General features: G+C 41.5%; 7 protein-coding genes across 11 annotated transcripts in view; 2 read left to right on the top strand and 5 right to left on the bottom strand.

Moving 5' to 3' along the window:
- Window positions 1-21,044: 21,044 nt before the first annotated feature.
- RHOT1 (ras homolog family member T1) lies at window positions 21,045-46,850 on the bottom strand. 4 transcript variants are annotated; one of them, XM_034067447.1, is made up of 21 exons: window positions 46,714-46,850; window positions 43,836-43,894; window positions 41,609-41,690; window positions 40,636-40,679; window positions 39,773-39,826; window positions 39,346-39,398; window positions 38,698-38,806; window positions 38,055-38,156; window positions 36,586-36,684; window positions 36,075-36,183; window positions 35,037-35,157; window positions 34,255-34,339; window positions 33,726-33,871; window positions 33,027-33,127; window positions 32,663-32,793; window positions 32,229-32,312; window positions 31,354-31,473; window positions 30,817-31,019; window positions 29,308-29,430; window positions 23,664-23,807; window positions 21,045-22,176 (listed from the first exon to the last, which is right to left on the bottom strand). In XM_034067447.1, the coding sequence occupies exons 1-21, from the start codon at window positions 46,748-46,750 to the stop codon at window positions 22,059-22,061; spliced, it is 2,124 nt and encodes a 707-aa protein (XP_033923338.1). In that variant the 5' UTR covers window positions 46,751-46,850; the 3' UTR covers window positions 21,045-22,058. The 4 variants fall into 4 exon arrangements, with proteins under 4 accessions (XP_033923338.1, XP_033923336.1, XP_030902221.1 ...); XM_034067445.1 differs by lacking the exon at window positions 23,664-23,807; XM_031046361.2 differs by lacking the exons at window positions 23,664-23,807; window positions 46,714-46,850 and adding an exon at window positions 42,520-42,556 and having other exon boundaries at window positions 43,836-43,869.
- A 574-nt stretch (window positions 46,851-47,424) lies between these two features.
- Window positions 47,425-55,150, bottom strand: RNF135 (ring finger protein 135). The gene is made up of 6 exons (XM_005146182.3): window positions 54,406-55,150; window positions 53,584-53,670; window positions 52,870-53,061; window positions 51,007-51,166; window positions 49,755-49,856; window positions 47,425-48,956 (listed from the first exon to the last, which is right to left on the bottom strand). Exons 1-6 carry the CDS (start codon window positions 54,751-54,753, stop codon window positions 48,421-48,423), a joined length of 1,425 nt encoding a protein of 474 aa, XP_005146239.2. The 5' UTR covers window positions 54,754-55,150; the 3' UTR covers window positions 47,425-48,420.
- Window positions 55,151-56,216: 1,066 nt separating this feature from the next.
- On the bottom strand, window positions 56,217-62,595 carry ADAP2 (ArfGAP with dual PH domains 2). Of its 2 annotated transcripts, none has more exons than XM_005146151.3 (10): window positions 62,490-62,595; window positions 61,317-61,447; window positions 60,544-60,635; window positions 60,326-60,411; window positions 59,871-59,980; window positions 59,102-59,248; window positions 58,880-58,963; window positions 58,410-58,472; window positions 57,402-57,479; window positions 56,217-57,196 (listed from the first exon to the last, which is right to left on the bottom strand). In XM_005146151.3, the coding sequence occupies exons 1-10, from the start codon at window positions 62,581-62,583 to the stop codon at window positions 56,981-56,983; spliced, it is 1,101 nt and encodes a 366-aa protein (XP_005146208.2). In that variant the 5' UTR covers window positions 62,584-62,595; the 3' UTR covers window positions 56,217-56,980. The 2 variants fall into 2 exon arrangements, with proteins under 2 accessions (XP_005146208.2, XP_030902227.2); XM_031046367.2 differs by having other exon boundaries at window positions 58,880-58,960; window positions 62,490-62,592.
- A 2,340-nt stretch (window positions 62,596-64,935) lies between these two features.
- Window positions 64,936-81,939, bottom strand: ATAD5 (ATPase family AAA domain containing 5). Its single transcript, XM_034067788.1, has 23 exons — window positions 81,889-81,939; window positions 79,276-81,038; window positions 78,895-78,982; window positions 78,177-78,341; window positions 77,527-77,665; window positions 77,029-77,113; window positions 76,386-76,567; window positions 75,338-75,495; window positions 74,881-75,034; window positions 74,345-74,638; window positions 74,073-74,169; window positions 73,203-73,282; window positions 72,968-73,113; window positions 72,717-72,867; window positions 72,139-72,309; window positions 71,045-71,163; window positions 70,500-70,593; window positions 70,215-70,279; window positions 69,467-69,647; window positions 68,583-68,770; window positions 67,475-68,301; window positions 66,223-66,387; window positions 64,936-66,042 (listed from the first exon to the last, which is right to left on the bottom strand). The coding sequence occupies exons 1-23, from the start codon at window positions 81,937-81,939 to the stop codon at window positions 65,964-65,966; spliced, it is 5,442 nt and encodes a 1,813-aa protein (XP_033923679.1). The 3' UTR covers window positions 64,936-65,963.
- A 350-nt stretch (window positions 81,940-82,289) lies between these two features.
- CRLF3 (cytokine receptor like factor 3) lies at window positions 82,290-94,412 on the top strand. Its single transcript, XM_034067537.1, has 8 exons — window positions 82,290-82,441; window positions 84,762-84,969; window positions 86,378-86,465; window positions 86,925-87,102; window positions 88,586-88,808; window positions 89,470-89,602; window positions 92,952-93,064; window positions 93,365-94,412. Exons 1-8 carry the CDS (start codon window positions 82,319-82,321, stop codon window positions 93,616-93,618), a joined length of 1,320 nt encoding a protein of 439 aa, XP_033923428.1. The 5' UTR covers window positions 82,290-82,318; the 3' UTR covers window positions 93,619-94,412.
- A 3,813-nt stretch (window positions 94,413-98,225) lies between these two features.
- On the bottom strand, window positions 98,226-124,844 carry SUZ12 (SUZ12 polycomb repressive complex 2 subunit). The gene is given in 18 exon segments (XM_034067581.1): window positions 98,226-100,592; window positions 100,916-100,995; window positions 101,407-101,605; window positions 102,053-102,210; window positions 102,837-102,980; window positions 103,424-103,515; window positions 105,848-106,025; window positions 107,566-107,671; window positions 108,533-108,635; window positions 110,563-110,794; window positions 112,213-112,298; window positions 114,812-114,861; window positions 116,747-116,815; window positions 121,222-121,286; window positions 121,377-121,423; window positions 124,292-124,628; window positions 124,630-124,758; window positions 124,761-124,844. Coding segments are annotated over 18 exon segments (2,505 nt in total). The 3' UTR covers window positions 98,226-100,246.
- Window positions 124,845-135,894: 11,050 nt separating this feature from the next.
- Window positions 135,895-141,055, top strand: part of UTP6 (UTP6 small subunit processome component) — a 9,491-nt gene continuing 4,330 nt past the window's right edge. Inside the window, exons 1-10 of the mRNA XM_034067865.1 lie at window positions 135,895-136,127; window positions 136,226-136,310; window positions 136,859-136,900; window positions 136,983-137,075; window positions 137,698-137,745; window positions 138,566-138,629; window positions 139,164-139,282; window positions 139,875-139,952; window positions 140,322-140,403; window positions 140,889-140,970. Of these exons, the coding sequence (XP_033923756.1) occupies window positions 136,036-136,127; window positions 136,226-136,310; window positions 136,859-136,900; window positions 136,983-137,075; window positions 137,698-137,745; window positions 138,566-138,629; window positions 139,164-139,282; window positions 139,875-139,952; window positions 140,322-140,403; window positions 140,889-140,970 (785 nt within the window). The 5' untranslated portion in view covers window positions 135,895-136,035. The remainder of the gene's footprint in view (window positions 136,128-136,225; window positions 136,311-136,858; window positions 136,901-136,982; window positions 137,076-137,697; window positions 137,746-138,565; window positions 138,630-139,163; window positions 139,283-139,874; window positions 139,953-140,321; window positions 140,404-140,888; window positions 140,971-141,055) is intronic.

Genomic DNA, 141,055 nt, shown 5'->3' with positions numbered 1-141,055 from the left:
CCAAAAAATCAGAACTTTTGTCCTTCCTGTAGGAAATTTCATCCTTCCTTTAAAGATACAGAGTTTTATAGCAATCAGCCATAAAACTTGTCAGGAGAAAAAAATACATTTTATACTCTGGACTTGAAACACAGACTATTTCAGATTAAAAATAGCTCCCTTTTTCACTGTCTGCCAGATCTGGGAGGGAGGTGAAAATCCACAGAGACTTGATTTGATGCGTGAAAAAGTAGAATTCTATAGCAGGGAGTATGCACACACACTTATTTGAGTTCTAATAATAGTTCTGCAATAATATTTAGCTTAGTGGAGAAAACCAAAGCTTTGGATAGACCCATGCTAGCTGGTACTCTGAAACTGAGTACCATGACAAGTCAAGTACATCGATCAGAGGGGAAAACTCTAAAATAAACAAACAGTCCTAACAAAAACCTCATCACAGCACAGTTTTCCTTCCTTTAAGATGGTTTTTCCTTCAAATTTCAAATACCTGCTCCTGTATCAGCAATCATTACAGTTACCTTGCCAAGATATGAGATGCTTTGTCTGAATGACCCAGGTGCGGACATAGGCCTGACCAGCACACAATGCCCCCCCTACAGCAGGTAGCTCCAAATCAGGCTCCCCCACTCCACAGTGGGGCAATATTCAACCTCCCTCCCCAGCAGAGGACATGCCATGGACTGCCTGCAGCTTTCTGAGGAGCCGTAGCTCAAATCTAACATAGCAAAAACTGCAGTTTACTCCAGACCACTGTATGTCCTGCAAAAGGGCCAGTTCTGCTCTTTGGGGTGATGAGTGACTCGTCAGAAAAGAACAGCAAAGCAGCATCACGTGTCCCAGTGAGGAAAGGCTCCACACAAAGCTCCGCCACCAGCTAAACTGATAGAGCCTAGCGCAGGAGAAAAGGAATCAGCAGGCACAGCTTTGACTAACAATACAGGCAGTTAAACATCCAGTATTAAAGGCTACTGAGTAATGCAGGGGCGATGGGACAGAAGGAGGGATACACCTTAGAAAGCAAGAACAGCCAATAATTCCCTCCCTCCAAATTGGTGTAGGATGACAGAGGCTGGATCACCTGTACACTGTCAATAAGCATCTTGTCATTGGCAAGGAACACAACCCAGGGCACTCTAACATCCCTTCTCTGATGTCACCATCACAACAGGCACACATAGAACATCCTCATCACAGGAGGCAGGTCCATCCTGAACCTGCTAACATCAGTAAAACACCTTGGTATTCCCACTGGAAAAGAGCTTGTTCAGCTACATTCATGAGGAGCAGTAAGCAGACAATGACCTCAGAAAGACTACAGCATTCACACTGCAGAGAGCATCTCTCCTTGAATGAACTGCTTTGGCTTGGGTTGGGTGTGAATAATTCAGGCTGATTTAAACTACAAGAAACCATCCAATGCAGCTCTGTGTTAAACCTCCACCCACACATCAGCTACATAATTAATAAGGATGAAAGAGAACATTACTCCAAGCTGGTGCTCAGATTCTTAGTGATCGGTAAAGCTTGTTATATTCCATTTGGCCTTAGAAGTCAGCAAGAGGAACATACTTCATGTATCATAATCCATTAAATACAAGCTTGTAAGCCCATAGCATCACTGTTACTGCAAATGTGGAGTCATTTTTTGCATGAACCAGTTTGTTTTGCAGTACGTCTAAAAGTTAATTAGTTTTCACATTTTTATTACTCCACATGGTCAAGTAACAGCCTGGAGCTTCCAGTCAGCTGGAACCATGAAAGGTCCAGAAAATTCTCACTATGCTTTTCAGGACTGTTTACTAGGGCCATAAATCAGGATCTGGCAAATGACTTTGTGCCCGAGCTCCTTTTGGCCACCAGTACCAACACTGAAAGATCTCATAAATCAATACAGTAATGGCAGCTCTTAGCTCATGGGACTCAGAGGGAATAAGGCTGGAAGATGCTGTTTCTTTGGGAGTTCTTTGGGAACATCTTTGGAAGTTCTTTGGGAGACATCTTTGGGTGTTCTTTGGGAGACATCTCACCACCTTGGGAGAAGTCACTTGATGCACCTGTCTTGTTGAACAGGATTGTCCAGCATTTATACCCCCTCCAGCTTCAGCCCTTACATAAAGCTATGAAGCTGTGCTGCTGCTCTCTCCACCAGGAGAACTGTTTCCTGTCATGCCCAACAGGTAAATGGCCAGGAGAAACGGGCCACTGTGCTCATTCATAAAAACACATGGCTTTGGCCTCTCCGAATGCTGTAGCAGACAATGAGTGCAGGCAGGAGCTTTCCACCAGGTGAAGAGCACACAAGCAAACCTGTACACTACAGCTTCTGAGGTACAGGCTGACTGAAAAACACTGCAATAGCAAAAGCCTCTGGTGGGAATGCCCGACACCAGAGAATCCTCTAAAAAGCCAACATACACTCTAGCTCATAGCACTCTAGAGGAGACAACACCAGAACATTTAACCATGTTGAAGGCACAAGAGCAATCCTGCACACATACGCATATGCAAAGGACATAGAATCAGCTAGGTTGGAAAAGACCTTTAAGATCATCAAGTCTAACATGTACCCCAGGACTGCTAAGCCCAACACTAAACAATGTCTCATCCCTAAACCATTCCCAGGGCTGGCAAGTGTGAAGTGTGATAAAGCAATCGTGCAACTCAATAAAGATTCTTCAGACACTTCATTTAGGTTGGAAGGAAGTTATTGCTCCAGCCATGGTCTCCAGGCACAGCTCAGAGACCACAGATAGCAGCAGTAGGACCACCTCCCATGCTCTTCACAGCAGTCTCCCCCAAAAGGGCTGCCTAAATGCACACAGTAATGCAAAATAAATGTTTCTGCAAAGCCCAAATACTGTTGTCAGAGGACACATGAAGGAAAACTGTTTGTGCCTTCCCTGCTGATGGGGAGGAGAATAACCCAGAGACATAAATCCAGTGATAACAAGACCATGCAAAACCAACTCCTCAATTAGCAACCAAGAGGGAGTAGCTGAGAGAAGAGGCAACATTTCAAATGGAAGAAGGAACCACTAAACTCTTTCAGTTTCCTTCCCAACGCAAATGACAAGGCTAAAAAGCAACATCCTTCCATGGAGGACACTACCTGAAGTGAGGAAAAATGCTTAAGGCTCACTTCCCATTATTTCTCAGCATGAAGGTAAAGAAATACGTGAGAGGAGTGGCAGGAAGCCAACGAAGGAAAACAGTATATGACTGTGTTTCAGAGCCAAGGGGCAGAACTAAAGCCCTATTCTGCTCTCCGAATCCTTCAGGGCACATGCCATTCTGGTACCAGCCCTAGCAAAACATCCAGTAGATGTTAGATGTATAATGAGTCAGGACAATTGTCACACTTGTTTTCAAGTGGTTTTCTAGATCAGGTCAGAGCAACAGGATCAAGTCCTCCAGTAGTTTTCATGAAACTTACTCTTTTTCAGCTTTTATAATATTGATCCTTTCTGTGCCAAGAGGTGAGTATGGCTATGTCTCGCTGGCTGTAGGCTGTCATCAACAAGCACTTCCACTACAATCATACAAGACAAAAGGATGCTCACAAAGCAGGGTTACCATCACCATTGGTACCTAGTTGTAAAGGATCACAGAGGCAAAGAGTTGCTTCCTTAGGGAGCATTGCCCTGAGGAAGTGCAGGAAATCAGAGGTTTGACGATAGTCACAAAGAGCTTTGACTCCAGCCTCATTTATTTTTTTTTCCTCATGCAACTTGGAAAACTCCGGAGTATAAGCTACCTATGGAGTATGACAAGTATCAAAGAACATGAAGAACAAGTCCTAGGGGTAAGATCGATCTTGCTTGTTTAACATTGGTTTTATACATTGTTCCTCTTTTCACGGCAACACAGGGTCACTGCAGACAGCCGTTCCTAAGCAACATGAGCCTATACTAAGAATACATACATCTCTGTCTTGCTAGTGCTGGGGATTTAGTTTTAAAGTTGAAGGAATTCAAGATGCAAGTGAGACTTGGTGTGATCACAAACATCCAGGACTTTCACTGCACATTTCACCAAGATACATCATCTCTGGTGGTAGAATATGTCCAATATCACCATGAGCAGCTGAATGAGGAGGAATGCCACTGCTCAGGAGACTGGGGGAGGGGAGGGAACAAAGTGACTGCCCCAAGTGCTACAGTTTGAACAGGCTACAAGGTCTGAATCTCATAAAAATCCTGACCATTCAGAGATAAGCTTTCAGCAGCAGCCTGTATGTACAGTGCAGGAAAACAGCCCATCATCTGAACCCCAACAACTTTGTCTCATGGTGTGTTGGTACCAAGCTGATTTCAGACCAACACACTGTACAATGCCTACTGAGGGGGCAGAAAGAGATCACAGCTTCCTTGGCTGCCATCAAACTTAAACACACCCACTGGTGCATTTAATTTGCAAACGTGCCCCAGTACATTTGCACTGACTGCAAATATCAGAAAGCAACAGCAACATGACACTTCCTACCACAGAGAAGAAACGCTTATTTCCAGGTCTGATGGAGTGTAACTTTAAAAGTCCTGTAAATGTTACAGACATAACTGGTGCTGGTGTAGAAAAGCATCTCCAAACTGTCTGCACTCGCTAAGCAGCTGGCTTGTTCCTCTGGAGACAGGATGATCTCTTCCCCTTCTCTGTCGTAACAGGGCACACAGCCACAGAAGACAATGCACCAGCTGATTTGCAGAACAGCATCAATCCACCCTATGTTAACAGCTTCACCCCCCACCCCCCTTTCTTTTTAAACATGCAGGCTTAAATGTTTTTATTGCTTCAGTGATTTTCTGTGTGTGAGACAGGATTTGGGAACAATGCATTAGCAAAGATCTATGTGTCTAAAAAACATCCTGCACATTGAGCTGAAAAGCAGAGCAGACGCTACCAAAGCCATTGCTGCAGCTGGGATCAGGGGGCAGCAGATACCACAGTGTGAATCCAGCCTGTTGTCCCTCTCGGAGACAGCACTCCAACGTGCAGGTTTCAGGCAGCTCAGACGTGGAAGGTACACAAATGTGTAATGAGTAGGAAGCCTCCTGAGGTTTTTACAAATCTAGAGACATCAAGCTGCCAGTAACTCACGAGCTGTGTAAGACTGACTCAGCCTCCATGTGCTTTTTGGTGTGTTTGTTATGACTCCTTGAAGCATTTGAGGAGATGCTTGCTTCTACCAGCACCAGTTTATAGTGCTGTTTGTGCTACACCGCTGATGTCTGGTTCATACTGAAAGCTTCCTCTCCAACTTTTTCCAGAAGGCAAAGCCAACAATCTGTGTACAGGTCAGTGGGATTGGACACAGGAGCATCCAGGGAAAAGGGAAATGTGGGAGCTGATCCCAAGCCTTTCATGCTGCAGGGAAGGTGTAAATATAATCTCAGACAACCTCAGAGACCTGCTACTGGTATTCAGTGTACAGAGGTATTAGAAGATTAAGGAGGAACTTAGGGAATTTTTGCTGTCATCCTTCAAGAGGAGGAAGATCATTAATGACCTCCATGTAGCTTTTTCATGCTGAGCCATCACTCCAGGGTATTGTGGCTAAAAGCCAAATCTGGGTATAAGCCTTGAAGTGCTGGGAGATTGCCATCCACTGTAACAACACTGGGGATAGACACAGGCTAATCGAAGCATGGTGAAAGACAGCACCCTGCAGAGGGAATACTGTTAGACATCTATTTGCTGCTCAATGCCTCAGTTTCCCTTCTGGACTGAAAGAAAGATAAATTCCCCTCCCCTCTTTTCTGGGAACTGTTGTATTTAAAAGATACTCTGGCAGAAGACAGTGAGGGGTTGATAATCCAGACAGCATCAGCAAAACAATCTCCTTCAGCAAAACCAGATCCTCTCTAAACAGCCCATTCTACCCTTCAAGTCTGTCCACAGAGCGATGAATTTGAAGGGACTCTTTTCTTTTTTTCCCCAACCCCATAACCTGAAGTGGAAGAGTCAAAGGGTTAATGCTGCATGACAAAGGTCAGCCCAGTTTGGGGAGAGAGGAGAAAGGGAAGCATTGTGGCCACAGACAGGAGCTCCCTGCGACCAATGCCACTTGAGAAATGTAAAGTGATGGAGCTGCTCAGAAGAAAGGCCAGAGAGCTCTGCCTAAATCCCAGGGCTTTATCACTCACAAAAGCCCAGCCCCCTGAGTCATTAATCGTGTGCTCCATGGCTGGGTGCCTCAAAGAGCAGCAGATGACACATGCCCAGCTGCTGCTGTCGCCCCTCTGCAAGGTAGCAGAACAGAGGCAGGTGCACTCCCAGTGCCCTCTGCTCAAGACTAATCTATTCTTCCTCCTTGTCCTCTGCCTTTCATCTCCTCCAGCAGCCCACGCTGACAACTGTAAATGAGATTAGACTTCTAGGCGTGGGGCAGATGCTGAATCCCCTCTGTGCATTGCCAAGAGACCCTTGTAGCTTTTAAAGTGTCTTTACACTTTGCAATGTGCAGTGTGGTAGAGGGGGAGAAGGGGGAAAATTTCTTGTCACGCTCACAGAAATGTCTAATATAGCAGACAAGACAGACTCTGGTTTTAGGGCCTGGGTGCTAATCTGTTGTCTCTGTGGACAGTCTTCCCACCAGCACCTCTGATTCTGCAGTTCAGCTTAGGAGATGAAGTAACAAGTCTACGACTGTTTCCTAATAACAGTTCCTATAATCTCCTCTTCGCAGCACCCCACCACTTAAACGTGGACGTATGTCCTGAGAAACACTATGTTAAAAAGCCAGTGACAGTCCAAGATTCAGGCAAGGACTTGAAGGTTGCATACAAACCTGTGTTCAACCCCATGCCTGTACTGCTGCTCTCACTGCCATTGCTTTCTGTTCCTCACCTTGCAGCTGCTGCTCCTCCTGCTCACAGTGACCCACACAAACCAGTGGTAAGACACAAGCAATTTGCCAGAGAAAGTGGTAAAACCACTGCCCCAGGCTCAGAGACCTGCCTGACAAGGTGCTGCAACCACAGCTAGCAGTGGTTAGTCAGCAACAATAGTCAGGGAACCTTTCCACAGTGAAGTGATGTTAAGCTCAACAGTGCCCCAATAAACAAACTGGAATGTCTTTTACAGTATGGGAAATAGCTCATCCTGACTGTTAAAGGCTATTCAGAGAAAAGGGACACAGTTAACATAAAAGATCATCGACTTCATGATTCCCTTTCCCAGTTACCACCAACCATGACAATAGCTGGCCTGATTTTATGGATTGTTTTGCAATTTCAGTCGTACAGGAACCAGCCCTGGATTTAAGGCAACTGCAAAATCAGCATATTTTCAAGCATAATTTAATGTTTTATGAGACCATGGCAGAGCAGGTTCAGCTGCACCCACTGCTGGTAGTGTCAGCATCCGAACTCTTCCTGGCAAGTGCATGTCTGGTCCAGGATATTTCTACAACCTTGCTTCTGAGCTCAAGTTTTCCATTAGCTGCCTACACAGACTGGCTAACTTGGCATCTCTCTGCATTCCCAATAAACTCTGTTCATCTGCTGCCATCACACCCACATACAAGTCTCAGGAAGGAATCCAGGATTTCTAAAGCAGCTGCAACAAAAACACAGCCTGGATTGACAAGTAATAGCATCAAGGTGCTGAGCCAGTGAGGAGGGTCTTTTGGAGAGTTTTCTCTATGTCTATTTAAAACAAGTTTGTTGTCATGACTACAAACCAGGGTATGGGTGAGAAGAAGTGAGAACTCTGAGATGAGGGCTGATAATGTTAATTCACCCCTGAAATCTCTGCAGCCATGGCAATGGAAAAACAGAGAAGATGGTATCTTGGTTTCTAACAAGGCTAAAAGCCACCTTCAGAAGGCAGGTCTGTCCTAATAATGAACATTGTCCTCCTAGATATCCCCTTTACCAAGCACAGTCAAGGCTGAATGATACTGATGAGCTGTAATCATCTCTAAAGCAGGGGCACTGGAAACATGGAGGTGAAGATGGGCACCCAAGGCCCTAGAAAGGACAGAGCAAATAGGGAGAGCCCCTCAGGAAACTCATCTGCAGATGCCCTCTAATGATCAGACAACTTGCCTTCAACAAGGACAGCAAGATGTTCTTCTGTTTGTGTGCAAGGCAATGAAGAAGTTATCTAATTAGCAGAGAGAAGTGTGAAACTGTCAGGACTTGTTCCTGGGATTGTGGCATTTTTAACTTTACCAGAAGATTCAGGAAGAAAAAAAAGGTTTTTTTTTGGCCGATGAAGAAAAAAAAAAGCAAACCCCAAGAGATTGTGGACGGATGGAGAGAGGCAATGCCTTGCTCGGCTCAGAGCTTGGATTCCACAAGGAGACAGCATGGAGTGCTCAGCGACAGTGCAGGCTCTGCAGAAGGCAGCAGATGCGGAGCTAATGTGTGTGTGTGGGTGGAGGGTGTTTATGAGCACAATAAATAAATGTATGAATCCCTATAAAAGTTCCCATATAAAAGTGAGTTAGAGCTGCCCGAGGGCCATGGCCTTGTAATAAAAAACACATCTCCTAAGCACAGCAGGAAGCAGCAGCTGTACTGTAACTGCCTGGCTGCAGCACTGAAAGGCTGCAAGTCTGCCTGCTCCAAAAGTCCTGGGTGAAGTGCTGACCCCACTAAACGCAGGAGGAATTTTGGTACTTGCTTCAGTGTAGTCAGGATTTTGCCCTGGGAAGGGCTTTTTGAACCTCAATGCCTAGGATGCATTGCTGGATCTGCTTTTTTGCCAGATTTCTTTTACTACTCAAAAAGAAGCAATCTGCAATTGAATGGAGATAGTGGCTTGAGTCAGACAGCTCCAGTGTGACAGATAAGTTAGATCAGAGCAAACAAATTCTTCCAGAAAGCATTGTCAGTCACTCCTCTCCCCCAAAACAAATAACCAAAAAGCCAAGGGGGGGAAGTGCTGACCCCTCCTTTGCACTGTTTGCTGTCATACTCCATCACCCCAGAAACAAGAGACTTGGAGACTCCCATCCTGTGAACTCCCAACTGCCCTAACATTTTCTCCGGAGCCTTCTCCTGCTCTGCTGCCCTCCTGGGACATGGTGAATGCAGGAGCCTGTGTGACTCAGCAGGAGAGGGTGGCCAGCAAACATCAGTCCCAGACTAGGAGTCACAAATGCACAGGGCACATTGATCTCTGGCCACCCATTTTCACTCTAAGTAACTGTAAGGCCAGGTCATGTCTCCCAGGGAGAGCTGCAACTCTTCTGAGTTTCAAAACATGGGTTTACTCTAGTTATTAAGCCAGTCCTCATGTTGTGCATGGGTGCCAATCAGTGCTAAACAAAATGTTCCCCTCTCCTCCCAGTACAGAGCCACTGGGAATAGCAACCTTGTTCCATGACAAACGGCATCTTTCAATTCACTGCAGGGCTAATTGCATTGCATTGCGGATATAATGCTCAAGGAAGACATCAGCTCCTTGGCCTTGCCCATGGGCAACAAGTACGTTATTGATTTATTCAGGACTTACAACTAGTTGTCACAGGTTGCATTCTCTTTGATAATAAAGCCTTACAGAGTAGGCTTAAATTTCAGCTGCAGCCTAATTGAAAAATAGCTAATTATTGAAGGCCTGCTTTTTCAGCCCATTCCCTTGTTACTGGGCCAGTGTTCTGTAAATTCCAGCAGTCAAACTCTCCCCTCCCTCAAAAAAAAAAAGAAGGAAAAAACCCCCATCTACTATTCAAGCAAATCCAGTGGGAAATTACAGATTCTTCTCTTTGAGCCCGAGGTAGCTATCAGCCAAGAGCCCCATCCCACAAGGACTCAGTGACTTCAAAGGATGTTTGCAGAATCAGACTCCAAATTAAGGCCAACGTTTCAGATGGGAGAACTCCAAGTGGCTGAAAACATTCAGCCCAGACCACAAGCAATTTATCTTGCATCCACCTTTTTGAGTGGCAGCGAATTCAAATACACCACAGAATTTAGGCATGATCAAGAGTTATAGTAACCTAATTCCCAGCTGCCAGCTTGCTTGACTATACAACAACAAATGTATTGCAGTCCAGACCCATGGATTCTTAGCCCGTCACAGCTAAGTGGGTATAAATGAGGGCTCATCAGAACAGGCAGTCCAGTTATTAGCTGAATGATAACGGGACCCCCAGGGTACCAAGGACATCCTTTTGCAGTAACTGCGCCATAGCTTTTGGCTCTGCAGTTCAGCCAGACACAGAAGCAAGATTATCGCCTCATAAAGCAGGGACAAAATCTTATCTGAACTTTAGCATTGCCAGGACGATGCCAGCATCAGAAAAAGCTCTCTTACAGAAGGTGACATTTACACGCACATACAACAGCACAAAAGTTTATGACATCAAGAAAGCTCTGCAGTTCAGAAGCAAGTCAACCCAAAAAACCCTCTTCGGTTTATGACTGCTTCACATTTCAATCTGGCAGATGGAAGGAACACCACAAAGCAAACACGTCACTTAAAGCAGCTAAAAGCATAATTTACAAACTAGAATCCCCAGTCCAAATTGTCAGCAGCTATAACTCAGAGCTCTACAGTGTTGTGCTGATTTCAGCTGGCTACAGATCTGACCCAAGGCATTTACCTGATACAATCATAGTCTTTGGTACAGAAGCAGATATTTTGCTAATTCTGCAAGTTTAAAGCAGCAGGTCCTCCCTGGGAGGATGTAACTCCCCAGCAGTCAGTTTAGCAGCTGAAATGGGGGGGGGGGGAGGGAGGCATTTAAAAGAATGCAGTGCTTGTTCTACAGGTCCTAGTTTGGCTGCCTCAATCAGTAGAGGATCTTTTAATCCACAGAGCAAGGATGGTACAACTGGGAGCAAACAGAGCACCTGCTGCAGGCCCTCAGCTCAGCCCTTGTGCTAGAAGGGGTGGCCAGGCTGGGCCTACCTCTGACCCTGGCTACTTAGAAGAGAAATTGAGAGAAAGGCCCAAAGCAGTAGTGACTTGCACACCAGCATCCTGGGAATTAGGAGCATGAAGCACATTACTTCTAGGCTGTGTTCTAAAAGCAGGGAAATCTAGTACAGAGGAAATTAACCGAGGGTTGGAATCTTTGCTCACGAGACAGAGACAATACATCAGTTGTTCACATACCTGATCAAATAGGGATTTCCAGTGCTGAGAGGCAATGCATAAGGGAGGAAAAAGAAGAAAAAGAAGGTATAAGAGCAACGACATTAACATGCAGTAAACTGTAGAAGTATAATCTAACACAGAGAAATAACCAAATGATTTAGTGCCATTTCCAGCATCCTTCTTCATCCCAGAATCACCTACCCTTCCGGGGGAGGAGGCAGGGGGAATCTACCAACCACAGGGAGAACAGTTTTCATTTACAAATCCAAATTAGGAGGAATTCAGAACATTCATGTGTTAATTCTGTTTTCTCCCACTTTGTCTACTTGCAGGCAAGCAAGGAATAAAAGATTTTTTTACTCACAGGGATCAGGAAAGTTTGGTGTATATTGAGGGGAGGGAGGAATTAGCAGTGGGGTTTCAGATCACTTTCTGAGATCCTGCCTTGCTGGGTTGTCTGCTGCCTGCTCCTAACTTGGGTAGGGACTTGCTACAAGGTCTCTGATATCCCATCAGTTCTTTGAACATCACATATCCACTTCTGAAAACAGGTAATTTCTCTCAGGCAAAGTGGGAGTGTGTATGGCTGAAGAGAGCCCATTACAAGAATTTACCCCACACACTTCTGTTCTAGCAGATCTGCCTTAACAGCTCTGTGCAGGAGGAAGCTACATTTCAACACTGTTGATCATGTGAACAATCCACAAGTCCTTGTCACTTGGGAACAGAAAAAACAAGCTTGCGACCAGCTCCAATTTATGCTTTGCATAAAGATCAACATCAAGTCACCACCCGGACCCAGGCTTGCTGCCTTGCTGTCCCACAGGACAGAGGGGATTCCTAATGAATTTTTCCCATCTCTCTTGGATTTGGGAGCCAGCTAAGAAGAGAACAACTTCCATGGAGCAACAGTGGGGTAACTGCTGGCTTGGGAACCCCAGAAAAAAATCTTGCACATTCCATTTCTCCAGCACAACACTTTCTTTCTGCCCCATTCACCCTGCCAGAGAGGCAAAATGAGTAAAACAACACCAGGCTGAAAGAAACAAACCTCTCTATGCTATATGCAAAACAGGATTCTGGTGAGAGTCTTATCTAGTCCTGGAAGAATATTTCCTTTCATATGGTAGGCAGATCTAAAGCTGCATTGACTGGAGAAACAGTGGGATATGAGGCCACTGAATTCCATTTAATCAGTTAAGTTGTTGGCTCCCCTCCTCCCCATGCCTCTATCCATTTATAAACTCCCATTTATCATCGTAAATCAGTCCAGCACTTGAAACAGAGCATTTGGGGACTGCCGGAATCCTGGCTTTGTGGAAGGCTGCTCCAAAAGCTGTAATGACATCATAGCTGAGCTGTTGCACACTGACAAGGCAGTGACAACCAAACCGCCACTCTGTAACATTTGTTAATAACCTTGAGTCAGTTCTTGGAGGCCAAGCACAAGAGCTCTCATCAAGCTTTCAAATGTAATAACAACAGGAACTCAGTCCCCACTGAGGTCTCAAGGGGGCACTCAGGTCCTAGCACAGAAGAGTTTGAATGTTCACAGATGATGCTCTGTAGCCTGTTTCAGCAGGAAACCTTGGCCAAGGAGGAGGGCATTTACACCACTTCCTGCTCCTCACTTACAGATGATATCTGATACCTCAGGTTTCCACCACATCATCTATTGCCAAGTCTCAGCAGCTTCCCATAACCAATGCAACTGCAGGCTCTAGCCCAATTTTGTTGATTGCAGAAAACAAGGTACCAGAGTCAAATAACAGTGCAGATCCCAGGAAGACACTGCAAGCTGGATCAGACCAGGGCTGTCCTACCTCAAGGTCAAGCAGCAAGTCAGTAGCAGAACTAGGATGAAAATCTAGATTTCACTGAGGAAAGCTCATGATCTCTCTGCTGCCTCAGGAGACCAGTCCTGCCAGGCACTCAGCACTTCAGCATCTCCCGCGCCCCTGGCAGGATTGAATTGTTAATGGCTGCACGCATGTAGAGGCTGGAGTAACTCCAAGGGGTCCATGTGTATCACAGCGGGAAGTCTTGTAGACCATCCAGACAGCCACAGAAATTGTCAGGGAAAGAAAGGTCACAGTCAGGTAAGCAAGCACTGGGATTTTGAAACCTGGCCTGGGAAAGCTCCTGGAAAGCTACACTTTCCAAGTGAAAGCTACACACACCCCAGGGTCAGGCATGCTTCTGTTAGGGCTGTCTGGCAGTGCTGTAGCAGAGGTCAAACTGCACCACACGTTCTCTCCTGACTATACAGCGCTCAGGATACAGCCTAGGGAATGCAGCTCTGCCAGGCAATTGCACTTCCTCTGCTAGCCTCTGGGAGGAAAATCCAACAGCATGAAAATTCTAGGTGATTCAGAAGGAAGGTCTGGGGGATGAGGAGCAGACACTGCCCCTAAGCAGCCCCAGTGTCATAAAAGTAGAGTGAAAGGGGAATGCACCACTGCTGGAAGCTTAGTTCACGAGTGTCCGTTTCAAACTGGTGCAAGACCCGAGAGAGAGCCCGCTGCAGAAAGACATTTAGTATCACTGCTTCATGCCTTCATACGCAGAGGCAGACTCTGCACTTTCCTCTGCAGGCTGAGCAGACAGTTTGCCTAGTCCTGAACCCAACAGAGTTTGCTGGGAAGGAGAGCTGTGAGCAGTGGTGGGATGCACCAGGACCGCAGGATCCGCTTACGTTTGCACCCTCACAGACAGGTGCATAGCGAGCTCCTGCCTCCGGGACCGGCAGATGCAGAACAACCGCCTCAGCTCTGCAGGCTTTGCTGCTCAGCCCGGCAGGAGCAGATTCAAAGCACGCAGGACCACTTGGTGTCCTTCTAGGCTGGATGAGCAGAGGCAGAGACCGGTGCCAAGTTTTCCCACCCTCAGGTGCAATCAGAGCTCAGAGGGTGGAGAGAAGCATCAGCCCAACTGTGTCGGGGAGAAAACTTCCTCGGCTGTTTGTTGCTCAGGGGCTGAAAGAAGGAACAGGCTCCCGAGCGTTCATATCTGTCACCCTCCGAGTGGCAGGCTCTCTGGAGAAGCTCTGTCCCCTGGAAGCGGCTCAAGCCGAGGCGTCAGCCCCTCTCCAGCCTCCGGGGACAGCTCCGTGCGCAGTCCGCAGCCCCTGCCCAGCCGGTCGCCGCTCGCTGGGACCCAGCATCCCACCGAACGGACCCGCAGCCCGTCCGGGCAGCTGCCGCCAGGGCTCTCAGAGCTGAGGCAAGGAGAAGGGAGCTGCGTTCCCGGGGACGCAAACAGCTGCAGGCACCGGCGGCGGGAGGGCGGCGGGGACGGCGGCTTTCACCGGCCCCAGAGGGTCACCATTCCTCCCCCCATCCCGGACTTCATCTATAAATAGCTCGAGCCGATTAACCCGGCCCTGGGGAAAGGTGGGCAGACACCGAGCAAAGGAAACTTACATCCTCTGCAGCCATAGGTAGGACATCCTCTGAGTCCAGCACCTCGATTTCTTCCGCCTCTGAGCTGGCAGCCACAGCAGGGGAAGAGCTGGCGTGAGGCTCCGGCAGCCTGTCTCCCATGCTTGGAAACGGCCCCCTTCCAGCCCCCGCCCCCCCCGCCCCCTTTCCCTTCTCCCCAGATCCTTAAAGAAATTAAACCTAGCTGCTGCTTGGCAAACTTTCAAGCGCAACCGAGCCTGCCTCCGTGACTCCCGCAGCCGGGAGGGGAGGAAATCCTCCATCCAGGGAACATCCAATTAGCGCGGGCAGCGCTGGCGGGCGGCATCCCGGCGGCCGGCTCCGGACGGGGCAGGTGACCCCTCCCCGGGCACGGCCGGCGCCTCCCCCGAGCCCTGCGGCCGGCGGCCCGCCCTTCCCAGCGCGGGGGAGGCAGAGCCCGGAGCAGCCGCACGTCCGAGGATGCTGCGGGAGAGCCCTCCCGGAGTGACCCCCGCGGCAGGGCCCGGGAGAGCGGAACCTGCGGGGCTCAGCCCGCTCCCCTCCGGTGCCACGCTCTGGCACCTGCTATTGTGGTCCCGAGGGTCCCGGCAGGCAGGTGGCCAGACGTGCTGCGTTGTCTGGGCTCTCTGAAGGTAACCTCTCTGTGCTGGAGAACCCCACTGCTAGGGCCCAGTGTGGGGTTTTAAGTGTTTTGCCATAATTATTTGTTCCTCTGTGTCAAGATGCGTATTTGACCATCTGGAGCCTGGATTAGGAACTTGAGGAATGCCCTGACTGAAGGCAAAGATTCAGCAGTTTTAACTTCATCCAATGAAGTAGAGATAGAGCAGGTTGGCAAGGGGGAAGGGCAAGTCAGCCAGGCTGATCCATGCATTGCCAGTGCCTCTGCTTTCTGCTTCATCAACAGCCAACGCCCGACAGGGCCCAGAGTCAGAGCAGACTGTCCAGCACTGCAGGGCACATTTTCTTAATGCAAGAGCTCCAGTACCAGATCAGACACACCTCAGCCACAAGGGCAGAGCCAAGCTAGAAGTCTATATTTTCTCTACAAATTTGTTTGGAACAACAACGACAAAACACCAACATCCAGCTAGAATACCATTAGAACAGGAATGTAGGCAGTAAAGGTTATCTCTCCTATCCACAAGCTACCATGAGCTCCATACTGTGAATTACTTTTGATCCATATTAGATTTGTCCCACACAGTGACAGGGAAACACACAGGCCTATACTCTTAGCCATTGGGTCCTAGCTTGTTAGTTGCTAAAAGATTTTTCTGCAAGAAAAAGGGAACAGTGCTTAGTCCTTTCCATACACCCACACAAGCTACAGCCACCAGAGAAGAGCAGGTTTCCACATCTCAGCATCCTGCATGGCTGGCATTAATTTAGGGTCAGGACCAGAGGCTAGAATATCATCCCACACAGCTAAGCAAGATCAACTAAAGGGAATGATATTCTCTGTTACCTGATCTGATCCCTTGGCCAAACCAGCAGAAACCTCAATCCTGCAAATAATCCATATTTTGGTAACAAATAAAAGAGCTAAGATGATAACCTTATCCTGTAGTGCTGCTTGAAATGCCCCACCCTGAGCAAATATTAGGAAGGAATCTGTTATCTTCAAGGAGTGTTCAGGTAAAAAACGTCCCTCTGTTGATGGCTCTGTGCCCAGCAGATCACAATCCGAGGTAGGACACATTTTTTAAAGAAATGTCCCTTCCAGTAGTTTGAAGATTTTAGGTAAACTTTTTAAGCATGTGCAAGAAGTGAACTCCAGAACTTTGGACCTGAAGAGCAGAACATCCAGGTGAATGACAACAAAATAAAAGCTCTTCAGGGGTCTCTGTTGCAACCAATGAACAAGAGGGCTTCTCTCCCCTTTTATGACCAACACTCATCAGTTAAACAGAGCAAACCTTCTTCAGGTTTAAAGGTGATTCCCTGAGCACAGCATTCACTTCTTCATTGTCTAGAGCCTGTCCAGCCTGCTCTCTCAAAGTGTAAAAACAGGCTACCAGATCTAGCACTTCTGAGAAGCACAAACCCACTATACTCACACACCAGCACCACTGCCAAAACATTCCAGGCACTAAACAGCTATTATAAAAACAATCTTTTTTGATTGAAAAACTAAACCTCATCAAAACTTCAAAACAGATGGATAAGCAAAAATATGCTATGCCAACAGAAAGAAACAGCAGTCACTTAGAGATGTCTGTAGGGAGGAGGGAAGCACATTTTTTAAAGTGAAGGGAGATTAAATGAGCTGAATTTCAGGGGTAACAGGTTCCACCCAGTTGGGGACTGCCATGTCAAGAGCTCTGTATCACCTCTGATTCCAGATGCTAGCGGGAAAATGCTAACCATGAAGTCTAGCATACATATAATATACAACAGGGAGAACTCCCAAAACCTTAACACCAAACTCCCACTAAGCTGGAAAACTGCTGCTAAATTACAAGTTCATTTTTCACCCTAAGGAATATTTTTCACTAGTGGTAATGATAGGGTTTTTTTTTGTTGGTTTTTTTTCTTTCCCAGGGAAATATCTCTGCACATTGCACATATGAGCTAGTGCTGTGCTATAATTGCCACAGAAAGGAAATTAACAGTATTCTAATGAGGAGTTTTGTTACTGACAAATTATCATCTTCCAAGTCTGTGAGAGACTCTTAATTTAGGCTGTCATTTTTCCTCACTGCATCCCCTAGTGACTGTACCTTGGAAAACAGTAATTGCTAGGGAACTGTGGGCCATCACAGAGCAGATGCAGACAGAACACACAAGGGCTTCAGAAGAAACTTAGGCAGAAGAACTTGAGATAATAAACCCCAATCCATTTTCACATTCAGTCATGGAGGCAACATTTTATATGCTTAATGCTGTGAACAAAATGTAGATACACATCCTTCCTGCACTGGAAGTGGCTATAAAGGTCAGCTCATGAATATGCAATAAAAGCCCTCAAAGTAGGGACCCAGCCAACATCTGTTAGCTAAGCCTCCTGGAGCAAATCAAAACAGTTTGTTCAAAGGTTCTTTTTTCCACCCAAAGTAGCCCCAAAGGGCTTTTACAAAACTGCCCAGCTCTCATAATTGGAACTAATGGAGCAACCTCCCCAGCTTGATTACTGTAATGGAGTCAGCCAGCAGCCAGCCCTGAAAGGCAACTGATGAGGCAAAACACAGTATTTTGGATCAGAAGGCAAAACCACTGCACCCAAACTCAACCCTAGCAAGAAATTAGTTGGGACTGGATCAAACCACTCAGATTAACCCCTTCACACTCATGAAAATAGCAAAAAAAATCTTTAAGGACCACACATGGTATGAGACAGGTTTAAACTGTGCCCAAAAGGTAACAGCGGCAAAGTGCTCTTCCAGTATCAATGCTACTCATCATGGCTGGGACAATACAAGTTCAACTTCTAGGGTCAATATGAATTAGTCTGTATGTGCTGCCTTTTGGATTCTCCCTGATTCATGGATACTTTCCTTCCTGAAGTGAAGAAATAGTGGGGAAAAAATAAGGTCCATTCTCTTCTCTGTTTTCTAACTTGCATTGAAAGACTGTCCTCCTAACCCTCCCTATTCTCCATGTTATACTTAGGACTTTTTCAAGTCCAGCACTGAAAAAGTAGACTCTAGTCTTTCCACCTCCAGCTCTCCTCTGCCCCAGTGGCTGCAATTGGTTGCAGTTAGATCTAATTGTCTTTTTGGTTGTAGCTAGGGAATTAAATCCACCATTAATCTTTCTTTCTGGGTGGTTGTCTTAAGAGTGAGCTCTTCTATCAGGCCAGCCCTTACAGCATTTAAAGTGTGTTTCTTTTTAACTGTCACCTGATGGGATCACAGCACACAGTGGGAGGTTCATTCCAAATTAAAAGAATTGTTTGGAATGGAGACCAGTTAGTAACTCAAGGCTCATTTCTAACATAAGTCAATGCTCACAGTTAACCCAGAACTGACAAGCTTGCAGGCAGTTAAAGCTGAGGGGTGAAGGATGCATCTCCAAGTGATTTGTCCTCTCTGTGACTTGACACCATGGCAAGGTGATTCATACATCAGACTGAACAGGAAGAGGAGATAGTCTTGTTTAGGAAAATACAGTGAAAGTTGTTAGGAAACTGACCGGACCAGAGGACATAAACCAATTCACTGTTAAGAGAGCTGAGTGGGCTGCTCCTCCTCACCACCCATCAGCACTCAACAGCGAGAGCTCAACTTCTTGCATTTTTGTATTTGTTTGCTCCACAAATAGAATACTTTTCCCTCCCAGTGACTGTAATCCTCCCAGTGACTATAACCCTCACAGGATCCAGGGGGGGAACATTGCAACTCTTACCGAGGTGCCACAGCTACGCGGGTTTCCACAGTGAACACGGGCCAGCTGCCAGGAGTTGGGTATCAGGACTTGTGTTTGCTTCCAGTTCTCAGTACAAGCAAATTCCTCTCTAAACCAGTGGAGAAGGTCTGGTTTTACATGAGTTCGTAGCGATCCAGTCTGCTCTGCAAGCCGGCGGCCTTGCCGTGGGGGCAGCCAGCACCTCACCTCAGGGCACGACCCGCCTCAGCGCTGCCGGCTGCACGAGCGTTACCTCAGGGGCGGCCGGGCAAGCGGCTGCCGTGGGGGACGGCCCGGGGAGGGCACTGTGGCTGTCTCCCACCGGGCCCCGGGTGCTGCTGAGCTGGTGGAGCCGTTTCATACAGTGAACCCACTGCGCACCGGACTTGGACTTGGATCCGGCCCCAGCACCGGCCCCCGCTGCTCTGCTCCTCGCCGCCAGCCCCGGCCCCGTCAACCGGAGGCAGCGCGCCCCCTGGCGTGCGCTCCCGCCTCATGAGGGGCCGCCCTCGTTTGCCCACAGAAACCTCTCTTCCAGTTGGGTGATGGCTCCATTAACCTGGAAATACTCACCGAACAACGCCACACTTCCATAGAGGACAGCAATCCCTCAATCCTGGCTGCAGCCCTGTGAGGAAACAGTTATACTGAGCCCAGAAATCACCCCATGTTTGCCTGGTGTCAAAGGTCCACATCAGCACAGCAAGGCCAGCATGTCCTGCATGCCCAGCACAGGCAGTTGTGCTGCTGAGGGGGGCAGAGCAGGGTAGCAGATACTTAGGAGTGTTTTGGAGCTAAAAACCACCGACGGGTTTAAACCAGCAGACCCCCCACAGGCCTCGGCCAGGCCAGGCCATGCTGCAGGGCCGTCAGGCTCTCAAGACACTTTAGCATCAGTACAATGTCAGTCTGACATAAACCTGTGAGAAATGAAGTCCTGAAGTATCCTCTGTGGGAGTGTGCTGAGGGTGGGAGTGGTGGGAATAACCAGCGGTGTTATCATCTACGAGGGTAGAATTATCCATTAGGAGAACAAACAAAGTCTCAAGGCATGTAAATACCCAGTTTGCTTTGATGTTAAAAGATCAACAGGTCCAGACGAACAAAGATCCCTCCAGATTCAGTTCCACCATCACAGTGGTCTTCCTTATTTCCTATAACAACCCTGTTTCCCTCTACCAAGGCAGGTGTGTTGTACCTAAAGAAAACAAAACGACCACAAAAGAAGGGATCCATCAGCACCATCCATCATGCACTTCTCAGCTTTCATGTGCCATTGCTGCATGGCACCACAAGCACACAAGGAGTACTGTAAAAGTCCAGGGACAGGGAAGCATTCAGTTGCTCAGGTCATCAATTTGAAAGTTCTATATCACATGAATGCATTTATTATTCTTCATCATGGATGGCAGATCTAACAGAAAAAAGTAGGAAGTACTATTCAGCTGACAAAGCTCCCACAAGCACTATCCATGGTCACACTCAGTAACTGGCACTTGTGAGACTGCCACACACGTCCAGTTCCAGGCTTCCCAGTACAAAACAGACAGTGACATGGTGAAGGGAGATCACTAGCAGGGCTAGAATGGGGAGGGACCTAGAACAGGGAATGAGGAGAGAGGCTGAGAGCAGCTCCTGTCCTGTTGTAAGAAAAGGTTAATATAGAAAAATCTGATCTCTGCAGTCCTCAGTTACCTCATGGGAGGAGGATACACAGAAGGTCTCTAATGATCATTTCCCAGGGAATATGGTACATACACGTCCGCAGAAAAGTATGAGACTTCTTCAAAAACTTCACACAACTAATAGTTTTCTAGATAGAGTTAATAGTTTACTATTGGGAGCTTTCTAACCTTCTGTTGACAGAACTTTCTCACCTCACTTTTCTGGAAGGTCAATGTAACGCACAGGCATCAGCTTTCCCAAAGAACCCAGAACTCTGCATTCTTGTCCTGTTCTGTTTTGTTCCTGAGAGTAAACAAAGTTCATGGTTGAGTATGCATTTGTGTTTCTGCTTTAAACAGCACAGAAGTCACTTCTGTCTTCCGCTATAAATCAGAAATAAACCTCTAATGGAGGCAACACAGTCATAAGAAATCAAAATTACATAGCTGAGACGTTTAAGCTCCAACTACTGAAGGCACTGACAGTATTCTCTCTGATAAACAACAAGGTTTCATAAGAACCATCCTTCAGGGCATGGGAAGGGGAAAAAATAAACACAAACACAGTACACAGTTATTTTATTGAAATACTTGAAAAGGCCAGCAATGGAAAAATAGGTTTGTCATGAGAAATTAATGTTTGATTTACTTGATATTAAAAAAAGCTGTGTCTATAGGTAATTCTAGCCAGTTACAGAATGCACTGTGATCCATGCAACTAATATACTACAGTAGAATAGGCACTGTGTACTATTTTAGTTTTATCACACAGCTTCCAACAGGTATGATTGACAGATGTAAGAAATTAAACAGCAACACTTTTTGAATTATAAACATTTGTAATATACAAATTTGCTCATCTGATCTGTAGGGGTTATAAAACACATTGTGGAAAATGAAAACTCAAATTACACACAGTGTATGAACTTGATCTGGAAGGTCTTGAAGTTTCACGTTTTTCCCTTTAAAAGCAAAATCAGACTAAATGTGTCACTGGTCACATAACATACAAAGTCATTGGCCAGGACAGCAACAGGGGCTCTCCTGAAATACGTAGTCAGTGGGGAAATTTGTTCATTGGTTAAAAAGAACAGACAAGAATGAAAATCACAAATTCTACCTGGTACAGTGTGTAGTTCAAAAAGATAAAGTCACTTCAGATGAATGTGAAATAAATAAGCAATCCTTGAGGAAGTATGATCCTTGAGTTGAGCCTACTCAATTTCAACTATACAACTAGTATGTCACCATGGTGAAACATCCAAGAACAGTATTCTGAATCGCCTTTTGGGAAGCAATGTCTTACTGCTTTAATATGTACAGGTTATTTACAACAAATTCCCTTTCGGCCTCACAAGTTAAGCCATTTGAGCTGGCTGTTAAGATGCAATTTTTTTTCACACGTTATGCAATACTGTAGTTAGAGCTATAATTTAAAATAATCTTATGCATGAATTACAAATATTAATAAAGTAACTCTGCATATATAAATATTTATAGCAGAATTTAAAGCATTCAGAATGTACATAAAAGTGGGGGGTTTTATTTGGTAGGGCCAGATGTGCTTCTTCTCAGATCATCGCTGCTTTAATAATGCTTTGTACATAGCAAACCCCAAAACTGCAAAGACAGTAGCACCAAAGCTTGCTCGGAGCCAGAATGTAGAGCTCTTGAGGTCAGCTTGCGTCACATGCCTGAAATTTAACACACATACAAAACCAGGTTAATTCCATGACAAGAATTCATCAGACAACTTGTGCTAAGCTACTCTGCTTTTGGAAATTCATCACTACACTTGTCACAGGCAAGCAGTTTACAACTCGGCCTTCTGAGGCCTTACACAGCCATTTTACTTTTCTTAAAGGCTTAGGATTTGATCTGCAGCCCTGATCACATCAGTAGATCTCACTAAAGTCAGAGAGCTCACATAGCTGAAGAGAAAGGCAGGAGCAGATCATTAGTCATGAATGTGGGGAGGACAGTGTGTCTTCTTTGACAGCACCAGCAAGCATTTGGAAAAGGAAAACAAAAATAGCCAGCAAATAATTAATAACCCATAGTGACAACTCTGTCCAGCAAAATAGCTTTTAAATGTTGAGTTTGCATAGTTCTGCTTTTCATGAAAAACTTCCCAGTCCTATTGGGTATCTACTTATTCTTCTTCCCCTCAGAAAAGTTTACTGACAAGTAGCAAGTAATATTTTTCCAAAAGCTAGACTCAAAAGGACCATTTGTAAATCCCTTTCTTTCCAGTACAGTCACAAGAACAGCAATAGAAACAGTCATCCAATACCAAGCTGAAAGCTAAGAGAAAGTGCTAGTGAATCAAGCAGTGACAATGGCATCAACAGAAAAAGATGAGATGTAACAACAGTATGAAGTGACTGTATGACATAAAAAGCCACATCTTGCATGACAGTAGAGACAGCCAATGATCCAACTCTCCCAAATACTGCAAGAAGTCTGTGAGCATGCTCAGTTAAACACGGCTAGCCATCCTCACAAGTAGTCTCAAGTATGACAGCTTACCATAGCAGGAGCTACCGTTTAAAACAAGTTATCATAAATGCTGTAATTCAAAGCATAAGAAGTTCCTAAACAATAGTGAAGGTTTTTTCACTGTTTATTTTTGCTTAAGATAGAACTTTGAACAGAACTTCACTAGCCTGAGTATTTTAGCCTGTATTAATCATCACAGGTTATTCGGTGAAAGCTGCAGGAGTATTAAGTATAAGGAGCTTACGGAGATCCTAAGCATACACGGTGCACGAGAGAGTTCATATAGTGTGAACTGCAGAGTTATAGCATACAAGCTGTTTAATAAAGCAGGAATTGTTACTTGCTATCAAAATACACAAAACCACTTTAGGATATTCTTTAGTAGATGTTTGCAGGAGCAATAGAAGCTATATAGATCATCAGTGTACTGTCATATCACATGCTGGAGAACAGCCTCTTTGGTGTACAAACAGCAAAACACAGCTGGTCTCTAAGAAATCCTCATCTTATTTAAGAATATCTTGCTAGGTTATGGAACAGATCAAATTCATTATATCCTGCAAGCATTAGTTCTTCTATAGCTAGTTTTGACAAACTCTCTGCAAACTAGGTGTCAAGTGGTTTGCTGAGAGGAAGAAAGGGAAAGGCAATGGCAAGGTCACCTTGGTTTGGCTGTTGTTACCTGTCTTCAAGTAAACGTGGACCAAGAGATGACTCCATGAAGATGGAATCTTCTATAGAGTTGACGGCGTGCACCTGCTGCATAATACTGCTCTCCTCGTCTGCTAACAGCATGGCCCCCAACTCATCTATGTAGGCTCTTAACCTTTTTACACACATGCACAGTTTGCAGTTCATAGCATGGCTCAACAACAGCAGTGTCTCAAATATGCTCAAATAACAAAGCCCAGAGAACTTGTCATTTTTAGCCATCTAGCCCCTGATTTGCGTGCAGTTGTTAAAAACTTAGAAATAAATGGGGTTTGTACTTCTGATGAGCTGAGTAAAAGAAATGATTTCATGTAGCTGAATGCCATTGCTTTAAGGACAAAAAGGGATTAAGGAACTGAATCTCTTCCCACTCCATCCTGAAAGCCTCAACTTCCAAGCTAGAGGACCTGTACTAAACACACCTGAATGACTCCAACACATCAGCCCTAAAACTGACAAGATCCCATTAATGTCAATAATTCAGTTAAAGACTGCATTTTATCACTACACCTGGTGAGGTTTTTTTAAGTAAAAGGTTATAATCCCCTTGTCTGCAGATCTGTAAAGGATAAAACTTATATATGTAAAATAAATCGCTTGTATGTAACATGACTTTAACAAACTCTTTTGGGTATTTCTATAACAGCTCTTAGGTTTAATTTGGTTAATTCAAACACCCAACTATTTGTATAATTTAAATACATCCATTTAAATGTGCAAATCACTGTTGAAGCTGCAAATGAATGCTTGTGCATTGCCTCATAAAGCATTAGCTCTCACATCTAAATTTTCTGATTCCTATCTATGATTTGCCTTGTTTTAAGTTTTGCACATGTCTGTATTTAATATATGCAAGAAACTTGCTGAGCATGCTTCGCCCTTTAAAAAACAATTAAGATATTCTCAGTCACGATAAAAATCCTCTTTTCATGTCTAAAGGGAGAGTAAATTGACTCTGATCCTTTTCTAAGCCTAACAGAATCTTTTATTTAAATAAAGCAAATAAATCAAGGCAGGGATTTGTCTTATAACCTCAAGGAAATCTATTGACTTCAGTAAGAAATCATTAGGGCCCTCTGAACACAGCCCAAAAATCCAAAGCCCCAGAATGCTTACTGAAATCCAGAGCATTACGCATGTCTAATTGCTTTATACCTTTGAAAAAAATTCTACTGTCTCTTCCTGAAATGTTCCTCATGCTGCCATAAATCCATTTTCTGCAATTTTGATCCCTAATATTGTTTAGCTGCCACTAAGGGGGGGGGGGGGGGGGGAAGAAAATAGCATCTGTCTGAAATGATAAAGCAAATCAATGTTTGTTTCCAGCACATGAAGGTGGCTGTGATGCAGAAAACATTTCTCAATACAAACTGAAAACTTCTACCTCTTCAGTAAATAATGTCCTAATTTTATTTCAGTGTAGTAGTGTTATAAAACTGATTTTCACCAGTGGCAGGTATTATTACTGCCTTGCTAGTATGAGTAACTCTGAGTTAGAGAAACTATCCTCTCCAAGGGTAAAATATGCATATAGATGTGCACATATATACACATACAGTAGCAGTTAGGACCCAGAAATGAAGCTGGTTTTGAAGCTCTTGCTTATTAGTAATAATAACTTGCCTTCAAACTTCCCAAATAGTTTGGGGTGTGTATTTAATCATACAATTAGTTCCACATATTTAATAAGCAAGCCTAAATATTTTGCCTTTAGTATAAAACTCAGATTTTAATGCATGTTTTGGAAAAAAAAGACAGATTTTTGTTCAACCTACCCTGAACAGCATGTCAAGTACCTGGTCACTTGTTGAATAACATCTGAGATCTGTATGGTCTTTTCCTTAAGAGGCTTTAACAACTCACAAGAAGTTTATAACATGCACTTACCAAGAGGTTAACTGAGCATGCCTGTCATGGTTACACACAGAAAACTGCTGAGTTATGGGCCAATATTGACACTTTTCCCTACGTCAGCAGCAGGAGAATCCCAAGTCTGGGAAGGTTTAACCTGAACTACAAGAGTTCAAAACCATTACGTTATTTACTAAAACAGCATCTTAAATAGCACAGTGGTGAGGCCAACAGGCTTGTCACATGGCTACTCACATCAGCACTAGAAGCGTGTTACTGCAGCCAGTAAGCAGCTGCAGCCTGCTCCACAGACAATAGGTTCTAACAAAATACAAGCAACTGAATTCCAAACCATCATGTTAACATGCACAAGCTGCTGCAGCTTCCCTTCAGGCATGGGTTTTCCTCGGATGCAAACCAACCCCAGCAGTTAGTTTTCCCCCATGCATTTGTCATCTAAAATGTGAAAAGCTCCAAGTGCATCTTATTATCTGTAAAGCCTACAAAGAATGTACAATGCCAGCTCAATATATTCTATTTGGAAAGAAAGGGGATGCAGCTTTGTAATTTTCTACTTGGCATGGGGCATCAAACAGTTTAGAGAAGGAAGAAAAAGGTAAGTAAAATACAGTTATACTGTTCCAATTTGGGGATACTCAAGGATAGGGATAGATTTCTGCCATTAGATTTAATGGCAATACACTGTATTTTGGAGAAATACTTGCATATATGACACACAGTAAAAAATAAATCCTGGGTTATTGTCTTAAAGCCTTCCCACTATTACAGGAAAATGAAACTATTGTTTTAATTTCATAGAAGGAAAGCTTTCATAGAGAAAGGAATCATCTTACAAATAATTTTTGAATCATCCATTTTTTTATATGCAAGTAGAACTTCACTTGTATTCCACAATATTTAATAACCTTAGATGGGAGAAAAACATGCTCCAAGAAGTCTCCCTCAGCCAAAACCCCAATTCTCATGCATTAGAACCATTTTACTTTGAAATTAGCTTAGACAGAAAAATGCCACTACTGTACAAGCAAAAGGCAACAGGTGAATGATTTTAAACCAAGAACGCAGAAAAACACACTTAAAATGGATGCTCTGCAGTTAAATAAAAAAGCAGCCAAAATCCAAGCTCATCATTAAAGAAAGGATTAGAATGACACCAGCAGAAACCTTGCTTTTAAAAAGAGGTAAAACAATGTAGTAAAAAGAGATTAAGTGCCAGCCAGACAAATACAAATGAACACCTAAAGGAAAGAACAAATTAAAAAGATAAAAATACTACAGGATAGTAACAAGTCTTATACATGCATGTCTAGTGCTTTGAATGCAGTGCCTTTTCCTCTAGGAATGAATAAAGCGTGATCCTGGGTAGTTCAAACCAACAATCCCATTCCTGCACAATAAACACCTCCAAACTGAGCTTCCTCGTGTGTTGTATTTATAAACCCTTGTGAGAGCCTCCAATGTTCATCCATAGAAGAGAAACTGAAGGTGGGCCTGAATAGGTTGTTCAGTTGCATAGAGGCAATGTTCTTCCTTTAATTACTAAGGTGGGAACAGTCAGATGTGATACGAATGCTTTTTCTTGGTAACACTGTTCAAGCATTATTTAGCAACAAATAATATAAGAAAGGGTCAATGTGAGAAATTTCAGTTTACCTATTTCCACTGAGTAAAGCTTCAGCATAGGAAGGGATCAGAAAAATAAAGTACTCTTGAGAAACCTCCTTCGCCCATCAGTTATCTAACTTTTGCCCAACTATCTGACCTAATGATAAGCACATGTAAAGGCAAAATAAGAGAAGTTCTATACTCTAACTACAACAGAAAACCCTTCTTGATTCAGATGCTTAGTCTAATCACAAATCATTAGAGTAAAAATGAATGTAAGGAGCTTACATTTTTAAACAAGAAACTCATCTCCACCCTCCTAAGTCTACAATTAGCAGCTATTCCCTTGTGTTCACAGGTCTCTGAGCTTTCCTAGATGCAGTTTTGCAATAGTTCATGCACTGAGTTTCAGAAAAGAAATGCTTCCGAGGAGCTAACTAGGAGGAGAGTTGATGAGATGAAGTGAACATGCTGGAAGCCTGCAACAAACTGCTAGGGACTGACTACAGACAAAGGGATTCTAACAAATCTTCCTTTTTGTAGGGTCAGTGGAAAAGTCTATGAGGAATTTTCTTTACCTTGAATTACAGATGGTTTTTAGGCAGTAGTAGATTCCTGTGCTTATTCCACACTACCCAGTGACAAGGTGTGGAATAAAAGCATCCCCAGACTTCTCATGAAAAGATTTTAATACCTCAAGTGTTTGACAGTATTTCAGATGAACAAAGTGCAATGTCAGAAAAGCCACAGCCCCACAGAAGAGAGAAACAAGCTATGACAGCCAATGCAGCAACCCATAACCATTCAAAAAATGGAGATGTGTTAGAGGTGATTTCAGCCTCAATAGAAAAGAGTTGTGATTTTCTAGTGGTGACTGCTGAATGAAGCTTTAGAGTGACAATATGCAAAGTTGTTGCTGTTGCAAGGATTATTTTCCCTAAGGGGTGACTGGTGTAGAAGAGATGCAGCATGATCAGTCTCACTCATTCACAGTCTCTTCCTAAGCTAATGAGTTTTTCAACCTTCTCTGAATTCTCACTCTGTGGTTAACACTTTTAGCTTGGATTGAAGTGGTATTTCACAAGGATGCTCAGTACTGTAGGTGGGTATATTAAGCAGGCCTCCTATGTGTAACTTGCATTTAAAGGCGACAACCACTCTCATCTGGAGCAGCTGCAACTGAAACCAGTAAAACCTAGTAACACACATGGACCAGCAGCATGTCAGGATGTTTTAACCATGGCCTTCAAATAAACACATTTATCATAGCTGCCTCCAAGAATCACATTTATCATACAAGCCCCCAAGAAGGCTATGAACGATGAAATCATTGTGCTACTAAAATTGTTGGGTTTGAACTCCCATTCACTGGGGTGTGATGAAAGTGCTGAGGTGTTAGTAAATCAATGTGTGTCAAAAACTGCCTGCAGTACACACAGGACAAGGTATATCATGTTTTCAATGCTGAAAACCAGTTTGCTTTTTGCAAAGCATCTGCAAATGCAAATGTTTAGCCATTTACCACTTCTTACATGTTGCATTCTATTCAGGGAGGAATTGGATATTAAAAGATGTAGATTTTTTTAAGTCTTACACAAAATACTCACTCTTTGTGTAAACTAAGCATAGCACACACAGAGAAATTCTATGAATTCCCAAATATCAAACTAGCAGTTATAAACATGTAGTATGTTATATGCTGCTACAAGACAAGCTGTGCCTTTATAAAAATACCTGTGTCACTGATAGCTAAGAGGCACTACCTCTAGTCAATACTAAACAAACCTATAATGTCTCAAGTGAGACACACTACAAACTTACAGACACTACTTCATGTCCATTACCAGTTGGCTAAAAAAACACAGTCCTAATTCCTCCAGAGTATTTTTACAATCACTAAGTGCCTGAATCAACTACCAAACTGGTAATATTTCAAAGAAATCACTGGGCTAAGCTTGAAAGACCAAAAGCAGCTTCAAGTTAAACAAAGTTTGACAATTCTGTGACAATTATTAACGTAAGTATCTGCCTATGGAGTGGATATGGAGTGAGAAATCTGCGGTATATAAGGTTACCACTCTTTCAAAAACCCTTTATTTTAAAAGCACACCTGGTACCTAGTAAATAAAGTTAAGGACCTGTTAAGAACTGCAGTGAAGAGTTTGTTCTTTACAGATTGCAGCAAGTCTGAGTTGAGGAAGTTCTGACAGATGCAAAATGTACACCTGTTGCAGGCGCACATACAGCGTAACCGGGCATGGCTGCGAAAACACACAGAAGGACAGGAGTTGAAATCTTGCTCATCAAATCAGGTGCACATTAGGACTGTGCCACAACCAAGAGAGATTCAGGAATAAAAAGGTACATTTGAATGAGTAAGGAGAGAAGGGGGAAAAAAAATACACTGGGGAAGCAAGGGTACAACTACAGCTGTGCAGAGTTTTAAGGTCAGATGTTCTATGTCTTGGATATTTTGGCATTACCACCATACACAGATCTTAATAGTAAGGCACAAACACGAAGGAAAATGTTGGCTGAATTTATTTGAGTTTGTAAGGTATATCCGTAAGTTTGTATGTCTGCACAGCAATAGGTAACACCCCTTTTTCAAAGGAAAGTAAGCCACATTTTCTACCAGTCTGAATGCACACTTTACGAAGTGACAGTTGCCTCTACTTTTCCCACCCTAGCACATAACACATGCTTGAAAACTAAGGGAGAAGCAGGGATATTGATATGACAGACATTTGGTCAGTGCTATGCTTTAGTGGTTTCCCAGTATTCCAGCACTACAAAATAAATACAAGAAAACAAAAACAAAACAAAAGTTTTACAAATCTAATGCAATAAATTGTTTCAAATATTCAGAAAAATAAATCCTATTATTTTGGGTGAAAGTGACATTATTTCTGTGTAATTTAAGGCAAATGTCAGCTGTCATACTAGACTCCATCTGCTGTAATATTTATGTAATCCGTCACCATATTAAAAGCTCCACCCACCAAAAAAGAGATGCAAAGTGAGCTTAGCAACAACGAGATGTGAAGAAGAAAGTGAGCTTAAGTATCTTATTGCATCTGAAGCCCAAAAGGTGTTTATACAGAAATTCTATTAAAAAAAATGTAAGATCTGTTAGATTAATAAAGTGAAGCACAGCTCAACCAGTTCTAACACCCTGGCACAGGCAGGGACACCTTCCACTCCAATCCCCATCCAGCCTGGCCTTGAACACTGCCAGGAACAGGGCTAGCAACAAACTCAAGTTGAGCTATACAAGGACTATGGTACAATATTCACAAGTATCTCAGAAATACCAAGATATGAATACTGAGATACTGACTTATGCATCCGTAATAAGGACTGAACAGAAACTTACATATTCATTGGAATTTGCAACGTGAGCTGGATGAAATAGTGTATTCTTTTAAGAAATATCTTACAACAATAGCTGATGCTGATTTATATGCTGGATATACACCAACTTGCTCAATTTGAAGTAATTTGAGGATTCTACTCAGGTCACTTCTGTCTCCCTGTTGCTAAATCTCAGTTCCAGAGGCAGTTCCATCCTCATGGCTAACAATGACATGCAGTGGTATTGTGCGTGACTCATGCAATATAAAGAACGTAACAGTTCAAGTACTTACGGATACATTGCCATAGTTGTCAGTTTAACAAAGATATCCTTACTCGGCACATCAACAGTGTTACAAGTAAAGGCTTGAGGTGGAGGCATTTTGTGTTTTTTGCAGAATTCAGCAGGAGAAATACTATATTCTTGTCTAACTTCATGCAAGTCGGACTTTGCAGCTACTACCAAGCACGGTATTCTGCTATCCACGAAGTGCTGCTGCAAGTTTAAAAGGAGAGAAGACACAGTATATGAAGTATGGCAACCTGGAATAGCCTGAATTGAACTGGTTGCAGCATCATTAAGATATATTCATTGCACTGAAGTCAGGCATTTCTAGAAGCAGAATGTTTTAAATAGACAACTAAACATTAGCTTTGAATAATTAAAACTGCACTTTTAAATCATGAGCCATATTTAACCAGCATTCATAAATAAAGTGTCTTTTAAGCACCAGAACTTGTGTATGGGATCAGTAACTGACACTGAATATTTTGTCAGTGAGAAGATAAATAAATGTGAAGGCTTGTGTATATATAAACACTGTACAAACCTTAAAAATCCTGGCACAGTATTCAAAGGACTTGGGGTTACTGACATCATATACCAGGCAGACAACATCGCATATGGTCTCAGCATCAGTTAAAAAGTCAGCATCACTGACATCATGTAGCTGGGAAAAACAGATGGTCAGAGAGGGAGAAAAGCTTTGTCATTATGCAGTTAAAGGAATTTCGTAACTTTCTTTTTCTCATAATTTCTATGGCTCATTTTTATCCTTAGAACTAATGGACAGACAACAGGCAGAATTAATGATAAAGAAATAGTAGGAATTTACCACACAGACAGCATATGTGAGCTGTTAACATCATATTGCAGGCAATGACAACATCAGCATAAAAGTTAACATTTACTTTAACACAAAGTCATAGATTTCCACGGAAACTACGTTCATCCTACAGAGGAAAACCTCAGAGCAGAGGACCAGATCTTGGAGAACAAAGATACCCTATTTCCATAAAGGAAAACTACAATGGAACAAGCTTTAAAGAACATACTTCACTCACAGAAGATTAACTTTAGCCACCCTAACCACCCTACGTGACAGATTCTTCTTTACTGAATAGGAGGCCTGTTTGCTGATAACTTATCAAGTGTTATAATTTGATGCCCTGCAGCATGAGCCTAATGGGCTGGGTTCTGTACCTCTTAGATCAAGGTTTCAAAAATAACAGGTCCAGTTTAGAGTATTAGCAACATGTTAAAGCAGAAGTTATTTGAGCTGAGAAAGGGAGGGGAAGAGGAGAACAGACACACACAGATTGATGGAGACCATTAAAACAGAAATTTGTTTGCAGAAGGCTCCCAGTACTTCAGTGAATTTTAAGATTAACAAGCCTTATGCAAACAATAATGAAGCAACCTTACCAGCAAGTATTTTTCTTGTCCATATACATAGACTGTATGAATGGCATAGTAAGATTTGTGTTCTGCACGTATTTGCCTCTGTCTCTGAAAAGGCAGAATTTCAAGTTAGACAACAGCAACTTCTTCCCTTTAGGTTAGATCTGAACAGCTGTTTTACTACATTTATTAATGAATGAAAACTGCTGCAATCTTTGGTTTATATGCACAGCTATAATCTGCTATGTACAATTACTGCATGCATCAGCCATTTGTCTATTTGATTTAAACCCCAAAACCAATCAGAATAAAACCCGCCCTCCCCAATAATTCTGTATTCCCCCATACAATTCTCCAAAGTCAGTAATAAATCAGTAAAGCTCTAAGACCAATTGGGTTTGCTGTCTAACTTTAACTCAAAAGTACATATAGGTGAATATAAGCAAAAGGTTGCTTACGAATAGATTTCTTCCAAGAAGAGCCTGAAGAACTCCACTTTTCCCACAGCCTTTCATTCCAACAACATTGCATAGGAAGACATTTCTCTGAGTCTGTTTTTTCTGCAGGTCTATCTTTTTATTTCTTGTCACTTTTGAAAAACACACATGCATTATTCACAAGATGTACGTGAGAACATGAAATAACTGCCCACTTGCATTAAGATGCATGCAAAACCATCGCGCACAAATATTAAATCAAAGATTTGACTTGAGCAGAAAATTAAAGAGAATAAAAGTGAAGAAAAGACCATTATTTTAAACAATTTACTCTTGAGCAGATTTCTAAATCTAAATTTCTAGGCTGTAACAAATTTTTTATTACCTGTAATTGCTGATGCTTGAGATTCTTGCTCTGCAAGTATCGAGTAGCCCAAATAACCCAGGTACTCCAGGCAACGCTGTACATCTAAGTACGTGGTCAGTCTTGTAGAGGGAACAAAAAGAAGTTTCTAAATTGCTAGCATCTGTGATACCAATTCCTACAGTACTGAAAAAACTTTCCCCTCCTATCTCCAGGCTGACATGACAGAAGCATTCCTGGCACTGTGTAGTACTGAAGGACAAAAGCACTCTGAAAGTAAATGGTGGCAGCTTTACCAGCCTTAATAGTGCAGAGAACACTATGAAAGCAGCACTTGCCAAGGCTGACCAACCTATACCATATTGTTTTCCCCCCTCAGTAAATAATACTTTCCTCATTTTCCATAGGAAAAAACCCTCATTGTTTGAACACAATTATTCACACCAGCTTTAAAGATTAGAAGAACAGAAATAAATATTTCAACAAGTTTCAGAGCAATTTCCACATTCTGAAGAGACACTTCTTCAGAGTTAGCAGTAAATACTGGCCAAATCCTGACCAGGCTATAACAATTGAAGATTAGGTCACTGGATGGCTGCAGAAGCTTGACTACTTGGGTTAATTTTCAACTATTAAACCTCCAATCTTTCTACTAGATTTTTAAGAAGAATCTACAGACATCAGCCCTAAAGTTCTCAACTACTAAACCACCATACTTACGTCCACTGAGAGAGAAACCCTTGGTATGTAATCCACCCCCTTTCATTTGTACAAACAGTGTTGTTAACATCAGGTCCCCATGGCATATAAGGGAAGACTTTGAACAAATCTTTCAATTCATCAGGAGACAAAGCACAATCTCTATCCTGAAAAAAAGCATACAAAATCAGACCTAAAGCACTTCATTGATGTCTATTCTAAACTGATATTTTCTTGCTGTATGCTCACAAGATTCAAGGAACTAGCTATAAAAAAAACTTAAGCTGCTTTCTTTTTAATCGTTCTTTTCTTGGGTTTACGTAGGACTATATATATAAGCTAGTTAAAAACAAATGGTAGTACTTCTGTAACTGCCAACTCAGTTGTAGACAGAAATACAAGCAGCTGGATACTTCTGACTGCATAGTTTAAGCCAGAAGCAATTTCTGAATGAAATGACATGCCAAAAAACACACTTTGCTGGTAAAATTGCCAACAAACTAAGGCTCTTAAGTAGAAGGGGACACATGCACTCAAATTAAAAGCTTACCAAATCATGCTTATCAAAAATACTTTGAAGAAACAAGTATGCATGATGATTTAATTCTGTTGTGCAGTCCTGAGGAATCTTTAGCCTGTTCATTGAAAACAAAACAAAACAAATACAGGAAGTGTGTTTTTATGAAATATGGAATACTAGAACTTAAAATACAGACTTTTTTATGACATCATTTAGCATCTGACCTTTACACTTAGCTTGAATAATTTATCTTTAAAGAAACCAAACTATATACTTTTTATTAGGAATTCTAAAATTATGAATGAGTGACTTTATATGACATGATACATTGCTATCTAGTTAACAGGGTTTTCTTTGGTTAGTTTGGTTTTTGTGGTTGGTTTTGGGTTTCCTTAATTGAAAATTATGCACTTATATTTTGGAAAAAAAGCCACAGAATTGGTCAATCTCAACTTTTTAATCTGAGGATTGACAAAGATTCTCAAGTGCTATTAAAATACTGACAAGCTTTTTCTAATCTGCTGCCATATACAGTAAGCAACTGCTCAAATTTACATTCCAGTTTTCTATGAAGTCTCTCTTGGCATATTTCTTACAAAGAGAGCAGTACATGATTTGGCACAAGAGACAAAAGTTATTCCTTCGTCCTTTACAGTCACATGCAGATTTTGGCTGGTAGGTCATAAAGTAAGGCAGATATTGATGTAACAATGTGTTATATAAATACACTACATAACCCTTTCCTCCTGCCAACGCAGGAGGCAGCATAAATTAAATGCATTCAAGTTAAAAAAAGGTAAAGTGATACATACGGAGGAAACAAGTACTCTGGTGTAAGCTCTAAGTCATCATCATACCCAAAACGACGTAAAACAGTCCATGTTGTTTCATGTCTTCCTCGCTGAATGAAAAGTGTGTGTAGAAAAAGAAAGCCTAAAAATCAAATGATGAAATCTTAAGGCCCTGAAATGCTTTATCTGTTACAAGTATTTTTAATGGAATCAATATCAGGCTGAAAACAAAAAGCTTGAAACAGGCATTCAGATTTTAAACCCCTGGGTGACATTAAAGCATTTTCTACACAGACTGAACGTTTCAGAAGTCATCTTATTTGCAAGACTGCCCTACAAAGAACTGTTTCCTTAAAAGAAGCCACTTGGTATTCTGTTGTTGCTTCTTTTAGTATCAGTGTTTTAGAAGAGCTTAGCTGTATGAAAATAAAGACAGTATTTTCAACAATTTAAAGTAGGAAGCCTGGAGGGTAGTCTCATGGCCTTTTGTTTCCCTGTATCAAAGTAACTGGGCAGGATTTTTCTTTAGGACTTTACAGAGCTTAATGAACACTGAGATTTTACCGTCTAGTAAGTCAATGCCTTAAGATTCTCACTCTTCATAATTTCTCCCAAGTTCTATTACATATGTAAGCTCCACAGGGAAAGCTGTGGAGCTCAGAAAGAAACCCTTTTTTCTCCTTCCCCTTTTGCCATATGCTCTGAGCCAATCTGTCCAACATAGCTGTTAAAATGTTGGCAGACACCACACCTCGCTGACAAGTGTTGCAGCCAGTGAGCCCAGAGACAGGACACAGATTTATCTAGGAGACAATGGCTTTTGAACCAGTATACTTATCTGGACTCCAAGCTCTGTAACAGTAAGTAGGAAATACCCTATTTTATTCACCCCCTTATTCCTCAGTTTAATTACCCTTTGGGATCATACTGCCACTACACCCAGCTCTTGTAGCGTAAACAAATCAAGACAGAGATCATATTCCAAAAGAGCATCTTTTTATGTAAGAATGAATACCAGCTGTATAAAGATACATTTTTTAAGAGTGAAGTAAGGCTTACCTTTTAATGTTAATCCATTATCTGCAACTCCATCACTTAGGTTTTTCCTGACTACATTCTTTACATCTTCTAAAGCCTGAGGTGCCAGTGGTGTATTAAAACAAATTCTCTAACAAAACCCAGAAAGAACATGTTAGAACCACTGGCTATTAAGCCGGACAAACAGCATGTCCTGTATGAAATACAGCCTTAAACATTTTGATGGCAAATCACAATCCAAATTTTTAGTGCAAACGAAGGTCTACAAGCTTTATTTTAACTGCAAGCATTGAGGCTTGTACATCTAATAGTGGTTTTTTAAGTTTTGCTGTTGAATTAAAACTTGAACAATGGTTAGAAATTAAACTAACACCACTTCCACTTTTACAGATCCATTCTTCTATACTGCACTTGAGACTTAATATTTAGACCTGATTCACCTTAATACTATTCCTTCAAAACCAATCCCTTTGTTTTTCTAGAATTACACAGTTCAACTATCAAGCACAGTGAAAAGCTAAGCAAGACTTACCTGAAAGAAGTTGAGCTCTGCATCATTCAGAGTGCCATCATTATCCTGATCAGAAATCCTAAAAATGCGAGTGAGTGCTTTAATACAGGCAGGTTTCATCTATGGAATGAAAGAAAGTTCAGTATCTTTCTGGGCTTGAACATAAAAAGATTACACTGAGTGACATCAAGCACACTAAAACAAACACTGGTCTTTAGTTTACTTTTTTAGAACAGACACATTCATACACAAAAATTAAAAGCAAGAGGAGACAAAATCCTGATCTAGCAAATCTACACCCATACATTTAAAGCAATTAATCCACGTTAAATGTCCTTCTATTCAATCATTAGAAGACCCCAAGCTCTTCACAAGCTGAAGGTGGCACTATATAGTTCTTAAAAAAAAATCAGTTCTCTAAATTCAGTCTTGTTGTTACAGGAAGCTTTAAAAATCAACTGGCTCCACCCCGACAGTTTTTGGAGGGGGAGGAAGGCCTCTGAATCCAGTGCCTTGCAAATATAAATGACTAGAACTACAGCCAACTCTTTCTAAGCAAGCACACTATCTCTATTCACCACTACAACTATGGCTTCAGAAGGCTTCAAACGCCAAATACTGAAAACCTTCACAGGGCTCATTCATCTACCAGGCAAAGCATTGATCATATGAACTATCTCTATCACAGAGGATGTGTAAGGATACCTTCCAAGTGAAGGAAACCAGACACTGGCAACTCTCTCCCAACAACTATAGTGATGATGGACTCTTCTCTTCAGAGAGGTCACACAGATTGCATAGTGATTAGTTTTGGAAAACCAAAAAGATTTCAGCACAACAATTTTATCACATTACTAACTCATAAAGGATTCTGATGGAAGAAATCAAAACAGAGTTATTATCTGGTTCTCTACTTAAAGTACAACTGAAGCAACGTATCTACTGTCCAATACTACACAGTGGTTATGTTTAGAGATTGTATTTGCGCATTAAATTAATGTTTGGTTTGCTAAGCTAACTACCTGTAATGCTTAACAACCAGTCACATCACTTGTTTCTTATCTCTTCAAAGTCTCACAAGATGCTTAGAAAAGTTCTTTCCCTTAAATCAGGCCAAGTCTGGAGTATTTTCCCTGAAATAAATGGGGTTACTGTGAAATGCACATCTGCAAATGAACTGAACACATTATTTGCTCACATTACATCTGGCTTAAAGCCAATCACAAAGCTTCCCATTTTACTTCACAGTTCACATGGGTAACAGAAAACTGTCTTCACTGCCTTGAATGAAGAGGAAAGACAGATCAGATCAATACACCACCAATCACCCTGGCTCTGGCACATAATGCTTGACATTTGGGTTGGGGTTTTGGTAATAGAACACACCAAGAAATGCAAAATCCACTGAAAAGGAAAGAACAGGAAAGTGATTAACTTCAGCCTTCCCCCTCCCACCCTTTTATTTGTTCTTTGAATCTATGTATAAATACCTCTTTCTCCTCTGGACAATAAAGAGGACCTGTAGGATGTAGAACAGCTTTCTGTGCATAATAAAATAGCTCAGATATATTCTTCAAGTTTTTGGCTGAACACTGAAAAAGAAATCCTTGTATCGATTAGCTTGTGCCTTGGCTACCAGGCAACTTCTGGCATTTAAGCAAGCATCAAACTTTTAGTGATCTAGTAAAGATCTAGCCCCCTCTTGTGGGTGCAGGGCTGTTTGGAAACGACATCCAGCCCCTGTCCTGTTCAGTAATTACTTAAGGAGGTCTCACTACAATTGGCTGTCATACCAAGAATAGAATATTAATTCTATTTTTAATACTCTGCAGACATCTGTCTACCTTATTATATTATAATAATATTATAGTATTAGATTTAAAACACTTGCTAAAGGCATGGATGTGAGAAAGCTCTAAGGATTAGAAAAATTTGAGAGTAACATTTGATTATCCAATAGTGTACTTTCTCTACAGAAAAGTAACATATAAACTCACCAGGACGATTTACATTTGAAATATTTTATTTTTAACAAAAATAAATAAAATCACCTTTTCTATAAAAAGTTGCCACACATGCTTGGCAAGAGTGTGTTTTTTGTTATTCATTCTATCTTCAGAAAGTCTTGCATACCTCTACACATGTTTCTATCTCTGTATATTGATTCATAATGGGAAGGATAGTTTCCATACTGCTATATTCCACTAGATCAGACTTGTTTCCAACTAATATAAGAGGCAGCCTGAAACCAAAAATAAAACCTGTTAAGAGCTTTAAAGACAAAGGGATAAAAAGATCCAACTCAATTTAGCATTCCACCTCCCACCAGAAGCCATTGTATTATTTTCATGATGTAATTAAACATCACTGCAGCCAATAGGCACAATTAAACGACAGCAATTTTAAGTAAATGGTTTTGATACACACTTCAGACAAATGTTCTTCTTGTTGATACTACAACAAAAACCACACAGTGCAAAAGTAACTGATCAGATTGCTATACAAAACCAGCAGCAGTAGGAAACAAGAGACCATGTAGCCAAAACTAGCTAGACCATAACAAACACACACACCTGGTAAAAGCTTTCCATGAAACTGAAAATAAATAGCATTGCTGGCATATGTAACAGACCTACATACGTTAAATCTCTTGTTGCTTGGACTTCTTATATAAACTTTAAGTTTAATTTGATTTTCTTAAACAATTAACATCCTCAACACTGTCCATTGACACCCATCGATGTGCAGCCTAATTCACACTTCTCATCTTTACTTATGCACCTGCTATCTTTGTCTGTCCTTTCATTGATGAGAGGAATCCATCGACTTGTTACCTAAAGTGGGATTAAAAACAAACATGAAAAATACATTTTCAAACCTAATCTGACTGATCCATGCACAAGTTTGACTATAACTGCCACTGCTCCTTTCCCAAGAAGGCACATATTTACCCACAAAAGAGAAACAAATTAAAACTGGAGAAACTAGGGCTGGTTAATGAGCAACTTTCTCAGATGACTGAAATGACTGAAAACCCAGATGCTGAAATGGACCAGAAGCTATCATACATCTGTAAATTCTCTTAACAACTTCACTTCAAATACCACCTTCTACATTTTAAACGTGCAGTACAGGTTTTAGCTTGCCAACTATTAACAGTGCACAAGTTACATCTCAAACAATAATTGGATAAAATGTGTTACTATACCTTATCAATAGAATTCTTGTTGTTAACAGCATATACTATACAAATCACATTTGCCTAAAATGAAAACAAAGGAAAGGGATGGAATTCCACTGTTTAGGATCTCTTAGGAGCCATATGTAACAACATCAGAGTAAGAACAGTTCCACCATCAGCCAAACACTGTCTCTGGCTTTTGTAAGCTATTTGTAGCCTGTAAAACAGCTTAAACTAAATAATACATATGTTGAGAAGTGCCAAAAAGCCTCTTTTGCAGCATGACATTCACAGCTTATGCCTACAAAGAGCCCTATGCTACCAAGAAATCTAAACTGAAGAATCCCAGTTTGCAGCCTCCACTCAAGTACTGAACTAAATGCCAGAAATGGAACACAACATCGTGACAGACCTTACAGCAAATGTGCAAAGGTGCTCATAAAGAAGTTAAAACAGAAGGAATGAGAAAATTACCAAGAATCCCATGCTATTCATAAATGCAATAGTACCACAGGACAGAAGGAAGCAAAATGGATCTATCCAGGGTAGCACTGTTTCTTCACAAAAACTGTCAATCCCTTCATCTACTGATTAAAAGGTATTTATTGAGGTTCTGTCGTTTTATTTGGAAGAGCCAAAGCTAAAGCTCAATTCACCACCACAGTGGCAGTACCCACTCTTCTTCAACAGAGGAAGGTTTACTCTAGCACAGGGCACAAAACAAAATGCCAAGGAAGAAAAAGCAAGAGGGTTTTTTTCCTTCAGTTCAAAGTGAAGCCCTTCTAATGCAGAGGAATTATGAGGAAAGACTTCTACAAAGGCAGAAACTATTTTCTAGTTTCTAGTAAACATGAAAACATACTATTTTTTAAACATGAAAATACACTTACCTGTGATATTTCATGGTAAAGCTGCTCATCACTTTGCTCAGCTTCTGCATTCAACAGAATAAGCCATTCATTAATACTACACATTTTCACCAACAGAAATGAGTAACTTACAGAACTCAGGTGGCATATCTCACAATGTTGGTCAGAGCCTTGTGAAAGCTCTTCTTAGTTAAACATCTTTTGGTAAAATGCACTACAGAGTGCTTCTGCTGTAACAACAATGAACTGATCCATTAACTCAAAGTCTGTTGCACACAACTCAGATAAACTGAAGCTTAAGTCCAACAAAAAAAGTGTGTTATTTGTTTCAGATAAGCAAACACACCAAAGATACTTCCTCAGCAATAATGACAGAAGACAGGAAGGTGTCTACTAACATGGCCTAATACTTGGCTTCCATTATAAATGGCAGAACGGTTTTGGCAGCTGTGGAGCAGCTGCATATATTTCTGATAGCATATGAACCTCGATACTGTGCCTATTTATCTGTTCAGTAAGGTCAGGGAGATTAGAATGTATCAAAAAAGAAAAAACAAAATAAGAAACCAACACAAAAGGATAAAGTGTCCAAATCAGAAATTCAGACAGACATAGAATGTCAGGTACATAAAGTCTCCTGTGCTTTAATAAATTCTTCACTTGAAAGAAGGAAATATAGTTTTGAACTCTTAAAGCACCCACCTCTGTCTGAACCTGTAAATATAACTGTCACATAAAGAACACTAACTTCACTGGACTATTGCTATGATTATCATTCATGGAAGTACCAAGAGCGGTTAATGTCAAGCTTTGAATCAATAGGAGCAGCCATCACCATCTGATTTAATTTTATCCCATGAGTTTCTACTTCAATCTAGTGTTTTCCTACATGTTAACTTTGGTCACATACCTGTATGACTGCTAAAGAGGTTACAGAGTTAGCTAAACAACTCCATATTAAACCAGTCACACTGCAGTGTTGTGTAGTCCTCACCTGAATAATCCACTATGTGGGTTGGCACTCTTTCAGGAGTGACATCAGCTGGAATGGTGATTTCTTCAGCTCGTGGTGGAACCTTGGGTTGGAAATAAACAGCAAGAAAAGGCCTTTAAAGATAATCCAGAAAATCCAGATGGTCAAAAATAGTTGTATACTATAATAAACCTGCCAATCAGTCAGCTTTAAAGAGAAAAACTTAGTAGTTTTGTTTCTTTTTGTCACTGCTACTTTCTCATTCTTTGCCTACTCACTAAGGAACTGCTTGCATACTTTGCAAGAAAACAATGTTGTTAGGAGATTCAGTGAATGCTTCAGTACAGCTCAAATCCACTATAGCCAACCACTGTAAAGAACAACTATCATAGTGCAACCTATGAACAAAACCTGAATTACAATTTACTTGAAACAAAAATTTCATAGAAATAAAAGTTCTAAAATCTGGGGGAATGATCAAATTCAACCAATTGCTTTAAAGGGCTACAAATTCCTTACTAGGAGAGTAAGTCCAACAAATGGCTTTAACAATGCCATTATTGCCAAATTGTATACTGTTTAACCTATGTTTAAACATTTAAATTTTTGCACTAGATATCCTGATCCTACTTTTGCTGCAATCAGTACAAGAACTACCCCATAAAATCAAGATGTGGCAAAAAAGCCTGAGACAAAATACAGTCTCAGTTTTTATACAGTCATAACCCAACAACTTCCTTACTTCTGATAGAGTGCTCACATAAAGTTCAAAGAAGCCTGCATACTAATAAAAATAATGATACTAATAAAGTGTGTGTTCTGCAAGATACTGTACCCTAGCTGTGATTGTTGGCCAGTCATCCAGAGAACACTATACGATATTGAGGAAGAATCAAGTTAAACCTGATTTTAATGAATCTAATGCCTTTTACCTGCTGACACTGAACTTCCATAATGCTTTGTTTTCTTCTAGTAAAAAAGGAAAAAAAGAAAAGGCAATCACCAGAAGAACAACTTTGTGTAAAGTTTCAAGCTGTACCTGCATCTCATCAGGAACAATTACTGACAATACCCAGTATATTAAACACTATTTCAAAGTCTGAAATGTCTGTTATACACCCCCACAGCTCTGATCTGCATGACTGACTTGCAGGAATTGTACATCTCTTTCAGCAGTTTATATAGGATGCAGTATAAAGTTATTTCTGTAATTTCAGGCAGATTTGGTGTCACATATAGATTAAGCTTTTTCTCCCAAGAGCAATTTAGAGAAATATACCACATTATACTGCAGGAAGAAACGGAGAAGCAAATAGAGGCCAGCAATTCACTAAATACATCAACAACCAACCTGCCAACAGAACAGCAGTTTAAGAACAAACAGAAATTGGAGCTCCTTTTTACCTGCAAGGTTGGGATCTAAATTCAATTATGTGAGCAATCAAATGTTGACTCATGAGCTGCTTTAACCCACTGATTTGCATTAAACACAGCCCAGTGTAGACTCACAGAGAACACATGATGTCTATTTTAAGACTTGTGATCAGAAGAAATAAACATTCATGTTTATATGTAAAAAGCTTAACTATTTGTAGCAGCTACAGTTCTTTTTATGGCATAAAGGGAACTATGTGCTGGCATTTTTTTAAGGGATAAAAGGTAGAAGTAGCTTTACTTTTACTCTGGACGAAAGCAGTAAGAGTTTTCAGTGGTTTTTGCTTCAAAAGCATCAGTAAAGCATTCTTCAAAAATAAAAGCAGAAGCAATGCCTCTCTTAGTTACAAAAAATGGCTAAGTTATAGATGCATAATGTGACTTTTTAATCCCTCATTCTCATTCATTTCACAATCTACTTGCTCTTTTAAAACAACACAAAAAAGAGGTTCTTGCCTTTTTCAGTACCTTCCCATTTATGAATCTCTAATGTTGAAATATGCTGCCAGTTATATCCAGTTTCAACTGCTTAAAAAAATCCCAACATTGCTCAGAAATTAATAAAATAGTTTAATTAATCATGTGAAAAACAAGAAAGGAACTTAGATACAATTTAAATTCCTAATCTTCACAGAGAGGTATATTTAAACCAACCTACATCACTCTTCCAGAAGTCATCTTTGCAGTTTGAGACTTTATTCTTTCTAAATAGGAAACATTATTTTAAAGCAGAACCTATTAACTTACTCTTTGAACAAAGTAATACAACAACACGATAGAAATAAAAATTAGCAAACAACAAAGGATGCTCTACCTCTTCTGGAAACTCTTCACTGACAAGAGACATAATTAGTGATGTCTTCCCAACTCTGGCTGCAAAAGCATTAGAAACAGAGATTAGACAATTTGGTTTTGTTACACTCAGCAGTTGCATCCCATCTTAAAATGACAAGCATTTTTAAAACACTTTCTAACTGACTATGTTGAAGGTTTTTCATCTGTTGTTTAAACATACTAAATATGGATGACAGCAATTCTCTCCCAATTCTTTTACTGTAAAATGTTAGGATCCATTTCACACTTCTGCATTTCATCCAGATGGGAATCAAATCCTACTCTTACAGAAAAGAATTAGCAACATTTAACCTCAGTATAGAACACTTAAGCAAAGAAAAATTCAAAACAAATTAGAAATGCTTTAATATGATTTAATAAATAGAAAGAAAGAAAGCACACAAAACGAATTTAGGAATTAAATATTTTCATAGTACTCTTGATACGATGGCTCTGCTTCAGTCCTGAACTACCAAGGATAAGAGCTGGACAAGAAGACACAGCTCTATCATTAAGGACCAAGTCTCCACGAACTATTCTGACTACTTTGAAAGTGCAAGAGCATAATCTCCTTGATGCAAAGGAGCTGGACCTAGAGCATGTTTTCTAGCATGCATGTTTTATCAACCAAGACATTCCTCACAATCAGAGCCTGTATCACTGCTCCTACTCAAACCAAAATGAAATGTCACCAATTGACAGAAGCTGTTTTGCTGATATCACTTCATTTACACTGGTCTATTTATTGTATATAATTCTGAATAGAGGAGGAAGATTAAATTGCATGTCTGTTTTTGTGCAGAAAATAATATTACTGAACTGACGATTCAAAGTACGTTCAACTTATCCAAGTCTATTTTTGGTATAGTAACCAAGAGCCTTCTGACATCCAGAAATAAAAGCTTCTCTTTGCCATAGTAAGTTAAAGAGTAGCTACTACAAAACTATGTAAAGCAAAGAAAACACTACCCTGGAAAGAAAGACTTTTGTTTTCCCTGGGGAGAATAGTTGTTCATTTTCCCTGGTGGTATTGGCTGGAGAGCAGTGAGATGCAAGCTTCTTAACAGCAACGTGGTTGTGTTTTCATCAGTGATGTTCATACGAGCTAAAACTGCAATTTACACTGCCACATGCCCTTCTGCATCAACTACATCTTAAGTTTCACCCTGACAGAATGAAGAGCTTTAAAATCTCTCCTACTTTTTTTAGACCATGAAGCACACAGTAATTTACTGAACATATTCCAAAAATTATTTGCCATTAAAAACTGATGTTTGCTCCCTGAATACTAGGACTAAAACAACCTTAAACCTAAAATGTAGACACTGGGCATTAAAAGGGCTGTGTTTTGGAACAGGCTTACAACAGGTCTTCATATATTTCAGAATCTGAGCCTGATGGTCTACTGTTATCTTCTAACAAGAATTAGATGGTCTGGATAAACCTGTGGTTTAATAATAAAAAAACAGATACAAAACAGCACTGACACCATCACTGACGCCTTAACAGTTTGTAAAACAAATTTCTCCCTTCTCTGTGTTACACATCCATCAAAATCATACTATACAAATGCTCAGACCCTTTGATGTGTGCCATGTACACACTGCTGTACTGCAGAGACCTGTATGTTTGGTATTTTCAGTTGGACACACTGTGAATCTATTTGCCACATCAAAGTACCTGTTACACCTGTCCTTAAACCACTATACAGAGCCAGTTCCGTTGTCAAAGGCGGTAAAGAAGAATTAGGCACATATCCTGAAGGGGAATTCAAAGGTGTATTCAAATGCACAAATACATTTCTAAATAAACTGAGTCTTGCAAAACTAGCCACAAACAAGCTTAATGAGTTAACTCCTTCTGCACAGTACTATCTCCTCAAGATTCCTCTCTGAAAAAGTCATAGAAGACCTTTCTAGGCAGTAGAGACAAAGCCAACCTGCACTATAAAATAGCTGCATAAACTGTACTATAAATACATATGGGACATTCAGTTCTCAGGAAAGCCGTTAGTAGTACTACACTCCTAATGTAATTCGGTAATTTTACTAATAACACTTAGTAATTACTCTGCATTCTTTTCTTGTAAGGAGCTTACACACACTTTACAAACTAACAAAACAGAACCTCCTTGCTGCCATTTACATCGGTGAGAAGCCGTGCCTTTGAAAGTCAGCCAGTTATTTAGGTACCTAAGCCTGAACTTCAGGACATCATTTTAGGAACATCTGAGAAAACACAGACCCGCTGTAACTCTGACATGCACTTAAGTACGTGCTGTTTACTCAAGGTCATACAGTAAGTTCGTGGCACAAGCAGGAATCTGGACGCCCTGGCTCTCCCACAAATCCTCGACACCCAGCTGATAACAGCTGGAGCACAGCTGGCCACTGATGTCCAAACTCATTAACAGGTTTAAGTTTGGTTTCCACAAAAAAAGACCCAAACCTCAGGGCAGGAATTTCACCCCAGTTTCATCTGCAGGGACGTCCAAGAAGCACAAGTCCGCAACCTGACTTCCACGCTGCCCGCTCAGCAGCCGGCAGCTCCCGACCTACCCGACACGCAGGCTCCGGGGCCCGCCGGGCCGTCCTTGCCGCCACGGAAACCGGGCACGGAGCGGGCACGGAGCAAGCACGGAGCACCCGAAAGCGACCTCTGACGGGGCCGGGGCTCCGCTCCGCGCCCGGGCGGCCCAAGGCGAACGCTCCCGGGCAGGTGCCATACCCACCGCCCCGCAGCACCGGAGCGCTCTGACAGGCGGAGGCGAGGCGGCAACGGCTCCCCCTCAGCCCAGCGGTCCCCGCCCTGCCCCACAGCCTCGGCCCCCGCCCGGCTCCGGCCCCTCCCGCACTCACGTTCTCCCACCAGCAGGATCCTCACGTCCTTCTTCATGGCCCCGCTGCCTGCCCCCGCCGCGGGGGGGCTCACATCGGGCTCGGCGGGGCGAGCGCAGCCGCTGCGGCCTGGGCTCCCCTCACGCCGCGGAGCAGGGGCAGGCTACGGCGGCGCGCGAGGGACACACCAGGGAGCCGCGCGCCTGCGTGCGGCTGCGCGGGGAGCCTGCGGCCGCGCGCCGCCCTGAGGCGATGGGCGTGAGGCGATGAGCGTTCGCCGCTCCCCTCAGGGCAGAACCGGGCGCCGGTCCCCGCTTCCCTGGCACCATCGGTGGCTGAAACCAACGGGTTTGTACCGTTAAGGAGCACATTTCATGCACCGTGATGAAACGGGATGGCTGCAGCGCTGCGCCGGCCGGGTCAGTGCGTCCGACACACGGGAATGCGTCGGAGTGAGGCACAAATAGCTGCTCCTGGTGCAGCTCGTATGTGGAAAATGAGAGGTGCCCAGTGAGCCCGTTGTGCTGTTGTTCTGGTTCCAGATGGAGAAAAAGCCACCTCGGTGCTACAAGAGGCAGCGGCATGAGCAATGCATTCCGCACACCTCCGGGACCTCATCAATGTGTGTGGAGTCCAAAGTGTTTTCAGTGTTCAGGGACAGCAAAGGAGAGTAACCGTGAAGATGAGCAGTAGTTCTGTCAATTACTTAAAAAAAGACTTGGTTAAATGAGCTACTTGAATCCCACCATGCTTTATTCACATTAAAATCCTTATTTTGTTCTGGAATGCTGAATTTCTTCTGAAGAAGCTTTTGCTCCCTGGGAACTGCTCTCAGTTTGCCTGCATGAAGCAGTGGTCCTCTCAGAAGTCCAACTGCCAGGAGGTTTTGCAGCATCTCCCTACAGGTAGGAAGTTGTGACAAACCAGGGCAGAAACATTGCTGTATGCTGGCAAGGAAGCTCATAGAATCTCTTGATTCCTTGGGCTTTCTGGCAAGAAAAGGTTGTGCTTTCCATGGCACAGTGCTGGTTGCTGGCTCTGTAAAAGTGCAGTTACATGATTTATGAGCTGGTACAAACACATTTGAAAACATCTGCTTCCATGGTGGTGTGATGGTTCCTGTGGTCACACCACCACCAGGACTGATAACCTTTTAGTCTGAGCAGGGCTAAAACAACGCTAGTGAGACAATGTTGAATGTCAGGTCCTCAAATACAAAGTGTTTCCTGGAGTTTAGTACCTATCCCTAAAGACAAAGATTTTCATGTGTGAGATCAGTAACAGTCTTTCCTTTCAGCAGTCCTTAATCAGATTTTCCTAAGGAAAGCACACTCGACAGAATGCCATAGCATTGTCTGTTCTCCTGTAATTTATTTGGATCAATGTAGGAAAACAAAGTCCATGGGAAGAGCTTATCTTCAGCCCCAGAGCTTCCTTGGTGCATTCCTTCCTAGAAATATCCCGGGAGTACTTAAAGCTGCTTAAGAAATCCACTTGGCTCCCACAGGGATGGTTACTACTTTTAGCATACACTGGAACTGTTTTGATGAAGTATCGTTAGACCTGAGCACAGCATGAAGAAGAACAGAGCAGAGAATGGATCAGCTGCTAATTCCCAGCAAAACCTTGGTGGCTACACACTCTTTGGTAAATTCCTGTGCTAAACATTGAAGCCTGTAGAGAAGCTCTGCAGTAAGAGGCAAGACTGCCACTTTTCTGAACAGGTTTTTATGTCCCATTTGCGTGACTTATAGTTAAAGATCCATTTATTTCTAGGCCATATAGCCAGAAAGCAGGATAAAGAGGATCTGAGGTACTGATTTCAAAAGCATGCAACAGCATTTCTTCGTCAGTGATGGAGTAAAATGACACAGTCTTCTTCTGTAGCTCCAGAAAAACTCCAACCTTCAGTGGTTTATCCTTGTGTAATAACGTTTCTTGATTCCTGTGCCATGCTGACAGCTGCTTTCTGGGACCTAGCCATTCCACACACCAGGAATGCTCTGTTCTTCCTAATTTTTCCCTTTTACCAATCATTTTATGAGCAACTCCAACAGCCCATCCATCACTGTCCTTGGTAATTACTTCCCAGTAGTGGCACCCAGTAGAGAAGCTCTGTGAACACGTCACTTGACTGATGCAGAATCTATTGGGTGATGGTCCATAGTCAGTTGGGTGGCTGGAAACCATGACTTTTCTGTTCTGGGCTGTGACTGCTAAGCGTTCATAGACTCTTCTGACATCAAAAGTCACATCATCTGCCCCTAGAAGAGAGAAAGGAAAATATTCTCACTTACAGACAACAGGAAGGCAGATCCCCTCTATTTACATGCATGCTAAATGACAGTGGATGTGGCTCCCTACTCAAAAGAAATGAAAACCAATGATTATACAATACACATTAATCAAAGTTCAATACTGCAAACCAGCAAGAACCATCATCCAAATACTAACAACTGTATCCTGAGCATACTGAAACATTTAACAGGCACAATTGTGTAAACATCCATGATAGACTCACCCACTCCAGTGGGTGGGTGGAGGTACTACCCACAATATCATAAAAAGATGACCCTTTTGCCAATAATAAATGGGATGCTTAATAAAACTTACAGTCATCTATTCACTGGGACATGTTCTTGTATATTTTATCAGCAAAACTATTTGTTTTGTGTTTTAAGCTACAGCTGCACTACTGTGTGTTGACTGCAAAAACATTTCTGTAATGAGGCAGAATTCAGACAACTGGAGTCATTCCAGCTTAACACAGTAAAGAGCAGTAAGGTGCAGTAACTGCCCGTGTTACCAACTCAGACTCTGCAGCCAGCATAATCTACAACACCGTTTATATACCTCTAGGAAGCAAGTTTCTTATCCTTTTTATCTTGCATATTGCCTTATGCTACAGTCACTGATTCATTTGTGGCAACCTCATTATTTTTCTGTGCTTCAGGTAAACAGCCAGATCTCCTGTTTATAAGTGCAGTTTTCTTTAGCAAATCCACAGTCTCACAGTCACCTGAATATTGTTGTGGAACAGTCACGCTGACTTGCATACTTACACTGGGAAAACCGGCTTGAACTCATTGGTTCTGGACTTTTAACGGCAGACTCTGGAGATAAGGAGCAGGCACTTGTCTCTTGACACAAGTCTGGTGGTTCCACTACATACAGAAAAATTGAAGTGTTATGGCACTTCTTCAAAATGTAAATAGGAAATATTCATGCTTCTAAAGGAAAATATATATTAAATAGCCTAGCTAATGGTCAAAGTACAAAACAAAGAGTTGCTTTTTTGATTCTATAAATAACTATAGATTATTTTTATCCATAATCAACCATAATCAATGCTGCTATCCTGAGTGTGGTCAGAATGGAGTAGTCAGCAAAGCTAGATGGGCAAAGCAGTTGGATTTTCCTATGCACATAAGCCAGTTTCTGTCATGAAAGTTTTAAGTGTTCATTTATTTCTGAGTATCGTGCATTTCTTGTGTTACTTGCATGTGCAAAGTCATTGTGTACTCTAACTCTGACTGAAAAGCCTGCCATTCAGCCCTAAAACTTCAAAGGCTGTTTCTCATTTTCTGTGACATTATAGTGTATATTTACAAGACTCACTTGCAGAGCTTTTCTGGTGTAGTTACATAATACATTGGCTTAATCATGAAAGCTGTTCTCAAGAGTTCCTGCCCCACAGTTCTGCCCTCTGATTCCTCAGGTTTGCTACTAAAAAATGATTGTGGAGCAAATCTGTAAACTCAGTGGCTGAAATGACTGAGATAAGAAAAATGCTGTGTTAAAAATATGAATAAGAATCTGTGGGTTTTTTTTTTTGAGGACCAGTGCTTGGAAAAGTCAGGGAGTATTGGAAAGGGTAGGAAGGGGTGGCTTACCCCTTTCTGGCAGTGGGATTTTAGGTCAGTCTTGAGTTGCTCTCAAAAACACTTAGTGGTCTTTCTCCAGCAGACAGATAGCTGGCAGGAGAACTCCATAGTAAAGGCCACACCTGATGTAAAGCTTTGCTTTACATCAAAAGGGAATTTTCTGTCTGCTTTTAGCAAAGACTTTGCTGTTGCATTACTCTATGTTTAGAAAACAAATATTTAAATGGATTATGTCTCACTCTCCACTACTGATCTGCATGTCAGTCAGGTCTTTCCTTTTGGGCTCCCATGAAAGTATAAAGTAATGATGCTGTCTCCAAAGCTGCAAGGGGTTTTATAATAATCATACAGATGCAGAGCTGCTTTCTCTGAAGGACCCTGCTAGATCTACTCCCTCTAAGAAAGATACTTCAAACTAAGGAAAACTCACCTGGTGGGAACTGCTCAGGGTATTTCTCCGAAAGCAAAATTTCCAACTTTCTCTTAAGAACTTCTACAGCACTTTTGACAACATTCAGTTTGTCATCAAGTGTAATTTTATTCATTATTGAAGGCAAGTCTCTGTACCTGTGTCTCTCTGGTAGGGTGCTCTAGTAATGACATAAAAGAATCAAGGGGAAGGCATAAACAATAGCAGTTATTTCATCTAGGATATCAGGTTATACTATAAAGCCAGAGTGGAAGAACAGCAGTTATCCCTCAAAAATCGTATTCTTTGTATCAAGAGCTTCCTTTATAGTATAGTTATCTGAGAACTAACCTGAAATCTTACAGAAAATAAGAAAGGATATTTTATTCTTAATGAACAATGAAATACCTTGTTTTCCCCAAGAAAACTAAGAATGGAACTAATTTTTCTTATATATATGTACATATATGTTTTACAGTTTCCTTAAGTATACATATGTGTACACAAACTTTCTCTTGTTAAACCTTCTTCTTGTTCCAGAATGCAAACCAAAAGTTTTAACATGTATTAGTATGAGATCTAGGATAAAATACCTACAAAAGGATAAGCCTTATTTGCCTAAATTTAGGAATTGTGGAAATTCACATCTGGGCTTTTTCTCTTAGTCTGCCTTTCCAGCCTCCAAAAAGAAACAGCCCTTCTGAAGGCTGGATTAGTCTCATTTGCAGGTAGGAGACTCAAGCAGGCCAGATGACTCATGCTCTCAAAGTTCCCATTTCTCTTTATCATCTATAGCAGGACTCTGGACCACATACAAATACGTAGTTACAGCAGATGAATTCCAATGTAGGACCTTGTGCCTTGGCCTGGGAAGTCCATTCTGTCTCTTAGCACCATCACATGCAGCGAGCCCCACTCCAAATTCCTGCTAGCTAATTTGCATCATGAGTGTTTTCATTTTCAACATCAAAATGGGCTCTGCAAACTTTAAAGTGTTTTAATTGCCTCTTTTGAGAGGTCTTGACATATTTTCCCCATAAATTGTTAGAGAGTACTTAACTTTGTGAGATCTTTAATATGTGTATATACTTATTCTGGAAAATAAGAAGACAACACAAGTCCAGAGGAGGCCACAAGGATGATCAGGGGACTGGAGCACCTCCCATATGAAGACAGGCTGAGAAAGTTGGGGCTGTTCAGCCTGGAGAAGAGAAGGCTGCGTGGAGACCTCATAGCAGCCTTCCAGTATCTGAAGGGGGCTTATAGGGATGCTGAGGATGGACTCTTCATTAGGGACTGTAGTGATAGGACAAGGGGTAACAGGTTCAAACTTAAACAGGGAAAGTTTAGATTGGATATAAGGAAGAAATTGTTTACTGTAAGGGTGCTGAGGCACTGGGATGGGTTGCCCAGGGAGGTTGTGAATGCTCCATCCCTGGCAGTGTTCAAGGCCAGGTTTGACAGAGCCTTGGGTGCCATGGTGTAGTGTGAGGTGTCCCTGCCCATGGCAGTGGGGTTGGAACTAGATGATCTTGAGGTCCTTTCCAACCCTAACTATTCTAAGATTCTATAATAAAGGATCTTATGTCAACCTTAGATTTGACTCAGGACTGGATTTAAGCCATGCAGTCCTTACTTCCCTCCAGCTTACCAATGTCCTTGGAACAAGTCCAGTTCTGGATTCCATTCCCAGAATATGCCTTTTCTAGTACTTTTCCCTTCTGAATATCTCACTCCAAACTCTCTCTGGTAACAGCAATGTCTGTGGATCACTGTCTCTAGTGAAAACAGTGCAGTGTGGACCTGGAAGTGCTCTGTACATATTCAGTTATTCAAGACATTTAGCCTAAGTTCCTACTCATGTTCTGCCACTTCATCACTTACTGTTTTGGCTGTGATGTCTGTGAGCCTGTCCACTTCAATGCAGAGCTGATGAATAACCTCTTCAATTTTCTCTTCAGCTGCTTTTTGCTCTTGTTCAATGAACACCAGTGTGTGTCTCTCCTGTCTTTCAATATATTCCTTCATGCAACTGAAATCTCTTGTAATCTGGCTTTTGATCTGCGATGTATATTCCTGAAAGGCAGGAAACATGGAGTTCATTGTTTCCTTAGAAGTGTGTAATATGAGAAACTACCACCCCACCTAACATGCTCTTTGACTGACCCTTGCAGAGCAGAAACAGCCACCTTTATTCAAAGAAATAAAATACATTTGACACTATCCTGCACTACCTGAAATCAGATGCATGCTAAGGATTTTGACTATTTTATGGCCAGCGGTCTTGGCTAGACAGCTCATCAAAATCACCGTTCCCTCTTTATGATTTGCATTTTGCATCTACCAGCACTGGAAACATTGAGGTTACTCCTGGGGTAGGCAGGAAAAGGCAACATGCACAATTCCAGCAGCCTTTGTGCTAGCCAAAGCAGCAGTTAATGCAGCTGGTGCCATCCATAACAACAGAGGTGTGACAGCAAAAGAAGGAAACAAAAAGGCAGATTCTTACTCTGGGCTGAAAGACTATAATGGAGTCAGCCTCTCCAGGAGGCAGTGGAAACAAAAGCTAACTGCAGGTAATGAATGTGCAATGCGTACCTTTGTTTTACTGAGCTTCTCTCTCAAGAGGTGGATGGTCTCTATAGTCACTTCCAGTTCCTTCGAGTTGTCCTGTATCTCTTCCTCCTTTAAAGTGACACATTGGACCATTTATCCATATACCCATCTCAAAGAAAGCATGTCTATGTTAAGCAGCAGGATAATAAAAATCCCTACATCATAGTTAAGCACTGGACTGGTTAAGGGGTCTGAAGACACAACTAATTCTGGGGGGAAATTGTAACAATGAAGACAATATGCAACAGTCACCAATTACATGTTTAAATATAATTAAACTTCAGACCGCAGAGACTGAAGATTACATTTTTGATACATACATGCGAAAATAATGAGAGTCAACAGGTTTTTCTCATCTCTTTCAAGTTTGGGAGTTATTTCAAACAGAGATCTAGGTAATGAACCAGTCCCATTTTGTGGGATTCTGCTGGGTGGAGCTGTAGCACTGTATAATAATGTTATGTGTCCTTTCAGCCGTCTCCAATGCTATGCTGATGCAATAACAACCAGTAAACTATTACTATTGTATATCAGCTGAACACTGAACAGCTATTAGTTCTTTTAATTCAGCTCTGCAGTCCTCAGTGTACCAGATGCCACCCAGACACTGCTTCAGCTAAACCCATCTGCTCAACATACACGATATTCTTACGACAGTGCTAATATTAGCACAGGAAATGCAAAGTATCCAGGGTGGGGAGCAAAAAGATAAAGTTCCCTGAGTCGTGGCCGTGTCCCCATGTTCACACCATGGGTTGTCCCAAGGTGTCTCGGGGAGGAGCCCGGCGCTGCCTCCGTCCCTACCTTGTCCCCATGTAGCCATCCCGCCGAGCTCTGGTCATTGCAGGCAACAGCTGCAGAGGGCTTCGGTTCATTCTGTGCTTCCAACTCTTCTTCCTTTACCTCTTGCTGGACCAGGTTCACCAAAGCGGCCAGCTCCCGGTTGGGCCGCAGGTCCTTGGGCTCGAAGCCCTCCCGGCAGAGCGGGCAGGCTGCGCGCTGCCTCCCCTTGCAGTACTGGAGGATGCAGGGCCGGCAGAAGCTGTGTCCGCAGGCCGGGAGCCGCACCGGGTCCGCGAAGCGCTGCAGGCAGCAGGCGCAGCTCAGCTCCACCGCTCGCAGCAGCCGGCTCAGGGGCACCGCGGCAGCCATGGCCCAGCCCGGGGCGGAGCGCAGCGGCCGCTGACTTTCGGTTTCCCCGGAGCCTCTTCCCGTGCTGCGGACGAGCGTCGGGCGGACGGTTTCTGCCCCGGTACCTGCTGCGCTGGAGACCTCTGGTTCCACCGGGACGAGCCAGCAAACCCCGTGCCAGCCCAGCTCTTCCTCTGCCGGCAGCCTGCTCCGAGGATCCGGGTTGGCTGCAGACCTGAACTGTAGCCATGGCTGTGGCCATGTGCCGCAGAGCAGCCCATGACCCGGCCATGGCTGTCAGTGACTCTCAAGAAAAGTTGCTGTTATCTGCACAATTTCATTTTCACAGGGAAGTTGCCGGTTTTGTAACCATCAGAGTTGCTGACAGGGCTGGTCTGGGGAGCAAGCAACATGGCACAGCACCACTTGCAGAGCCTCATCCGTGTGAAGTTTGGCTACTGGATGGCCAGAGCTCTCCTGAGGTCATCCTGGGTTAGTCAGTTCATCTCAAAATAACACTTAACCTACATTAAAGCAAACGAAGACATTGTTCCTCATACAAGCGAGGAGGTGCATTTTGAGGGCTGCAGGATTAGCTTGTTAAAAAGATTTGCTGAACCAGCATGTGAATTAGGATGAATCATGTTGCACAGGGAGAGAGTGGGAATACAGGGAAGTTAATGAGAGCATATCCACAAGCAACACTGCTGCAGATTGCTCAGAGTTGGGGGGTGATAAGCTGAGACAGGCAGAATGGTGCTCCCACTTAAGCAATTCTGCACTACTCGGGGAGAGGGGGGGGCTGGGGGGGAGGGGGGAGAGGGACATGAAAGAGGGAAACAAAACCAAACCCAAAGAGTTAATCTTGTTAATTCCTGCAAGTATTAGCACTTCCTCATTTCTCCAGAAGAGAACTATTCTGGGTATCTAAGACTGGTTGGCAACTGTCAGCAAAAGTTAGTCTGCACTTAGTCTGCAGGGCTTCCTCTTGATTTGCAAACTAAGGCTATTTGAAAAGAAGAATTAAATATCTGAATGACTGGTTGCTTGGTAGAACCAAATCTCAGACTTTGTATTGAAACAAGAAAATACTCAGTGTAGTGCACATTTTCATTAGTTCCTGCACAGAATGGATGTGAATGGTACCTGATCAGGAAGTACCCTCCACTTCAGTGCTCGCCCTCATCCATCAAGTATCTCTGAGCAAATCACTGGAGATAACACTTTCAAAACCAGTTTCTGCCTTTCAATTCTCAGACTAATCAAGCTCATTAAGCTTCAGCTGTTTTTTAGGTGGTGAGGCAGATCAGCATATGTTCATCCTGTGCTCATCTGGGTTTGCTGGGGCACTATGTGGTGTTGCTCTGGAAATATTTGGTATTCACATGTTGGATTTGCAAATCATTAAAAAGTCAAGCAATAGGGATTGTTGAAGCAAGGAGCAATGAATGTTTGTCATTAGAGAGAGTCCATTACAGGACATCCACAATTCTTGACTTTTATTTTTTACAGTGCTGAAAATGTAACACTGTAAAAGACACCAAACCCACTTGGTTGAAAACCGCTATGTTCCTGTCTGGAACAGCTAGATAGAATGTAGCTGCCTGAATCTGCTTCTCCCTGAGAAGGACATCCAGTGACTCCAGCATGAATTGGTATCTAAAATCTATCCAACAGATCCCGCTGCATCATCCTTATAGGAGACAGTGCCTTTGCCCCTCAGTCACTATGTACCCATGTGACCAATGGCCCTCCATCACTGGCAGGATCCATGCCACTGCTTGGATTGTCAGGTATGTCCTTCAGGACGTACAGGAGTCCTTCTGACATCAGATCAAGGCAAGAAAAGGAGGAGCTGACGTAACAGCAGGAGTCCTCAAGGAAATGCATGCCAGTCCTCCTGGGGTCAGACTTTCTCCATTGACTGTGTTTTTTTCCATATGACAACACTGGATGATTCATCCCTGTCAGGCTGGGAAGGCCTCCTCTGCTCAAATGCAGCAGAGGGTAGGAAGAGAGAAGGCACTTCAAGTGAGGTTCTGCAGGGGCACAGATCATTTCTGAGTATCTGCGCTCCCCCTTATCCATTTCTCTGTTGCCACCTTCCTGTGCCTGTGGCTTTTGAAGAAGCAGCCACTTGTACTAGAGTCACTCAGGCCTTGAGCACCACCCTTGCCAACAGAAAGAGGCCACACAGCAATGCCAACCAGAGCCCAAGAAGTGCAGTTCACCAGAACTCAGTCTAGTCTTAACCAGTCAAAGGCTTGGCAATGACTCCATTTAAGGCATCTATCCACTCCCTCTGCTCCTTTTCATTCTCACATATAAACACAAACTCTCTCATTGGCGTGACCACAGTGATCGCTGGTTTCTTCTTCACCCGGACTCCCTGGGGCACACCAGCTCGCACTTCATATCCCTCATCCATGGTTCCAATTAAAACCTGGCCCTGTGCAAATGCATCCTGGAAAGAAGGAAGCAGAAGACAGCCATTAGCTCCAGCAGACACTGTGCTATCCAAACATCTCAGCTTCAAAGAGATCTTCTGACAAGGGAGATGAGCTCTTGAGCCTGCTTCAGTCTTTCGCAGCCACTGGAAAAGCTGGATGAGAATAGACCCTTCCTCCCGACCCACCTTCATGGGGAATAGCAAAGAACACTCCTCTTACCAGTGGTTTTTTAAAGTACATCAGGATCCTTTCTTGTGAATCCAGGCAGAACCAGCGCACCTTAAAGGGCTCCTTCTGCTGCAAGGAGATGGTACAAGTTCTTTAAAGACCAAGCTCCCAAACGGGAGTTCCACCTATTCAAGGCAGACTCCTGGACTGCTTAGATGTCTCAGAGACCGAGTTCAGTTTAATTCATCCCCATAATGGGTAACGGGCGAGTCACTGCTGTGTGCAGCCCTCATCCCACCTTCTCCCTGGGTTCACACTAGAGATGTGCATTTAGTGACAATCGTTTGGGTAAGACAGGCAAGTTTGTTTCTACCGGTGATCAAATTATAGAGATTAAGAAAGTTGCAGCAAATGGATCAATTGAAAGCACTGCAGAGAATGATTCCTGGGCCAGTTCTGCTAACGTGCAACCAGTTTTAAAGTTTTGGTTGGGGGTTTGTGCCTAGGCAAGAAGTGGCACTGTTCAAACAAGACCTCCGACTTCTGTCTTCTCCTTCACCATGTCTGGTATCTCCCCCTCCTGTTAAAAGAGGTAGTGGCCTAAATACTTTCCTACAAAACCCCAAATGAAACTACAGGCTTCACTGTGGAGAATTTCTCAATCACACTTTGCTGCTATAGGCAGATGTGATTTATGTGCTACAGACTTTGAGAGAAATGGGGAAGTAGGGGAGTCAGCATGTGCTGTTCTATTCAAGCAGGAGCTGCAGTTAGCAGATAACAGCAATCCATTCTGGGTTGCACAACAGGACTTTGCATGTTCACTGCCAGCTAATCCATCTTGCTTATTCTTCAAGAAGGATTCTCCTCCCTAGTTTTATTTTCCATGCAAAGTAAAACATGATCCCCAAGAACATGACAAGCTTGAAGATAAAGTCTTTTACCAACCCAGGAAGCGTACAGTCACTCAGCAAATCATTTACTAGTGAACATCACAGAATTATCAAATACTCTCCATCTGGAATAATCTTGTTTGTGTACTGCTAAGTATGCACTTACTTTTGGTCCCGTTTTCTCCATGTATCCTTCTTTGATATAATTTCTTGTGATCCTGGGTATGAGCTAGAAGAATAGAAACAAAAATGTCTATGTCTATCCCAGCCCAAACCAGGACAGCAAGTCTCATTCAAGCTTTCTTTGCTGTTCTATTTCTGTCAAAGCTAATCACCATCAATTTTGGCTTTTGGGGTCTGAGGTTTTTTTTGGCTGCTCAGTAAAGAGAAGTCTGAAATAGGAAGGAACATAAGATTTTTGAAAGATTACACTTTATAAGGACCACATAGAGACTTTTAGGCCTTAAAAGTTGACAATAGCTTTGCATGTTACATAGCATGCCCTTTCTTTCTTCCTCTTCTGGTCATTCCAAGACCCACACTCTGCTGTTTGAGCACCTGAATCTGACAGTAGTGAGAAAATGTTTTCCCATGCTATGTTTGCATAGACTGCTTTAAGCCCTGTTCAGTTCTCACCTCAGGCTCAGGGACATTCGGGAAGGTTGTTCTGAGATAATGGTAACGTGCTGCCCGAATGGCATTGAACCAGTCAACAATCTCCTAGGGAAAACAGCAAACACAACCATAAAGGCAAGAAAAGCAAGTAAGAGTGCTGCCTCTCCAAAATGCTTTTTTCCTTTCTTATAGCCTCTGTGCAAGGATGTACTTTTGTACCACAAAAACCTTTGTGGTACTCACCTTTCCACTTTCGTGGTAGACAAAAAGGTTCCTTCTTTGACCATCTGTGTTGTATGTGATCTGCAGCCCATGAGCATGTTGGATTTTATCCGTCTGGAACATTGCATTCAGATTCTCAATGCTGATAATGGCTTTTGGACCTCCAAACTGTGAAATGAAAAACATCACTACATTAAAGTGCTCTCAGGGGAGGTAATGGAGGACAGATTATCCTAAAATACCTGAATATTGGATATGGCCAAAATATTAAGCCTTAAATTATATGCTACATAAAATCACTTTCAAAGAGTGATTCCCTTGCCTTGACAAATGATGGGCTGCTATCTGAAAGGGATGTGTCTGAATTGCAAGAGGTGGCTCTATCTGTCTCCAGCCTCATAGCTGGAGAACAATTAACTACACCCCCTGCCAAAGGGAGACACATTGAGGATGATGCTGCAGTAGTTGATGAGAGAATATTTTGGTAACAGCTGCTAAGAGATGTCCTCATCTTGCTGTTCAAGTGCCAGTATCCATTTCCTTTGTTCACTAAGCAAAAGGAGGCTGCACAGTTAAGATAAAGGATGAGGAAAAATGCTGAATCTAAAAGAGCAATTGCTTAAGATAGCACATATGTTAATGGGAAGACATCTGGGCTCCTGCAAACACAGGCTGGCCTGGCTGCAAAACTAGAGACAAAGGTATTTATGCTGGGTTTTCTGGTGAAGAGCAGAGTTTGAGGATGGATGTTGACCAGCTATGTGCAGCCAACTCTGGCTGAGGAACTCACTTCTTTGGTGTAGTACTTCATCACTCCTTCCCTTGCTGATAGGAGAAACCATCTCTTACGGAAGTGCCTGTTTTCCCGTCCACGCTTCCAGAGGAATCCTTCCCGGCTGCCTGCATATCAGACCAAGGTAAGTATCAGAGAAGGGCAGCACAACAGCAGGTCTGTTTATCTAAATGTGAGGTGGCACAGAGGATCAATTGTCTTCTCCAGCTGAGAACTTTTTTACCTCATATGAAAAAATCAGTGGAGAATGAGAGAACTCATCTGAACACACCCTTGCACTTGTCTGGGTGCCTTTTCTCAGGATATTCTTCTCAAAGTTAGAGTCAAAGCAAGGCCTGCACATCCAAGAGTTCAAACACAAGCCAACCTTAAAGATCTTCACAGTTGCACACAGAACACTGCGCTGCTGGCTTTAACACTAACACCTTTTCTCTGACAATCCTAACTTTTACCTGCAGCACAAGGATCTTGGCAGACTCGGGTGGCAACAAATTCCTCACGCTCATATTTAGCTCTAATCCATTGCTCTTTTAAAACCCTGAAAGAGGAAAACATGGATAAAGCTGATCTGCCGCTACTCTATTTTCACCAGTCAACCAGAGACCTGTAGAGGGAAGCAGTAGTTCAATAGCTGTGAAAGACTGAAACAGTGAACACCCCATTGACTTACGAGCAGTCACAGAACTGGGGGATGTAATAGTAAGGAGGGACTTTTGCCTCATATTTAGCTTTGGCACAGAGGTTCCCATGCTTCTTCATAAACTGAAACACAAAAGAAGGTATGGTTAGGTATGCAACTATAAAATCAATACCATGTCATTAATATGAGACTTGTATAAAGGGAGCACTGCACTTTTTTGCTCAGTCTTGCCATAACTCTCAGGGCATCTCTATATACATGTACATATTCCCTTTGGCACTATAGATTGCACTTTTTAGGTGGGAGCCTTTTTCAGTATTTACAGCTCTGAACCAGATGGGAAGGAACAAGGGATTGCAGTTGTTGATTAAAAGAATAAAAGAAAGTAAGGAGATAAATTAGTTATGATCTCCCTGTACCTTATTCTCCTAGACATCAACTGTGATTATATTATTAACACAATTCAATTGAAAGATGAGAGGCTTAGTCAATATTTAAGAGGAGTATGTTGATTTCTGAATAGAACATAGTATCTGGAAGTATCTGTGGGCTTCTAAACCACAGTGAGGAGTTACTGTGTGCTGCAGAAAAACATACGCTGCAGGTTGTCAGAAACACAATCATTCGCCAATGTAATTTGATCAAGTAAGTAATTAAAAACCCCCTAGAGTTACCCATGGAGTTAACTTGACTCTGTGTGGCTTTGCTCCTCTGTCCATGGTGGACAACAGGAATTTCAAGGTGAAGGAGTCTATGATGCAATGTGGAGGAAAGCACATGAATTACCACTTTTTCCTCTGTACCTCTATCAGATCATTCTCCCAGAAGTCAAGCCGAAGGGATTTGACCCTGCTGATCTGAGGAAGATTGCGATGGATTCCAGAGCAGTTCAAACAAATGAATATTCCAAGTTTGTAAGAAGCCCATTCTGGATCTAGGCACAAACATGAAGAATGAACTGATGCATGAGAAGAGACATAGGCACCGGCAAGGCTGAAAAAGCCCATCTGATGCACAGCCCAGGCTTCAAACATAATACATCAAATCCCACAATATTGTGTGTGGCTGTTGCTTCACTGTGTTCAGGCAACAGCACCTGCCTTCCCCAGCCCCTGCATTTTCAGGCTCTGTCAAGGATTATTTGTTTAAAAATGAATATGACTGTGCAGGCAGCCGAGGAGCCATGTAAAATCTCAGCTAATTATTAGTTCTACATGAAAAACTGCTGTTGCTGTATTAACAATGGAAGGATGTTACAGACAGCAAGTGCTACTGAGAGTACAACTGAGTACAACCACCTAGTGCGAGGACTTGTGTCTGCTGCTCACAAGAGCTGTTCACAGGAGCTCTTGCCTTCTGCTGCCTCCCCTGATGCTCAGAGGCATCCTCATGCTCTGGCAAACCCATTTCCTTGGACACCCACGTTCATTAGGTCAGCCTCTGCTTCTCCCTTATCACATTAAGCAGAAGCTCCTTGTCTTCCTCCAGCGGCTGTACCCTACTGATTGACTTCTCACTTTGAGGAGGGTGACTCCCACCTCAACCAAACGCAGGGTGCCAGCCCGCAGCCGGCTTTCCAGCAGGTCCTTCGGGAGCCCTTCTCCACACCAACCCCGCTGCACAGCCATTCCCATGGAGCTGGGAAACTGCCCCATGGGCTCCTCTCCTCCAGCCTCATGCACTGCTCACAGATAACCCTGGGGAAGCGGCCGCTGCTCCGAAACCACTTCCTGGCCCTCGCTGTTCCCGCCGGGCTGAGGGGAGCCATGTCCCGACCCACTCGGAGCGCGGCCGCCCCTCAGGGAAGCCGCCTGCTCCCTCCGGCTGCCCGTGGTACGGGAAGCGAGAGGAGCGGACGGCTCCGCTGTGGCTGCCCGGGGGGAACGGGCAGTGCCCGGAGGGCTCGCTCGCTGCCGCTTTCCCGTCAGGAGCACGGAGGGAAGGGCGCAGGAGCACTGCCGGGAGGAACCCCTCACCTGGCATCCCGCAGTCAGCGCAGCGGCTGTTCCCGGTGCCCGCAGCCCTCTGCAGCTCCAGCAGCACCGTCTTGTTGCTGTCCCGCTCCATCATCACCGCCGGTGCCCGGCGCAGCCCCGGCTGAATGAGGAACTGGGGCGCGGCCCCGTCCAGGCGCTGCCGGCCCGAGCCGCCCCTTCGGGCCGCCTCTTGCGGAGGGTGGAGGGGGGGAGAACGGCCGGGCCCGGCCCGCGGAGGCAACGGCTCCGGAGGAGCTGCGCGGAACCGAGGGGAGCGAAGGGAAACGCCGGGAGCGAAACTCAGGCTGCGAATGTCAGTGACAATGTGCTGCATTCACGGGACAGCCGATGCCCAAGAGCCCCTGTGACCTGGTACTCGGTTTAGCTAAGGAGAGAAAAAGGCAAAAGTGAACACATGAAGGATTTCCAAAGTTAAGTAAATCAGAAATAGTGTCAGAGAGGTTCAAATATTTTTCATTTTACTAGTTTCAGATAAAAATTTGCATAGTTAACTTGCATTACTCTACTGCACTGTTAACATGCAGTTCTCCGGTAAAGTTTAGGTATAAACTGGTAAAACCACGGTGTAGTTTGCAGATGACAGAATCCTATACTAGAGATGTATTATCAGTTGAAAGTACTGACATGTTTTTTCCATCTTTTTAGGTACTGAAAAGCATCATACCTTTGATTCATTTTTAAATAGCATGAAGCCATGAAATAAACAGCAGCAGAGTATTTGAGGAGTTGAGTTGTTCTACTACCTAATAAACTCTCTTTTCAGCACTTACCCTTTAAGAACTGTTTTATACTCAAATGTAGAAATGGGTTTCATTTTCCCCAGAGATCATTGTTGTGCAAGCCATACAACATGGGTATTTTGCTAGCTGTTGTGGTGCCCTTACAAATCCTGTCAAAAAAGAGAAATCTCTATGACATTTGCACAGTGGTTATTTATATTCAAGACAACATAGAAACACACCAAAAACCCCTCAGCCGTTGGTCAGTAGCCTCACTGTGGCACACTCACAAGCTGAGCTTCAGTGTCTTTCTGCATGTCCTTCCCAGGCTCAGCTGTCAAGATTCATAAAAGCCCTCAAACAGGGCAAGAAGTGATAGTCTTGCTTGGAAAGGGATCCTTCCATCCCACTTTATAGTTTTAACACAGAATATGCTTGCAAGAACATGTCAAAGCTTAACTGCTCTTTTTCTATATTACTCATGGGATTGTAGAAACACGTCACCTTCATTTATGTTCTAGAAAGCAATAGTGGAATGATAGTAAAAAGAAAGCTTGAAACTTGGCTGAGATGTCAATAAGAACATGTTTGTTCTTAAATTATTGCACACTTAGTAATAGGGACTGCTTAAATACGGTGCAGAGTCATTGTGAAACTCCAGGGGCTTTTTACTTCTGGTTTCACTGAATTCTGTTACTCAGTTAGTTTGCAGACATGGGGTTGTGTCTTTTTCCTTTCTGGGTATCTGCAGTCATTTGCAAGATGCCCAGCACTGAGTTTTAGGTTTTTTCTTACACTTTCATACCATGGAAGCAATTGTTGTCATACTCAGACAGGCAGCATAAAGTACTAAGCAGGGCTCAAAGCATTGCAGGAAAATGCTTTGAATTAAAGGTGGGTGACTTCTGCAGCACTGGAATGGATCTTGTGAAGCATTTTCTTTTCAGCTGAGTTAATCAAAAGCAGCCCCAGATCTCTCTCCCTCAAGAGCAACTTGTCCTTCACAGAAACATGTGTTGTTCTAGCATGCAAAAGGTGCTCATGCGGAAAAATGCAAGGTTGGTAGCACACCAGAGTTCAAATAAACCCTCACAAGTGGATTATGCTTCATTCAAACCATCTTGAGTTGTCTTTATGTGGTAATTGCAAACAAGTACCTTATGAAGAAATGAAAGACTTGAATTCCACCTTACCTTTTGGATACCACAGCCTGGAAGTTCTATCAAAACCCCAGAAACCTAGGGCAGTTATTAGAACCAGAGAGTTGACTTCAAAGGGAGGTCTCCCATGGCTTTTTCCTTTATGACTTTTAAATTACCCACGAATTTCCTAAAATAGCAATACTTTCTAAGGCTTGTTTCCAATTTATGCAGGTCCCCACTGTAATGCAGTTAGATGGAGAATGCCTTTATAAAGCAGTTAACAGACATATTTTACTTCTTTTCTTTAAGAAACTAAAAAATTATTGATGTACTTTTACAAAACCAGACAGGAGTTGCTTAGACAACTGGCACATCAATACAGTCCAGGCAGATTTTAACATCTGAAAATTCAGATTGGGCTATGGAAAGAGTAAGCTATAAAGATGATTATCTACAATGTGAAAGCTTGAAATAATTTAATGTTTTCATAAGTACTTCTCATTTTTCATAATCTTTAAGACATTAAAAATATAAAATGAGAACAGAATGTACTAGACCTTATTATTACAGAGACATTGAGGTGAGGGGAGTACCACTGCATGGCACCAGCCTGACTCAGGTTGAGAAAGAACAGTCCAACTGCAACATAAAGGCAGAAGAGTACATGGTTGAAGTATTTCCAGTTAAAAAACCCTTAAACATCATTTTATGAACTGAAAACATTGAGTTTCAAGAGTCTCACATTTCATACAACAGAAATATCCAGAACTGTAGCAAAGTCTCACACATTTATTGTTGTACAAAACAGGTTCAATCACAAAAAATGAGGCTGAAGTCTTGTCAGGTACAAAATGAAGGATAAAAATAGAACACAATATACAAGACTAGAAGTAGTTAAATATTACTGAAACCAAAGTAACACTGGAATAATTGTTATTTACAAAATCTAATCTCTGAGACCGTCTCGAGCTACAGTAATAATTTCTCTACCCCTTTAGGAGATTAACATGCAGATCTGACAGCTGGAAATAACGAAGTTAATGTATACAAAGATATGTACATTGAGGCACAGTGCTTTGTAAAGAACTTGATACTCAGTCCTTATTGCAGAGTTGGTTTTAGTCATTTACACTTCTGACAGGCTTGTCACATCCTCTCCCTGCTCCCTCCCACCCCACGTTATTTAACATTGTGCTGCAAATTCAGACAGAAACAAGCTTATTTTAATAAAACGTTCTCTTCTGAAAGAAGCATCTTTGCTGTAGAAGTAGTGGTGGTTGGTTGTTACAAATGGACTTCTTGCCGTATGATACACAAAGTACAGAGAAAGACAGTGTGAAGGTGTCCCCATTGACTAGTTTGCGCATTTACTATTATAAATGCAGTGGACAAGCACCAAACAAGGCCACATTTCCGTGTGGAGAGCAGTATCATGACAATAGATATATACATTATTTTAAATACTTATAGAAATTTAATATACAAATGGCTCTGAATATACAATAAAATAATGTGGTAAAAAAAAAAGTTAAAAATCAAACTATGGTGACAATACCACCATTAGGCACAAAGTATTCCTGGTGTTTGCAATTTTAAGGGAAGTCCAAAGACAGACCATGTATCACTTGTCTGGGTATTTCGAGATGAATCCCTTCAAGATAATGCAAGAACCTAGAAAAAGAAAAGTGACTATAAGGGGACAAAGTTATTTCCAATTACAAGGCAACATAATTTAGAGAGACAAAGTTCACTTTTCCTCTCTAGAGTTATTTGACAAGATATTTTATTATTAAAATACTTTACTACCTTGTATATGGAAATGCAGCAAGATTTAGGAAACCCAAAACTTACCTTCTTTTAGTCTTCCCTTGCTCTTTTAGCTTCTCAGACCTACAGATACTGCGAAGAGTGGGGAGGTATTCCAGTATGCTGGCTTGCTTATTACCCAGGTTTAAAGGACTTCTGGAAAATACTGTTCTGATGACTGCCAGTCTCTTCTCTGCTTTTCTGTGAATGCTAAAAAGAAGAGTGAAGCTTTACTATTTCTTGTTCAAGAATGCACAGTCCCTATTTTGTTCCCTTAGGATCAAATCCACTGGTTTAAAACTGCTAAACATACAGACGTCCAAACCGCATCCTAATGGATCAGATCCTGCAACTTCTGATTGTGTGCTGCTTACACAGCATGACAAAGCTACACTCAGAGAGAAACATGAGGGACAGCAGTTTGTTTGGCCAATGCTCTTAGCTTAATTATGAGCCTAATCTAGGGAGGTCTTTACAATCTCATGATGTGGGTGAGATTCAGTACATCCATCAGACAATGTAATCAAAAGCACCTGTTATTCACAAATAAGAAGTGGTGTGTGATTGGTATTTGCCAGAATGTCACTATCAGATTCAATGTACAACTCATGATATACTGTCCAAATCTGGCCACAAGTTAGATGGTTAGATCCATTTTGATACTGTTCCCCTAGGTACTGACTTACAGAAGTACAAGTCTAACCTATTTTCCTGTTCAGAACTTGAATAGGTTTTATTTGCCTATTATGCAATTTCACATGACTACTTATGTTAAAACCAATCTTTCCTATCCACACTTGCTGGCAGCAATGTGTTCTTTGGCCTTTTATAATAAAGGCTACTCTGTTAACATAGTTATTACAAAAAAAATGCAGTAATTTTGCTCTGATTTTTGTTAGGTCTTCACCAAGCAACCGCCATGCATTTAACAGCCTCAGTACGACCAGGCATGGGATGAAGAATTTGCATGTCTTATACTTCCAGGATCCATTTCAGTTCATCTCTCTTGAAAAAAGCATTCTTTGGGGGTCTCATTTTTAAAGTAAATGGACTAGATTAAGGCTACAACCTTATAGTCAGGCTGTTCCAACAAAAAAAGTCAGTTTTTGCAGAGACTGCCATGCAATTTAAGCTTAGACAAGCAAAGTGAATGTGTTCCAGTGTTGTAAGACATACTGACAACTTTTATAGTGGTATGAATGTGTGCAGATAGTACCCAAAATGCTCTTAAAGACTGTGAAATGCATTTCTTGACAAATAATTACATTATATTCCAGAAATATTAGCCAAGTCTTACCTTGAATCAGCTGACTGACTGAAGGATACACAATTTCTTGTGTTTGAAATATGCAAAGTAAGTCCCTCCAGTTCATCATTTTCAGGTGTTTTACTGGTACTCAAAGAGGATTCCAAGTTTTGTGAAATACGAACAGAACATTTGTTAAAACTGAGTGCTTCAATAGCTGCCATTATCTCACTACAGCTCTGGCAACTCCACCAATCAGTATTTTCTATACTGAACTCATCACAAAGACCATTTTTGATTTTGCCATTTGTCCAACTATATCCTTCATCTGTAGAAAACTCCAGTGGTTCCTTGGTATTAGTGTTCACACAGCAATCCAAGAAAGACATGGTCTCCACAAATTCAGTCAGTGCATTCAGACACTGAGAAACAAGAGCAGAACTTTTCCCATTTGCTGTTTTAGTTTGCATTTCTTTTTCTTCTTTATCCATCAACAATTTTGATTCCTCTTCATTCGCTTCAGCACATGACGCAGGACTATCTGATGGCAAACTTATGAATTCAGCTGAATAGTTCAGTTCAGTGTCAAATAAGTCACTGTCATCTAGTATTTCAAGCCTTTTCTGTCTCTTTGTCTTTTCAGACTTTCTTACAGGGCTTTTTCCAGAGCAGTACCTGTTAGTGGACCTGTTGTTTGAAGAAACTACGGTAGTCCTTTCAAGTACAGAGCCAGGGGCTTCAGACTGGTTTGAAAGAACTTGCACGGGTAAGGGAAGGATAAATTCAAGATTACTATACATAAAATCCACTTTCTTTGTCTGGAATTCTGTGAGAAGCTGCATCCATTTGTTCCATGTGTCCATGGTTGTGATTTTGTGCTGTAAAATAATAATAATGAAAATTCATTAATACATTAGAATATATATATTTAATTAAACTGTTATAACAAAACAATCTCATATTCCTGGCTATGTGTTTATGAGGCAAGGGGTTGGTTTGCTTGCAAGAGACTTCCCCAGTTCAGATTTTTACTTAAAAACAACAGAATCCCTTAATTTCTACAACAAACCTTTCCAAAGAGATTTGCTTCTAAGATGTTATTCATAGTGATGATTACGCTCAGTTATTCAAAGTATTAGCTAGTCAACTACAAAAATACCTTAAGAAATGTAAACAAGTCTTCTGAAGGCATCAGGATATTCTTAAGGCCAAGCAGTGTCTCTACACAGCCTGTATCACATTTTGGAAGCTCCTGAGGATGTGCATCAGCTTGAGAAAAGTCCATCTTGGAATCAGTAGTCTTTCCCGAACAAATTACATGATCTGCTTTATTTGTCTCCTCTCCTCCTGCACAAAGATAACATGCTTTACTTGGAAAGAAACAACTGCATCAGGAAATTGATTCTTCCCCTCTTTGTCTCAATTCCTTTTATAAAGGATACTTTAACTGTCACCTCTTGCTGCAATTCTAAGTGAATATAGCAACTGGAATTGGTTATCCCTATTCATCATCCACACTTTTAAGTGTCATGAGTCTGTTGTCTCTCTTCTTTGCAAGTAACCACTTGAAGTAGTCTGTTCTTCCTTCTGTGCCCCACTAATCTCTTTCTGTTGCTCAACTCACACGCTGTCTCACACACCAATGCCTGCTGGGGATGCTCTTCCTTTACCCTTTGCCACCAAGCTCTTTCCCTTGCTGCCTGCTTGCTAGCTGTCCAATTCTTACCTTTTTTCTGTTCTGCTTCCTCTAGGTGAATTACTTACGAACTCAGCTACAGAACTCAGCTAAAGAACTGCAAACTCTGAGTTGAAGGGAATGTACTAACAGCTCTCTGCTTTGCCCAATTTTTACTACTCAGAAGAGGAAATAGAGATAACAAAGTAACAAACAGGTGCAATAGAAAAATCAAACTTACAGTTTGAAGCAGCTAAATAAGCCCCCAACTCCCTACAAAATGTTTAGGGATCTTCTAGAAAGTTACCATCTGTTTCTATGTGTCTGAGAATGGTTTAATTAAACTAATTAGAATTAAGTCAACCTACCATGATGTGCCAAAGGTTTGTCTTTCAAGCATCCACCTCCACTTCTAACCCAAAACTGCAAGTAGAGAACACTTTGCCTGATATCACAGTTATTTGTGGCTAACAGGGCAGCCAAGTCTTTCACATCTGTTCGCAGATTCTCAGCCAGACACAGGGCTTGAAGGTAGCTCGCAGCATTCATCTGAACAAAAATTAGACAAAGGCCACTGAAAGCAACTCCTACCAATCAGACTGCAGTAAGTCATACAGAAGCAAATTATTTATGCTTGCAATATACTTTAGTAGACAAGATTAGCTCATTAAATTAGGTTATAGCTACATTGAAACCTCTATAGAAAAGCAGAATATTCCACTAAATCTAAAGAGTCCATGTCAATGAATTAGGTTCAATTTAGAAATTCAACCCATTAAAACCAAACCAAACACACATATTGTGCTTATGTTCCTGAAACCACACAAACCTTGTTTCTCATCACCACTGAATGGGTTCTAGTGAACTATATGCACTCCAAACAAATCCTACAAACTAAATTAAGTGATGCTCTTCTTTTAATTCTCTGAATTACTCAAAGGTTAAAAAAATAAATCTTCCATGCTTGTAAAAAAATTTCTACATGTAAAGATACATCCATCCTTCCATCTTCTGATGAAACAGACATAGTATATCAGATAAATATAAACTTACACCAACATTTAAATGTCGAATTAGCTGACAATTACATGTCTGTATTTCTGAACACAGACTTACCAAGGAAGGGGTTCTAAAGTTGATCTCTTCAAAATAGCCATCAAACATTAAGCTGAATGTGGGATCTACACAGGAAGATAGTGGTGAACTGTCATGACATTATGTTCAAAAGTAATTATTTTCTCTATCCATTAGAGCAGTCAGTATCTTTATTAAAATACTAAAATACTCACTTTATAGTCTCCACTCACTTAGGAGCTGTATTCAACCATCTCCATTTAAACCATTTCATTAAAAGGGGCTCTTTTGTCTGCAAAGCCTAATTACAGTAACAAACATACTCACCATTGGTAGTAAGAATTACAGGTCTCTTTGCTGTTGCCATGAATGTCTTTATTGCACTTAAAAATCCTGCATCTTCATCAAATATTATATCCACCTATAGAAAACAAAGGAAGTGCAAAACATCAGTAGCTTGAACATAGCTAGAGGCTGTGAATTTAATGGGGTCTTAGATACTGTAATTACTGGGGTGTTGATAATGACATTTAAAGTGTCTCAGTGCATGTACATAGTGTAAAATTATAACACTTTTCACATAATCAGAGGAACTAAATCTGCAGGATCTAAACTGTACCAACAGTGAACAACAGTTGACAGGTGTCAGTTTCTGTATCTTATACAATAACTTTGTCAAATAATGATCCATGTTTAGGAGAATTCTCACGGTAATGAAATCACTAAACATTGAATTCATTTTTAAGAAGCTAGTAATTCTCACACTTGAGTCTTCTTAGAAGTCTCAAGGAGGAAGGGAAAACAAAGTGACATTCCTTAAACATAAGGAAACAACACACTCCTCACATCAGTACATTTCATGTGACTTTTACCTCTTCAAAGAGAATGAGAGATGTTGCACTTTTTCTGTTGTGTTCTCCTCCTTCTGCTTCCTTGTTTATTGATTTAATTTGAGCATCTTTCTTTTCTTCAAGTGAATTCTGCGTATTTCCTGCAGATGAAGAATTGAGCAGGAAGTCAAGGAGGATTGAAACCATTCAATATGCATTCTAGACACTGGTTTTGAAAAGACCCTTAAGTGTTAAGCTGCTTAAGAAAATCTTCACTGACATAAAACCTCAGAAATCTGACCTACACTCTTTTCTGGTGTCTTGTTCTATTGCAACAAATTTGCTGTGAATTCAACCATGTTTGGTGAAGGGCTGACTATTTGTAAAATCAAGCCTGCACTTCACCTGTTTGTGACCTATGATATCTCAGGGGCATGGAGCAGATATACGTCCTGCAAGACCATGCAGTATGATTGCCTGAAAAGACAAGGACTAAACTGAACTGCACCGCTTCAATCCAGCTCAAACAAACACTGGTTGTCCAAGTACATTATTTCATTTCAAAAGACTTCTCTTTAAAACTTCCTGATCCCATGAAACATTTGGGAATGCCCCTCTCGAAGTTGAGAGACTCACAGATTTCAATGTGCTCTTCTATGTATCAAAACCCAGTCTGTAATTAAACTATTATTGGTTTTACAGGACCTCTTAATTCTGTAGCAGTAATTTTTATACATATATATGTATCTACATTTATGTACACAAACAGATACATACCACCTAGCACAAAAAAAAGAGAAAACCCCAAAACTAAAGAAAACCCCCCAAAAACCCAAACCCTAAAAATCAACCAACCAAACTAAGGTAAATCTACTGAACTTCAGATAGTCTGTACCTTAGTTAACTCTCCTGTAATAGAGTAATGAGCACTTCCTATGTAGTTAAGTGTATGTGAGATGCATTAAGTAACTCTTGCTGGCAGTTAAGAGTAGAATAAGTGTACTCTATTTTCTCTGCACAGCTCCAGGTACACAGTAGTACAGTGCAGCTTTTCCATCTCCAGAGGAAGATTATCATTATCTATTATTAAATATTAACTATCTAATAATTAACTGGAATGAAATAGCAACACTTACCTTGAGTTTTTTCTTGAGATATCCCTGCTCCATCACTACTTTTACGCTTGGAAGAAATCTTGAAATAGTTTGCAAGTGTTTTAGGGGGCAAGGTCCGTTTTAATCCTGCTCCTTTGGGGGACAGTGGAGGTTTTCTTGGTGAAACAACTTTCTTTGGAGAATACATTTTTTCTGCAAGATACGTTTTATATTAAATGTAAGCTGGAAATGTAACCTCAAACTTCTGCTTCTGAGGCAAATTTAGAGCAAATTCCAGTTTTCTTTTTTTCTGGTACAGGACAGGTTTACTGTGTTGGTTTCTGCTTATTTTACTTTTCTCCTGTCACAGGGAATGCTTCTGTTCAGCTTTCTATTCACATGCTATAGCACTTACTACAGCGCTACAGAAATAACTGAAGATAAGTGACAGTCATTTTGATGAGATCACTATTTAATTTGGTATGTAGCTGTGTTAACCAGCAGAGCCAAAACCCAACACACCCCAAACCAACCAACCTTTCATCCCAAAACAAACAGCAAACACAGCCCACCCCCAACCCCAATCAAACAAAAACCCCAGGTATAGCCATGAAACCTACTTGGTGACTTGGCACTGCTGCAACTGTTAAAAAAGCAAGGCTTATGTGCGTTAATGCCTTTTTTGTCCACTTGATGAGACTGAGTAGCTTCTTTGAGTTGTGACAGTATCTGTCTCCCGCTACGCTGGCAAGAGGCATTGACTTCAAATATCTGCAATGGGATTTCATTTACATTTTAAAAACATCTCGGACATCTTGTGTTACAAATGCTTTCATATCACTAGTTACAAGTAACGAAAATGGCCACAAACCTTAAAACCCAGCTCCTGAGCACAAGCATACACTGCAGCGGTTTTCCCCACTCCTGGTGGGCCAGTTATCAGAACTGTATTGCAGAGGCTCATCTCTTCCTCAGTGTCAGATTTATTATCTTTAAAGTCAAGGCTGTCCAAAGAATCTGTAGATTTAAAACAAAAGAAAGGATTCACGTAATGTTTGTGCCAACTTTAACAAAGAGAATCTATACATCTTTAATTCCATCAGCACCTTCATGCTCTTTGTCCTTCTCCCCTTTCAGATTTCTTTTTTCTTCCCAATCAGCTCTTTTTTTCCATTCTTTTAACCAACTATAAAAGGAAGGAACATAACAGAAAATAATTACTGCTGAATAAAGTGAACCAAATTCAGATGGAACAGAACGTGAAAGTGAGAAACATCAGCCACTTGTTATCCCCCACAGAAACCTTTCACTCCTTTCAGATTTAAAAAGTTCAAGATTTGTTTGATTCTTTTGTAAAAGAGGATTCCCTCTTTAGTCTATGATTGGTATAAAACCAAGTCATTTGGCAAACTAAAATTGTGGAGAACGCTTTACCATTCGTAGTTTCATGTTGTTTGTCAGATGGATCCTTAATAACTTAAATACATACAGAAAATTTAACTGAAAAAGAATTGTATTAGATGGACTTGAGCACTAAATTACCATCAAAATCAAAGGCAGTGCATCAAGATCAGGACCAGACATGCCTGTAGGGAAGTACAGACAAGTACTGGTAAGTTGCTCTCTCATTCATAGTGTGCAGGCTTGAATAACCTGACAAAACAATAACTTTTACTAAGTACTTCATTCCATCCCACAGCCTAATGTAGCATTTCATGTGTGGTTTTGGTTTGTACCATATCACGCAAGCTGCCAAGATATTTGTGCAAGAGAAACTATGACCAAAGATCATTCACACTAAGTGACAATTTGTTTCTGCAGCTTCCTGGAAGGAAGTAAACCAAAATAGAGGCCACACACCCTGTACGTGTTATTTAAGCATAGCATAAAAGACTTGACTTCACTTCTTTGAGCATCATTAAGTAATATGATGTTGTGAGTTATTTTAAGAATGGATCCATACTCCCACTTCTGACCTGTGCAGCCTTTCAATTTCTTTCTTGTTCCCTATGAGTTCACTGGAATCTTGAGGCTGGTATTTTTCTGTCCAGAGCACATCTTCCTTCTCAGCACCTACAGGAAAAGTATCATCCATTCTTAAACAATTCTTTATACAAAAGAGTTGATCAAGTTCAGTAGAATATTAAGATCAGGTAAGATTTTTGCACTACAGGGGAAAGCTGAGATACATCCTATATACACTCCCTCAAGGCAAAGAGAATGAAAATCAGACAGAAAATGCAGTTACCTGAAAGTGAATTTGGCGCTGACAAATATTCAGGATCTTCTATCATAACATCTGGTTTCTGGGTCTTGCTTTTCCCCAAATGCATGGCTTGTTCTGTCTCTCCCTGTTTTTCTCCAGATGTGCAAGAAAAAAGTTTCTCAGAAACTCTTGATTTTATTTCTGCCTCTGAACCTTCCATTTGTTTTCTTCTTTTTGATTTGTGCTCTTCTGTTTCTTTCCTTTTCCTCTTGGTTTCCTTCCAATTGTCAGAATGTTTCTGATTTACCTCAGAATTTGCAGCGCCAGCTTTGCTTTCTAAGGGAAAAATAAATACATGAATAAAAAATGAATCCTTTTACAGTTTCAAGCTCTGTCCATTACAACCAAATCGGGGGTTTTAAGCCATATTTGAAGAATTTGGTCAAAATAGCCTAAAATGTGAGGACCAACTTATTTCCAACAGCATTCCTTCACTGACACATCTCTGGAAATCCCAAATGCCTTTTTATGCCAGATAGAGTCAGTGTGAGCCTGTTCTTCCCCAGCACATCACTAACCGTGTGCACTGCTTTCTGAACCCAGCCGCTCCGTCTGCCTCTTCAGAAACTTGTAGAAGTATTTTCTCACAGGAAATTGGGAATTAGAAGACGTGATCTCATCCAGTAAATCTTTCCTGACTGTATCAGGAAGAACTGGTCGGTGGCCAGAAAGCTGCAATACACACACACATACTTATATAAATCATTACTGGAAAACATTATACAGAGTAACACGGACAGTTTTGCACAAGTTAAATTGGTAGCTCTTGATAAAGTCAGAGATTAACAGAAAGCCTTGAGAATTATCTAATATTACAATGCAGAGTGGGTAAATCACACACACACACACAAATATCCAAGACTGAAACAGATTCAAACTACAGGAGTTTTTAAAAACAACAGAAGTCCTAACAAGTAACAGAACAATTCAATTTTATATTCACTTTTAACACAAGCCCTCATTTAAAGTACTAACCAGAGGTGCAGAACAGTTTCCAGTTAGTTTTGAATTGACAGTGGAGAATTCACCAAGTGAGAGGTTGATTTTTGTGACATTGGTGACTTCAGTGTTCAGATTCCTTAGCGCAGTTAATAGAGGACATGATGGTGATTGCAATTTCCACATAGGACAACCTACAAAAGAACCCCCACCAAGAACAAAACAAGAGGAAACTTTTATTAACAAAACAGAGATAAAGTCACAGACAAAACCATCCTATAGTAAGTGAGAGTAAATGCTTTTAACCACAGGTTTATAATGTCAAAGCCAAGCTTATTTAACTTATACTCCATCAACTTTTTATCTTTATTAATTCTACCTCCCAGGAGAAGAACAAATTTGCACATTTTTACATACATTTCCCAGTGAGTTGCTCCTGGGCTCTGCTTGCTCTAAGTAACAACCCGCACCCCCACCGGTCTCTGTAGGACAGATGCTCACCAAGCAGTTTGTTTTGCTAATTGGCTGGTTTGCACATACAAACTGTAAGTGCTATTCTACCTTTTGCTCTTCTGCCATGGTCTTCCATAAGGATATTGTAGCACACTCCCTCCCTTAGGGCAAGAAATGGTCTTTTCTCTTTTGAGAAGCATTTTGCCTTTGTCTGAAAGAATGGTTTGTACCCCAATTAGGGCTTTAAGCACCCTGGCCTATTGGGAGGTGTCCCTGCTCATCACAGGGGTTTGGAACTGGATGATCTTAAGGTCCTGTCCAACCCAAACCATTCTGATTCTATTCCCCAAATAAATCCTCAGAAGTCTGCACCCTCACCCATAAATGCATACATTACTTTAGCATCAATTTAACTTGTAAGTTGTATATTTAAAATCATTACCCTGGAAGCCTGTAGGTTTTATTTTCTTACTGTGACACAAACCAAGAAGAAACTACTAGTTCATGCAGTCACATTAATGAGTTTTGCTTTTCAAGTTCTTTTCTGCACAGATTTACTAGAAGTTATTATAAAGCACTATAAACACTATAAAAGTTATTATATTATTATATAAGCTGAACAAAAGCTTACAGTCATCCTTCTGCTGTACATGGACAACAGGCTTGAAACATGAACTTGCAAGTGAGTATGCTTCCATTGCTGCTGCTTTCTTTGCAATCTGTCTTTTCAGGGACTCTGGCAATCCACTCATCAAGAATTCACGTTTTGCTCTGAACTGATCATCATCTTGAGAGTTTTCAGATGCATCATGGCTTTAATGAAAATAGAAATTAAACCCCAAAACATATGAACTACCAGCCACATAAGGCTTACAACAGAATTTAATCACATTCACTTCTACACAAGTCAGAAACAGTCTGGGAGAACTGCTAAAATTAATGTAAATGTAACAAGTTTGCATTTAATATTAAATTTTCTGTTACAGATTTTGATAAAATATTACTTTGGTTTTGTATTTTATATGCAGTTTAGGATTTCTTTTTAACCAGTCATCATCTCGATTTTCAACCATCTAAAATGGCTCAGTAATGGTTGGGGAACTCTCAAAAACCCCCAGAATTTTGCAAGCAGTTTAACATATTGATCACTCTAAACCCATAAACATTTATATCCCATTTCCATGAGTGTATTTAAATTTGTAAAACAAGAGAATATTAAAAGTAATCTCCAAATACTTTTTGATTCTTAAGCAACTGCAATCTTGCCAACTGACCTGCTTTCATCAAAGATCACAATGGGTTCACCTGCAGAGGTCTGAGCATTTCTGCCTAGGAAAGAAGGTGGATATCCCAGTTTTCCTTTAAAATGGAGAAAGAAAAAATCATTATTATATTAGTGCTAATGTAGGATTCTAACGTTGTTTTTCTGTTCCATTTCGTAACATTAGAGAATCTGTTCTTAAGGGAAACTGAGATATTTTAACAAAATTCATTATAGTTTTATTTCTAGTTATTCCATCACTATAGATGTTGTTTTTTGCAACATTAAAAAGCAAAACCCATCACCTTAAATCAGAAGACAACACAACATGATATCATATTAGCAGGTTTTCAAACAGTTTTTCCTCCTAGCATACAGATGAAAGATATATAATGGAATATTACACAAAAAGTCATAGGAAAAGAAGAATGCACTGCAAAGGCAGCTTTAAAAGATATAGTTATAATAGTAACTGTAATCAGAATTAAACACATGCAGTAAAAACATTTACCATTTGAGTTCTTTGCAACCTTCACATTTCTAGGTTTTTTCCCCAAAACATCATTTAAGCTCCGAAGATTCTTTTGCTTCACATTCTGCACTGTAGGAGTGTCACAACTCAGGCTTGAATCTAAAATTATTACTGATTCCTAGAGGGAAAGCAAATAAAATAAGAAAACCAACTTTTCCTCCTTTATTAATAAGACACCTTAGTGATGAGTAGTGAGAATACTGCAGAAACTGTTAGAAAGCTTAGAAGTTAATAAACACAATTTGAAGATCATAATTTCACTACTGTTGTCTAAACAGAAGTAGTATATAGAATAGGATCTCCAATAAACAGAGGGCAGAGCTACTCTCATTTAAAAGTCTAAACCACTCACATTTGAAACAGATACGTTGCTGTTCATTAGGAAAGAGAAAAGTCACTTCCAAAGCCTGACCATCTGCTGCATGTTACAGATCTGCATTGGAACAAGCATTCCAGTCTACACCTAGCAGTTACTTTACTATTGGACAGCCACCATACCACTGCACGGTAGCTACCTTATTTGATTCTTTAAAAGAAGCCTTTGCAAGATAAGGAACATTTTTGTTGCTTAAATGAATGACCAAAACATCAAAAGAATGGGGTTTCCCCTATAAAATATTCAGACTTACTTCACTTTCTTGTAATTTTCTCTTTTCAGCAAGAGCTTGCTGCCGTGACGAGCGCCTCACAGGAGCTGGGAAGTCTTCATTAACCTTTGATCTATTATGCTGAATAGCCTTTGCCTTCTCAATCAGTTGTTTTGCTTTGGATAGGTTTTTCGAAGTAGAGCTCATCTGTTAACAAAGAACAATTGCAATTCATAGCAATATATTTGGCATTTCGCATATTCATGTAGTTTTTCACATTCATAAAAACATATCATTTTACTCAAATTTTACTGGCATAGAAAGAAAATGAAAGAATGGAGAGGAAGAGCAAACCAGGATCATACAAATACTGTTCAAAAGGGAACAAGAGCCCTACATGGTCTGCCCACAGAACAAATGAAATATGGGCATAAATATAAGCTGTTCTGCTGTGTCCAAACACTGTGACCCATCCTGGGAACATGCAGAGCAGGAGAATGTTACTTGATTGGAATTTTGTGTTACAAAAAAGTATTTACACTAATAAAACCCATTTTAAAAATCTAAGGTACATTAACCATACAAGAATGGTTATGTCAAACCCCATCATAAATCACAGTAACACTCTCTTTCCAAAGGGCATCTGAGAACTGTCATATTGTATCACATAAGACTATTGCACAATACTGAATATGAACACAATTACATGTATATAATAAATGATATAAAATACTAAACCACAAACTGTTACATAAATTACCTTCATATTTTTGAAGTTAAAATCTTCATTTTTCATTGCTTCAGCTTTATTTGATTTTGTAGTTGCATTGATACGTGTGAACTTCATTCTGATTAGGGAAAAAAGTATTACCAAAGTATTACACTTTAGTAAAGGGAAATGTTACTCTCAATTTCATTTTCAAAAGCCCTAAAAGCACAGTGCTGTAAACAGAAGGCTGAGGGGTTTAACTTGGGTCTTTTAGCTTTGGTTGGTGGTCTTTTTAATGTCTTTAGTGCAATGCATTTATAGAGTCAGCTTTATTATCCACCTGTATTCATGCACCAGGTATGCCTTCCATTACTTTTCAAATACTTGCAGGAAAACAAAGTACTAAGGTAGAATATACTGTAAAATGCTTACCTGATTGGGCTGCTTCCATCAAAGGGCATGGTAATCACCTCAGCTTTATACATGTTACTTTTCTTCAAGGATTGCCTTCTTGCTTTTGGAGTTGAGGTTAGTAAAAGGCAGCCACTCGATTCCTCTTTAGAAAAGGCATCTTCAATGTGGGGGGTTTTAGGTGTAACATTTTTTGATGTTTTGATTTGCTTCTGCCTTAAACTCTTCCTTAACTCATTCGCTTTTGGACTTGATGAAATTTTTACGTCTAAGGTGTTTTCACCCTTAGTGAGAACATTAGAACCTGAATCCTCATCTTTGTAACAGCTGCTAGTATCAGAGACATTAGTTTCCTTAGTTTCTGCAGCCTTCCTTCTTCTGTTTCCTTTTTTCTGATTCTTTCTGGGTCTTTTGGGTTTAATTCCATTGTTTTTAGGACTAGAATCTTCTAGTACTCCACTTTTTAATCCTTTATTTGAAGCAATGTCATCTTCAGGACCTTCTTTTTCTTTTGCAGACTTTCCAATGGCTTGCTTTTGTTTTCCAGGTGCCTTTTTAATGCCACTTTTTACTACATCTGATGTTGGTTGTCTGAACGCCTTCATAAACTGATGCCTTTCTTCCAGGCTACATTTTGGCTTTAAAGAATCTGACCCTGCAGTTTCTAGTACAGCTAATTCCAGTTCTTCTTCCTCAATAACTACATTAGATCTTCTTTTCTGAGCCACCTGCTCAGCTTGCTCACCATCCAAGAGGGCTGGGCTACTTTCTTTCTCCCCTACACATCCTTTCTGCTTCAAGAAAATGGAAGCTATTTTTCTAGAGCCTTTCTGCTCCTTACACAATGGGGGTAATCTGGGGGGAATGGAATGAACTTGTGCAAGGACTGTTACTGTTCTAAGTGGCAGCTGTTGAGATTCCTCCCACCTTTCTGAGTCACTAACAGCACCACTTTTGTCCACTTCATTTGCTGTAGTAGGATTGTCTGTGGTTGGCTTTGTGTCTTCTTCAATATGATCTATGCTATTTTCTCCCTGACTCTTCAAGAAGTCCTCAAATGACACTGTTATTATACTGTTATTTACCTGTGATGTCTTATCATCAAAACTGGAATCACTAATAACAACATCGTGCTCTGCTACTGTAGGAGATACCAGCTTTTTCTTATCTTCAGTTCCCTTTTTACACTTTTCATTCATCTGGTTTTCAGATGGAAAACTTTCAGACAAATCCATATTTACTTTGTGATTCCTTTTGCTCAATTTTCTTACCCTATTTTTTCTTCCACTTATTTCAGCTTTCTTTGTATTTTTTCCGTATGTAACAGCATTTGAGAAGTTCTCCCTTTGCACATTATCTTCTAGTTCTCTTGCACTTTTTTGGTCAACCAAAGTACATGTGGCTGTAAAATCACCGCTGTCTTGTTTCAGTCCTGCCATTTGTCTGCTGCCATCACTACTAATTTCTATTTCATGTTTATCCTCAGATTCTTTCATCTCCTTTAGCTTATTATTCAAATTAACTTTCTTCCCCTTCCTCTTCCTCTTTAAAGGTGGTTTAAAAGGTGACTTACAGTCTTCGTCATCAGCATCACATGGTGCTCTATTTTCTCCAGCTACAAGTGGTGATGTGGCTTTCTCATCTACGCCTGTCTTTTTAAAGTAATCCAGTATGTTGTTGGGTTTTGGTGGTGACAACACTTTATCCACTGGTTTGGCGAGAGGTGAAAAGTACCTCGTGATTGTCTCCACAGAAGTATCTTCCTCGCATCGTTTCTTGCATGGCTGTGGGAAAGTTCAACATGAACCTTAGGTTTTAAGGGATAACTTAGTGTGGTGATATAAAGCAGCACAGGATCTATGGTACGCATTAGTGACACTAGTACTTTCCCAAAGTACAAGCCTCTCATGTCAGTGTGCTAAGACTGTGTGGGCATCAACTCAGGCCCATGTTTTCAGCAGCCACCTAACGATGCAGATTCTGCCATTTCATGAATGAAAACCCTGTTCCCAAACTCTGAGGCCTCCAAACTGGAAGCAACCAAAGTCTCCAGACCTGCAGGTATCTCACAATACCGGAGCTCAGAAACTGGCAATTCAGATGATCAATCTAGTGAACCTTGAGGTGTTCACCACAGCATCTGTAGAGCATTCACAGAGGATTCTGACATCCCATAAAGATGTATGGTCCCACTGTAAGCCTCCAGTGTATCTTAAGGAGAAATTCTACCTTCTAAAACACTTCAAGGGAATGAATACAGCAAAATTTGTATCTCTTATCATAATTTAAACCGTGTCACTGTGCCCACAGAAGCTGTGGCTGCCCCATCCCTGCAGTGCTCAAGGCCAGGTCGGACAGGGCTTGAAGCAATCCGCTCTAGCGGAAGGTGTCCGTGACCATGGCAGGGGTTGAACTCTCAGGTCCCTTCCAACCCGCACCGCTGTGCCCCTGTGCTGTGCCCGCAATGACTCACGAAGGCCTCTGTAACCGTCCCGAGCTCCCCTCCCTTCACCCGGTACCACCGCTCACAGCCGCCGGTCCCCGCCTCAGGAGCCCCCACAGTCACTGAGGCAGCGCCCCCCCCCCCCTCCAGCCGCGCCCTCCCCCCGCTCCCCCCCTCCGCTCCCCCCCCACCTGAGCGTCTCCATCCCTGCCGGGCAGGGGGGCGGCGGCCGCGCCCACCATGGCGGTGCGCGCGGGGGGGGCTCAGCCGCTCGCGGCCGCCATGGGCCGGGCCCGGGGAAAGCGCGCGCGGGACGCGATTCGGACCTCCGCGGCGCACCACGTGACCCTGCCGCGGCGCCCAACGGCCGCTCGCGAGCCCGGGTCACGTGAGGGAGCTACCGCCCCGCCCCTTTCCCCCCTCACCCGTCCGGGTCACGTGCCCGCTGAGCCACGCCCACCCCCCAGCCTCGCTGTCGCTATGGTTTCCGCGTCCGTGACTCTGAGGCAGCGCGCGCCCCGCCGGCCGCCATGTCAGCCCCGGCCCCCGGATGTGCGGCCCTCCCGGCGCCGGGCCCGCCCCGCCCCGCCCCGCGGGTGCCGCTCGCCGCCCTGGCCGCCCATGGAGGCCGAGGCCGAGGTCCGGTTCCTCCTGCAGGAGGCTCGGGAGAGCATCGAGGCTGCGCGGAGCTACCGGCGGGAGCTGGAGCAGCGGCTGCGGGGGCTGCAGCAGGCGCGGGAGCAGGTGCGGAGCAGGGACCGGATGGGACCGGGTCAGCAGCGGCCCCGGAGCTCCCGGCAGAGCCCAGCGCCTGCCCCGGGGCCGCTGCTCTCCCGGCGGGTTCGTCCGTGTCTGCAGGGCGCCGGAGCTCGGCTCGGGTGCGGAGGGAAGGAGGAGGGCGGAGGATGGGGCGGGTGGTGCTGCCTTGGCCGCCGCTTGTCGCCTCGGTGGGTGCTGATGGCGGAGGGAGGACACCGAGATGGGAAGAAGTGGTGCATGTGTTGCTGACCGGGGGCTGGCTTTATGGGGCCATAGGGAGACGGCGTAGGCAAGAATAAAGGTGCTATAAATGCGCTATGTTTTCTAAAGCAGTTGGGATGCTAGCCTGTATTGTAAAGGGAGCACCATGCCTGTCTTCTCACACGTAAAAGACACCCGTCTGGGCAAACTGTTCTAATCGGTCACTATGCTAAACTCTGCTGTACCCATGCACCAAGCCCCGTGGCTCACGTACTCTGTGGGTCACGTCTAAGTGTTGCCAGCGTTCCAGGTTAGCTGGTTCTTCTGCAGCTGTGCAGTGGAACCACACGAGGGTTTTCATTTGGACTGGTAACCCACCCACCCACCCATCCCATGCTGCAGATGTATGGTGAGATAGGCTGGTGTGGGTAAGGAGGTTGCAGGGAGCCTGTGGAGGGCTGGGTTCTCTGCTGAGACGTCTTAAGGGTTTTAGTTTCTGTAGACTAGAGCCAGTGCCTGACTATCTTCAGTTCCAGTTCTGCAAGGGGTAAATAAAAACCCCCAATTAGCATAGAGATCTGCTATAAGTCTGCCAGGGTAGTGTCCTGCTGCTGAGTGAATGTGTGCGATGGGTACACATCAAATCAGTCATCTTACAAACCACAAGCTACTGAAGAAAATGAATTGATCATGACTGTCTTTAACCCAAACCTTGTCATCTCGGAGCGTTTCCTGATAATCAGAATGCGCTGAGAGGGAGCCAGTTTGCCTCTGCAGTGCTGGGGAGTGCTTATTTAGCTTACCTTGCTTTCCTTTTAATCCTTGCTGGAATTGCTTTGCTCGTGTGCACATTTCTGTTTTCCCTCTTCCCATCCTCATGACCATGTGCTGTTTTGTCTGTGAAGAATCAGCCAGGCAACACATTGAAGAATTCCCGGTGTGCAGAAGTGCTGGATGTCCTTGACTGGGGTTCACGTAGTGGAAGCTTTATTATTTGGGGGCTGGTGGGCTGATGTAATAGGAAAGGCAGCAAACTTCACACTGCTCTGTGTGCTCAGGGACTTGCTTTTCCTCTTCTGCGTAGCCAGCGCTATCTGTAAGCCTGTGGCAGGCTTGTTGGGTTTGTATGTGCATGCAGTGGAGGTAATGGGCTCAGAGAAGTGCCTGTGCTGTCTCCTTCCACCCTACCCCTTCATGAAGCTAAAGACTTCCTCTTTTTCCTAAGCACTGAAATAACAAGAGAAGGGAAACCGAGTGGGGCAGCTGCAGAGCTTCGTGACTGTTACTTGAAGAGGAAATTTGTTTTACTTAACCAGAGAGCTTCCTGTGTCGGTTGTCTGTACTTCTAAAGATCTAGAAATTATGTGTAAGGCCATGCCCGTGGTGCAGCATTTCCTTGTGTCTGTGACTTAGAAGAGTTGTTCGCTGGGAGATGTTTACTTCTGGCTTTTGCATCTTTAGCTCAGGGGTGTTCATATGCGTTTTCTTCCCTAAAAGTCAGATTCAGCAAGTTTGCAACCATTTTAATAAGCACTTGTAGAAACTTCTGTGGTCTGGCTCTTCCAGAATCAAACCACCCTTGCTGTGCACCCTGCCCTGTGACCCTGGGGCACAGACAAATCAAAGGTGGTTATTTGGGAAAGGAAATGTAAAGAAAGCAGTTTACAAGGATTTAAAAAGTCCAGTAAAGTGACAGGACCTGGGAAAGTGCATCTAGGTCTTCTAAAAGCCTGGTATCTTCTTTCCAATGAGGATTACCTGGGTATGATGGCAGAGTGGGGTGTGAATTGCAGCAGTTTTGGAGGAGCATGGAGACCTACTTTGGACTTATCTGACAAGAATTCCTTGATTGAGGTGCACAGTTTGTGTTTGCCTCAGTTAATATGCTCTTCCCCTTGTCCAGGCTAGTTTCTTTGCCTCCTTCCCTGCTATACATGTACTAGAAATGACTACACTGGTTTAACTGCCAATGGTCCTTTTTTAAAGCTAACTTCACACACAGCTTTTCTGCAGCAGATGCAGATGAGATCGTTCATAAGAAGAAAAGATGTGCGTGGCCTTTGCCTCTATCCTGAATCCTTCTTTCCTGTTAACCTGAATTTAGATCAGAGAAAGTGCAACATCGACCAGAAATGTACTTGAGCAACATTTTAATGATTTGAAAGGAACCCTGAAGAAGCTGTTGGATGAGCGCCTCATGTCACTGCTGCGGGAAGTGGATGCTATAGAACAAGAGAGCATCAAACCCTTGGATGAATGCCAGAAGCTAATAGAGCATGGGGTTAGTACAGCCAATGATCTGCTCCAGGAAGGTAAGGCAGCACCTAAGCATTTATCTTCCCTGCTAAGTGTGATTATGTTCACTGTTGATGGGAAACATGAAGGATGAAATAGCCACTGTATGGGGGGGGAGAAAAACTGTCCAAAAAGTCTGAGGATGAGGCAGACAGTAATGGACACGTGGAATATTACTGTAAAGACAGTTTGTGCCTTACTGACACTAAATACCTAGCCAGAAAAGAATGTCACTCTTGCCTGTTTTCCCCACACTGGAGAACCTACTGGGAGCATGTCTGAGCCATGAGTATGTTGGCAGTTTCCTTGCATTGTTCTCATGTCTCAACTTTAACTTTCTTTCAGCATGATCTCAGTTTTGTGAACTAAAGGGCACTGAGCAATCTCCCACGAGGAGGAAATGTACCAGCTTCCACTGAGACATGGGCTCTGTGCTGGAAGAGCAGGTTGTGGAAGCTCTGTGCTCCTGTCCACTGCAGTAGTGGCAGTATTTAACAACTCATCTGGTTGTTTTCCTAGCACCACAACCTCTGGGACAGCCGAGAGTCACCTTGTTCTTGTTTTAAATGTCAAGTTACTGAATCACAGGGTGTTTGCCTGTGTTTTGTACGAGTTTCTATCAGATCTCATGAGAGCCTGACCAGCTGTGCACTTATATCTTGTGGGTCACTGTTCCCTCTGTAGCAGTAGTGTTGCTATGTCATCAAACCGAGCAAGCATTGAGTCTGAGTCAGAGAGGAGTTAAGCCTCTATGGTTATTAAGCCTCCTGCTGCCAATTATGATGTGTGCTTTTCTTCAGAGATCTGTAGCATTTGTAATCCTCCAGTTGGAAAAGGACTGAGCTTGCTTATGTTGTAAATTACCCTGAAGTCATCAGATAGGAGAAGGGACCATAAATCTCTGTAAGCTGAAGTTTGGGACACTACTTTATATGGAAAGCCTATGAAAAGATTTATATTTATCTCTACACGTTAATGCATGGATGATGTCCTTCATTCTGACAATAGTCACGTTTGAATTGTAACAAACAGAACAATGCTTGAAATGATTTGTTGCTTTTAAGCTCCTGCTATTTTATTTTCCAATAGGTGAAGGTTCTTTGCTTTTTTCTTCCCTTAAAGCAGGTGGAGGAGGGGATTAATAATCTTCATTTCTGGCATCTGAGCCCAGTTCTGCTGTGGTGTGAGACCTGAGGCAAATTATTACATCTGTTACGGGTGTGTCTACAGGAAGCTTTGAGAGCTTCAGAAGTTGTTGGATAGGCTTTATATTGTTAACTGTAATTGTGTTTTCTAGCCTAGAGTCTAGCAGAAGTGCTGAGAATGCTGCATGTGTAATTGGTTGTTCGTGTCAGAACTGGTTACTCATTGAAGCAAAAAATGCCTGTCTTGGATGTTGTCTCATTAGGAATATTCTTGTTCCAGGAGAGAGTGCAGTCCATGGAGATGTGGGACAGCAGAATGAGAAACTTTGCATCTTTACAAAAAAAGCTTTACATATTCAGCTAGATAGGTAAGATACTGACACACTGAGGTGATCCGAGGCAGTGGCACACATGCCCTTCTTGTATAGGGGATCTTTTCTCCTTTGAAACAAAAGCCTTCTGCACTGTTGCCTTAAAAGACTCATTTGAGGTGTTACTGTCCTGTTTGTTTCATAGACTTTGATGGGGCTGGCAATCATAGAATGGAGTAGTATTCAACCTCCATATGTTCTGTAGAAATATAGGCTGTTTATTTGTGCACGGTGAAACCGCTCCTTGTGGAACAGCCTGTATTTCAGAGTATTTACTGAGAAACAGTCTGGTTAGGGCTGAAACACAACGTTTTCTGAGTCTTTTCAGTTTGAAATGCACATGCGAATTTCTACAGCTGTTCTCTCCTTGCAAATCTGCACAAACTCTAGTGTATGGATGAAATATGAATTTGTAGCAGCAGGCCCCTTCCATTACAACAACCTTTCCTTTCCCAGCTTACCAGAAGTGCCCTCCTTGGTTGATGTGCCTTGTTTATCTGCCCAGTTGGATGACTGCCTTCTTACTATATTGAAAAATCAAATATTCAGACATGGAACTGTGGCATCTCGCCCGCCTGTGCAGCTGGAGGAGTTTGTTGAGAAGCCAGGAGGTATTTTAGTCCGATGGTGTAAGGTGGGTAGAATATCCTGGGTGAAAATCATTCAGAATTCAGTTTTGTTGAAAGCTGCTGAAAAAGACACTTTGGTTCTGGATTCTCTGCTGCCTTTGAAGGAATAATCAACTCCAGTGTGTAGTGAGAAACTTTAGAAGAGATTTTTATGGTCGTGGCCTCATTTGAAGGCAAGATAATCTAGTGATGTTGTGGTTGGCCCTGGGGTTTGTGCCTGCTTGGCAGGGACACTTGTGTGTGACACTCTTGCTGTTGGGTTCTACCTGTTCCTATCTGTGGGCAGAAAGGGCTGACACACCAGTGCACCTCTCCCTTGCAGTCTGCTTCCCGGAGTGTGGAAAGTCAGGAAGGACAGCTGAAGGCACTGCTACCCCATGCTTAAGCAAGTGCCAGGTGCTGAACAAGCAGGAAACACCTCCTTCATATACCCTTCCCACTAAACAAACACCAGGGTGTGATCTGTCTGTGATGATGATGTACAAACAAGGCCAAGAAATCCTGGTGTGTGTTTCTGACAGGTGATTCACAAGTAGCCATTTGTGCTGTGAGTGCTTTGTCAGTGTGGCAATAACAGCCAAACACCTTTGGTGAGACTGAACTTCTTTTGCTGGGGTGATGCTTTTGTTCCCTTTGAAGACTCCTTAGCAGACCCAGGATGAGGCTGAGCCTGTTCTGTTATGTTTTTACCCCTACGCACATTTGTGTTTTTAGGGAGGTGCAGTAGATAGAAAGAGAACATATTTTAATACAGGCATTAGCCAGTCAAGTAGCATTTCTTTTCAACAACCAACAGTTATTTTTGGGTAAATCCCTGCTGTGCTCTGATGTGGTTGTGTTGTTGTTGGACAGCTCTATGCTCTTTGGCAGCATTGTACAAACTTGTTCTAGCAACAGCCAGCAGTTGGTCAGCCACCCTTACCTTGTGAAGGATGTGGACTGAGATTGTAAAGCCATAGGCACTGTTGTCACATGTGGTCTGATTTTCTGTGCTATAGAGGAGTTCCCTGAAGTTGGCCTTGTCCATCGGAGAGTGGAGCTTTGGAGGGTTGGCTTTTGGGGGAAGATACAGGGATGATAATCTCTTTGGACTTAAAGATATCAAAGAATTGGAAATGATTTCTTGGAGCAGTTTATGAAGGATAATAGTGGGTTTCCCTTGCTGTCAAAAGTTGGCACTGAATTTCTTCTGCAAATTTGTCTTCAGCTTTTGGCTGAAGGATCTTGTTATATCGCTGCTAGATTGAAAAGCCTTCTGATAAATGCTACTTCTCTACATACTTTTAAACTGTAACTGAATAATTCCTACAGTTCTCTTTGTATTAGCTGGTTGAGACTGATCCTATCAGGAGCTTTCTGCTCCTGAATACCTTGTGACTCTGAGTCGCCTTTGATGGCTTCCTGCAGCACTAGCCTAAGATGTGCCACTTTGGGGCAAAAAGAAAGAGAAGAGGGGGTCCTTTATTAATGCAATAAATGTTTCTGTAGGTGGATGAGGACTTCATACCGCAAGATTACCGACTGCAGTATCGGAAGGGTACTGCCGCTGACTTTGAAGATGTGTATGTTGGCTTGGAGACAGAGTTCGTGGTGCTGCACATTGACCCCAATGTTAACTACCAGTTCAGAGTCTGTGCCCGGAGAGATGGGCGGCAGGAGTGGAGCCCATGGAGTGTTCCTCAGATCGGCTCTACCACACTAGTGCCCCATGGTACGGTTTCCTTGCTGTCCATCTTCATCATAAGCCTGTGTAATCAGTGCAGCACTCCTAAAGCTCTGTAGCTGCATGACTTAAGGAGCTGCTTTTTGCATGGTGATGGGGTGTCCTTAGCTATCGTGTGTGTGTGTAAGGTATGATGAACTATCCTTTTATCCTGCCATTTAGCCTTTGCTTCCTAGCGTGAGGGATAGGCAGTGAGCCTTTGCAGCAGGTAGCTCATTGCTTAGCCTTGGAAAGCATCAATGAGCCAGAAGCAAAGCATTTATTTCTCTCTCACCCCTACCTAAGCATGTTTTGATGACTGCAGTCTCACAACAAGCTTTTGTCTTGGAGAGATAAAACCCCATGTTTTGTCTTCACACAGATTTGGGCAGTGGGTAATGTAGTACAGTACGGCTTCAGGGAGTGCAGCAAAGAGTGAACTTCTGCTGAACTCTATGAGCTGGGAAATACTTCTTGTAATTGCAAATCATTTGAAAATGAAATCTCTCCTTCAGAGGCAGCAAAATCAGCCCCTGTGCTTACCATAGCTTAAGCTTTGTATGAAGTTATTGAGTGGACATAGCGACTGATTTTATTCTGCACAGGCAGGAGGGAGTTGAGGTTCATGCTTCTCATGCCTTTATTCTTTTCCCTGTTTTATCCTTTGAAGAATGGACAGCTGGTTTGGAGGGATACAGCCTGAGCAGTCGGAGAAACATCGCACTTAGAAATGATGCCCAGTCATGTGGTGTGCTCTACTCCAAAGCTCCTACTTATTTCTGTGGGCAAACATTAACATTCAGGCAAGTACTTTCTGGGGAGCTGTTGTCTGGTGCATCTCCTGTGAGCTGTTACCTCTGAAGTGTAAACCTGAGTCATGATGTGTGTGTGAGTTTGTATCAGCTCATCCCCAGTCAAGGTAATGTGTCTGTGTGAAGTCTGAACTTCCCTCTCTTTATACTTCCTGTCTCTTTAGGAAAACACCTGATGTTTTTGTAGGACCTACACCTATCTAAAACAGCAAGAAGTGAACTCCAGAGGGATGCTAAAATATAGCCCATGCTGAGCAAATCTGTGGAATGTTGAGCTTCCTTGAGTTTTGAAGTAGCTGTTACTGGCTGGTCAGATGTCAGTGGAGGTTTGCCACTGGTTCTTTTTAACCTTGTGTCAGTGGGGACTTTCCTTCCCAGACTGTCCACAAGCCCTAAAGACTTTGAACTTAAAAACATTCTATGTGCTGTTGGGACAGATAAGGATGACAGTCTGGCACTGGTGTCCTTGACATCTGAGGTAAATAGTGCTGATCAAACTACTGCTTGAAACTGGCATTAGAATATCCTGAGTGGAGAAGGGATCTGGTGAAGTTCAATTTGACACAGAACGCGATTTAAAAACCTCAGCAGCTTTGCTGCCTGAGATGATGCTGTTTAACGGGGTATGAGGAATGTCCTTGTGGATATGTTAGTTGTAATTACAGACCTAAGAGCCTCTGAAGCTCTATCCCATCTTTCTCTGGTTAAATAAAACTACTTGCTATACAGTAGGCAACCCTCAAAGGCAAGTTAAGGGGGCTGTTAATGGTATTTTTGTAGCTTATTCCATGGTGGTTTATTTTTCCCTTCCTGGTAATGAATTATCTTGGGATGGTTGTAGTATGAGGGTGTATTTGGTTGTCTGAGATGGGATAAAAGGCTCTAGAGTTTTTATTTGAAATCTGTTGCTGGATTTGACATCTCTTGGCTCAGAAATGCCTGTGAAATTAAAGGCAGAACTTTGAGGTTTCCCTTGGTTCTGTTTCAGACCAATGCCTTTTATCTTTTTCTATTGGTAGCACATGTAAATCTTTTGCTGTGCATTTTGGTAACGTAGACTCCTCTCCAAGAGGAGATTGTTTCAGGATGGCAGAGCACTGAGAAGCACATGTCCACGAGAACTGTAATGACACAATCTTGAGATTGAAGATGACCTCAAGTAATGGTTGTGTTCCTTGTCCAAGAGTAGCTTCTTGTTTACAAGTGTGAGGTTTTGCACTGCAGGGAGGTGTAGTACTTGGTGTTCGGCTTCTCTCTCTGTTGATGCAAAAGTGTATTCACAGGGGGGTAAGTGGCTTTTCAGAGCAAACCAAGCAAGCAAGGTTCATGTTACAGATACTTGTAAAGCAGCTTTGTCTACTTGTGTGTTCAGGACGTGGGCAGCTCATCAGTGGAAAGTGAAGCTGTGGTGAACACAGTGCTTTGTATCTGCTTCTTAAAGATAGACTGCTTCACTTGTCCTCTGAGGGTGAGGCATTTGGATGAGTTGTAGGAAAACATTGCTTTAAGTCAAGGCTCATCCTGTTTCTTTGCAGCCTTCAGGGAGCTGCCATTAGGAAAGGGAATGATTCTCCACAGTGACCTGCTCTGCAGCTCTCTCTGAAGCTTTTGCTTGTAATGGGGAGCCATGCTTAATTCTGGCCAGGCTGGTGATTGGGATCATGCAGCAGCAGCCCTTGTAAAGATCACCCTGACTTTGTCAGTAACCTGCCACAGCTCTACTGAGAGCTAATGCAAAGAAAGTGTGTGTTTGATCACCCCTAGATTTACTTCTCTGTGCCCTGAGACAAATGGAAACTGGTGGGGGTTGAACTGGTTCGGTGTCTGTGTGCTGCAATGGTGGAAGCAAGGTTTTGCTCTGCAGCATGGGAAGTGGTGAGGGGGGATTTGAACAGTATAATGTTCTCCTGAGCATTGTTCTACCACACAGTGTGGATACAGATTGACGTGATAGAATTCCTACTTTTTAATGGGTTAATAATTATGCTTTTTTGGTCATTCTTGTGACTGTACAAACACTTACTTCCACCCCAATGCTCAAGACAGGCTCCTTTAGCTAGGGATGGAATGAATTAATGTTCACATTAGGCACAAAGTTGACACCTCAGTAGCTGCTTATGAAGCTTCCCCAGTAACTCAGGTAGAGTTTAAAATCTAAAGTACCAAAATGAATTTGAAATCTTTAAAGGGCAAATGCTGTGGATCCCTTCCAAAGTAAAAGCTTCCTGGATTTGCCTCTTTCCCCACTGCTTTTTAGTACAAGGCTTTTGCTATCCCAGTGACACTCCCAGGGGACTGCAAAACCTAATGGACTGCAAAAGTAAAACATGGTTCCAATTTTATCTTCCCTGTTTGCCTTGAAAGAGTTAACCCATTGTGTCCCAGCCTGCTGCCCACTTTAATTTCCAGCTCTGAAAAGCTTCTGTTGAAGTTTTCCTTCATAACCACCATTGGTGCTGTTCTCTCAAGCTGTAATGAAATAACCAGTTTTACTTTCTAGAAAGGACTGCTGAGTTTCCCAAGTCACTCATCTCTCTGCTATGATTTAGCAACTTAGAGAGACAGCAATACAAGAGAAATGACTCAAACACAGAAGAGCCCTTTAGTGTACAAAGTGCAGCCCCGCTCCGCTGCTCAGGCCCAAAGGGAGCTGCATCGCAGGTCACTTGCACAACTTATGTTCAGAAATTCTTTCCCAGCACCAAAATCCGAAGTGCAGCTGAGCAGAAGCCAGGCTCTTAAATGCTCTTCTTGACACTGCCTTTAGTACACAGTTGCCCCAGTCTGATTTAGTAAACCTAACCAACGACAAGAACTTCCCAAACTCAGTAACCCACCACCACCAGAACACATCAACCTGCCAGCCTGCTCCTTTGCAGCAGGGCTGAAACGCCCCTGTTTGTCACACTATTAAATACTGGCTGGAACAACAGCTAACTTACCTTAATACGTGATGCTGAGCAGCAATCTGGTGTAGATGATGGTAGATGGCAGTTTTATGCTTATTGGTTGTTTAAGACAACTGGAAGTTGTTCCAGATGACTCTAAGCTGTGACAATGGAGAATTTTATTAATAGCAATGAAGGTTTGCAGGAAGCAGATTGATGTTTTGTACAGGTTAACAGTGAGGAGCGCTGCTCAGTGGAGCTGTTGGGAAAGCAGGTAGGACGTCAGTTCAGTCGGTAGGACTTCAGTAGGGATCTCCCCAAGAGGGTGGGTGAATCTGCTGAAAGGCCAGGAGCAAGCACAGAGGTCTGGTGGGGCAGGGTCTGACAGTCTGGGTTTCATTGTATGTTTTGATTCAGAGTTGCAGGGTTTGACTTTACTTTTTGCTTGGTAGAATTGAAACTGTGGGACAGCCAGACAGACGAGACAGCCTGGGAGTGTGTGTGGAGCAGCAGAACGGCTGCGATTCCCTGCAGCGGGATAAAGCCGTGTGCATTAGCACAAACGGTGAGTGAGTTGTGTTATGAAGAATGTGGTACTTTGTATTTCCCAAAACCTGTGGCCCCTGGTTACTTACATCCCTGGATCACATATGAGCAACTTCATCCAGCTTTTATGTACATACTGCTTGTGCAGTTAAAATCTTTGGTGGGATCTTGGCTCAACTTTTCCTGCTTGCAGTTACTGAAACCTGTTTGTGGCAAAAAGGAACAGGGCAGGGTTATTTTAAAAACCAAGGAGACACAGTATTACATATTAGCACATACACAAAAGGAGCAATAATGTTTGCTATCTGTACTGTTTCAGGGGCAGTGTTTGTAAATGGGAAAGAGATGACAAACCAGCTGCCTGCTGTTACTTCTGGATCGACAGTGACGTTTGACATGGAAGTGGTGCACTTGGGGCCTTCCAGCAACGAAGGAGGAAACTTCAAGCTGCGGGTAACCATTAGCTCCAACAACAGAGAAGTGGTCTTTGACTGGGTACTTGATCAGTGCTGTGGCTCTTTGTACTTTGGATGTTCGTTTTCATACCCAGGCTGGAAAGTTTTGGTGTTCTAGCAGTGAGTAAAGGGATTTTTGTTCTTGCTATAATGTGTAATGTTAAAACCTGTGTTTCCAGTTGTTTGACATCAACAAGCTGTTAACAAAACCCTGGCCTTATACTACTTGAACTCCACTATATTGTACTTCCTACTGGATTCATTTAAACAAGTAATTGTGAAACATGGAATTTGTTACTCTGGAAGAAGTTAGAAACAGGCATTTGTGTAGGCAGATTAATTTAAGCAGTCCACCAGCCCTTTCCCTTTTCTCCTCCAGACTTGATTTTTGTCAGTATTTCGTTGTACTCTCGTCTCAGGGTACGTGTGCTGTGTAGAATTAACTCTGCTTAATGCTGCTGTTCTGTGAAATAAGCCTGTAAACATTTAGGGGGTGAAGGGGTGGTAATGGACCAAAGTTATATTTATACCACTCAAAACAAGCACAGTATTTAGAGCAGCAATGTCCTGCTATGCTTCCTTGTGCACAATGCTGCCTTAACTGTATGAAGGGACAGTGGGTTCTGCATGCAACAGCCCTTTCTTTGATGCACGGTACTGTTTGTTCCTCCAGAGCAAGGACTTCTGAGCCATAATGTGTTTAAAGATGTAGCCAGTCTGTTACTGTTTCACTTAAGTGCCTTATTCCCAGGTATTTCTTGAACTGTTGTTCACTTGGGATATATTTTTCTAGAGTAGTTCATGGTGATGCTAACATCAGCTTGATGTGGATGCTTGCTTCAGACTAGACCAATACCTAGAGCAGGAACGTTATCTTTATCTGCTCTCAATGTCTTCCCTAGTTAAAGCTACCATTAGGGTAGAGCCCCTCTAAGACTTGGAGACAACCTTCTTTCTATGGTCCAACAACAGACACCATGGAAGTGCTGTTCTGATGTGCAGGATTCCTAGAAATACCAGACACCTGCTTGGGAACAGCTCACGTTTGTGTGCAGTAGTGCAGGTTGATGATCTGAGCTGCCCCAGTGAGTTGGAGATCCTGCTGGAGATCCACCTTGGGAGATAATGGAGATGGGTGCTGGGTATGGGCTTCAGCCAGACCTCACTGTCACAGATCTAACTTGTGGCAGTCAGAATGGAACAGACACCGATTACTCTCTCCTTATGTAATAGGATGGAGTAAGACATGGTGATGGATGAATTGACTTTGAATTCAGAAGTTACATAAAGTTACCACTATTTCTCCTAAGGAGCAGCAACTAAGACTCTGAATGAGTTTAGCAAATAGAGCTTATTCCTTGTCAAAGTACTGCAGTACTACTGCATTGAAATCCTGTTTCCAGGTAACATTCACAGGGGTCATCTTACCTCAAGTTCAATTAAAATTAAATATATTTTAGTAGGTTAGAATAGTGATATTTTTATATGACCTAGACAATCACTCCGGCATTTCAGTGTCACCATACTGCATTAGCTCTCTACACTAGCATAAAAAGCCTGAATTTACATTGGATGAGCATGCCCCATACTCATGTTGTCAGTACAGAAAGATCAGTCATCCTGCTGATTTTTTTCCCCAGGGGTACAGGAACTTCAGAATAGGGGCTGGTATTTATACCAGCTACAGGAAAACAAATCATGAGTAGATCCAGATGGATGCAAAGAGCTCACACAGGACAGTGAGGTTGGAATTTCCTTTAAGACACAAAGTGAGGAAGACTGGGCACCTGCAGGGAAGATTATCCAGTGTTAGTAACAAAAAGCCTGTAGTATTATCAGTTGTGTTTAACTGTTTCACTATTGGGAAGTCCAGTACTAGCTGAGCCTGTACTTTCAGGGGGAAGAGTTATCCTGTGAGGAGTATTTTCAACTACTTTTAAAATACAGTTCTTTTCCTGTAACCAGGATCAAACAGTACCAGTCTTGCTCAGAGACGGTCAGGCTGGCACTCCAGCTTGCAGCCAACCTAAGTCCTGCTCCACTTATTAATGCTGGCAATTTCACTTCCTGCTGGTAGTTTTACTTCAGGTGTCAGGTACTAGTTGTAACTTAGTACTTTTACCATATGGAAGCTAAAATAGTGAATATCTACACTTGGGAGGTACCAGCAGGTCAGGTACCTTTTCATCTGCATTTGGAGGAGCATCAGACTTGATTCTGCAGGATATTTACTTGCATATTAGAAAATAAAGCTTAAGCCTTGAATTCAGGTACTTCCAGAGGTGGTAACACTGTGAGTTCATTCAGAGAATACTATGAAGCAGCCTGAAGTGACTGTGAAGGGCTGGAGGAGGCCCCTGCTGCTCCCCTGGGGAGCAGAGGATGGCAATAGAAATAGTTTCTCTGACTTCAGTCTTTAGCTGTTGTGTGATCACCAAGGGCAGCTGCCAATAGGAGCTGGTTTGGGGTTTCTCTTGGGGTTATTTGTTGTTTAATATAGCACAAGCCTAACTGTCCAAACTGCAGATCAGGTACTGCTCAGCCATCCCTTAGTGCTGCACCTTTTAAACCTGCAAGGGGTAAAGAGTCTCAGGGCAAGAGACCTGGCTAATAAAGTACAAAGTACATAAAGAAGCAGAAGAGGCTTGAGTGAGAGCGGGTGAGATTCTGTTCCTCCACAGCAGAATTTAGCTAGACAGAAAACTTGCCCCTTCCTTTAGTTTTCCACCTGTAGCCATTGGAGCCTTGCAAGGAGCAGAGCGCTGTGTGTGAAATGCAGTCCTGAAGGGTGTTCTCTTAAGCTGGTTTATTCACTTACCTCAACCGAGGATTCTGTGTCAAGTGAAAGCTGTTTTTTAAATAAAGTTTTATTCCTCAGTGGTTTGGGGTCTGGGTCATTATTTATGGGGTATGAACCTGAGTGTTGCTGCATTCTAACAGCATAAGCACATGGATTCTGTGGCACTACAGGCAGCGTTAAGAGCTTCTGTCCCTCAGACATCCCACTTGCTTTGTTCCAGGTTTTACACTGTGCACTCCCCTTTACTTCCAGCTGCAGTTCAGCTCTTGACTGACAGTTTTTGCAGCTCTAACTCTTTTTTAAGTGAGCTTTTCCTCAACATTCCATCACAGCTGATTTTTCTCTTATTTTACTGCTCTATTGCTTATATACTGTTTATATACATATATATATATACATATATACACACAGACTTTTATTACTGTTCCTGTCTCCTTACTATTGCATTAAATGGTGCAACTGTCATACAATAGCAGGTTTTGGCCACTGTTACGGAACAAGCAGCAGAGCTACTCAATCCCCTTTAGATAAAAATCAGTGCTGAACTAAGGCACAGTTCTGCTTTACCCACAGCCTCTGCCACTTTGGTCTCTCCTAAAAGGAAAATAACTTGTGAAACCAGTAAGGTTTCTCTCATAAAAACACTATTCCTATGAAGAACTTTTCTTCTTAAGGTGCCTTCTCCTGCAGAATGCACCTTCAGCCCAAACCCAGCAACCTGGGAGCAGCACTTACCAACTTCAGCCAGAGCTCCTGTGTCCTCAGCTGTCAACCACATAGCATCACATTTACAACCAGCAGGACACCTTCACTCAAGCACTGGTCACCGATGGCACCAAACTGCTCTGTGAATTGAGAAATATTTCACTTTGAACAACATTGCCTGCTCAGAGGTGGAATTAAACAACTGGTTTGGGGGGGGATGGTTTGGGGGTTAGTGGAGTACTCACAACAGTTCAAGCTGTTGGCTGCTGCCAGGCAGTGGATCTTTACCCCACCCTCCGCTTAATTCAAGGACTACACTGAGGACACATTCAAAGCAACATACACTTCAGGTTAACAAATCCATCTAACAGTTTTGAATATCGTATTTAATGCACTGAATTAAATATTCAAGTCAAATGTTAGGTTCCAACGTGGGGTTCACAGACCTGTTGTGTGAGGATCATCAAACACAGAACATCAGTAAAATCTGCCATGACCATATTAAAGGCTGGATTAGAAGAACCTTGCCAATTTCACAGACAAAAGCATACCTGAGAACTGTGGCCTGAAGTCAAGTTCACAGACTGTCATAGCCTGTATTCCAGTATCTGAATCATTTCTTACATGGAAAAAGGTTTTCAGTGGTTGCTGTTCAACAGTCACCGTTTGGCAACAAAGTGCAATTCCCAACTCACTTTGTTCTGTTTGTGTCCATCCTGCACCGTCCCAGAGAAGCACCATTTTAAACTGATAGCAACTGAAACTTAACCCAGGATCTTGTACATTGAAACATTACCCACTCGCATGTAAAAACACACAAGTCTTGACACATCACAAGTGACATGTTCCATTGATAGCTACATGAATTACAGCTCTCAACAGCTCGCAGGTAGAGCTCTGCCCCCAGGGCAGGAGAATGAAAGGTTTGATAATCTCACTGAAAACCTGGCAATTTGTGGAGACACCTTAAACATAACAAAAAGACTGGACAGAATGTTAAGATCATAACATCTGGCAAAGGAAGAACCTGTTTCACATTTTAGAAGGCATGCAGAAGAGAAGGTTAACACATGGTGCTGCTTGTGGCCTTTCTGCATGCACACACAATGACTGGACAACCATCATGGCAGATTTTATATTACTGAACTTTATGTACAAAAGCCTCTTTCAAATAAAACATTTAATGTAAAAACAATGTTTCATTTCAACAACTGAACGGGTTTTGCTTCTTGTTTTGGGGTTTTACTTTTACAACTCCTGTACCATTCCAATTCTTTTCAACCAGCTTACATGGCATCTTCAAACTCTTATCAAAGGTACATATAGAAAAGGCATCTTTATAAATAGAAAACAAAGGGACTTTTTCAGCTTTTATTATAAATTGACATGACATACAAAGTTTACTGGACAGAAGTAATTTCATTACTATTTTTGGGGGGATCACCAACTTTTTGTGCAAACAATGCTAGCCTTCTTTTAAGCATTAAGAGCATAACTGCTTAAGAAATGACATAAGCCATAATTCTAGAACTACATCTCCCCTAAAATAATCTATTTTTTTTACATATGTGCACAGCTTTAGCAAATTAAAGCCAGAGAGAAATGCTCGATGGACAATCCAGAGGCGTACTTGGAGTTTGCTAAAACTCAAGAGAGCTGGCAAATTCAAGAAGGTTGTAATGAAAGCTGCAGTTTCCCTCTTTCTTATTTTGTACACAAAAATCAGTGACTAAGAACTTAATACTGGATGACAAATCACATCCACACCATTAGTTAAATAGTCTCACAGTTAAACACATCTTAAGGACCATCAAAATCAGTATTTACATTTTATAAATTTATGAAGACACCATTAGAAAGCTTATTTAACCCTTCAACAACCAGGGAACTGCATCTCATGGTGATGGAATGAAATAAAAAATTAAAAATACCTGTATTTACAGCAGCATTGTTCCTTTATAAATAAAGAATATGAAAAATGCAATATTTTAAAGGATAATAAAAAATTGAGGTGATGTCACTCAACCACAGTGCTTGCTGGAATAAACCCTTCGGTGCTGATACTGTACCAGTAGTGAAACCACTTTCCATTGGAAAAAATCTGTAAACGTATGCATAAAATGTGTTAACAGCAGTGCAAAACTGCTCAAATATAGTTTAGTCAGCATCTTAGTATCTGTATTGAATACAATACATCACAGAATACTTACATAAGAAGTGCAACACATTTTCTGGTCCAATTTTACAGTGCATTTTTCCCTCAAGAGTGGCATCTCGAAAGCCAAAGCTAAACCTTGTGGCCTGGACTTGCAGTCTGTGTTCAGGCAAACAGCAGGCATGAACTTCAGAGGAAGTTAATCCACGTAATGCCTACGTACTGACTATGGACTCTGGGCTTTAGCATGGCACACTATGATGTGGAACCCTGGTCAAAAGGGTTTTACACATCAAATAGTTTGTGTAGCTGTGTAAATGTGTAATAAAAATACAAAGGAGCTAATGTTCAAGTTTAAAATGGTACACTGGGCGATCAATACATCAGAATTATCCACGAAAACCAAACTGCTGGTAACCTCAAAAAGCCAAGGTGGGACTTCACTGTGTCTGTAACAGGAAAAGCCAAGATCTCTCCAAACAGGCACAAGACAAAGGAAGTGCTAAAGTTCACCAACTTTGATAGTTTTAGTGTAAGGAAACATTACTTTGTAATTTATGACCAATTGATAAATGATTTCAAATACAAGGATCAAGGTTAAACTTTAAATAGTGAGACCTTGTTTTCACAAAAAGCTAAGTGGAGAATTTCTAAAGAAGTAAAGCAGAACCTGTATCCCAATCCCCCTTCCCCGCTGTTCCACAACTTCATGGTAGGAAAAACAGCCAGATACAGATGCAAAAATCTTAATATAAAAACGGTTTTACATATATTTAAATTATGTAAATTCCATAAAGTTCTTAAGAGACTAATTACTAAAATTACAAAAAGATTTTCATATTGCTCTTCATGCTCAAACTCTTAGAATATTGTCATTACATCACCAAAACCGATATACATGTAGTACTTGCATAATTAACTGAATAGAAACCCTGTTAAAACAATATCCTTGTTGAAATCATTTATTTCCATCCAGCAGTGCCTGTTTGGAATCTCTGTATTTCTGTGTATAGTTCTTTATCAAGCTCATACACCCTAGAATGTCACTTCAATGCTTGTCCGTTGAATGGCAATTGACTTCTGACTTCAGAGCTTCTGTTTCTTGCTCTGTTTTGTGACACCTGAGATGCCATCCATTTCTGAAATCCTCTCTCTCAGATTATTTTCACTATATCCATTTGTCGTCCCACTTTGTTCCTCAGAAGATTCCTCATCTGTTGGGGAGGCTGATTCTCCTTTCTCCAACTTCTGCTGCATCTCTCGGAGCCTGGCAACAGCTTTGTCTATGGACATGATGCTGATGAGGTTAAAGTCATGCATGCTGACCAGATGGAGCATAAAGTTTCGACACAAGTTCTTCTTAATTATTTTCTGTCCATAGTTTTCCACAAACAGCATACAGGCATGATTCATTTGATTGTCAGCAATAAACCTGCCAGACCAGAAAGCCAGTGTTACACAAGTAGAGCGCTTTCAGACACTTTGATGCCCTATGACATGGTTTATCAATATAACTACACTGACCCTCTACTTCAGTCTCAACATCTGCAGTGTTTTTTCTCTCCACAGGAACAAAGCTATGGGGTACAAGAACAATTAAGAACTTCAAACACTAAAATCTTATCACTAAATTATCCTTTACTGACCTTATCTTAACCAACTGAACTGATTTTAAGTACTCAGTGAACTGCAATGCAAAATGGTCAACCAATTCTATATAATTTATCTGTATGAGCACTAAGCACAGTAACATACCCGTGCTTCATAACATGAAGATTCCATAGTTTCATCACTTCCTTCTCCCCTTCGTTAACATCAGAAAATTCTTCAATTTGCTGGAGAAAGGACAAAAGACACAAATACACCCATCAGAACTGCACGTCTGCTGACAAGGAGCCGAGGCACACCTAAAATTTAACTTCTGCCACCTATACATCATAGAATGTACACTTACTTCCATAATCTATGCAGACCCCACTGTCCGCTCCTGTGATACCAGCATCTCCTCTCTGAAGGAGAAAACCAGCCAGAGCAATGAGAACTTGCTGGGACACGTGACTGAGCTGGCTTTGCAACTACATACTTGAAAATACCAAGAATTTCTATCATCAGTGGCTCAGCATCACAAAATTCTCTTAAAGCTCATTTTCATAATGCATCCCTGCTTGTTCCCTACAACAACTGCAGACCAGCTTTTAAAAAACCACAATCCATTTAAAGTAATTAGGTATAAATGGAATAATTACAGTAATGGTTTTCTCCCGCAGCCATTCAGGGTCCTTTTCATCCTCACTGTCTACTTCCATCTCTTGTGGACGCAGAGGTAAACACGTGTCACTGTGGAAATACAGCCGGTTGTGCCCACTGCTGTATGTTCGCTGCTGCTCTACTTCTCCATCTTCAGACTCAAGGAACTCTGACATACTTGCTTTCGTACGCTTTGGCCTGGCAGAAGGGAGAACAAGTGACTGCTTTCAACCATTATCTAAAGTATAAAATTACTAAGAACTGTAATTGGTTAATACCAGTTCTTTTTCTAAGCTTCAGCTTGCAAAACTGTCATGGGAGAGGAAATTGCCAGCAATGAAATAAACCCCATTAAAAACCCAACCCTCTACCTTTTGGGGAAGAGAAGCTTTAGGACAAGGCAGTTAAAAAGAGCTGTACTATTCTGGATAGGTACCTCAACTTAAGAGATGTAGAAAAATCACAAGCAAAAGTTATCATCCTTCAACGACACGTTTATTTAGTTGTAAAACACTGCATTTAAGAACAATGATATTTAACACAGTCCATACGGACCTACAGGTTTACAAATCCCTGGGTTTCACAACTCCAGTCTGCATGTTGTATTACACAAATACAGATGGACCTTGCTTTCCACCTCCCTACCTGCAAACCAGTATGTGTGTGATAGGAGTTCTTTTGACTGGTCCATTGCGACTGAAGGCAAACCCAGGCTGGCGATGGATATCCTGGGGATTTCCTGCATAGGAGCCATCGTAGCACTCATTGATGGAAACGTCTATTCTAGCACCTTTTGGGTGATACTGGAACAGATAATTGCAAAGGTACTTAGTGAACAGGAATGAGATTACATCAGGTAGTTTATACAAGTAGCTTTTTCAATTCTGAATACCTTAAATGTCACCCTATCAATAACCCAACACAGCTCTAGTCTCCTTTTACAACACTCAAATAACTTTAACCTCTAGAAACAAACTATACTAAAGCTTCCTCGCTCTGTACCATTTTATTGTTTTATATAAAACAACTCAGAACAGAACTAATTATTATATAAAGGAAAATATCAGCAGAAAATTGCTAACCCTAGAAATTAGAGCATTTCTGGATTTCCTAAAGCTTGGAGACACTTCCAGCCAAATGGAGATGACATTGCTGTCTGCATCACATAACAGTACATCAATGCACAAGCAGCAGTTATAGTCAGAATTCATCCTCCAGTGAGTGGCAATATCTTTATATATACATATACTAATACAATGAAACCCACAATCTCCCTCCTGCATGTAGCACACAAATATCCACAGGAAGCTGCATTTAACCTGTAGATACAGTCCTACAACTGAACAGGCTTGCAACAGAATCACTGCATGTGTCATATCTGTGACAGACTGTGCACGGTTTCACACTGCTGAAGTACAAGGTTACTTACAACATAATTAAAGATAAATCTGCTGTGGCAAAGCTTGAGATGTTTCAGTAAACTATAGAGCTTCCGACAGTTCAGTGTGCACCACGGGCAGTGCAAGTCATCCCGGGCTTCAGTCTGCTGCCTCGTGTTGTTGTTATAGAGGAACTGATGCAAACAAAGCAACAGGCAGTTATTAGTGTCAAATGCATTTCATTGATTCACTTCCCAGCCCCCAAACCAAAGCTGGACTTAATTTCAGGAGACCTCTCCAGTAAGTTCTTGGGAACACTACCCCAGCTCAGTGTACTCAGACTCTGGTATCTCAAGAATTTCTCCCCCATAGGGAGACCACCTGTCCCCCTCCAGATGTCTAACAAGAGATGTCCTTTGTATTTTGGAACAGCAGATGTGCCCCCAGGAAGATTAGTTTTCAAAAACACTTCCTGTAAGAAGTAGTGTGTGGAATGGTTCCTAATATGTGAATCTGAGACCCCTGCAGGCATTGAAAGGGCAGATGGAAATTTCCACCCAACTCAGAAGAGAAATGAGCATTTCAATCCCATAAAGTGTTTAGATTCTAGTTTCCCCCTAATGCTTATTTTCAATACCTGGTAAAATATTCTCAACTTTTGTCGAGGTTCATTTAAAACATCTCTTTCTTTTCTTGTTTGAAGGTCTGTTGGCAGTGATTCTTTCACAGCTGAAAACACAGAGAGATACACATTTCTTTGGTGAAAAAATAAAGAAGTTATTCTACCCAAGTATGGAAGTTCTGAGCAGGGCACGCTGCTGCTGAAGGAAATTGGTTACTCCAGCGTACTTCACCTAAGCAGCTCCTATCAGCAACCAGGAAGTCTTGACACTCAGCTTCCTCCACCAACCTACAAGCAAACACATCACATCTGAACACCAGATGTAGCTCAGTTTTGGAGAACCCTTCAGGTAACTTAAGCACTCAGGTAACAAGCAGCATTTTTCTTACCCTGTTTACGCAAATAGAGAATTCTTTAGGTATAGCTAAAAGCAGTGGCTGGGAAATAAAAAAACCCACTGCTTTCTGATGGCTGCATTACAAATACAGCTCAAGTTCAGTGTCAGAAGTTTGCCAAGTAACACAAAAGACAACAGTCTGAAACACAAGTATCACACAAAATACATAACTGAAACTTTAACCCTTAACTCTTACCCCTCAAACACTTCCTGTTTGTAACGGCAGTGCTCAGTTGCCTCTGAGCATCTTCCATGTACTTTAATCTCAGTAAGACTATTTAATCCTATACAATTAACAAGAAACCCCACACATCAAAGGAGGTTTAGAAATCTAACCTCAGGAGAAACCAAATAATGACACCTACTTTCTTCTGAGTGGTGAAAAGCTGGCAAAACAACTATCATCTCTACTGACATAAGACATTTTAGAAGATGCACTTATTGCGTATGTAATATTTTGGAGAACAAGAGAAATTTCATCCTCTCTCTGTACCAAAAAGAGAGGAGGCCTCACACTTCAGCCTGCACCACATCAGAGCAATTAGGATTCCACAGCTCAGTTACTCTGAGTACTTTGTAATTACAGTGAAGCTTAAGCTGCCACATTTAGAAAGTCTTTGATGTTTTTATTCCACTGCTCTGCCCTGGGAATAATGCCAAAGTAAAATGACAACACCAAATTCACACACCCTTGGGAAAGATGCACTGGACCTTCCTTATTTACTATCAGAACCTTTGATAGAAGTTTCCTACTACTTTCACTCACCTCTTTTCTTGGTATTCAGAGACTGAAAACAGCACAACCATCAAATACTCCACAACACAGCACAATACATTCCTGTATGCTGGAAGGTGGTTCCTGCTGTGACTTTACCATCTGACTAAAATACTTTTCTGATTCAAGAAAAAATAGGTTCCACCAGTTCATCAGCAATACAGCCATGCCACATCCCTAAAGCCTCTGTATCTATTATGTAGATTACTAACACTTTGTAGTCAGGCAACATGTTGCCATTTCTCTTGCAAGTCTGAGCACAAAACCTGCCTAACAAATTACAATATGTCTCCAAGGAACTAAAATACAAGGAGGCAAAAAAGAGGAAGTAAAGAGAAAACAGAGTAACTTTTACAGTGAAAGTTAAGTACTTCCCTGCTTGGAAATACTTCCATGTTCATGTGTTGTCATCCATCCATCCTAAGTACCTGCAATTCCTGAGCTCAGGTAAAACACCCCAGGGACTAAGCCTGGAGACACAACTGCTGCAGTCTAGAGGATTACTTCTGTAATAGGGACCTGAAGTTTCCTTAACCACATAGTCCCAGTCTATTGACAAGCCTGGGAATACCGACTACTTTGAAGTGAATCGGGTGCCAGTTGTAACTAGGTGTTTTCATAGGTGTTTAAACAGCAGAGCAGCCTGTTGTCCTCTGTACAATTTCAGTTTTCCAGCTGTCCCAGGGCCTTATCTGCCAACATAACATTCCAAGCTGAAGTTATAAATAAGCAGGAGCAAGACAAAAGAAAGACAGTACCCAGGCCAGCCCCTCTGCCACTAATTCAGATTAAATATGACAGAAAACTGCTATTAAAGAAAAAGGACACAATGGTCAAAAGATGCCTTTTCTATCTAGTATCAAAAGTATTCAGTAGCAGCTTTTTTAAGCTAAGCTGTGGGATAACAAGGAAGAAGCACAATAACAAATTTGAAATTAAGCAACTGGACTGAGCAGTAATTAAAATGAGTACAGCAAAGCAGACAATCCTGTAAGTTCTACTCACACATTCCACCCCCATGTATTTCACACCAGGCTTTATGAGTGTTGTCTATAATCATCTCAATGTTGTCATGACTTCAAAGATGTCACTTTTTAGCTTTTAAACTTACCTTAAAAATGTTCAAAATATGGAATACAAAGCCCATTCATTTCTGCTTTTTCATATATAAGCTTACCTGAAGTAGCTGCACCTGTGGTTCAGGCTTCCTGACTCACTCAAGTGCTACGCAAATCATTATTCAGCAGCAAACCCAAAGTTTGCTTACCTATAGTCTGAGTAGGTTTAACAGAATTGGGCTTGTTTTCTTGAGGGAGGCTTTCAGAATTCCGTGTTGCAAGAGGCTTGGCTATAGGAGCTGTAGACTTATCATTTGTGTCTCCTGTCCAACGAAGAGTAAACTGAAGTGTAGGTCCCTGAGAAAATGTTTCAAATGGAGGCAATCTCTGAGGGGGAAATCAAAAGTAAAACAGCAGAATTGGTGTCTTCCCATGTACAAACACAAGCACAAGAACACACAGAATGGGGACATATAGTTTTTTAATCACCTGAAGTCCTTGTGTTCTCAACATAAGCATACACACTTAGATATACTAAAAAAACAAGGAAAGAAAAGCCAAAGATGATGACTGTGCAGGTTCCTGCCTCATCACCCACCAGCCTGCTGCCCACAGATTTTTCTTTCTACTCACACCTACCCCTAATTCTGGGGTCCAGTGTTGTGTATTAATACACAAACTTTAAAAACTGTACCACTACCATTGTCTGCTGTAGAAATGCCATTGTTATATTCTCCTGTGGTTGCATTCTTATATTCCACTCAGTTATCGAGTTAATAGTAATAAAGAAATAGAAGAAACTTGAGTGAAGTCCAAACTCCTTTTATCAAGTATCACACCCTAAATTTATCAATGAGATTACTGAATTCCATCTTAAAAGCTCTTTTATTATATTTAAGGTCTCATTACTTTACAAAAATGCTACTGCAAAGATAGAAAGCCAATGGCAATGTGCTTATCGGACCTGGGTGATAAACACATTGGCCATGGCTATTGTCTCTTCTCTTTGGGGTATGAAAAGCCTCTCTTATTCTCCCAACAACTGACAGCAATCATATCCCTGTCTGAATTGAGCAAAGTTAAAGCAATTTAGGTATATATATATATTTACTATTACATGTGGAGGATCTCTTCCTAGGATCTCCCTAAAAGCTGCTTCTAGTTTTAGTTTCAATTTCTTGATCACAGTTCAACAGAATCAGAAGCAGTATTCCAAGTAAAGGCTGAACAGGATGCTGGAGCTTTTAACTATGTTTTTTCTATTACTTGGGATCATCTTTTTTTGTTTTTCATAATTATACAATCCCATTGACACACAACCACTTTGCAACCACAGAGAATTCCCATATTCTTCTCAGTCACTACAACCAATACTGCCCAAGGACATGGGAGCATGTGACTGTGTAAGTGCATTAAACCACCTGCATTCACTACATCTCACTGTTGATTCACTTCAGTCAAAAATGTCTCTCGGCACAGCCTCCTCCCTTCATCACTAAATTTAACCAGCATTCTCTGAAGGCGTGTACAAGATCACACCTACGAAAGCTCTGGTTTCCTCATTCTTTCCTCAAAATATTCTGCTTCTGTAATTTGTTCCTTTTGATGTGCCCAACTTGAATTTATTACAGTAATAAACACTGAATTTGCCCGATTTTATAAGACAAATTCACAAGTCATTGAAAGAGGCAGATGCCACACCTACAGAAGCTAACACTGCTTGTATTAATGATCCAGCATAGCCAAAGCCTTCCTAAACTGAGAGCTAAATTAAAACTTACATCCATACATCCTGAAGAAGTATGATTTCCTGTTCAATTTGATACTTTCAGAGGAGCCACCACTGACTGCATTTTGAATTGTGTTACACCTTAATTCAGACCATTTTAAGTGAGATGGGTCTTTCTGTCACTAAAACAATCCATACCTTCCCATCAAGTATTGTTTCCCATGTTGCTCTTTTCTTGCTAATGGGACACTCTTCCATTTCCTGCATGGCCACTTCATATTCCCCATCCAGAAGCTGCAAGCGTCTGTCAAGGCAAAGCATGTGTTATGAGTAAAGCATCTCAATTTTGTTGTTCACTCATTAAAATATAGAATATATTTCATAGTATTAAGTTTCCATGAACCTAAAAAGGCATATTTTCAGGCAAATTTATTTGGCATTTCAGTGCAAACCTACAGGTGAACACCATCCATAATGAAAAAGCTGCCTAATGTCAAACACTTAACAAAAAAGCCTCCATCCAAGCGATTCCAAGAGACATAGGAAAGCTATTGTTAATACATGATTAATACTGTGATAGGAACCTTCCTGTGGAAACAATAAACCAAAACCAGAATGACACCCCCCTCTAGATCATCTAATATTTTTTCCTGCTTTAGCAGTATCTGTCCTATTCCAGCAAACCAATATGATTTTAACTACTTGCTTGATTTCACCATAGTAATGGACAATTGATCTCTTCTTTACATGCTAGCACAATAATATCTGTGACTGCATCAGCAGGAATCTGGGCACAGAGAAAATGATGTCACCAGATAGAATGCAAGCAATAGTGTATTTCAGAGACTCTTTTACTTTTTAATTATGCTGTGACTGATCTGCAACAGAACCAGGGAATTACATCTGTCAAAAAACGGAGGAGAAAGTCTGATGTGTAAGTTCATAAAAGGGAATTATTTACAAGTGTCCTAAACAGGTCAAAGTATAAAATGTGTATTATGAAACCGGTGGAGTTTTTATTTAAGGCAACAATCCTAAGCTCTTATTGTAAATACCAGCTAAAAACACAGCCAAGGACAGCCAACACTGAAAACAAAGCACAGATTTAAGACTAAACAAATCCCTAACTATTAACAGAAACAGTATTTATTTTAGATAATATTACCTGTTTTTATCAAATACAGTCATTTGTGCTACAAATGTCTTTTCCCCATCTTCACGATTTGAAGAGTTTCTTTTTCTTCTAGCTGGAAGCTCCTCATTGACATCTGTACACAACAAATATGGTATTCGTTATTATAGAAACACAAATTCAAAAGATCAAACAGCTTCTGTGCAACTGCAGAATACAACTGACTTCATAAAGTCAGATGTGCCATATAACAGAAAATAAAGTATTTAATAAATACATCAGTGGCAACAGGAGCACTTAGCTTAACAGTTATCATATTTTTGGTATGTTCATCTATGTTTAGAGTTTATTCTTACATCTCTGTCAGCATAAATGATTTGGTATTTGATCTTCCTCCTCTTGCAGCTATAAACAAGTGAGAAGGTTTTCCATTCTACACACACTCTCCAAGGCTAGAACACATCATGTCTTGATAAGAAAACAATAACAAATTTCTAAAAGCTATTTTCTTTATTGGCTAGTCATTTATTTTTGATGAGACACCATACCAGCACCAGCACTCAGCATACAGCCAAGTCAGTAGGCATCAGTGTTGCTGGAGGTTTAATGATACTCACAGTGACCACAGGGCTCTCTTACATTACCCACCCTCCCAACAGTGTTGCCTCACACCTTCACCATGAAATATTAGTAAAAATCGGTCTTAAATTTATAGAATCATAGAATCATAGAATAGTTAGGGTTGGAAAGGATCTTAAGATCATCCACTTCCAACCCCCCTGCCATGGGCAGGGACACCTCACACTAAACCATGGCACCCAAGTCTTTGTCCAACCTGGCCTTGAACACTGCCAGGGATGGAGAACTGACAGCCTCCCTGGGCAACCCATTTCAGTACCTCACCACCCTTACAGTAAACAATTTCTTCCTTATATCCAATCTAAACTTCCCCTGTTTAAGTTTCAACCTGTTATCCCTTGTCCTATCACTACAGTCCCTAATGAAGAGTCCTTCCCCAGCATCCCTGTAGGCCCCCTTCAGATACTGGAAGGCTGCTCTGAGGTCTCCACGCAGCCTTCTCTTCTCCAGGCTGAACAGCCCCAACTTTCTCAGCCTGTCTTCAGACGGGAGGTGCTCCAGTCCCCTGATCATCCTCGTGGCCTCCTCTGGACTTGTTCCAACAGTTCCATGTCCTTTTTATGTTGAGGGCACCAGAACTGCACACAATGCTCCAAGTGGGATCTCATAAGAGCAGAGTAGAGGGGCAGGATCACCTCCTTCGACCTGCTGGTCATGCTTCTTTTGATGCAGCCCAGGATATGGCTGCTTTCTGGGCTGCAAGTGCACACTGAAGCCAGCTCATGCTAAGTTACTCATCAACAACACCCCCAAGTCCTTCTCCACAGGGCTGCTCTGAATCTCTTCTCTGACCAACCTGTAGCTGTGCCTGGGATTGCTCCAACCCAGCTGTAGGACCTTCCACTTGTCATGCTTAAACTTCATGAGGTTGGCATCAGCCCACCTCACAAGTGAGTTAAGGTCCCTCTGGATGGCATTCCTTTCCTCCAGCGTATCAACCGAACCACACAGCCTGGTGTCATCAGCAAACTTGCTCAGGGTGCACTCAATCCCACTGTCCATGTCACCAACAAAGATGTTGAACAAGATCGGTCCCAGCACCGATCCCTGAGGGACACCAGTCGGTACTGGTCTCCATCTGGACATTGAGCCATTGCCTACAACTCTTTGCATGAGGCCATTCAGCCAGTTCTTTATCCACTGAGTGGTCCACCTATCAAACTGATGTCTCTCCAATTCAGAGACAAGGATGTCATGTGGGACAGTTTTTACACAACTTTCACAAAAATAGAAGCACAGTTTTCTAGCTGCCAACTCTATTTTATCCCCATCTTGAAAAAGACTGAAAACAAGTGAAAACCAACTCAATTCCTCGTCTTATTACTGGCCCTTCTCAGAGTATGACCTGTGCTGTACATCAAGACAACTGAATACATGCCTGCAAGAGAAACCTTTGTAAAAGCATATTTAAAGACTCAAGTTACCAATGTTTTCATTAGTTTCGCCATTTATCAGTCCATTAAACTCTCTTCTTCCTGGGCGAGTTACTCTGAATAACAATGAGTAAGACTTCACCATATGGCTGTTGCTTGGTTCAAATTCATTGCTGGAAACTGCAAGCGATGGGAAGTTGCCCGGTTTTATTTGGCTGAGGTCTGGGTTTAAAGGCACCTGCTTTTTACCTGTAGGAACCTGTCTTATCGGACAACTGACATCCTGCAGGAAAGAGAGCAAGCTAAGGTTTAGGTTTTTAGAATACAAAGGAGAGATATTAAGTATTAAAATTTACACAATTTCTGATTTTTACTCATCCTGCCATCTTTTGGAAAAAAAAAACAAGCCTTGTAACAGATGTAAATTAAAAAATCTGGAGTAACAATCCCAGGTTTTAAATGTAAAACCACATATTTGAATGTGTAAATAAAACTGGCATTTTATAACCATTTCTGGCAGCAGCCATCTTTCTCTAAGTGATTAAATTAACGCTAACATGAGGCACTCAGAAAGATTGCAGAACAGCCATTAATACTAATTTAATTCTGTTTACCTAAAGAAATTGAATGTTTTGGTTATATATATATTTCAAGGGCTTCCTAGCTTCTCCTTCCAATATTACAAAGTGCACTTTGTAATATCTGGGAGATAAAGAACCACTTACCTAGGATTTATTATATTCAGTATCTCTTAAATAGATCATTGAACACTGTGTAGTATTGGAAAAACAAGGCAAGATGGCCTAAGTATGCAACTTGCAGCAAAGCATTTCAAAAAACCCTTCAGCACCTCCTGCTTTTACCATATATATCTATACCCTAGCAAGTAACAAAATTGGCTAGAAACAGTATTAACTCTTAAAAATGTGTTAAAACAGCTTAACGTTCTCAGTGGGAAATACACAAAGTTCTGACTGCAAATCTCTCCCTTTCTGGTTAAAAATTACAGCATGTGTTACTGAGCCTCCCATATTCCCCTAGCTGTGAAGATAATTTGCCAACTGGTGTGAAACAAACACAACTAAAACAGCAAGCAAATTCAAAGATGCCTTGAAAAACTGTTTATGATTCACAGAAGCTAAAATCTGCAATAAATGAGAATATCAATGTAAAAAACATAGGTACAGAAAAAGCAAGGAAAAAGGCAGGAATTGGCAGATGACTGAAGAATTCAAAACAACTTATTCCTTTTAATTCAAAAGTGAAAAAGGCATAGAATACAAGGGACAGATTATTTGATGATGTTTGTGATTGCCTGGTTTACTTTAGCCTCTGGACATAGCAACAGAATTAATAGTTTAACAATTTGATACAAAAAATTGAAGTAAAAATAGAGGTGGCTAAAATTCACAATGAGCAAGTCTGACTTCCAAGCAAGCTGAATTCAATGAACAATGCTGAATCCTTTCCTCATAAAGTAGAGCAACACCCATATACATATATATATGTATGTATACCTGCTTCTTACGAATCCCTTATCCAGTCAATAGAAAACAACTTTAAGAATGAATCTATTCTAGACTAAATCTCAAAAGAAGCATCATTTCACCATTACCTTGTTGCATGGCAATGTTCATTACATGTTCTACAATCACGTAATCATTTTGCTTTAATGTATGTTAGTTGTCAAATCATCTTTACCTTTCGTTTCTTGTGGCACACTTTCACGAGCAGTACTTCCAGAGTTACAGAATTTTGTTCATTCTCTGAGTTTTGTGATGGCTTATCTAAACAGAAAAATATTTTCAGTTTTGAAAAAGGGGAAGATCTATCTAGTGGTGTAAATCCACCTGCAAATGGTGTAAATCTACTTTTAAACCACAGGTACATCAGGCACAAAGTCCTCTAGCCAAATTCTAAGCTGTAATTCTCCCCAGACTTAGGGCAAATTCCCACTTGAGAACATATGCTACCTAACTATTCTAATACTAGCAGATTTAAAAGCATAGTTGATCACCAATGCTTAAAGAGTAAGTTTGTTACCTTTGGTATTGCTAAAACTGTTTTATAGCAGAGCAAAAGGGTACTGGTAGATTTAAGGCAAGTCAGAATACACTAGTTACACACGAGTCACATTAGTTCCTGTATTTTCTTTCCTTTACAGTTTGTAAACCTAGAATTTGGTTTGCATCAAAACTTAAGATCCAGATGCTATCAGATAGGGAAAAAAACCCCAAAATAATAATAATAAATACCTCTTAAATATTATGCAAGGTTAAGTTTATGCAGAATAGCTGTTAAAGGACTCTTGAACCTGAAAAAATTGTCTTAGAAAGTAAGACTTGCCTTCATGGTCTCAGCAGTACAATCAGCAATACCAATAATGAACTGTCTCACAAAATAAACTTCACTGCATTGTAAGAGAACATTTAATCATCTGGATTTACGTTTATCTGAAAGTGTGCCCTTGCATGGAAGAAATACAAAGATAAAATCCAATTACACATATGGTTAAAGAACAGCTTCTAGAAGGAATTCTGAAACACAATTATTAGCCCAAACTGAATGAGTCAATAAAAAATTATTTTTGCTTTTTTTGAATCTCAGAAGTATCAGTGTGGGCTTAATTTAAAAAGCACAATGATTTCACCTTAGTCCATCTCGCATGGAGGGAGGGGCAACCAAAACCACACTTAAGTTTCAAGAGTTTCTAGAGTCATTTTTATCCAGACAAAGGACCATATTAATTGCACTAGGTTAATTTAAATATTTTCTATATTTAATATTCACTACAGCATACATTGCTTATTTTAGTGATATACTTTTCTATGGTATAAATGACCATCAGGCTCTATTTGTGGTATTCTCTTGAAATGAAATGCGCAGAGTCACGCAATTTGGACATTGAAAAACACACTGAAAGCATTAAGTATATTAACACCTTGAAAAATCTACTACAACCCATGTCTGTGTAATATCACAATGTAGTAGAAAAGCAGTAAGAATCCAGACTGGTTTGGGCTGGAAGAGACCTTAAAGCTCATCCAGTTCCAACCCCTGCCATGGGCAGGGACACCTTCCACTAGAGCAGGCTGCTCAAAGAAAAAGGACTACTGGCAAAATTCATGGAACAACCACCCTATCTACTGGGTATTTTAAAACACAACAGCATATCCTTCCCTCCCCCTTTGTTCTATACTTCCCTGTTCTTAGCATTAGCTACCCCCAAAATCTTTTCTGGTTTCCCAGCTTAAATACTGAGGGCAACATATAATATGAAGCTCTTGAGAGCAGAGACAAGATGAATACTATCCATTCAGACCAGCAGTATTCTGAAGATGCAGAAGCAGAATGTTCCTAATCTACAGATTTTAAGAACTTTCTCAGACTAATATTACAGTTGAATACAAAAATTATTCTGAAATCTAAATACTTGCAACTCTAACTTTCAAATGCATTACTGAATAGATCTGGTTAAGCATCGGATACTTGGAAGGTAGCAGCATCCAGGAAAAGATACAGAACCTGTTACATGAATTGTATTAGCTTGTACATCCAAAGACTAATTTGCCATTCAGAATATTTTTAACTGAAAAATTAGCAACACTACTTCATTTTAACAGATAATCATCTATTTTTTCCTAAGTATGTAAGAAGACTGAGTTTACAGCACAAAGCATGTCGCTGTTGCTTCTGTTAAAGCAACAGAAGCCACAATTCTCTTCTGTGAAGTCCAATATTCCAATTTTGAGAGGTAAAGCCTTATGTGCAGAAAAGATACAACTAAATGACTGCAAGTAACAACACCACCATTTCCATTGCTTTCATAACCACTGACATGGCCTTTGCCTCATTTCTAGTCTCTACTTGATAAAATGTATTCTCACACTTCTATTTTAAATTAAAAACAACTGAATCTTCTAACTGCTTCAAGCCTGGGGTTTGGGGGTTTTTAAAGCTATTTCAAACACCCCAAAGACACACTCCCATGGAATCACTTCCTTCAGGAATTCTTCAAGGCCTATTTCAGTTTGAATGGATGATGACTTCAAGTATTTCTCAATCACTGTTTTGATTAAAACCCCGAAGTTCATCTGCTTAACATCATAATTACTCTCCAACATATTTCAAGTGCTACTGAAAGCATTATAACTAATGGGACAGCCTGAGCTTAACTAACTTAAAATCTGTGTCCAAACAGCCAATATTAAAAATATTCACCTATTCTCCTCACAGATCTACGCTAATTTTAAAGGCTCTATACAAAGTGACAGTACAATGAAGGAATTGGCAAACATACCATTTTTATGGAAGAACCCAGTAAACGTAAGTTGCAAATGAGCAGATAAGCTAAACAGAAAAACAAGAAAGGAAATGTTAGAACAAATGAGTATTTTCTTCTCACAGCAGCTGCTCCATTCACTGACGTTCAGGACAGACCTAGACAAGAGGCAGAACTATAATGGTTTGGTCCTTCTCTCTAACTTGCAAATTGCCTGGATACAGCAACTGCAATTGATGCAAAGCTGCAGACCAGTTTTCTCTTAAAGACACTGTTTGCCTCTGTGTACTCTGTGACTTGATACATAATTAAAATCAGAGGTTTAAATACCACAGTAGCAGGGTATTGTCAACACGAGCTCTTGCCTTCACAAGCAAGCAAATACATTTCCCAGACATTCTTCAGCAACAGAGAAGAATTTTGGTGCAAACTTTCTAGAACTTCACCCTGAACCATGCACTTGATAATGAATTTTTTCTAACAAGTACTTTCAGTTTGGTGAGGAGAATCTTTACAATGGGGAAGCTATTGCCTTAGAAATAAAGGTTATCAGTCCTATCAAGTCCACATCATCCGCAACACACACAATCCAAATGCTAACTGCATCTGGTTTGTTTAGCATGACTGCAGCTCAGAGCCTCAAGCATTCTCGAAAGTATTCTACTGACTGCAGACACAATTCATTTCAAATTGTTAAATTCAGAATACATCACAGCTTAAAGCAAGTATTCATACACCTAAGGTAAAATGGGTTTCAAAAACACTTAAGTGTTTCTGAAGTACACAGTATTAAACAAGGTATCATCTTTTACATTGTAACTCCACATACAACTTTGATCACCTTCACTGACTTCTCAGGAAGATAAAACCTGAGATTCAACACCTATTTTTAAACACAAACATTCCCGAGAGCAAGGACAGTGTTAGTCAAAGTGCCAATAGCGTCAGGATTCAAAAGATTGCCTCTATAGCAACTTGCATCATTCATCCAGATTATTTTTCCAGACCAATTCTAGACTAAAGTACAATTTTAATAGTTTTAAAAGCAGAAAACAACACACAAATCAATACTCTATTTCAACATGATCCTTATCCTTAAAACAAAGATATTTACCTAGCACGTGCCCACAATATATGCCACAAAAGATAATTAAGAAAAATAAATGTACAATTTCTTAGAACACAAAATTTATGCTTGTTTGACACTAAACTATCTAGCATGGCTGCTTCTGAAGCAGTCTATTTGCAAACACTATGAAAAAAGAACACCTGGTTAAAACCCAAGCAAACACCACAAAAACACATTTCAACAGGTCTTCACACATTGCAGCAACTGAGGTTAGTTTCCAAAATGTCCAGAATGCTTTACATTTCACCATCTACTCAGTACATTGAAGGGTTGTGGCAAATTATCTCCAGTTTTTGTACCAAAAGAGAACACAAAGCCAACCTGCAGGACCAAAATGGATCCCTGACTGAACAGCAGACTAGCTTATTCTGAAAGTCTGAGAACTGATAGGTTAACTTCCATCATATACACTGGCTTCAGGCTTTAACTCATACAGAAAGGATGCACATTAAAAAAACCTGTTACAGTTACCATCTATCACACTCATCACAAACATTTTGTAGACTACATCACTTCTCAGTGAACATGCTTTTCATACCCCTTTATTTCAGCACTAGGAAAAGCTACTCATGGCAAGTACCTATTTGAGGCTTCTATACACATTTTAAGAAACAGCATGACAAATACTGAAAGCTTTTTTTTTGATATTGTTTTTCTTGAAATGTTAAAGTGACCAATGCACAAACACCCATTTTAAGATTTTGGAAGCAACATTTCAAACAGTAAGTACCTTGCTTCTAATAATTACTCTTACACTTTATCAAGGACATTTGATTTACCACATGCTCATTTGTGCACACACAAATACGTATGTAGGACAGTACCTGTGAGATTCTTGTTCTCCCTTCATTTTCTCTACTTTTGATAACATGTCATCTACTTTGAATGTTTTCCTGTGAAGAAAAAGCAGAAAGAATAGTTTCACACAGCCACTATTCCCATCATATATAACAAGAAAATTAATTTGACTTGGTTTTTAATCTAAAACTGTCTATACAATGTTAGCTTTCTGTTCAGAAAGCACCCTTTTTATACATGGTAGCATACCCGTCTTGTAGGGGCACAACTGCAATACAGCTTCTCAAGCAGCATCAAAAGAACACGAATAATTAAAACCACGACCATGTCTAACCACATTTCACCTTTGGTCAAAGAAAGTCTTCCTGCTTTAGTGACACACCTACTAGGAATTCATGTGTCAGCTCTTCAGTCACTACTATTAAATAATGAAAAACACTTAAATCCTCATCTGACCAAACCACCTAATTATAAGATAAATCCTTTCTCCATAAAGTTATATGAAATAGACATGATACAAAAACCAATGAATTCTGAAGCTACTTCTAGAGAACACTCACAGGAAACAATGTCACAGAGAATAATCGCTTCAAATTATTTCTCTCCATAATTCTGACATCAGTCTGTTCATGCTCATATGTTCAGCCTGTTCTACCATACATACAATTTATTGTTCATTACTAAATAAAGTTCACTCATGAACAGAAGTTGTTCAGTGGTTTCCACAACAGCCTTTTTTCTTTAAAGGCAAAAAATCGCTTGGACCTTCATGGCAGAAAAATTGCACTAGAGTGACAATGGCAGAGCTGTAAGGGCATCCTTCCATTACATCTATGCCTCAGAAAAATGAGGAAAGAACATAAACTGTTGCCAAATGCTGGATTTCTTGTGAAGGGAACAACGATGACACACTCTGGGGATGTGGGAAGCATCACCTACAGAAATATCCTGACTGAAGAAACACTGATGTCATACGCTGTCCACATGCAGCATGAAATGCATGTGAATGACTAAGTTACCAATCACATGATGACTAATAGTAGCACTGGACAAGAAACACAAGTACAGGGCTACAGCCAGATAACAAGGACAAAAATCATTATGATTTGTGTAGTAAACAATCACTGATTCAGAGGTTTACTCAGCCTAAGGTTCACAGAGATGACAGATTCAAGAACTGACTCACCTACACTAAAACGTGGGATTATTAAAATGCACATTGTAAGGCTCAGCTTCGAAGCAAGAGATGTTAAAAACAGGAATTTCTGGGAAGTTTCAGATTCTAAGGTAAAAAAGAAATTAAAAACCTCTGCATTCACTTTGCCCAAGCTCATCAAAACCAGCCACTGTTCTGCAGAACAGTAAGTAGCCTTCTTCAGACTAGAGAATTGCTTCTACAGAAAACTTATGTCAGGACAGGAATATGAGCCGGATACCAGCTAAGAGACAAACATGTTTCAGGAATGGGGGAAAGTTTAACAATCTTTCTTAAGATACACTAGCATCTGACACAGCCTGCATTTAATATTTGTGAGCATTATTGATTCAAAAAGAACAACAACACCACCTTTCCTAATTTCAAACTCAGGTCAGTCAACACAAGAAGAGAGTCCTCCTAAAACAAGATCTCTCAGAAAAAATAAAAATAGCAACAAAAAAAACACATCAAATCCAAATTGTTGCCTTTAAAGTTAATTTTAAGAAAACTTTAGAGGAATTTCTGTAATTTTAAACTACTATTTTTATGTTCCCACATATATCAGACAAAACAAAGTTATTGCAATAACCATCCCTAACACCCAGGGTTTTTAAGACAGCTTTTGCTTGTGCTACAAGTATGTGCATCTTGTGCATTCCTTTCTCCACCCACTCTTATTCCAGTCAAGCACAGTAATAATTAGCAAAGTATTAAAAGTCACATCCCAGCATACCATTACCCTGCCAATAAATAAATAAATATATTGTTCATTGCATTTAAATAATTTTTTTATTAAGAGTTAGGAACTTATTTCCAGTGCCATCATAACAATACAGTAACATCTGAAGACAGACCTATAGGCTGAAAGCCCATTTCAGTTCTCCATCAAGTATCACTTGACCAAAGTATATCACCTCTCCAATGACAGGCAGCAACTTCAATACCTTTTTAGACCAAGCTGACACATGCGTATTAACTTACTGCCTACCAATGCTTCTCTATACTCTAAGCATTCTAGTCTTTAGAAACACTTTCTTAGTATTAAATATACAAATCAACATCAATGGATAATTTCTTGGTAAAAATGCAGTTTTATTTCCCTACCTTCACATGATAAAATTTGTCTGTTATTTTTTTCAGACTGCACAGATAGAGATAAAAGATGTGGAGCTATAACTGCTCTTGTGCTAGGTAAGTTCTATAAAGCTTGGAGGTAAATTTTTTATACTTTACATACATAGGATGCTGGTTAGGGAAATGCCAATTAAAACAATGATCAGCATTGTAAAATGGCAAAATTAACAAGTTCCAGGGCGAATAAATAAAGATACAGGTATAGTCATGGCCCACATAAGCAGGTTAACAATGATGCAGTTCCAAAAGATACTTCTTTGCAACAAGAACTCTACTAATACACTTTCACTGTACTGAAGCCAGGTAAGTATTTTTTTTTCCTAGTATAAGCCTACAGAAGATCCTTCTACTCTAGTTTGGATATTCAAAATCCCCTTTTCCACCAGAATAACATCATCACATACCTTAAGTTTTTCTATCGAATAAAGAATGACAGTTAAGGTCTTGCACATATTTGAAAGTGTTTACCAGCACAGATCAGAAAACAACTACCCCGCTAACCTCCTCTGGAAGTTCAGTTGAGACTGTTTTGCCACTACATCCACATAGTCTAAATTAACTTTAAACTACAACTGTTGTGGTTTTAACTAGGCTGAAAGAGAAGGACCACAGTACTGAGAGAGTATGGAAATGCGGGAGAAGGGAACAATACACTTCACAATTATTTTCTGGGGTTTTTAATCCCTTCAATTATGCTACCTCATTTCTGATGCATTAGTTTGTTCTTATAAAGGAAACATACTGAAGTGTTTTACTTAAATCTTCCTAGACCTAATTACCAGAATGATTTCATATTGTCAGAACTAGTGAGTGAAATGGCTATTAATGTCTGTTATTAGAACACTACCTACCTAGAATCCCAGTTTTAAAACGAAGTGTTAAGGGCACTAGAGAAAAATCGGTACTTTTCAAAGAGAAACTACTTGTGCAGCTGAACCTGAACAGGAATTTGGAACAGCGGACAACACAATGTACATGCAAAAGTACTGTTTCTTGTTTCCCAGCAACTAGAGCAGATATCCAAAGAAACACATTCAGGTAGAACATATGCATTTCAATCAACTAGAAGTTAATATAAGCTTATATAAGCAAAAACTTCCTGTTGCACAATTCTAGTCAAGGCAAAAACAAAACCAAACCCTGAACAACCTGAACATTATTCCTTCAAATTTAGCTCTGAGTTATTTTAAAATAACCAAAACACCCACTTTGGGAACTTTTGAAAGAAAAAGTAATCAGCAAGTTCAAGTTTAAGAAAGATAAAGCTTATCATTATCTGCCCTAAGTACATGAAGATGTATGTTCTGGATTCAGTTTGAAGGAAAAGTGATATTGGCACCAATAGCTAATGGCAAGAACATTAAATAACATCCAAGAATGCCAAATAAAAAATACATTTAAATAAAAAACATGCAAATTCTATCGCTCATCATTCAGAGACTACCTTCCTTAGATACAAAGTTTAAATTATAATTGTCTGCATAACCAGATTTTATTGCTATCCCTTAAGCATTCATGATTAAGTATTTCAGTCCCACAGCAACAGTTCCCAGGCAGTAAGAACTTCAGTGTTAAAATATTATTTTTATGTAAGTGTTCAGGTTGCAGAAAAATTCAAACTAACAAATGATTTTCAGTGAAGAGGAAGTAACTGAAAGGACTCTGCAATTCTGCTAATGAATAGCACACACTGCACTTCTCACTCTGCAGTATTTATGTATTTTAATATCAAACCCAATAGTTCCGTGTTTGTTTTTTTTCTAAATAAACCCTTAGGTTACCATTTAAAATAAAATGTTTCATGTGATTATGATCAAGCACCATTGATTACAAAAGCTCGGATGTTACATGGGTTGGTTTTTTAAGAAGTTCTCAATGAAAACAGAAAACTAACAGGACAATTACTAAGGATTCTGTAGATATTTTTCCACATTTGAATACTCCCAGTAGCAACAGGAGTCACAAGCATAAAGTCACACACCCCTTCACATTGCAGAAAAGTGCTTAGGTCTCAGAATCAATTGTGAAGTGATGCATACATTTTTTAAGTTCTTCAAAAAGAAAAGGTCATGTCTGATACACCACATGAAAAGAGAAGGTCGCCCTGCACTATTTTTTGGACAGCTACTAGGTTGACATTTCAGGATCACTTTTCAGAAACAATGTTACCTTTTGATATTTGTTCGGGAGTTTCTGTGGGACATGTAAGTGAGGGTCCTGTGCAAAAATATTGGCTGTAGGGGGAAAACAAAGAAAAAGGTTATGCTTTAATTAAAATTTCCTACAAGTCCAAAGTAAAGGAGTGATAAAGACCAATTACTCACTGCTATTAGATTCCGGGTACGTAGAAATCTGTATATCTGTGTTGGTTCTAAGAAAAAGAAATACATGTTATCCAACATACATTCTACCTCCAGAAAGAGCCTTACATTGATATAAAAATATCTTCTTTAGTAGGTTTTTGCTCTTTAAAATAATTATCACATAAGTCACTGTTTAAATGAAGAACCACAATGTCCACATAACTCCCAAGTTAACAAGCTAAAGGTTACTCTACCTACTGTACAAAGCAAGTTCTTGTTTAAGCTACCATAAATCAGTAGTCACAACTCAACTATAACTGCTCTTGCTTTCTACAAAATATGTTTCTTACAAGCTTTATATCATAAAAGCACAGGAAAAAAACTCAACCTATTACAACCTATTGCCAAACAGGTAAATTTTCTTCACAAAGTTAAGGAACATGTGTGATAAAATACCAAAATGAGTAGACTGGATTTACATAGTCAGACAATTTGGTATCTGATTGTTTTATTCTTCTGGAAAGTACCAAGGTCACTTGCACAAGGCACCAAAACAAGAACAGAGACTGTCAGTTGACTATGACACATTACAAATCATTCTACAAGAAAGTAATTTCCAAAACCTTTTACATTCTTAGGATCAGTAAAACGTTGATTCTGGTATAGCAACCACTGCTTCAGAGAGCAAACAGAGGGAAGATAATACAGCTGTGTGCAGTACAGACACAAAAGAGCAGCATCATTTGAAACAGGTGAAATAACCAAAGTTCAAAAGATCGAGACTTGCCTACAGAAAAGAGGAGCTTCAGTTTAGTTTCAACCAATTCAGTTAAATCAGAACAAAAAAAGGTTTTTGTCTGGATCAGGTTATATCTAATGAGAATTCCAATCTAAACTGAAATACACCCTTTTTACACTGAAATAAAAGCCTGTTTCATAAGGTAATGTCAACAAGAAATTAGGAAATGACTTGATAAAACACATTAAATTATGAAAAACAGAATGAAGAACACCTTGATTCCTGTGCTGCGGCTGTTAACACTGCCTCCATTTCCCATATAAAGAAAAACAAGCAACTATTTTTTAAGAAACAGAAAACTTTCATTTTCAGATGACTGCAAAATGTTTATTTCAAATATCTGGAAACCTTCTTTTAGTTTATGGAATTCTGTGATTAAAAGTGCAGGAGGACAGCATTTTATATCTTTTATCACTTTTTAAAGATACTATTCAGCCTCATGAACACTTATGAATGTTAAGACCCCAAAGAATCTATTATTAGAAAGACATATTATTATTAGAGAACGAAATCTTAGAATTCTCAGTATTTCCTTTCAGAAGCCTGATGAAAACCAGTAAAATTCTGCTTAATGCAAATGATTGTAATGAAATCTGTTTTTTTCACATCAAGATGAAAGATGAAAAAGAAAGAAATTAAGCAATGTGCACTTTACCAGAAAGTGAAAATGTAAAGTAGTCACAACTTTTAAAGCAGTATCTCGGGGGGTTTTAGTCTCCAAAAAAGCATGACACGATTAGAATTTAGACAGGTATGAAAACATCAAATTACACTTACAAGGATGTAATTTAATTTAAAGACAGCACACTACTGCTTCAAATTTAGCTTTCCCAAGTAGAAAAGCTCTGAAACACACATTTCATCCTGCAAGCAGACATGTTTCTCAAGTGCTTACTATTCAGCAAAGCTTAAAACGAATCCTTATCTTTTTCTAGCATATGACCTTGAAAAGGACAAAAACACGAAGGAAGAATGTGATTTGATACTACATTTGTTAGGATTTTTTAATCAACTTATTGATTATTGATACTTATTGCAGTTTTCCCATAAAATTCACACTGTGGAGTTAGCACACCACAACACATTTACACCGTTAACTTACTCCTGATTGCTTCCTGCACAGCTCTATCTGACAGACTGAGGCATGGGCAAGGGAATTTTTTCCCCTGCATCTTGGACGCAGACACTGAACCAACCTCTTAGAACTCATTTGCCACTTGACCTATTTGCAGTACAGTATTTACTGAACACAGAGCTTTGTTAACAGGGATAAGATTCAAAGACCCCACACTAGTAAGGATTTGAGACACCACCAAAAACTCCAATGCTTTCTCAAACACTGTCACTGTCTATAGCAAGTGAGCATAAGCAGTGACAGCACCAATTCTAGAACAGGATCATGTATTTAATACGGCATTAAAAATTTCCTTCAAATCCTAGCAATTGCACAGAAATCTTTCGGTACAACTTAAGTCTATTGCTACACCGTGCTTTTGAAGCAGATTTCCATAAACAACTTTCTGGTGCATCCTCTTATCTGGCACTGCCACAGGGTGATGAGTGGGTCGCAAAGGTCAATTTCCAATATGAAATCTCATCTAATTATGGCCAGACAAAGAAAAACCAAGTAGAGTGAAGTCTTAATCACATCCTGCCCCTGAAAGGGGTTCCAATGGCAGTCGCCAAAGGGGAAGAAGAGCCTCCTGGTTCTCAACTCCCCCGTGCCTCCAAGGGCTGTTAGAGGAGGGAAAGGACCCAGCAGCCACCCGAAAGCCTGATGGGAGCTCCTACTGAGCAGCCAAGTTCATCGGCTGGGCGCAGACACAACCCGCCCTCCGCTCGGCGGGCCCCGGCCCGGGGCGCCTCTCGCCGCCCTGCCCCACACCGGCCCCCGAACCTCGCGCTTCCGCTCGAGCCCCGGCGGGCCCCCGCCTCCCCGGCCGAGCCCCTTCCTCCCCCAGCCCCGCTCCCCTTCGCCCTCCTCCCCGGTCCCAGCTCCCTCCCTCCCCCGACCATGTTTACCCCCGGAAGCCCCTACTCTCCACAGCCCTCCCCTCCTCCTCCCGCCCTTTCTGCGGCGGCCCCAGCCGGTCCCGCCGGCTCGGGCCCCTACTTCCTCCCCCGGCCCGGTACTCACTCTCGAAGGCCTGAAGAAAGAGCTCGTGGTCGGCCTGGATCTGCTCCATCTTCGGCTTCTTCACAGGGGGCAGCGCCGCCGCCGCTGCCGCCGCCGCAGAGGAGGCCGAGGAACCGCCCGAGTAGCCGCTTCCTCCGCCGCCGCCGCCGCCCGCGGCACCACCGGATTTGCCGCCGGGAGCCGCCGCCGCCGCCGCGGCGGAGCCCCCGAACCCCCCGCCGCCTCCGCCGCCTCCGCCGCCGCCACCACCTCCTCCTCCGGCGGCGCCGCCAGCGGAGCCCGAGCTGGGCCCCGCACCTCCACCGTGCTTCTGAGGAGCCATGGGCCTGGCCCCCGAGAGGGCCCCGGCAGGACGGAGACCGAGCGGGGAGGGAGGGGGCGGCTGGGGCGGGTGGGGTGAGGCGGGGGGAGGGGAAGCGCCGAGCTCCAACTCCTCCAAGTCTCCTCCGCTCCGCTCTCCTCAGCGCTACGAACCAGCCGAACCCGACGGCCACGACGCGCCCGCCTCCCCTCCTCTCCCATTGGCTCCGAAGATGGCGCCGCAGCGTCCCATTGGCTGGCGCGGGGCCCGCCCCCCCGTGACGCACGGATGGTTCTGGAAGAGTTTGGTTGGTCCGTGCGCTCCGCCGCTTGGCGCTTCTCCCCTCCCCCTCCTTTGAACTGAATTCGCGGGAAAGGGCCGCTCGCCCTCCGGCGCGGGGCATGCTGGGTAGAGCGGCCGGCCCCTCACCACCCCTCACCGCCGCGTCGTGTCCGCCGCGGCCCTCGCACCCCGCACCGCACGGGTTGTTGCTGTCCTGTCGCCTGAGGGAAGCCGAAGATGGGGTTTGATGGTTGAAAAAGCCAAAATAGTGGAAATAGGTTTTGTGATGTAAAAAAAATGGTTATATTGGGTCGGACGGAAGGTGCTGCCGGTGACCTTGATGAAGCACGAGGTTTCCTCAGGATAGCACAAGAAATCACCCATAGGTGTGGAAAGACTTGAAGGCTGAGGTAAATTGTCTCTGTGCAGTCTCATTCTCACCTTTCTCAGCTTAATGAGAACCTCAGAGCCCCTGTGGCAGTGGAAGCTGTGCCGCTGTGGCCACCTCAGCATCCCCACAGCCGCCCGCGTGTGGCCGGACATCAGGCATTCAAGGTGTGCTCTTGGGCTGCCTCAGTGTGTGATAAAACACAACAGAGTCCAAGTGCAATGGGGAAATTCACCACTGGGTTTAGTTAATTAAGTCCTTATCAGCGATGTGACAAGCTCAATCCATAAAAGGCTTTGACAGCTATCCCGTTTGATTTGCTTCCTTTTGTTAACCATGAACAGTAATTGCACAAGGTAAGTTAAAAATAGTCAACATGTGAAACGGCCTCAAATTATGATACCGGATAGAACTGTGATGCTGGCACGATACCACCTCCTAATTCCTAGTGTTAACCAAAATTAACTCAATGATAAATACAAAGAAGAAACCCGTATGTCAGAGTCAGCCATGCTGTAAATGTGCTTTACATTATCAACAGAGAGGGATTCTAATGTGATATCTTAATTGTCTGTTATTAGCATTCTTAAGTTTTAAGAAAATTTATGTATATACATCCTATGTAAGTCAGATACGTAAGTCAGAGAAGTAAGTCTTCATTGGCTACTGTTCCCCTCCCAGTTTGTTTGTATTTTTACAAATCCTTAATATTTATTCTTATTTAATATCTGAAATGTTAATGTTATTTTTCAGTTACGTCCCCTTTTAGTGCTGCACCATTTACCTTTCATGTTTGCTTTGAAAAGATCTTTCCTTAAGCTGTTTTTTTCTTTTAAATTACTCTTCTTTCCTTCCATTTCTATCAGACACTGATGTTTTAGGTGCCACCTTTTCTGTAATTAGTCTCAACCTTAATTTTCTTACATTTTTAGGAACTCATTTTTGTCACAGTTCACCTATATTCTATTTGTTCTTCCATCCAAACAAAAACCATTATTTCTAACATATCCTGTTACACATTTGATCCTGTTTATAATAATTCTGTTTATCACAATCCTGCTTATCATATCCTGCTTATCATAATAATGTCTCTGCTTAGTATTCCAGTTTCTTGATCTTCTATCTCCTTCTCATTTCTCTACAGCATCTCATTTACTGTGGCTGAATATTTCTTTAGTGGTTGATGCACTGTACAGTCCTAAGGACCTTACATGTGGATTCTTCACTTATACCCAGGGACTTCCTGGGTTGCACTGGGATGCATTGGAACAATCTAACTGAGACTAGATAGAGCACACCAAATGAAGAGCATCTTTAGGTGACTGGGAGCTGATCTTGAGGTCAGTGATGGCCTGTGCCAAGTGACAGAAGGTAAAAAATGTTGTATTATGTGTGAGAAAGGTTCTTAAATGTTTTATAGCAGCAATTTTGTCATTGGAAGTTGTTCATTGCCTACAAGCTAAAACTGTTTCCTCAAGTCGCTGCTGCTTCTGGTGGCTCGTCCTTCTAAATTTCAAAACCAGGAGGAGGAGCCAGAGGGCAGCCTTCCAAGCAGGAGTAAGCAAGATAATTAGGCAATTAATCTCCGGCACTGGAGTGGGATCTGCTTGTGAACAGAGGAACTTGAGGCTGAGATTCTAGCCTTGAATGGGACAGGACAGCGGAACACACACAGTGTGCACATGAGTCCACTGGAAGCATGGGACTGACTGTCAAATAGGGGAGTTTTGACAGTTTGAGTTTGTTTCCTTTATCTGGTAGAGAGACTTGTAATTTTTTAAGCTGTTTGTTTAGATCTGCTGCCCTGGGCTGTCCATGTATACTTAAAGAGTGTAGAGCATTGATGAGACACATTCAGCTGAAAAAGCCTCAACAACTTCAAGATGTCACATTTGGGGCTTCATAGTGTGTATGGCTAAAAAGAGCACAGGGCATAACACAGCAAGTAACTTCTATTTATTTTGCACAGAAGCAAGAAAATATATATTCCTTTCTAGAAAGACAGAAATCATTATGGCTTCTTCAGAAGAAATGAGCTGAGGCATGAGAATGTTGTGTCCTTGACCTGCCTGGTAATAGAGACCCTATATATTTTATACATGCATTTATTAAAAAATAATAATGATGTCTTGTATATATATACACAATGTAACACTAATAAGTTGGCCATAGTTAGCAAATGGCAGGGTGTATGCAAAGCCAATGAAAATGTGTTTCTCATAAAGTATCTAAAAAAGACAAGCAGTGAAATACAGTGTACCTGACTGAAATTCCTATCAACTCATAAAATTTATGAAGTAAAAGATGATGACAAGTAGTGTATTTTTTTTTTGCTACAAATATAGAAAATCACATCATGCAAAAACAAGTTTAATATGATAAATGGAAGAAGCAATCATTTGCAAACCAGTGCTGCTGTGGGAATAAACCCCTGGCAGGGAAAGCAGAAGTAGCTGGCAAAGGTGCCTTTATGATATGTCAGATTTATGTGTCAAGGTGGCCAATCCATTCTTGTTTTCACGTGCTGCTGGTGGGATTTGTGTTTGATATGCAAAAGATCAGATTTGCTTCCTGCAGATTGAAAGCATATGCTACTTCTGGATCCCTTTATCCTAAAGGATTTTTGCAGCTGATATGTACCCAGCGTTTCTGTCATCTTGACAGGCTAAACTGCAGCAAGTGTTACCCCTTCAGATATGTATGAAAAAGTGCATAATATGCATGCATAAATAGCACTTTCTGAAATGTTTTTTCATTTCATAGTTCCATGCATTTCTTGGTTGTCTGTAGTACCTCTGTAACCACAACTACTTTCCAGCTTCCAGTACTTCAGATTACTGTATCTCAGCACAGGAGTATTTACAAAGTAAATCCTTTCTTTTAGAGGGGAAATAAGTACCTGTATACTTGTAGCTCAGTCTAAAGGAAAGTTCTATCAGTATTACAATGTTTTCCTCACACCTTTAAACACAAGTCTGTCTATAGAGATTGTTAATAGCTAACTAAAGACTACTACACATCTAGCCTAGCTTCTGAGAACTTAAATATAACTTTGGAACAAAAAAGTAAAGCTAACTAGGTGAATATGAACTTTTGGTCAGGCTTTTTTAAAACTTGCTTACAGATTGAGGCCACCATGACAGCCAGTGTCACTATCAGGGAGTGCTATTGTATCAAGTTGGGAAGTGTGCTTCTCAGGGTGTTGCTGAGAATAACAGCCCCCACAGCCGGTGTTCTGGGTAAGCTGTGGTTCTTTATTTTGGCTTTGAGCTAGTGAGCACATTCAGTGGGATTCAGGGGCATCTGGCATGGAAGAGACCTGCTTCTATGGTTACATCCAATCTTTACTTCTTTCTTTTTTCATGCTTCCAGGTTCTCCTTAGGGTCCAGCCCACCAGACCCAGATTTTCCATGAGAGGAGTGAGAAAACACAAATGCTGTAGAACCAAGACAAATAAAACTATTTCATGCATAGATGGGAAGGTATGGATCCCATAGCTCTACCACTGTACTCCAAATGCAGATGCAATTTCCTTCATTTACACAAACTTCACTAGATGTTGAGTTAATTTAATCTGCAAGAGTTATTAATTCATTTTTTTCAGTAAATATTCTTTACTTTCAGCCTGACTTGATGTCAATCAGCAGTAACACGCTATGGAAATTGTTAGATAAGGTACTTTTCCCTCCCTACTTGGAAGGCAGAAGTCAACTCCCACTTTGTGTTTTCCCAGCTACATAACATTGGAGCTGGAGAAAGGGAGTAGCTGCAGCTTCCCGGGTAAAGGCGCAAGAGCAGGTCGGAGGAGTACTGGGTATATTCAGGATGGCAGGATCATGTTGCTGTTGGGGTGGTGGCTCTCTGTTTCCGTTTGGTTTTCTGCATGTTAATATCTAGTGCTGCCCTCTTTTTATAAGCAAGGAACTAAGAAAAGAGAAAATAAACTTTAAGGGAACAACTGTACTGAAGCATGGCAAAGGGAAGAGGTAAGATCTTGCATTTCAATGCAAGCATTTTGATGTATAGCTGTGAATGTGGTATGTGTGGGAGATTGACAGAGCAGCCACTTGTGATTCTCATTCTTGTGTTTGGCTGGGGACTGCTTTTGTACAGAGCTGTTCAAATGTATTCTAGGAGCACAGCACTCAAGGAACTTGGCCCTCAGGGAATCTTAATGCACCCATAATGCTCAGCTTTCAGCCAAAAGGTTGTTTATGTGTCTTGGGTTAGTGTAGAGAGTGAAAAGTGAGTGCACAGGATGTTTTGCACCAGAGTCACCCATCTTCTGCATTCACGTGGTGAACAAGTAATAATTATTAGTTGTTACTGCTTAGTAGAAATGTGTGCTCATGAGTTGTTTCCTGGAGTTCTTTTAGTGATGTTTTAATATATTTTTCATTACTCTTCTACAATGAAATTTATTTCCTGATTTTCAGTAATGATTTATTTTTGCTTGGTGGCTTTTTAGCAGTAGCGTTTGTCTTCAGTGTTTAGACAGTGGACTGAAAATACCGGACTTGTTTTGAAAGCATTAAGAAAAGCCTAGGTCCAATATACTGATTTGGTCTAGAAAGGTAGGACATCTCTTAAGATGATGTAACTGCAAGCCCAGAAATGTACTAACAGTAAAAGCATTTATTACAGAAAAAGACACCTCATGCAAGGAACTAAAACCAAGATTTGTAAGGTAAAACCAGTAAGTTCTGGATAACATCCACTTAGTTTTAAAAGCAAAGTTCAAAACAAGATCTTTATTCATATAAGATTAGCTCAAAATCAAGGGAAGTGTCTGCTGAAAGAAAGCAAGGCAGTGTCATTCCCCTTTGTTGAAACCTGAATAAATTCCATGTAGCACCAAAGACTCCATAGGTAGGAAAAGGACTCCTGGAGTCTCTGTGCAGAAGAAGGACTGTTGCTGACCAGGAAGCTCACACAGCACTTGGAAGAGACCTTGTCTGGCTTAATGGTTGGTCTGTGCACTTCATTTTGAATGTCTTCATCATGTTTGTAATTGTTTGAAGAAATGAAGATGCTTGAGGTGAGCTGTAGAAAAGTTCTTGTCCCTTTTGTCCTCAGAGAAACTGGATCTTTGCCATGAGCCCCTTTTTTAGAGTGAGCTTCAGAAAACTCTAGCTTTTAATATGTTAATCCAGAGTTGTTGGACTTGTTTACAGAAAATCTGTAGACCTCCTATATAATAAACTCACAAAAACCCCACCCACACTACAGTGTATTTAATGTGTGATTCCAAACAAAACACACAAAAAGCCATGCCAAATCTTGTAATTTAAATACTTAATACATGGAAATAGAACAGGACTCACACTAGGTCATGCTGTAATTTCAGAGACCCAGCATATGTGGTACTTACCAAAAAGCTATTAATCCTAAGTGAACTTTCAGGAATAGTGTTCCCTAAACTGAGTCCTGGAAACTGCCACAGATAGAGCAACTGAAACACATTTGATGCAAACTCAATGATTAAACTCAGAAACGCAGAGGTCAAAGAGAAACTGCTGGGAAGATGTGAGAACTAAGTCAGTTGTAGATGTAAATAGATGTTTCTCACCAAAGGGTTTGTTGACAGTGTAAGAATAAAAGCTTCAATCAATCAAAAAGAAAAATATGGGGAGGATCAAAGAATATGTCAATAGATAGTAAAATGAAACCTCACATTAATTAGCTTGCAGATTAGTTTCAACTTTAAGTAAGGGGTAAGTTTTGACAGGGACTGATTCTCTCTTTTGTGGCTAAACCAAGTACAGGTTAACAAGATGAGTTTGAATTTTATCATCAGCAATTACTCAAATGATAAGATCAGGCCAGAGACTATTTTCCCTGTGTTTTCCATCTAGGTATATGAAAGTCACACAGAGAGCTTATCTAAGTGTCATATGCAAGTTAACACATTATCTGTGGGTTTATATGCTAGCGGTTGCTTCAGAAGGCTTTTACAAGACTTTATCTTGTTTTCGGAATGCTGCTTGGGATATATGATTCTGCACACGATAATCTAAATTATCCTTACTCCTGAAGTAGTTTTACTGGTTGTTGCCATGACTGTGTACTTTTATCATGCTAAACACATCTCCACGGAAGGAGGTTAGAAACATAGCAGGAGGCAAATAGTGAGCAATCCTAGTCCCACTTTTTGGAAGGAGAAATAAACCTGTATATGACATTTTATGCTCTTTGGCATATCAGTTTATTTGGTGCTGGAACTGACATCTCTGTGTTGAAAAGATATGTGCTTTGCTCTGAGGAAGTTCTGTCTTTAGCTGCCTTGTTACTTATGATATTGGTAGGTCACCCACGGCCATGCCACAATTACACTGCTTTTTGAACCTAGACAGGTTAGTGAGATACATAAAGATTAGCAGGACTCTGCTCTCCAGAGCTTTGGCAACAATCCTAAGTACAAATGCACATGCAAGAAATAATATTAAATTAAAGGTACTTAAACAATGCATTTGGCAATTTAAGAGGATGTAGGAAATGACTGATATAGTTTTAAATTGTTGAAATGTGACTGATATTCCACTGGATTATGAATTGACATCTAGAATATGATGACTGACCAGTTATAACTGCCCTGCTGCATTTAGACAGACTAGCAACTACCTATTAACCAGCCAAATGACAAAATCAAATTAAAAGGCATACTTATAGCCACTACCATACAAGCCTCTGGAGGCTCTGGATAAACATATGGATCTTGTACTGAGTACCAAATGTGAATTGGCATGGAAACAATTTCCCCTCACTGAAAATGGCCTGTGTATAAATGTTCAGATTTTGGGCCAGTTGAAAAGAAGCTGAATGGCTCAAAATAAGCAGGAGGAAAAATCTGATTCATAAAAATTCCAAGTTCAGAGCCAAAGCGAAGAAGAATGTAAAGGTCTTGTCTTTTTAAGAGACTACATGGAAGAGTAAATTGTCAGATAATGGTTCTGTTAAGGCATTGAATGAAAATGGTTTTGGAGTTTTTTAACCAGTAATATTTGAGGAAAAGATAAGTGAATGAAATTCCAGGAATCATTCAGCTCCAATGCTGCCAGAGTAATGCAATGCATTGACAAAGACAAGCATCTGTCTACCAGAATGATGAAAATAACATTGGTGTAGGATGGGTACATGTACCAGTGTTAATGTAGGTATGGAGCAGCCCAACTGACCAGCTCTATAGTCTCCAATATAAGTTTTTGGGAGTTCAGAGTGAAACTGCAGTGATAATGCACTGTTGATGCAGATTGACTGCTGGTTTTGGCAGAGGTGGAACCAAACCATCATGTAAATTGTTTTATTAACAAAACTAGAGAAGTTAATATAGCCCTAAATTTGGGTTAGGCTATTTTGTAAATTCCAAGCTGCTTTATTAACAGTTGTGTTCATATATTTTTAAAGCAAAGCCCCACATGCTCAGAAAATGCTTTGAGGGCTTTGTTAACAATATGTCCCTAAGGCTGAACCCCTGGCTTGGCTTAGTGGAAGTTTCCCTGTTATTTGCATGAGCTCAGAACACCACTCTTGTTTAAAAGGCATCTTCATGTAGTGCAAATTAACTGTGAAATGTATGTCTGGTGGCACCTTTTAAAGAGTTGTAATTGTTTATGCATTCTGGTAGTAAACCAGCTGAAATAAACAAGATACATCTAAATCAATAACTTAAATATCTGCCTTATGCACATTAACCATCATGCGTTTTAATATAGATAAGATTTAAAGCAAGAACACTGTTGTTATTCCTAATTCACAGTATATCCATTGCTTGCAGACTATAATCTAGAAATGTTAAACTGTGACAGCCTGCCAGAACTTCTCCTGCAAATGATGGAGTTTCTCTAAAGAGGCTTCATAAAAGCAGCAGCAGCAAACAGTGACCCTACAGGTGCAAACTGCAGCAGCTCTGCCCCCAGTCTTCCCAATAAGGTTTGTTGAAACTCTCTGTATCTCAACGTCTTTATTGGTAATGGATCCCTCCCTTAATTTGCACTGATGCATTTGGAATGTCAGCTTCAAAACAAGGCACATGGGAGGCATTTAAAGTAGATTTTTTGAAAGGAAAATGAACAAAGAGCATGTCAGGTTCCATTTTGATTTGCATGACAAATCCTGCATGCAGTGTTCTGGTGGGTCGGGCTGGGCTTGCCTGCCACTCACTGCATTTGTCACTTTGGTTTGAACACTTCTGACAGTCCGTTATGTTAATTGTTCTAAGGATTGTTTTGCTGGGGAGGAAGAAAAGGAAAGGCATTTGTATTTTTGTACTTGTTCCATTTACAGGAAAGGAGGGATTTCTGAAGGAACATACAATGTTTTCAGTCTGTTTGTGACCTATTTGATTTGGAAATAATCCTGTGAAGTCATCAGCAAGTTCAGTACTTTAAATCTTACTGTTACTCACTTCGTGCCTGTGGTTTTGAGTGGGAAATACTGGGCCCCTAAACTGGAAACTTGGGGAGTCTATTGTTTTGGTGCACACCATTCTTTCTTCCTTTGAGTCCTGCAGTGATGGGTCCTGCAGAGTGGCTTGTGCTGTGCCTATATGCTTCTATGGGATGATATTGTGGTGCTTTGACAAGTGCTAACAAGGGATTTAATGCCCTCAGAGGCATTGCTGGGCACACATTGTTACCAGTGTGGGGGTAGTTTGTGGACAGCTCTCACATGTGTCAAAGACCTGTCGGTAGATATGTGCATATGACTGAATTCTCCCAGCAGCACAACTCAAGGTGGAGGTCACTGTTGCCCTTTGAGGTACACAGACTTCTCTATCATCTGTGTTAATAAAACAGCCGTGCTTTGTTTGGTGGTGGGGTTTGAGTTCCAAAGTTCCCAAATTACTGGGAGTTGATCACAAAACAGTATTTTCAGACTGATAGAGTGATCAACCAGAATGTTTCAGAAGACTTGTTCATGTTTGTGTCTCACAGTAGCTGGTTTTCAGCTGAAGGAGACATCAGCATTTAAGGAATGAGGAAAGCAAGAAGATAGAAATAGAACTTCCTGGAGATTTCCGGGTAATGACTGATATCAGCCTTTTAAGCTTTGAACTCCTACACTGCATGCAGTCTGCTCGTGTAACTGTTGTGATCTAAGTGCACTGTGACAAATAAGCTCTAAATAGAGAATGCTTTTATAGTAGAAAATCATGCAGTCAGATGCAAAAATACCCACATAACTGAAGCCATCAACTGTAGTAATTCCAATCACATTCTTGCTTAGTGATTCAGTATGCTAATGTAGCTTTTCAGGCCCAATGTAGTCCTCCTTAAGTACTATTTTGGTAGCCTGTGGACTTACTCAAGAATCTGCTTGAGCTGGTCAATCTCCAAAAAAAGAAACCAAATATATTTAAGAAGTGTTTCTGCTGATGATGAATAACATTCGACACTACTGTTTTGGGAAGGATTACCTGTTGTGCTGCTTTACTGGAAGCTGAACTTAAGGTAGGCAAACTCACTGACATTTAGGCCCCAGGGGGTTGAAGGCTCTGACTCACACATGGAGCTGGCTTATGTCAGGGTGGCTGTTCTGATCCCTGCTCTGGCTGTCCTCACTGTGGAGAGCTCCTCCTTCTGCTGCAGGGATGGCTCTGGGCCACTAATTGAGTTTTGCCAATTCTAGTGTGAATATTCTACGTATATAAAGTTGGTAGTAAATGGATAGTATATAAAGGAGACTGGCTAGCATTGTGATGTTCAGACCCATGGACTGTGTCAGTGCAGCATAGGACATGGGAGCCTCCAGAGTGGACAGTGGCATTGGGAACTGCTGTTGTTCCTGCACAGTGGATAAGGGGTCCCTCTGCCCCAGGGAGCTGTGGATCAGACCTGCTCCAGCCACCACGCTCTGGATGCAGCAGGCTGCAGCTCTTGGTCTTGTGGCAGGATGGTGACTCCAGTTCCTTTTCAACCATTTCTTGGAAAACAGCATCAACTGTTTCCTGTCAGAGTGAAAAGCTGCTAAACCTCTCCCACTAAGAATTCACTTGTGTTTTAATTGGTGCCTAATGTTAACAAGAACCATTATGAATCCAAGCCATGGCAGGTGAAAAAAATGACCACTATTCTTGGTTGTTCTTATGTTTATCTTATGAGTGTTTTTAACAGAAGTCAGTTGCTCAAGCTCTTGCTCTGTCCTCAGCACCATGCTTGAAGCCATTTTACTATTAGAAAAGGGAAGGATCGCCCACAGCTTTTTTGGCTCTTAGGTATGAAAAGTGCCATGCCAGAAGTCCTCTTGCCCTTTTGCTTGCTTTCTGAGAAAGAGCTGCTGCCTCTTCCTCTGGGAGGGATCGATCCTCACCATAGGAACATCATCCTGATGTCCGATCTCACTCTCCCCTCTGTCATTTTAAAGCCATTCCCCTTGTCCTGTCCCTAGATGTCCCTGTCAAAAGCCCCTCTACAGCTTTGCTGTCAGCCCTTTAGGCATTGGGAGCTGCTCTAAGGTCTCCTGGAGCTTTCTCCTCTCAGTTTGTCTCCATAGCAGAGGTATTGCAGCCCTCAGGGCATCTCTGTGGCCTCCTCTGGACTCAATGTTGTTACTAATCCCAGAATTAAAGTCCCGTGGACTCCTGGACGAGAGGTTTATCCCGGTAGGAATCCCACCCACGGCCATGTGCCCGCACACGCCGCTCACCGCTGGCACCTGCACCCGGCGAACGGGCAGCGCAGCCAGCAGGGGGCGGCAGAGCGGCGCGGGCCCGCCCCGGAAGGCCGGCGGCGGCGGTGCGGCCGCACGCGTGAGGCCCGTGCGGTACCGGAGCCATGGCGGAGCGCGTGGAGCAGCGGCTGGAGGACCGGATCCCGGAGCTGGAGCAGCTGGAGCGGGTCGGGCTCTTCACGCGGAAGGAAGTCAGGTGAGCCGGAGGCGGCGGCACCGCCTGCACGGACACTGGGAGCGGGCGATGGCGGCGCGGCCGGGCCGGGTGCGCTCGCTCATGGCCCCTTTCCGCAGGGCCGTCCTGAGGAAGGCCTCGGCTCTGGAGTACAAGATACAGCGGCGAGCGCTGCGGAAAGAGGACTTCATTACTTACATTCAGGTAGGCTTTGCTGAGAGCAGGGCGTGCGGACCCGCGGGGGAGATCCAGCACAGTTAGAAGTGAAGGGGTCTTGTAGTCATCCACGTAGGGAGCGGGGCCCCGGTGCTCCCTTGGAAGTCGTTTATTAGCACAGGCTCTTAATCAGGGTACACGAGAACATGCAGCAGAGCCAGGAGTTGGTGCCTGAGTTTGGGATGAGGGAGTCTTTCTTGTGGTGGCTTTTCCGTAGCTTCTTTTCTCTGCAGGGATGCAGAAATCCCAGTTCCCTGATGTGATGTGCAGATTGCAGTTCAGTGTAATTAATTTCTTGCAGTGTTACAAGGTTGGCTTGTGCATTGTGACTCAAGGAATATAAGGTGCTAATAGCTCAAGTCTGAAATGCCATGCGCAGTACAAGTACCCAATTTCAGTCAGTCTTATGTTTCCTGGGTGGAATTTTATTGCCCACCTGATTAGCTGTAAAAATCTTGATCTGTAGTTTTTGCCTTATTCTTATGCATTTCCACATTTGCTTTTAAATGTTTTGTTTTTTTTCCTCCCTATTCTAGTATGAAGTTAATCTGCTGGAGCTGATCAAGAAGAGAAGAGCAGTAAGTTTGTCAGTTATTCACTCTACAAAATATGTCAAATTTGCTATTGCAGTAAAACTAATACTTCCTTTTTGCCTCCTAGCGCATTGGGTATTCATTTAAGAAGGATGAAATTGAGCACTCTATTCTGCACAGAGTCCATTGCCTGTTCAGGCGTGCTACAGGAAAATGGAAAGTGAGTTTGTTGATTTGTATTGGTAGATTGAAAAATGCCTTTCTGGTGTGTAAAATGATCACCTTGTTACTGCCACTTATATGTGCAGCAATATATAATGTAGAAGAAAAACTAAGTGGGTGTTTGGTCTTACAGTTCGCAGTGCCCTAGAAGGAGATAATTCGTTTGGGATAAACATTTTTCATGTATAAACAATATTTTATCCTTCCCAGGTCATTAGTTCTCAACTGTCTAGGGCACATACTGCAGTGTGAGTTTGGTCTGTCTGTTTGCAAGGTTTAGAAACAGAATGAGGGAAAACTTTCAGCTGCTTCAGGAAAAGCTTGTCTTGATACATGTGTATCTCAGGACACCTTACAGTGAGCTCTGTATCGGGTTCAGTGTAACATAGATTTGATTGGAGAGGCTTAGAGGCAGTGTCTTCAGATGAGGTTTTTTGCTTGGTATGTTCTGGTGAAATTTGAAGATCTGTGGGGAAAAAAGCGGATTTGACATTCAGAATTCCTTCTATCTGTACGCCAAGTCATCAGACCAAGGGCATATTGTTTGCTTGTCAATGTGCAACTGATTTTGTGCTTGCCTTATTGTAAGGTTGATTCTCTTCCCCTTGCATTTCCAACAGGAAGATGTCCAGCTTTGGCTTTCACACGTTGCATTTTGCAAAGAGTGGGTGAGTTTTAAAAATGCTGGTTTTATCTGAATGAAGGTGATGGACTGGTGCTTAATCAGGTGTCTGGAGCTTGCATTCCATGACAGGGGTACAGACTTTACTGCCACATGCTGTAATACTGAAGTAATTTTGACAGTAGTATTGGAGCTGCCTGGGATTTTCACTGATGTGTGTAAATGTAGAATTTGACTTGGAATGAATTAGTATTGCAGGTGACGGGTGAAGCTGAGTGCATTGAATCTGGAGTACTGTTTGGTCTGGGAGAAGCTGAATATTGGATTTGTATTTGGATATACTTTTAATATTGGTTATACCTTTGCTGGAATGACTGGATCACCTGTCCATGAATTGTGATTTTGTTCCAAACATTTCTTATATTTCTTCTGTGCTGAAAAGTACAATTCTGGCAATTCAGTACTTTGTAAACTTACCTGTGCAAGTCTTCAGGTTATGATTAACATTCTGTCATTGTCCTGTGCTGAAGAAGTTGACCCTGTCAGAGTAATGCCAAGCAGCCAAAGTAAGAAGTACAGTCTTTACCTCGAAAGTAGTCAGTGAGACTGTATGTTTGTGGCTTAGGGCACATTGGCGTTAGCTATGTAGTTGATAAAGGTTTGAGTTAACTGTGCTGATCAAGCCTGGTAACATTTGAAAGCTGGTCAGTATTGAACAAAAATGAGAAACTTACTACTGAAGATAAAGTGGCAGAGAAGTGTCTTTTCCACTACAGTTGCATTACAACTTGTAACCTTTCATAATGAAACCTTGGTGCTGGTGGTTGGATGTTACTAGAGTGAGTAAAACAAAACTTCTTTTACAGAATGCAAAACATGAGCTTAGCAAGGTGTTCTCTTCCCTGCTGGCCATTCATCCCGATAAACCAGGTAAAATAAAACAAGTACTACATAAATGTCTCAGTATAGATGGTATGGTGCAGGTCTAAATTCTTATAGGGCTTAGTTCAAGCGGCTAGGGTAGAAGTTCCTGCTCTGCTTTCTTTGCCTTGCTGCTGCTTCAGAAAAACTCCGATGGGTGTTGTACTGAGCAATCAAAAGGGGATGTGACATAGGAGGCTTCACGGTCTGAGTGACCACTTCCTAGCTAGACTGAGGTCTAGCTAAATGTTTTGGAGATGGGAGATGTTGAACTGCTTTTTGGGTTTTGAAGGCATCATTATAAATCACTGGATCTGTAGCTATTCAAGAGTAAACTTCCTGTATCTGCCTCGCTGCTTAGATCTGTCCTTTAACTTGGTTTTACATGGGAGATAATCAGTCTTAGTCTGTAGCTGAGCTTATGAATTTTCTTGGGGTGGGTGCATCAAACAAAACCAAGCTGGAGAGCAGCTTTAAAAGAGGTTCTCGTGACCAGCCATTTGCTTTGCCTTAGAATGAATTCATTTGTATTACCTATTGCAGCACTGTGGATTATGGCAGCAAAATGGGAAATGGAGACACGACTCTCATCAGAAAGTGCAAGGCATTTGTTCCTTCGTGCTCTGCGCTTCCATCCAGAGTGCCCAAAACTTTACCAAGAGGTGAGTTCTGGTTTTCTTCAATGACCAGTTATTTGATCGATGAGAGCAAATGAGTCCAGCATATCTGAGATCAGTCTGAGAAAACTGGAAAAAATCTGTTCTCTCATCACTTGTGAATGTTGTAAAAAAAAAAAGATAAACCAAAGCAACTAACCCCAAACTTTGTCCTGGTACCAATTTTCAGTTTAGCAAATCCTATGTTTATGTATGCAAAGTGAAGGGTTTACACTGCTTATAGGTAAATGTCAGAATTCCCTTCTAAAGTACTGTAAGGTCTGCTAGGCGTTCTCTAGATTAGATCTGCCTCCCCCAGCCTTTGCTAGGGAACATGGGGGTTTTTGAGGGCAAGTTAAGGTTTAAAGAATGACTAAAAAGTGTTAGTTTCTGCATGTGGAAAATTTCAGAGTAAATCTGTAGGGCACATACCTGGATGCACAGACCTTCAGAAACTGAGGCTCTTGGACATACGCGGGGTGTTGGCAAAGTCTGATTTGTAACTCCTCAGAGTTTGCTTTACCACATTTTGGGGCTCAGATGGTTTATGATTTATCACCACCCCCACAATCATTTGATTTTATTCTCTCTCTGGCAGTATTTCAGAATGGAGCTGATGAATGCTGAAAAACAGAGGAAGGAAAAGAAAGTATTTGAACAAGCAAAGATGAACTTGGTAGGTTCACACGTGAATGTGCAGTTCTAAGGACTCTGTATTTATGGCTTGTTTGACAACAGCTCAGGGAAAGCTTTTGTTCCTGTATTGTGCCTGTGTTAAGCTTTTCAAGTGTTTGCTGATGCTCAGCTCAAATACTTCATACAGTGATTTTTCTTTACATTTATAAAGTCCTTTGTTACATTCCACAGTTGGAAAGTTATGAGTAATTTCTGAAAAGGAATAGTTAAATGTACTGTCTTGTACTTCTTCACAGTTATGCAGATTAGATAAAGAAAAACATTAATATCTCATGTTTTTTTCATGTCTGCAAAAATGGTAACTGAAAGGAAACCAATTTTTTCAGTGATGTTATGCTTGATATTACAGGGGGAATTCAGTTATCCTGAAGAGATTCTCAATGGGGAGATGGCTCGCATAATCTTCAGGGATGCTGCTCAGAAAATTAAAGGTGATTTAATGTTTCTTTTACTTATTTGTTAGGAAAATTGTCACCTTTATCTCAGCTCTCTAGTGGGTAATACAGATAGACTTAGCTCCGGTGTACACACTAAGATACATTTTCAAATATACTGTTTTTTCAGCACAACCTAGATAATGCCAAAATATAAATTGGTAGTGCTGATAGTTCTGATTTTCACAGCTTTTCTGCAGGCTTTTGGGCTGAAGTGACATAGATGCTGGGTTTGCAGCCTCCAGTCTTGTTTGTTTCAGAACACCAAGGGGAGGGCAGTTCAGAATTACACCTTTTTTGCTTTGTTGTTTACTGCACATTAGATCACAACTAATCAGCACTTACGACAAAGAGGTAAGAATTCAGACTAAATATAAACCAGGTTAAATCACTTTAAATTAACCAGGCTTGGTAAAATTTCAGAATTCTATGGAATAATAACAATTTGATACTATTTTCTTGTTGTTCCTCTTGAAATGCAGGTGCTGAGTTCCATCTGGCTGTGCTTTCCATTGCAAAGCTCTTTGATTTTACCCAAGATTTACAAAAAGAAATCTTGGAAAGGTGAGGTTTGACTTTGTCCTGTGGGTATTTTTATTTCATTTTCATTTGTTTTTTAACAAATACTTTGCATAACTTTGCCAGTTGA

The sequence above is a fragment of the Melopsittacus undulatus genome, chromosome 11, assembly GCF_012275295.1.
Source record: "Melopsittacus undulatus isolate bMelUnd1 chromosome 11, bMelUnd1.mat.Z, whole genome shotgun sequence".
NCBI lineage: Eukaryota > Metazoa > Chordata > Aves > Psittaciformes > Psittaculidae > Melopsittacus > Melopsittacus undulatus.
The sequence above is the reverse complement of the archived record's forward strand: the minus strand, read 5'-3'. Positions and strand labels throughout refer to the sequence as shown.

Coding starts and splice junctions, on each gene's coding strand:
- RHOT1 (XM_034067447.1), bottom strand. CDS start 46,750: ATGAAGAAGGACGTGAGGATCCTGCTGGTGGGAGAAC. Junction 38,807..39,345: donor AGGACAGACAAAGATAGCAG/GTGCATAAGTAA, acceptor TTTTGGTTTCAG/GCTGCCTCTTATATTAGTTG. Junction 23,808..29,307: donor TTCACTGCAGTTCTTAACAG/GTCCTTAACTTT, acceptor GTGTGTAAAAAG/GTTAAGAGCCTACATAGATG.
- ATAD5 (XM_034067788.1), bottom strand. CDS start 81,939: ATGGTGGGCGCGGCCGCCGCCCCCCTGCCCGGCAGGGATGGAGACGCT. Junction 71,164..72,138: donor ATCTCAAGAAAAAACTCAAG/GTAAGTGTTGCT, acceptor CTTCATCTGCAG/GAAATACGCAGAATTCACTT. Junction 66,388..67,474: donor AGTCAGTCAGCTGATTCAAG/GTAAGACTTGGC, acceptor TCTTCTTTTTAG/CATTCACAGAAAAGCAGAGA.
- ADAP2 (XM_005146151.3), bottom strand. CDS start 62,583: ATGATGGAGCGGGACAGCAACAAGACGGTGCTGCTGGAGCTGCAGAGG. Junction 59,981..60,325: donor CCAAGATCCTTGTGCTGCAG/GTAAAAGTTAGG, acceptor TCTGATATGCAG/GCAGCCGGGAAGGATTCCTC. Junction 57,480..58,409: donor TGGAGAAAACGGGACCAAAA/GTAAGTGCATAC, acceptor ATCTCCTTGCAG/CAGAAGGAGCCCTTTAAGGT.
- RNF135 (XM_005146182.3), bottom strand. CDS start 54,753: ATGGCTGCCGCGGTGCCCCTGAGCCGGCTGCTGCGAGCGGTGGAGCTG. Junction 53,062..53,583: donor AGAAGCTCAGTAAAACAAAG/GTACGCATTGCA, acceptor CCTGCCTTTCAG/GAATATACATCGCAGATCAA. Junction 51,167..52,869: donor CAGACATCACAGCCAAAACA/GTAAGTGATGAA, acceptor TGTCATTACTAG/AGCACCCTACCAGAGAGACA.
- CRLF3 (XM_034067537.1), top strand. CDS start 82,319: ATGGAGGCCGAGGCCGAGGTCCGGTTCCTCCTGCAGGAGGCTCGGGAG. Junction 87,103..88,585: donor TTTTAGTCCGATGGTGTAAG/GTGGGTAGAATA, acceptor ATGTTTCTGTAG/GTGGATGAGGACTTCATACC. Junction 89,603..92,951: donor GGGCAAACATTAACATTCAG/GCAAGTACTTTC, acceptor TTTGCTTGGTAG/AATTGAAACTGTGGGACAGC.